Below are 121,896 nucleotides of genomic sequence, written 5' to 3'. Positions count from 1 at the left end.
TAATACTAACTTCTAGCGCCTCTCAATGTCTTTCTTTTGGCTGTTAACTGCAAATTTATCACAAGCAGTTTGCACAGTAGAAATCTGTTTTCTGATTTATTATTGCAAATACTCGCGGTTACTTTAAGAGTCACAGTGATACACATCAGGGAAGGGGGGATCCAGGTTCCTCCTCCCCTCTCCCGTGTCTATCTGGTCTGAGGCTTGGTAAATACGTGGCATATATGCATAATATTGGCAACCTCGGTGTAAAAAGAAATAAACCCAACCATCAGTAGGTTTGCACTGTTTTTCCTTACGTCTCCCAGCACTGGGCTGAGTAAACGAAATTGGTTACTTAAGATGAGAACTATTTTAATCCTGGAAGATGACTGAGCATTCTGTGATTTGAGGAGGGTGGGGGAAGGGATGAGGGGTGGTACCGGAAATGGGGAGGGGAAGGCTTTGACGGTGACACCCGGAAGGAGTGCTGATGTCACTCCGTTGTCGGAGCGAGTGTGAGAGCAGCAGCAGCAGCGGCGGCAGTGGCAGCAGCAGCTGTGGAGCGGTGGTTGTCAGTCGGGGTTTGAGATTATTGAAGGAACGGCAGATGGCTCTGAGGCTGTCAGTGAACGTTTCCAGCCCTTGCTTAGGTGAGTGCCCGATCGGCCCAGCTTCCCCCGGCCGGCCTGGGGATAGGTTGACTCGAGGGGAGCTCACCCACTTGGCCCATCACCGCACACGGTATTGCATCATGTGTGGAACTGACAGACTGTGATTCTGGAGCCTGGGATTAGCAGTGACTGCAGGCATATCCGAGAGGGGGGCTCTGAGCTTCAACATACACAGAGTGACCAATCTTAAACTCACAATTACTGTCGGTGGTTGACAGTTTCTGAGCATTTTCTGACATTAAAACAGAATTGTGTGAACTCGCAACGATGTGGGTGAATGGAAAGATGAGGGGATCAGACCCTGAGTTGGCATTTTCATTTTACACCATTACTGTGCGAGGCTTACACAACAACCTATTCATGTTCTCCCATTACTTGCACTTTCTAGTTTGTTAATTTAGTTTCACTTTCACTTTATGACAAAGTATCCAATATTGGCAATTAATATTTCTTGAAGTTATTTAAATATGAAGTAACAGTGTTAATATGCTATGGATTTGTCCATTTAATTAGCTTGACACTTCTGATCATTTTCTGCTTTGATTTGAATTTTTGCTTAATAACACTTGTGTCTAAAATGGCTTGTTCTGTAATCAGATTGAAATTTAAAATTAATTTTAATTCTTCAAAATTAAGATGTCAAATTCTATTAAACCTATTGAATTTGCATAAATATATTTTTAATGTAGGGTGAAGTGGTGTCATATTCTGGAGATATGACAGCCACGTTTTGAGCTACGCAGACTGATTTTTAATTGGATGATGAATGGGTGTGGTTTTGATTATTTAAAAAAAACTTGTTGCTTTTAGCATGAAATGCCCATCATTAGATCTGTCCTTAAAGAGTGGTGTGGCAGTTTTTTTTTTAATTTGTGGAATGTGGCTGTCTGTGGCAAGGCCAGCATTTATTGTTCATCCCTGATTGCCCTTGAGAAGGTGGTGGTGAGCTACCTTCATGAGGTAATGAAGGTACATGTACAGTAGTGTAAGGGAGGGAATCCCAGGACTTTGATCCAGTGACTGAGGAACAGTGACATATTTTCAAGTCAGGATGGTGTGTGATAGGAGGTAAACCTGCAGGTATTCACTTGTGTCCTTCTAGGTGGTAGGGGTTGTGGTTTTGGAAGATGCGGTTAAAGAGCCTTCGTGAGTTGCTGCAGTGCAGATGGTAGGCACAGCCATGACAGTGTGTTGATGATGGAGGAAGTCAATGATTAAGGTGGTGGATGAGTTGCCAGTCAAGCAAGCTGTTTTGTATCAAGCTTCTGAATATTGTTGAAGCTGCACTCAGAGGCAACTGAGAAATATTCCAATGTAGTGGAATGAATTGGGCGGCATAGTAGCATAGTGGTTAGCATTGCTGCTTCACAGCTCCAGGGAACTGGATTCAATTCCTGGTTCGGGTCACTGTGGAGTTTGCACATTCTCCCTGTGTTGGTGTGGGTTTCCTCAATCCAAAGTTGTGCGGGTTAGGTTGATTGGCCATGGTAAATTGTTCCTTAACGTCTGGGATGTGTAGGTTAGAGGAATTAGCGGGTAAGTATGTAGGGATACCAGGATAGGGCCTGGATGGGATTGTTGTTGGTGCAGACTCGATGGGCCGACTGCCTTCTTTCTGCACTGTAGGGTTTCTATGGTTTACTCCTGTATTTTGCTTTGCTGACGGTGGACAAGTTTGGGAGAGTCAGAAGGTGAGTTATTCTCTGCTGTATTTCCAGCCTTTGATCTTTTTGACAACACTATTTATCTGGTTGGTTCGCTTTCATTTCTGGTCACTGATGACCTCCACAATATGGATGGGGACAGGTTCAGTGGTAGTAATATTACTGAATGACATTTGGAGATGATGAGATTCACTTATTGGCTATGGTCATTTCCTGCCACTTATGTGGCATGAATGTTATTTGCAACCAATTGACCCAAACCTAAATGCTGGACAAACTTTGCTGTATGCAAGTGTAAACTGCTTTGTTACATGTGGAGCTGAGAATGAAACCTCACAATCCATCAGCAAATGGCTCATTTTCTGTGTTAAGATACAGGAAAGGTCATTAAAGCATCTGTAGATGGTTGGGTCCAGGAAACTATCTTAGTGAACTCTTGCAGTGATCCCTTGAGATTGAGAGAATTGAACTCTAACAACCATATTATTTTGTGCTAGGCATGACCTCAGCCATTTTTCTTGATTCCCATTGACTCTGGCTTCTTCATGCTGTGCTCATCCAACGCTGTCTTGATGTCAAAGGCAGTAACTTTTGTCTTGCGTCTGGAAGTCAGCTGTTTTGCCCATGTTTTGACCAAGAGTGTTAAGACGTTTATAGTAGATTGGTTTTGGTGGAACCCAAATTGGACCTTGATGAACAGGTCATTGCTGAGTAAGTGCTGCTTGGTAGCACTGTCGACAGCATCTTCCATCACTTTGATTGAAAGTCAATTAAGATGATAATTGGCGGGATTGGATTTGTCTTGCTTTTTGTGCTTTGTCGAGTCGATGCCAGTTTTATACTTAAACAGCTTGGTAAGGCATGTAGCTATTTGTGGAGCACAAGTCCTCAGCTAGTTTTTTTTGGAGCCCATTGGCTTTGCTGTGTTAAATGCGCTCGTTTTGTGATATCATCGGGAGTGAATCTTCCAAATGTGCGACCTCAACCAAGGACAAAGCAGAATCACGGGTATACCACTACCTGAAAGTTTTCCCCCAAGACCTGATTTAGAACAGTGTTGCAGTTCCTTTTTGCTGGGTCAGAATTCTGGAATTCCGTAATAGTGTTTCTACATGGACTGCCGCAATTCAAAAAGGCAGCACACCACCACCGTCTCAAGGGTAGTTAGGGCCTAGCCAATGATGCCCAAATTTCATGACCAAATAATAAAAAAAAGGCTGAAGAGATATGTGATCCTGGGGACCCCAGGAGGAGATTGAAAATCCATTTGACACCTCTGGTTGAAGATGGTTATAAGCACTGAATTCCTTTGCAATTATCTGCTGTCTTCCACCATTGTTAAGAATGTGGATGTTCATGGAGCCATTGACTTCATTACTTTAATTGTCCACCACCATTCATGACTGGATGGGACAGGACTGCAGAGTTTTGACCCTATCTTTTAGCTGTAAGATCACTTGGTTTTATATATGGCATATTGCTCCCACTGTTTAGTACTACCGCAGGGAAGTCAGTTGTCAACTTGTCGGACTACACACTTCAACCAGAGGAAATTGAAGTTCTCAGCCAAGGGCTCAATTTCTGCCCCACCACCAAAATGATCCCATCAGTCTTGCAGCAGACAGAGGAATTCATCAGGCGAATGAGGCTGCAGGAGTTTTTCCACAAACCCAAGAAGCCAACAGCAAACAACGAGACAGTCAATAAACCAGAACAGCCGACAGAGAGATCCGCAGTGCAGCAACCGAAGAGGAAGGAGTCCAATTGAACTCCTCCAGAAGGCCGCTGCCCTTGACTGGACATGTATGCCTAAGCCATCAGGAGGTGCATTAACACCAGATTCATCAGCCGCACTCACAAGACAGCCCCGAACATCACCCAAGCACAATGCAATGCCATCCACACTCTTAACATTGTCATCAAGCCAGCAGACAAAGGAGGGACCATCGTCATACTGAACAGAATGGATTACTGCAAAGAAGTGTACTGACAACTAAACAATGAGGAACACTACAGACAGTTACCCGCAGATCTGACCAAAGATCACACCCGTCAACTCAACACTCTGATCAAGACCTTTGATCCGGACCTTCAGAGCACCCTCTGTGCTCTCATTCCACGTACTCCCTGCATTGGAGATCTCTACTACCTCCCAAAGATACACAAGGGAAACACACCCGGCCGCCTCCATCGCATCAGGCAATGGGACCCTGTGCAAGAATCTCTCTGGCTATGTCAAGGGCATCCTGAAACCCATTGTACGAAGAACCTCCCAGCTTTTGTCGCGACACTGCGGACTTCCTACGGAAACTCAGCACACGTGGAGCAGTTGAACCAAGGACACTCCTCGTCACAATGGATGTCTTGGCGCTCTACACCAACATCCCCCACGACGATGGTATTGCTGCAATTGCCTCAGTACTCAACACTGACAACTGCCAGTTTCCAGATGCGATTTTATAACTCATTCGCTTTATCCTGGACCACAATGTCTTCACCTTTAACAACCGGTTTTTCATCCAGACACACAGAACAGCCATAGGGACCAAATTTGCATGTCAATATGCCAACATCTTCATGCACAAGTTTGAACAAGACTTCTTAACTGCACAGGACTTTCAACCGATGCTATATGCTAGATATATCTGACATTTTCTTCCTTTGGACACATGGTGAACAATCACTGAAACAACTGTATGATGACATCGAGTTCCACCCCACCACCAGACTCACCATGGACTATTCTCCAGAATCGGTTGCATTCTTGGAGACACACGTCTCCATCAAGTACGGTCACCTCAGCACCTCACTGTACCGCAAGCCCACAGCCAACCTCACGATGCTCCACTTCTCCAGCTTCCACTGTAAACATGTTAAAGAAGCCATCCCCTACGGACAAGCCCTCCGTATATACAGGATCTGCTCAGATGAGGAGGATCGTGACAGACACCTCCAGATGCTGAAAGATGCCCTCATAAGAACAGGATATGGCACGCGATTCATCCATCGATAGTTCCGATGCGCCACAGCAAAAGACCACATCGACCTCCTCGGAAGACAGATATGGTGGACAGAGTACCCTTCATTGTCCAGTACTTCTCTGGAGCGGAGAAGCTATGACATCTTCTCAAGTCTTCAAAGTATCATTGATGAAGACAAACATCTCGCCAGGGCTATCCCCATACCCCCACTTCTTGCCTTCAAACAACTGCACAACCTCAAACAGACCATTGTTCGCAGCAAACTACCCAGCTTTCAGGAGAACGGTGACCACAACCCTGCCACAGCAACCTCTGCAAAACATGCCAGATCATCGACGTGGATGACATCATCGCACGTGAGAACACCATCCACCAGGTACACGGTACATACTCTTGCAACTCGGCCAAAGTTGTCTATCTAATACGCTGCAGGAAAGGATGTCACACTGGGTGTGAAAGTATGGTACACTGGGGAGACCATGCAGACGCTACGACAACAGATGAATGAACATTGCTCAACAATCACCAGGCAAGACTGTTCCCTTCCTGTTGGTGAACACTTCAGTGGTCACAGGCATTCGGCCCCTGACCTTCGGGTAAGCATTCTCCAAGGCTGCCTTCATGACACTCAGCGCAGAGTCGCTGAGCAGAGACTGATAGCCAAGTTCCGCACACGTGAGGACGGTCTCGACCAGGATCTTGGATTCATGTCGCACTATTTGTAACCCCCATGACTTGACTGGGTTTGCAAAACCTCACTTTACTGTCTGGAGACAATACACATCTCTTTTAACCTATGCCTAATGCTCTTTCCACTTACATTGTCTGCATCTCTAAAACTTGAATAGCAGGTTAGTTGTAAAGACTTGCATTCTAATCAGTAATCTGTAAATTTGTGTGTGCTGTTATATGCTCTGTCTGAGGCCAGAACTCTCCATTCACCTGACGAAGGGGCAAACCCCGAAAGCTTGTGAATTTACTAGCAAATAAATTGGTTGGACTTTAACCTGGTGTTGTGAGACTTCTTACTGTGTTTACCCCAGTCCAACGCCGGCATCTCCACATGACTACTATCGACAGTGTGCACGTAGCCTGTGTTGTAGTGTTGATCTCCTGGCTTGGTGGTCGTGATAGAGAAAGAGTTACGCTGGGATGTGAAGTTACAGGTTGTGGTGGAATAAAATTTTGCTGCTGCAGTGCCTTATGGATTGTCAATTTTGACCTGCCAGTTTTTTATTCTGAATCTATCATATTTAGCATAGTGTTAGTTCCACTATATGATGTAGCATTTCTACAAGGACTATGCAGTGGCCATGACAGATGCATCTGCAACAGGCTGATTGTGATAATGAGGCCAAGTAGGTTCTTGGTTTTTTTTACCATCTGCTGCATTCTCAGTCTGGTAGATATGTCCTTCAAGTCTCTGCCAGCTTGATTTAGTAGTGGTGTTACCACGCCACTCCTGTTAATTGGCATTAAGATTCCTGTGCCTTAATTATGTTCTGTGCCCTAGCTGTGCTCAAATGTTTTTTTTCCAAGTGGTGTTCAACATGGAATGTTGTTTTTTCCAGTTTGGGAAAAGTGATCAATAGAAATCAACAGCCTGTTTCCTTGTCCATTTTGACTTGATGTCATGCAATTTCATTCGATCCAGAGTAAATGTTGATAACTCACAAGCCACTTCCCCTTACTCTGTCACTATGCAACTGCACTTGGTGGATCCGTCCAGCTGGTGAAGATGATGATGATGAAATCTAGAATGTTAGCTGCAAGGTACAACTATGAATATGACTCCCAAACTGTTGCTTTACTAGTCTGGGACAGCGCTCCCAGTTTTGGTACAGCTCCGCCATTTAACTAAGAACACTTGCACGGTCAGCTGGGCTAAAGTGTGTTTTTGTTGTATTTAGTGCCTAGGTCAATGGTGGATGGTCTGTTCAATTTTATTCCTATTAAACTTTTATAGCTTTCTCTCAATTGAATGGTTTGTTAGTGACATTTCAGAGAACATTTAAGAGTCAACCCATTAACTGTGGGTATGGAGTCACACGTAGAGCAGATCAGGTCACCATTACTGATGATTGCTTTTTATTCCAGATTTTGTTTATTTAAACAAATTTAAATTCCCCAGCTGCTGTGATGGGATTTGACCTCATATCTCCAGAGGATCAGTCTAGATCTCTGGATTCCTAGTCCATTAACATGACTTTTTAAGACTTAGCTGGTGAAGAAGGTAGGGAAGGAATGGAAGGGGATAGAGGTAGATGGGGTCTTTGAGCAGGATTGAAGGAATGACGGGCAGTGATGATTTTCTGGCACTGGAATAGAGCATTGTATAACTCTTCTACAGCTAATGTTGCAACCCAGTGCTTTATCTGCAGTAACGTAACTCAAAGCTAAGCACTCTGATGTTAAGTCCACATTTGTTGATCTGAGTGCCCCCTGTGCACGTTGCATTTGGTGTTGGGTGGGGTGGTTAGGTGGTGCTCTAAACTTTGAGTCTTTGTCTTTTATGCCTACTTACTCTGCATGTAGCTAAATGAGATATGATCCTATAGGCACGAGCATTTTGTGGAAGTTTCAATTTCACTTATTAATTTTTCAGTGATTGCATTTGGAGATTTTTGATCAATGTGATATAACTCAGTGGCTGTTATACTGAATTTGCACTTACTCTCAGGAAAATAGTGTTTCTTGGATATGGTTCTCCTGACAACTGCCCATCAGTTCTGTGCCTATAAAGCCACTCATCACAGGCTGGCTTTGTGGTAAATCTTAGCACGTCTGACCTTTTGGCTAAGATCAAGTGTAGCTTGGCAGTCCTGTACTTGATAGAAGTCAATGAAGTTACACAGGCTTCATTTGAAGCAATTTTTTAAAATAGCACCTAAGATGCAAATGAGATCAAGCACTGGAGGGGACACGATGCCTGCTCCTATCAGCTTTGATCATGTAGATTAGACCCAAGACAGGAAGAGGCTTGGATGTCTTGTCAGCTTGGATCTCCAACATCCTCACTAGTTGAGACTTTGAATTGGACTTTGAATATAGCTTAAAAAAAAACTCAGAAGGTCTTTGGACTATGAAGTTTGATATTATTACACCAAATCCTGTTTAATGTATGTTCCCATAGGTAACACTCTCCAGCAGCGTTAGTGATGAATGGGAGCGCTGACTTGTTTTTACTTCTTAATCTTCCTGTTTGCTGCTTACAAACACTAAAGCCAGTTCTAATAGTCACTATTAGTACCAGCTGATTCAGCATGAATGAGGCATTAGGATGAACTCTGAGATAGTGAAAATGCATTGTGTGTTCGAGGTGAGGACAAGGTTGACCTCCATCACATACAGAATAGTCTGCTGATCTTAGCCTTCTGCTGCATCATACATTATATTTTGGGATCTAAGAAATATTGAAGTTCTGCTTCTACAGAAACTGTATGGTTCGCTTTCCCACTCAACCAGTGAGACTCGAACCATCCTGCGGTATCTTGGTTTTTGTTTTGTATATCTAACACACTGCAGTGGCACAGTGGTTAGAACTGCTGTTTCATCATGCCAGGGACCTGGGTTCGATTCCTGGCTTCGGTCACTGTCTGTGCAGGGTCTGCAAGTCTTCCTTGCATCTGCTTGGGTTTCCTCCCACAGTCCGAAAGACGTGCTGGTTAGATGCATTGGCATGCTAAATTCTCTCTTAGTATACCTGAACAGGTACGGACAGAACTGTGGTGACTAGGAGATTTTTATAGTTCATTGCAGTGTTAATGTGAGCCTACATATGACACTAAAAATAAACTTGAAACAGGATGGTATCTTTCTTGGGTTTTGGAATATTTAATATGCTATACAGCAAAGGAGTCTTAAGTTTCTATCTGGCATGAGCTGATTGTTGAAGGATGGTGATTTCAGTTCCCACTGTTTGTGGAAAATGTAAATCTTGACTGTTTTTTTTTGAATTGCGTGATAGTGAATTTATTTTGGAAATTCAGATGCCACAAACCAAATGTGCTGTTTTAGGAGATAGACTCCAGCCAATGGTGTATCTGTTAATTGGTTGGTATTGAAGATGTTTATATTTATTTACGTTTCACCTGTAAAATTTAATGTAAAAATAAAAGTGTGTACCCATTGCTTTTTTTTGGGGATTTAAGATACTTAAAGCATGATTTATTCAGAATATATTGTGATGCCAATGGGGTTGTTAATCAGCTATTCCAAAATGTATTGCAGAAAGAAAGCAAAATGTTTGCTCCCGGCCTTTCTTCAAATTATGCATGACTAAGATTGACTTAGAACTGCTGATGTTACAATGAGCTCTGTCCTTGACCAAAAAACGTGTATTTGTGAGATATTCCTTTAAATTCAAATTGAAACTAAAATCATTTGTGGAAAGGGGGATAGCATTATTCGTATTTGCTGGCTGTGGCATTACTTCTGAGAAGTTAGACTCTGGCTGAGGCTGCTGTGATGTAAACAGTGACTAATACAAACTAATTGTGGGGGGGATGTGTTTCTGCCTGTCATTTGCAGCAAGGCACAGTTGTAGAATGATGTGTTTAGGAGAAACAAACAAAAACTGTTTTCAAAATTCAGAAGTGCTTTGTGAAGCAATGTGCAAACTAGCTGAGAGGGACTGAATCCTAAATGTGGTGTGAATAGCTTAAGTATGCTAGAGTTGAGCTTTTGTATCAGAAGTGGTCAAATCATGAACTTTGTTGCTGGGTTGATTGGTTGAAAACTCTGCAAAGCTGTGCCATCAGAAGCATGACTTAAAGCACACATCTACAATTCCTCTCTCCTTTATCAGTCTTAACTGTATCTGGGGATAATGGATGGAAAAAGGCTACTAATACGCGGGCCAAACCCATCAGGTGGGAAAAGTGAGAGATTCTACGTATTGGAGGTTGAGTTAAAGAAGTTGAAGCTGCATGTGGTAGCACATTTACATGGGGAGTGACTCTGAGAAAGTTGCAAGACCGATCTATGGTGTATCGATTATTTGAAGAGAAATTAATCATTTCCACTGAAATATTTTGTTCTTGCAAGCTTTATTAAGTTGATTTTGGGTTTGACTGTTAGAATAAAAGTTTTTAAAAATCACATCTTAACACATTGAAACCTTTTGGCATCTTTGGGGATTCTTTTCGTCATTGATTTTCAGAGATTGTAACAATTTACTGAAATCTATTTTGTATAACTTTTTTACATTTGTGGCACTTTCTAATATACACTATTATTCACTTTACTGAATGCATGAAAACATTGCCTTTGTGAGGCACTGTGTGCAAAATTCCTGATTAGTGGATTTTTGTTTTTAAATTGAGGTTTGTTACTTGCCTTTTAACTTGGGAATATGCATCTCTTGGATCCATTAAACAACTGCAGCAGTGGTAAAAAACAAGACAGCATAGGCTTCTTTGTCTGAAATTGGTGATTAAATAAGATGAGGCATTTTTGTCTCTCCCACATCTTCTGATAGTCATATTCTGCTTGGATTGGTTTTTGAATGATACTGCAGTATTGTGCAAAGAAAATCTAAATGATCCAATTCCCAATCTTTCAACCTGTTACTTTGAAAAGAAAATAGATTTTTCTCAAAGTAACAAGAAGCCATCAACATCGATTATGGGAGCGGCCAGTCTAGCTGCTCTGATTAGTGCAATTGCTGCAGTGCAGATGAGATGCATACTGACAATATGAGGTGCTACTGAAATATCATGTGCCCCTCCTGATCCTTGACCTATCCAGTGGAAAGTTAGTATGAGGTGATTGCTAGTAAAATGGTGACTCCTCCTTTCTACATACCCCTAATGCTGTCTAACATCACAGGATTGGTTGGAAAGGTCAGTGGGTTATATATTACTTTAGGTGACATTTCATCTTGTATCCAATCTGCAATGCAGCAATTCCACTAGCCAGTAGGGTGGATGCTGAAATAACCCAGCATTTCAGTTTTCACTTTAGAAGCTTAAGCTTATACCTGTATTTTTTAAATTCTATTTGAGGTACAACTTAATCTTTCCATCCCCATGGCTTTGCGGTTTTCTTATGTTCCTGAGAGATCAGTTTTAAGGCCTATTTAAATACAGTGTGAACTTATGGAACGTCACATCCTTGCCATTTTCTAGGCAAGCTAAACTTGAATAATTTTGCCAGGAAGGAGCAAGAACAGAAAGTTTTGAGGAACAATTAATCATATTATTTTGAAACACCAATATAATTGAATTTGTAAGATTAGTATGGGAACTGTTGCTTGGAGCTAGAAAGCATTTTTGAGATTAGTGTCTTATCTATTTTTAAGCCTGTCAGTGTTTTAAAAATTGACAATCAAAAATCCACTTGTATAATTTTTTTAAATGTCAAATTAAATTTCTGGTTATCACTGTTTGCTTTTAAGAAAAAAAATAAGAAACCTTTTTATGCAGGACTTGTGAAGAAACAATTTTTGCATATGAAGGGAGGGGCGAGTTTGATAGATACATTTGAATCTATCTAACATGAATTCGTTGTGTTCAAAGCATAACGTTGCAAACACTGAGAAGAATTGAAGGTCAGAGAATTAATATTTTTCTGTAATTTGTGTATATTGTAATGTTCGAGCTATTTATTGCAAATATAATTGCATTTGTGCAATAAGTATTTATAGGTTGTATGTGTAATTTGTGCTTTTATTCATTGTGAAAAGCTGTTTCACTCAAACTGGATATTTAATACAAAACTGATGTTTATGAAGTTATTTTCTTTTGCAGGTGCATTACTAACTGTGGAACACATCAAAAATTCTGTCAAGGTATTGGTTGAAGAGGGTAAAGGGAACATCCTGCAAATTTCTGAGTAAGTATCCCAGGGAACGAAGACCCGATTGTTTCAATTCTTCTGGAAATCGTGGATAAAATAAGCTGAAAATTTGAAATACTGGTGACTCCAGGCCCACAACGATGTGGCTGAGTCTTCACAACCCTGTGAAAAGGCTTAGCAAGCCACCGCGTTTTCAAGAAGGTGCCTCATCACTACTTTCTCAAGGACAGTTGGGAATGGATAGTAAATATTGATCTTGCCAGCTAGATCGACATCCCATGAATTAATTAAGGAAAAAAAACTATGGTCTTGAATCACCATATCCTGTACGTGTTCTCTTTGCCTTTGCACCCATCAAGGTTCCTTCAAAAGGCTAGTCAAAATTTGTACCTTGTCTGTACTTGTCACAATTCCAAATTTCTTTATCACTTTCTGCTTAATATCTTCTGCAAAGCATCTTGAGGTGTTTTCTGCAAAATGTGTTTCATAGACATAAGCTGTTGTAGTCACTGACAGTTTGAAGAGTAATTGTTACTCATTTTATTGATATTTAATTATAAACAAGGGCACAAGCTTAAAATTAGAGCTTGGCTATTTAAGAGTGAAAGGAAGAAGAATTCTTCCATCCAAAGGCTAGTGGAAATCTGGAATTTGCCCCCAAAACGTGTTGGATTCCAAATCAATTGAAACTTTCAAGATTGAGCTTAAAGTATTTTTGCTGAAGGTATGAAATGACATAGAACAAACATCATATAATCCCTATAGTGCAGGTGGAGGCCATTCTGCCCATCGAGCACGTACTGACTCTCTGCAGAACATCTTACCCAGGCCCTATCCTCGTAACCCTGCTAATTCCCCTAACTTACACACATCTTGGGACACTAATGGGCAATTTAGCATAGCCAATCAACATAATCCGCACACCTTTGTGGGAGGAAACCCACGCAGACAAGGGGAGAATGTGCAAAGTCCACACAGTCAACCAAGGCCAGAATCGAACCCAGATCCCTGGCACTGTGAGGCAGCAGCGCTAACCTCTTTGCCACATGGTTAAATATTATTGTGGTACCAATAATACATTAGCAAAGTAATGGTTGAATACTTTGGCCTAATCCTGTTCTGTTATTTCTGGGTTTTCAGTAATACCCTTTTAACATAATGGGTGATATTAGTGCTGAATTAAGTGCGACAGCTTTAGGGCTGAACTGATTTTTTTTAATAAAAGTCTAATTTATATACTCATTTAATTTCAGATCATATTCAAAATGCGTTATCAGATGTACTGTCGTCCCCATTTCCCCAGTGTATTGAAAGTACAAAAATTAAAACACACAACCTTGGGTAAAATTAACTATTTGAACATTTAAGCAAAGCAAATTAGTTTTTTGATTAAAGGAGAAAAAGAACATTGTGCCTAATCATTCCTTTGAATTTTTCAGCAACTGGCATTGAAAACAAACATTTGTATTGGCATCTATATGCAATCAGAGATTTTTGAAATTGTCAGTATATCTGAAATCAAAAAGTACTGGAAATGCTCAGAGGTTTGGCAGCATCTGTGGAGTGAGAAATAGAGTTAACATTTCGGGCTGATAACTTTTCATCAGAACTGGTCAGATCATCGAATAGCGTTTACTCTGTTTGCCTCTCCTCTGATGCTGTCAGACCTGTTGAACATTTCTAGTATTTCCAGTTTTTATTTCGGGTTTGCAGCATCTACCATATTTTGCTTTGGGATTAGATATCAAAACAGCTGTTATAAAACTGATGGTGAAATGTTTGTGCTGGAGGCGCAATTGTTAATTTAGGACTTATTCTCTCTTTGAGACAGACTTCACTTGCACATTTCCATTATGATATTGAAGTGAAAAGGCAAAATCTGCAGTTGTGCGAGGGAAGATGGACTTCTGTTCTGTGGGAAAACTGGGCTTGTTATAAGAGCAGAGAAAGTTGAGAGGAGTTTGAATAGATATGTTCAAAATCATGAAGGGCTCTAATAAAGTAAATAGGGATGGGGGTGGGGGGCAATAATGACAACTGAGACTAAGGGTTTCAGTGACAGATGCAATCACAGGGAGGCAATGACCTAGTGGTATTATTGCTAGACTATTAATCCAGAAACTCGCTAATATTCTGGGGACCCAGGTTCAAATCCCTGCCACAGCAGGTAATGAAATTTGAATTCAATTAAAAACATCTAGGATTAAGAATCTACTGATGATAAAAATCATTGTCAATTGTCAGAAAAACTCATCTGGTTCACAAATGTCCTTTAGGGAAGGAAATCTGTCGTCTTTACCTGGTCTGGCCTACGTTTGTCTCCAGAACCACAGCAATGTGGTTGACTCTCAGTTGCTCTTAGACAACTAGGGATGGGCAATAAATGCAGGCCAGCCAGTGACGCCCGTGTCCCATGAATAAATTAAAAAATAGGTGGAAATGGGTGTTTATGAAAATTGAATTAGGCATTCATAATGGTGGACTAGATGTGATCTTTCAGAAAAGATATGTTGCTCACACAATATTGAAAACAGTCTGATCAAACAACAGGGATGGTGAACGAATGGGGTAATAGGGGATGTGAGAGACTAATGTGGACATCTCTGAGAACTGAGTAAAGTGGCTTTGATCATTCCAGCATTGAGTTGGACCAATTACCACTCAAATGGGCAGTTAGTAAAACAATATTGTTGAGTTGAGGATGGTGATTGGTATGTAAACCTAGGTGTTATAAAGATAGAAGCTGATCTAACGCCTATAGATTTTCTTTTATTGAAGAGGGAAGCTTTCATTTACAGGGTGAGATGACAAGGTGAGAGGGCAGCAGGAAGATAATGGCCTCCAATTTTGGTACATTTGGCTTACATTAATACTGCAATGAAGTTAATGTGAAAATCCCCTAATTGCCCCAATCTGGCGCCTGTTCAGCTACGCTGAGGGAGAATTTAGCATGGCCAGTAGACCTAACAAGCACATCTTTCGAATTCTGGGAGGAAACTGGAGCACCCGGAGCAAATCCATGCAGACACTGGGAGAAGGTACAGATTCCGCACAGGCAGTGACCCGAGCCAGGAATCGAAACCAGGTCCCTGATGCTGTGAGGCAGCAGTGCTAACCGCTGTGCCACTGTTCTTAAGATTAAGACGGATGAGAGAGGCAGGGGAGCAACACATGAAAGCACTTGGGCAAATGTAAAGTGAGTCCTGGCTTTGATTTGGATTTCTAAATTGGATTAAGCTTGATGTGGTTAAGAATTCAAGTCAAAACTTGAGAATGACTGTTGAAAAGTTAGTCTGCCAGCTATTTAGGGTTATCTGAATTTCTAAACCATACAGCTGAGGATTTAGACCTTTTCATAGTTTTGGTTCCCTTTTTCAATCAGTCAGACTATAAAACAAGGGTAGTTTTTATTCTTTTCATAGAATGTGGTGTCACTGGCAAGATCAGCATTAGTTTTACCATCCCTAATTGCCCTTAAATGGAATGGTTGCTAAGCCATTTCAAATGACAGTTTCAGCCACTTTGCTGTGGATCTAGAGTCATATGTAGACCAGGCCAGGTAAATGTAAGAATCGCAAATTTCCATCCTTAAAGGAGATAAGTGAACCAGACCATTTTTGTGACAATTGATTGTTTCATGATTGGCTTTCAATTCCAGATTTCATTATTTGAATTCAAATTCCAACAGCTTCCCTGATGGGATTTAACTCATGTACCCAGAACTTTAGGTGGGCCTCTGGATGATTGGTCCAGTGACATAACTTCTATGTCACCATCTCATGCCCTCCTCAGGAAGTGTTGATTGTGTTGAGTCACATATGAAATAACCATTGATATCCTCAATTCCTTCTTTGCTGCTGGTCTTTCCCCAGTACCTAATGATTTGAGCTCATGCCCTCTTTGTTGCTTGATGTCCTTGCTGACTACATATTTCATCATTTTCCCCCTTCCTGTCTTATTTATTATTAATTAGTATCGGTGTCTAAACTCTGTTCCATGGACCAAGTGTAGTCTGCAGGCTTTGGTGCTTCAGTTGATAAAATTCAGATGACAACCTTGTTTTTGTATTTAAACTTTGCAGTTTGGAAAGAATTACACTTAGTGCTAAGATAATCTGAAATTAAAACACCAAGCTCTGTCGGTATCTATGACGTGAGGTACATGAAAACTAATGGGAGCATAGATTTCAGCCTTCAGGGCTTCATGTGGCCAAAACATTACTAATCTGAAGTTAACAGATTTGAAGAATTTCAAAAGTATCTTTTGATTTGACATGGCACATAAAGGTGAAATAATGAACCACAATAATCTCATATTCACTGCTTCACGATTGATATCATATGTATTAAAATCCCCCTTCATCAGATCATTTATATGCCAATAAAGTTGATTTTTAAAGTATAAGTTTGTTATTCATATTTCCTTTAGTGATGTACAGTAAACAATTGATTACTGTGTTACCGCTTCAGCGTACTCTATTTTTCAATCTTACAGAGATACTGTCTTTAATGATACAAATTCCATTGTTCGCTACCTGGCTCGGGTAGCCACAGAAAATAAGCTCTATGGCTCCAATCTGCTAGAACATACTGAGGTAAGACTTTGACTATCTTAAGGGTAACAGATGATTTTTATCACCTTGAATATCTTATGCTTGCAGCCAAAACTGTGTTCAATCTTCAGGCATGATTTGTCATTTGAATCACATTCGACCAACCTTGAGGTTAAGCTGAAAAGCCTTTACATGTGCACATTCTTCCATTAAAAACTTCCTGTAATCAATAGGCTTTTCTGCACTAATTTTCCAACCTGGTAGTACTGTATGAATGAAAGGGTATACATTCTCAGGAGCAGTATTTGTTCAATGGAAATATCTACTCTTTAAAAGTAAGACATCTGATGGCTATATTTGTCTTGAACTCCAGCAAGTTCTGGTTGCTGGTTCATTGCTGCTTGTGTTTTTAAATGAGAATTTGATCATTGTTTAATCAGATTTGTTGATTTTTAATTTCCCTTTCTAAGGTGAAAGGAAGCGATTGTTTTCACTGGCCTTTCATCTTTTTTTCTCATTAATGTCACTAGTATTTACAAACCAAACCATAAGATTCAGAGAATCATGCACCATTTGTTCTACTGATTTCCACAGCTGTGCAGATTGTGGAGGTAACATTTTAAAAATTAATAATATGGAAAGTTTTTTTTGTATGGTTTTCTGCTTTCTAATAACTATTCCAATAATGTTCTGCGGAAATTTTTCTTATCAAACACCATCAAAGCAAAAATTACTCATGCCTGACTAAATAATTCCAACTGTAGACAGATGTTGCTGAACATCTTGGCTGTAACAAAATGCCACCTCGTAGGTTGAGCACTGTCACCAGTAACTAGTGAGACAGAAGTAAAAGCTTTAGCCACACAAATTCAATTCCTTCCAGTGAACTGTGAAAGGGCTGTCAAAGACTTGACATTTCCTTGCAATGTCCTTGTTTTGCCAGACTTTGTACTTTTTTTTAATCAATCCGTGCGTGGCAGCTAATGTCACAGTCCTACACTTCCATACTCTACTTCTTTTGTGTTGATACTTTCTGAAGTCCTGAAAGCTGTTGTTAAGTCTCAAAAGTTTATTTGAAGTGCTGTTTTGATACCTAACCACTTGTGTGATTTTAGGCATGACTGTTGCCTTGACCACCTCTGGCACTCTGAACAGTGAATTTACTGTCTTTTCCTTTGACAATGGCTGTATGCATTTCTAAACCATTTACAACAATGTGGTCTCCCACTTAAGCCATCCAGTTTCTCTCTAAATCATTCTATCTGGCCAGTAGTTTATTCAATGTCTCTTTCATTATTTCAGGAGTTCCTTAGACTTCTGAACTTTCTCATCATATTAGTTCATGTCAATGATTTCTTCCACTTTTGCCAACCAAATCTGCTTTTTGGTTCATGGTTCCATTCTTTCTATCCAGTTGTGTGGCCAGAGAATCATGTGCAATGATTCCTCTTCCTGTTTCTGCATTAATACCTCCAGGATCCTGCAAGCATCTTTCTTTGGCCCTCTCCTACTACTTAGCTACATGCTGGTCCTTGGTGATATTATCTGAAGACGCAGTGCCAAGTCCTGCATGTGTGCTAATGCCACCAAGTGCTCCTCACCATCATTTCTCTTTGTCCATTTGTGGTCTTTTGATTTGTTATGCTACTTTTTTAAACATTTGTTCTTGGCAGGTGCTCCCACTGTTGTTAGGGAGGAAGTTTCAGGATCTTTGACCCAACTTGCTTGATATCCAATATTGCAGAAGTTAACATTTTTGACATGTGGAAGATTGAGGCCACTGACTTCAGTCTCCACCACAAGCTCCGTTCCTAACCATTGATGCTACCCCTCTTCCTCCTTGCTGCTACGGCTGAACCAGATTGTTAATTTCATGCATCCTATTTGACTCTGATCTGAGGTTCTCACCCCTATCTGCCGGATCATCAAAGCTGCCTATTTGCACTTCCATAACATTGCCTGTCTCTGTTCCTGTTTTTGCTCATTTGCTGAAAGCTATATCCGTGCTTTTGTTACGCTGAACTATTTTTAAGTCCTCTTATGTCAAACAATATAATTAATTCCGGCTGACTCAGAATGAATAAGTAGTTTATCTGGGAAATGGAGAAAATTAATTTACTGATCAACTTACCAAATAATGAAGTAAATTAGGACAGCACAGTGGTTAGCACTGCTGCCTCACCAGGGAACCAGGTTCAATTCCACCTTGGGCGATTTGAGTGGAGTTTGCAAGTTCCCCCCCCGAGTGCTCTGGTTTCCTCCCACAGTCTAAAGATGTATGGGTTAGATGGATTGGCCATGCTAAATTGTCCCTTAGTGTCCAAAAATATGTCGGTTAGATAGATTAGCCATGGTAAATGTGTGATGTTAAGAGGATAGGCTTGAGGAGAGGGTGTGGGTAAAATGTTTTTGTCAGAGAGTTGGTGCCGATTTCGTAAGGCCGAATCTTCTGCACAGTAGGGATTCTATGAAATCAAATGCAAACGTTTTTCAGATTGTCTTTTTTTTTATTTTTCTATATTTATTAGCTTAATTTCTATCTTGTTAAAGACATCCAGGGGTGACAATATTTGCAAATCTTTGAAAAAAACATTGATAAACCTTGTAGTGAACATTTTTTACAGCTCGTACATGACATTCTAGTTGACAGTCTGCCTGTTCAGCCAATTGTACTTAAAATAGAAATGCTCCAGTGGTATGAAATCAGCAATTCTAATGATCAACAGAAACAGATGAATTTTTGCATAATTTCAATTTAAATTAAGAGATCAAATTAAACAGTTATAATTTTAGAAACAAGACTGCATTTCTTGTAGGCTTAATCATTTTAGACCATTCTGATCTTATTCTTAGAAATGATTTTCTTCAAATTCAAGCTTGAATTAAAACCTGAATTCAACAAGACCTAAAGATCTAAAAAAAATCTGGTATTTAAATAGCTGGGTTTTGTAGATTTAACTTGGTCTGTTCAAACTTTTTCTTTAATTTCAATGTGCTTGATATAATTGTCAGGATATTTAAAGTGTTGGTTTTGTTATATAATTTGCACTTGTCGCACTGTGGCTTATGTTATTTGGAGCTGTTTGTGAATCTGAAGAATACAGGATATGTACATTGAAGTAGGGCTGTGCTGCCACGTCAGCTTGCCTGTTTGTAAAATTCTGTAATGCTACACCAGTTGAGACAGATGGAATTAATTTGTGTGTCATTTACTATTTTACCTTGCTGGTGCAGTTGAGTTTGAATGTTAAGTTAGTAAACTTAATGTTTGTTCACAATTATTCTGCGCAACACTTGTTTTTGCTGGTAAACGTTTGGGTTTCTGAAGGTTATCTTTTTGTAATGTCTGATTATTTAATGTTACTTACTTAATTCCTGAGAGCCTGATAAGTAGCAAGACATTTTGTTGTCCTTATTTTTAATTCTCAATGAGAAGCTTTTGTATTAGATAGGATTGCAATTTGTTTTGGGGCTAGATTTAGTGTGTTTGGCCTTAACATATAATCATGGTGGTGCATTGGTTAGCACTGCTACCTCACAGTGTCAGGGACTTGAGTTCAACTCCTGCCTTGGGTGCTTGTCTGTGTGGAGTTTGCAAGTACTCCCTATATTTGTGTGTTTCCTCTGGGTGCTCCTGTTTCCTCCCACACTCTAAAGATGTGCAGGTTAGGTGAATTGGCCATGCTAAATTGCCCCATGTGTTCAAAGATCTGTAGGTTAGGAGATTAGTGAAGTAAATGCTTGGGATTACTGAGATAGGGCAGGGGAAGGTCTGGGTAGGGTGCTCTGTTGGAGAGTTGGTGCGGGTTAAATGGGCTGAATGGCCTCATTCTGCACTGTTGGGATTCTATAAACATCAGCAACTCTAAGATAATGCAATAATGAAAACTTTATTGCATACCACAAAGTAGCATGATTCTTGCTTTCACTATTTCTTTTTCAATGTTGTCATAATGTCACAAAAACAGGACTTAGGTTCTTGACATTTATCAAGAGATAAGATTACTAGTCTTAGTAGAACCTTCCATTAAGAGCGCTAACATTCGCATTACAACTGTGCTGATACTACCAACTCCAAATGATGGACTTTAAAACTGTTCCTTGTTTTAATCCTTTTGTTGGCAGGTTGACCATTGGTTGGAGTTCAGCAGCACAGGACTGGCAAGCTCTGCTCAGTTCCCTACAGCAATACAAGAGCTTGATTGTGCACTTTCTCTCAGGACATTCTTGGTTGGACATGAATTGACGCTGGCTGATCTGTGTGTGTGGGCAGCATTGAAAGGTTGGCAAAAGAATACTGTTATTTGCTTTTATAAATTATATCTGTAATACATTTTGGAGAGCTCTATTTTAGCTTGATAACTTCAAAGATAGAAATATAAATGCTTGGTGAGGTAATTATGTTAAACTCTTCTGTCCCTTGCTTGAGGAAATAATCATACTTTTTACAGACATGACTTCACAATGCTATTGCAAAATGGTTTAAATTTTAATTTTCCTGGAATACAGTAATACTTCGAAATCGTTAATTAAAAGCCTACAGATTTGATGAACAGATTGTCTAGGTCAGCCTATTACGCATTTATATTTTTATAGTACCTTTTTAATGCAGAAAAAATTCCAATATACTTTACAGGTATTACTCTCCAAAACCTTGTGAATCTGACTTGATTGGGATTGTCAATTTAGAGTTATAGCTATTTAATATAATCCACTGCATGTCTTTTAGGATGTGTTTTAAAACTGACATCAGTTAACTTATAACTTTATTTAACATTTAATAAGATGCTGGAGTTTGCACTGTAAGCTAGTCATGAAGATGTAAAATATCTCTCCCCAACACTGCTGTTGTGCTGTTCCTCTTATCTGGCTTGTTGCTGTTCATAGTTACAGGTTGAGTGATTAAATCTGGAAAATGGTTGCTGATTTTTTTTTAATGCTGAAAGTAAAAGAAACAAAGACTTTTATTTATATGCCACTCATAACCACTGGATTTCCTAAAGCACTTGACAGCCAGTGAAAGACTTCTGAAGTGTAGCTGCTGTTTTGATGTAGGAAATGCAGCAGCCAATCGTTAATCCACATTCTCCCACAAAGAATAGTGTGATAATGATGAGATGATTTGTTTTTGTGATGTCAGTTGAGGGATAGAAATTGACCAGGGCACATGGATAGTTCACCTAGAATGTAGGCAGAAATCTTTAATTATCTCTTGGAACTTACTCAACCATGGCAGGTTTTATCACGGTACTCAGTTTTAATACATTGTAACTAGCACAGACCTAGTCAGAGTGCACAACCAATTCAACTGTCCAATCAAAGTTCTTAATTGGTCTGTTTCTTTCTTGGATGCAGGATCCTCTTTTTGTGAGGACCTGGCCCGATTTATTGGAATGCGAATGACATTTTCTAAATAAGACTTTTGATTCAAGGTCAGTCCTGACTTATTCTGCTTAATATCTAATCCTAAATAGTTATAGGCCCCTGAAGCCTAACTTCCAATCTTGAATTTCTCTATTTTACTCATCACCCATTTCAATGTGCATCATAAAGATGCCTGCTTGTCTCTCCTAATGGTACCAATGTAACATTGCTGTGTGCTTTTAACTGAATATATCCATTTTCAGCTGAATGGACCTAACTGAGAACTACCACACCGTTGATAAGAACAAAAGAACATAAGAAATAGGAGCAGGAGTAGGCCATCTAGCCCTTCGAGCCTGCCCCGCCATTCAATAAGATCATGGCTGATCTGTCGTGGCTCAGTTCCACTTTCCCGCCCTCTCCCCATAACCCTTAATCCCCTCTCTTATCAAAAACCCATCAACCCGCGTCTTAAAAATATTTAGCGAGGCAGCCTCCACCACTTCAACGGGCAGAGAATTCCAGAGATTCACCACCCTTTGAGTGAAGAAGTTCCTCCTCAACTCCGTTCTAAACCGCCCCCCTTTTTATCTTGAGGCTGTGCCCCCTAGTCCTACTGTCTTTTTTGAGCGGGAAGAGTCTCTCCACCTCTATCCTATCCATCCCATTCATCATCTTATACGTCTCAATGAGATCTCCCCTCATTCTTCTAAACTCTAACGAGTACAAGCCTAGTTTATTCATCCTCTCCTCATAGCTCAACCCCCTCAACTCCGGTATCAGCCTAGTAAACCTCCTCTGCACTCCCTCCAAGGCCAAAATATCTTTGCGCAGGTGCGGCCTCACCAATGCCCTATACAGCCGCAGCAAGACCTCCCTACTTTTATATTCAATCCCCCTCGCTATGAAGGCCAGCATCCCATTTGCCTTCCTGACCACCTGCTGCACCTGCAAGCTGGGTTTTTGCGACTCATGCACAAGGACCCCGAGGTCCCTCTGCACCGTCGCCTGCTGCAGTTTTTCGCCACGTAAGTAATAAACGTAAGTTGATGCATCGCTCAATCCATAAGCACATATGTTTAACTGCCACAGTTTTTCTTCTATATTACCAGCTTCTTTAGGTGGTTTTTATTAGTGTCACAAGTAGGCTTACATTAACACTGCAGTAAGTTCATAAGAACATAAGAAATAGGAGCAGGAGTAGGTCATCTAGCCCCTCGAGCCTGCCCCGCCATTCAATAAGATCATGGCTGATCTGTCGTGGCTCAGTTCCACTTTCCCGCTTTCCCGCCGGTGCCTGTTTGCGTACACTGATCGAGAATTTAGCATGGCCAATATACCGAACCAGCACGTCTTTTTGGACTGTGGGAGGAAACTGGAGCACCTGGAGGAAACCCACACAGACACCGGGAGAATGGGTCACTGTCTGCACAATCTGGGAATCGAACCAAGGCCTCTGGTGCTGTGAGGCAGCAGTGCCACCCTGCTGTCCATACTTGAATTCCCCGGAATATATTGCTAAAAGAGTTAAGAAAATCTTCAAGCTCACTTTTCCTGCAGTGGGGAAATCCTCTTGATCTCTAAATCTCTCTTTGAAATTGAGCCACTAGTTTAGCTTTAACCTTATACGTGCCATCTGGAAATACCTTTACTCTGCACAACTACCTGTGAAATACCAAATGGAATGCAGCCAGTCATATTACTGAGTGTGCAGCAAATTCCTTCCAAATGTCCAACTTCTTTATTACCTTATCTTCTAATTTGTTAGTAGTCATTAAAACACCTTGAACATGAGGATTGCTGCTTCTCATTGCATTCCTAGCCTGTTCTGTGGTACTTTTCAAATTATGACCTCATTCACCCTCCTATCTCTTTCTAGATTACTGCTGCATGATCTTTCCTTTCTATGATGCGTCCTCTGAGTCCCTATTGCAGGCTCTTGATCTTTTCCTACGGCTGTGATCTTTTCAGTCCACGTTGAATTCGCCCTGTTTTCTGGCCTTCCGTTTCTTTACCTCATTTGGCCAATCCAAATCCTTCTGTCCCTCGTGTTGTACATTTCAGCAAATGTTTATATTTGCCAGTGGCGTTTCCTGCCCTTCCTATAATGGTAAAATCCTTCCATCTACTGGTTTCCACTAGTATATATGGTTTCATCTTTTGATATAAACAGTTTATCCTGCACTTCAGTATCACTTCTTCGTTCATAGTCAGTCAGCTCTTTATGTCCAACATATGTATAGAGAGTGCATGATACTTCTTCACTTTGTATTACCTGTTCAGATTCTGTAACTGTATAATAAGTGCCAATTAACCTTGAGGAATGTATCCTAACAATTTAATTGGCATGTTGTAAAATTATTGTGTTTGCATCACTGTCTCTCACCTTACCTGGACCTTTCTGCTCTTTTTCTGCCCCTCTCTTGTGATGTGCCATGTCCTTGGATAAACATTTATTGTTAATGGTCTTTATGTGGTGCTGTAAGGCTTGCTAAATTTTTTCTGCAACTTCAGTTGTGGTGAATGCCCTGAATGCAAGGAAAAGGGCATTTAAGTAGTCAGAAAAAAATGAACCAATTGTCCCTTCCAAGGGCAAGGGATGATCCCACATCGCAAAGGATTTTTGGATTTCTTCCATAAAGTATTTGATAGGGACTGTGTCGTTTCTTCCCACCACCCCCCACCCCAGCCATTTGAAGTAAATTCTATGCATGGATTGCCTGTGCCAGCACAGATGTTGGTTTACATTTGTTGGTCAGCTAAGATTTTATGAAGCATCTCATCAATTATTGCATGATTTCTTTCACAAACACATTACTCGAGGGAATTTTCATTCCCTCCCCCCTCCACCCCTATAGTCAGTTTGGAATTTAACCGGTGCTCCCAGACCAGTTACTATCCATTTTCTTTCCATTAGCTTGTTCACAATTTTATCTTTATTATATATTACTGTTGGCAGACTGAATCTAGCTGCCATATCTATGAAGCCACAGAGAAAAATGTTTTCATCTTTACCCCATACCTTGAAGTTCATTGCATTAATTAAAGTCTCTAGCTAATGGAGGATTTGCTTTTTTTTTTACATGTATCACGTTTCTTAGTGATTTCTTCGAGAAGTTTAGTACTTATCTTCCATTTCCCCTGTGTATATTCTTCTCTGGAATAACCATCCATTTTTCTAAATTTATCAAAATTTGACCATGCATTTAACAGGTCAACTTTCTTATAAATTTTGCCCTTAAATTTTAAGAGGATATCTGAACTTTCCTCTGTTTAAATGATGAGCTTTTATTTCTGCACTTGATCCTGTTTCTGGTGGAAAGCAAAAGTTCGAAGGCCATACCTTGCCTTTTCTTTGGTAAGGACTTAAACTGTGTCCATTTATCCATTTCATTTTTCCATTAGTCATAAGGTTCAGCTTCACAGAACAACAGTGGAAATCATATCCTGATAGTTCACACTTGGTTTCAGCCATATTTCTCCAAAGCAAATCTAATTAGTCAAAGTCTTAGCGGTTTACAGCATGGAAATAGGTGCTTTGGCCCAATTACAACCTCGGGGAATCTGGTGAAGGGACACTGGTCTCTGAGGAGTTATTTCAGCTACCGATATTAACAGAATCCAAGCCGGTTGCTGAAATCAAAACCAAGGGTTTATTTGAAAGATTTTGTTCTACCTCAACACTCTCGTGCATCCAGTGTCCCAGCTGTTCTGTATCTATATGTTCAAAGTACTTAATTTAACAATGTCTTTCATATGTGTATGTTAACAGAAGAATTAACACTCTATTAACCATCACCAGACCAGCAAAGCAAAAAGGAGGAAGATGGATGACATAATTGTTTAATAATGATCCACACATTAACAACCTGCAAGAATTACAAAAGCCAAGCACATTGGTTTGAGCCAAGTGTCTCATTTAGTGAGGCCCTTGGACGAACCTTTGTCAACTTTGAAACCGTGACAAATTCCTCCAAAAAGTGGAGTCGACTTGTATGCCACGTGTAAAAGTGAATTGCTGGTTTGGGCGGTTGTTATCTTAATATGTCAAAAATACAGTAAGTCTGATTAAATTAAGGTGACAGTTTATTGAATAGCTTAACTGTATGAAGATACTTTTGGCCACGGATCCAAAACATTTTAAAACTTGCCAAATTAATTGTCTTTGGGATCTGACAGAGTTCATCAAATTCATTCTAAGTCACTTTAGAACATAGAACACTACAGCGCAGAACAGGCCCTTCGGCCCACGATGTTGCGCCGACCAGTTAAAAAAACAATGACCCACTAACCTAAACCAATCCCTTTTCATCCATAAACCTATCCACGGATCTCTTAAACGTCCCCAAACTAGGCGCATTTACAACTGCAGCAGGCAGGGCATTCCAATCCCTCACCACCCTCTGGGTAAAGAACCTACCCCTGACATCCGTCCTGTAACTACCCCCCCCTTAATTTAAAGCCATGCCCCCTCGTGCTAGCTTTCTCCATCCGAGGAAAAAGGCTATCACTATCCACCCTATCTAAACCTCTAATCATCTTATATGTTTCAATAAGATCCCCTCTTAGCCGCCGCCTTTCTAGCGAAAACAACCCCAAATCCCTCAGTCTCTCCTCATAGGACCTCCCCTCCATACCAGGCAACATCCTGGTAAACCTTCTCTGCACCCTCTCCAAAGCCTCCACATCCTTCCTGTAATGTGGGGACCAGAACTGCACACAGTACTCCAAGTGCGGCCGCACCAGAGTTGTGTACAGTTGCAACATGACGCTGTGACTCCTAAATTCAATCCCCCTACCAATAAACGCCAAGACACCGTATGCCTTCTTAACAACCTTATCTACTTGATTCCCAACTTTCAGGGATCTATGTACACATACACCTAGATCCCTCTGTTCATCCACACTATTCAAAGTCCTCCCGTTAGCCCTATACTCGACACATCTGTTATTCCTACCAAAGTGAATTACCTCACACTTCTCCGCATTAAACTCCATCCGCCACCTCTCGGCCCAGCTCTGCAACCTGTCTAAGTCTCCCTGCAAACTGTGACACCCTTCCTCACAATCTACCACACCTCTGACTTTGGTGTCATCAGCAAATTTACTAATCCACCCAGCTATACCCTCATCCAGATCATTAATAAAAATCACAAACAGCAGTGGCCCCAAAACAGATCCCTGAGGCACACCACTCGTAACCGAACTCCATGACGAATATTTACCATCAACCACCACCCTTTGTCTCCTATCTGCTAGCCAATTCCTGATCCAATTTCCTAGATTACCCTCAATCCCATACATCTGCATTTTCTGCAGAAACCTACCATGGTGAACCTTATCAAACGCCTTACTAAAATCCATATATACCACGTCAACTGCCTTACCCCCATCCACCTCTTTGGTCACTTTCTCAAAAAAACTCAATAAGGTTAGTAAGGCACGACCTACCCGCTACAAAACCATGCTGACTATCTCCAATCAATTCATTACTCTCCAAATAACTATAAATCCTATCCCTAATAATTTTTTCTAAAACCTTGCCCACAACAGAAGTAAGACTCACCGGTCTATAATTCCCTGGGAAGTCTCTGTTCCCCTTCTTAAACAATGGGACAACATTCGCTATCCTCCAATCTTCCGGTACTATACCAGAGACCAACGATGACCTGAAGATCAGAGCCAGAGGCTCTGCAATCACCTCTCTTGCCTGCCAGAGAATCCAAGGGTAAATCCCATCCAGACTAGGGGACTTATCTATTTTCAAACCCTCAAGAATATCCAGCACATCCCCCTTATCAACTGCAATACTTGTCTATTTTACACCCCTGCAACCCAGTGTCCTCCTCAGCTATATTCATGTCCCCCTGAGTGAACACCGAAGAGAAATATTGGTTCAATGCCTCTCCAATCTCTTCCGGTTCCCCACACAACTTCCCTCTGCTGTCTGTAACTGGCCCTAATCTTGCCCTAACCAACCTTCTGTTCTTGACATACCTATAGAACGCCTTAGGATTCTCCTTAATCCTATCAGCCAAAGTCTTCTCATGTCCTCTTTCAGCCCTTCTTAACTCACTCTTCAACTCCCTCCTAGCCAATCTAAAGCTTTCTAGTGCACTACCTGAGCCCTCGAGTCTCATCCGAACATAAGCCTCCTTTTTCTTTTTAACCAACGAATCAACTTTTTTAGTGCACCACGGTTCCGTAGCCCTACCAATTCCTCCTTGCCTGACAGGGACATACCTATCATGGACTCGCAGTAGCTGCTCCTTGAAAAAACTCCACATTTCGGACGTTCCCAGTCCCTGTAATCTCCTAGTCCAACCTATGCTTCCTAATTCTCTCCTAATAGCCTCATAATTACCCTTCCCCCAGCTAAAACTACTGACCCCAGGTTCATGCCTATCCCTTTCCATCACTAAGGTGAACGTAACCGAATTGTGGTCACTATCACCAAAATGCACACCAACTTCCAAGTCTAGCACCTGGTCTGGCTCATTTCCCAGCACCAAATCCAATATAGCCTCACCTCTAGTTGGCCTATCTACGTACTGAGTCAAAAAACCTTCCTGCACGCTTTGTACAAAAACTGACCCCTCTAACGAGCTAGAGCTATAGCAATTCCAATCAATATTAGTAAAGTTAACGTCCCCCATAACAATCACCCTATTACTTTCACTCCTAACCAGGATCGTCTCCGCAATCCTTTCCTCAACCTCTCTAGAACTTTTAGGAGGTCTATAAAAGACTCCCAACAGGGTGACCTCTCCTCTCCTATTTCTAATCTCCGCCCATACTACCTCAACAGACAAGTCCTCATCAAACTTCCTCTCTGACACTGTGATACAGTCCTTGACTAATAATGCTACCCCTCCCCCCCTTCTACCTCCTTCTCTACTCCGACTAAAGCATTTGAACCCCGGGACCTGCAACAACCATTCCTGACCCTGCTCTATCCATGTCTCTGAAATGGCCACAACATCAAAGTCCCAGGTACTGATCCACGCTGCAAGTTCATCCACTTTATTGCGAATACTCCTCGCATTAAAGTATACGCATTTCAAACCCTGCTCCACCCCACCCCCACGATGCCTTGCATTGCAGTCCCCATCTATGCCCCCCTCACTTTCACCCCCTCTACTTAGGATCCCACCCCCCCTCCGAATCAGTTTGCACGGGCATTATCCCAAGTTTCTATTCTGCATCAGATTTGGCACTTTCAGATCTGGAATTGCCCCTCTACAAGCACCTCTGCTAATGTGACGTAATGGGCACTTGTGTTTTTGCTGCTGTCTGATAAATCACTGGAAACTGTTCATTTTGGTATTGAGGTGTTTTGGTGATACTTTGAGCCATCGTGGTCCTCTGTTGCATCACTAGATCTTTTGTTCTGTAAAGTGGCTATACTGACTGGCTCTGAAATCTTTGCTGAACGCTGACAGACTTAAGTACATATCTATGCATTGCATTTCTGGTGATGAGGACCCATTTTGATTCACAAGTTAAGGCCAGTGGCTAGACCTTGCTGTTATGGTCTTCGGCATCTTCTTTATGGCGCACTCTTCTTCCATTCTTTTCACTAGCACCAAATTCTCTTGCTGCAAAACTTGATTTACGAGGTAGCACATGTTATGACTTTCTGCTTGAAACCAGCTTTATATTTCATTTGTTTGCTGGAAGACTCATTTCTCTTCTCCATGCTACGTCTGTTCTGTGTACGTAAATTAAACTTTCATGCATCTTTGCAATGCAACCTGTATTGCCTGCTTGATGCTTTTACATCCAGTAAGTAATTTGTGAGCTGATAAAATTGAGGCTGACTACTAATGCAAGTATAGTACATCGTGGCTGAAAGGGCAGTCGACGTATGTGTCAACTGTATGTAAAAACGTGATTTTTGAGGCTGAGAAAAATGGAGTTGTCTTGTATACTGTGATCTATGGTACTTGAGGGCAACTTGTGAAATGTTAGGCAGAAGTGGAGCTGGTGATTTTATGTGAAGAAATAAGTATTTTTTTTTGTTCACAAAATCTGGAACTCTGGCATTCAATGGTGCCTTGGGTGATTGCATATGAGATCAGGGTATGGAACTAAGTATGGATCAGCATTATGAAGCCTCTGAATTTGGAGTTAGCTGGCTGTAGCATCAGCATAGAAGATGTGTATTCAGTTAAGGGGGTTAGAAGTCCAGATGGATGTTTTGGAATCTTGAAGCTGTTTTTTAATATTCTTCTGCTTGTAAAGTTTTTTTTCAATTACATTGTCATTATATTTTATTGTGTGTGTGTGTGTGTGTGCGTGTGTGTGTGCGGTGAAATGGATAAGAACTTTAATGGGGGCTGGTTCCTGAAGAATATTTGTGTTGTGTTAGCATTTTTCTGCTAACATTTTTTTGACAATGTGGCTGGGGAGAAAAGTCATCATATATTGGTAAATTAAGCGTAATGAAAACAACCTATTAAAAAGGGATAGGGGGAAAGCAAATTAATTGCTGAACAATTGACAAAAATGCAATATTGAATTAATAGGTCACTGTCTAAATGATTTATAACTATATATTTTTATCAACAGGAAGTCATCTTTGGGAGAAACAGTTGAGCCAGAACAAGATACCAACTCATGTTCAACGTTGGTATAACTTTCTCAGCTCACAGGATGCATTTCAAACTGTGTATAAAAAATGGGCAATAGTAACTCCACAGAATATAGCGGTAAGAATGCGGCTTCCTAAAATTTTGTGTAACTAGTTGAATTAGTGGTACAACTTGAGTTGTCTAACCATAAAGGCCACACGGAGATTGTTAGCTGTCATCTTACCAGAATTAAAATGTGTCTATTGTATTATCCTCACTGTATTCTATCCTCTTTGTAATATTTTAAGTATTCCCCTTTACAGGAATTTCTTGTTTTGCTGAACTCCAATTTTAATTGGCTGTCTAATTTCAGTAATATTAAAGCTGTGCCCATCCAGCCTTGCATTTTGTATAGAAAACATGCAATATTAATGCAGCAGTATAGGATTACAGAAAAGGCTTGTGAGCCTGGGAATGGGACTGGATACCAAGCCTCCACTGTATTGTCCACAGACCCTGGTTAAATCTGTGGTTCATCACATGGGGCTGAGTTTTTATATGCCCCTGGCAAATGTTTATACCATATGATCCCAATACCCTTGTGTCCACTCCTGAGTTGTCCCCATTGTGTGGGAGGTGGGCAGGTGCTGAAATTGGCAGCTTGTCTGTTGTATTTTCATAAATAATCAGGGGTCACTAGGCTCATTATCAACTAATTGGCTCTGCTATTCTGCCAATGCTGTAATGCTCTAGGCAAGTGACATGAGTGGGAAGGTTTAAAAAAAAATTCTGATGTTTAAAATGACAGCTTGGAAAGGGTGGAGTGGGGGTGGAGGGGGGTTGCTTTTCAGGGGCCGCACTTCGCCGATTGTGCGGAAGTTCACCTTCCTTTTTATCTGCTCCCTCTGTTAAATCCACTCCCTCTCCCTATCCTCCTGTGTCTGTCCAAACCTTCCCTGCTTAAGACCGTACATCCTCTTGGGATCCATGAGCTTTGATCTTTTCCTGTCACCCTGGAAGCTGTGACTGGAACTGATGGAACTGCTAGCCTACCGGATTGGCCAGCAGTTTGAGGGCTGGATTTCCACCCAGATGAATGGTGGAAGTCCCGCTTGACCCTCATCAGCATGCCCCATAGTGCTTTATGACTGCAGAGAGATGGGCATAGAACATGTCAGTCCCAAGCAGATGTTGTTTGTATCAGGACATGCTGTCTACCTTCCACACCACTACCCCCATTATTCAGCCCATGGTGTGTTTCCAATATAAACAGTGCTCCTACGAGAAGTAAGTTCCCCAGAGCTTGGAAGGGAAAGTTAAATGGGAAAGTTGCCCTGGATTTTTCTCCAATGACTTCCAAATGGCTAGGTTCAAAACAGCCATCTGTTTTTAACCTGTTGTTTTGGTCAGAAAGGCACATGGCAATGGGATGTGTCAGCAAAGAAAGAAAAGTAATAAATTGCAAAAGAAGTCACTTGCCAATTTGATACTTGTTTTTTGCGCCAGTAAATTGATAGAGAGGCCAGGTGAGCATTGCCCAAATTGATTTGGACAAGTCCGAATTAAAGTGCCACTTTCACGGCCATACGTTTTGTGGGATCAATACTTCACAGCGCAAGAAAAGATGCACGTGACCTTGAATGCAGTGCTCTGTAGCTTGAATGATTTTTGTTGTTATTAAGTTTTAGTTGGGTAGGCAAACTTTATTTTTAATATAAACAGTTTTTAATTAATGTTCTTCAAACAAATATTTGACTTTGTTTTGTACTTCATTATTCTTGCAGATGAATGAGAAGAAAGAAGATCGTGGAAAATTTGTCGAACTGCCCGGTGCAGAAATTGGGAAAGTGGTAGTAAGATTTCCACCTGAAGCCAGTGGGTGGGTTAATGGATTTAAGTGTTCTATTCATTTAGAAATGCTGTTTCATATAAATGCAGTGAAAGGAGTTTACATGTAACTCATGTTGGGCCATCTGCCTCTAGTTTGTAATTATTGGAGTTGCAAATCACCTGGAAGATGTCTGTGCAAAAAATATTACAAAAGAGAGAAATCAGAATATTAAAATGTGAACTGCTGGTGAAGTATTATCATGAAAGGAGAATAGTAATCTTTAAAATAGTGATTATGAGGAGGAAGAAATGCACTTCAGAATTAGTACCCTGAAATGGAAGAATAATACCTTCCCATATCACCAGGGAGGGACTTGATATTTTGAATTGAGGCAAAAGCTGTTTAATACTCAGACTTCTGGCTGGGAAAGCTGGAATGATATATCCTTCCAGGTTCAAATGGAGTTTGTAGAATGTTTACCGTACTCCTGAATGCACATCTTACTTTCATTTTTCTCTTGTCTCCGCTCGCGCACTCTCCAAGCTCACCTTGTCCATGATACCCAACCTCAACCCTACTCCCAACAAACCCCTAACAATCCAACCTCCACTCCATGTCCCCATATCATTCATAACTTTCTCTCTAAATTGGACATTATTGCCCTGCTCCTTCGGGGGTAAAAATCCTTTACTCCACTGCTCTTTCAAACTGCTACCCCATCTACAGCCTCCCTCTCTGCCCTCAGAACCTCATTTCCATTTCAAATGGGTACCTCTTTATTTTTAATGGTGACCCCTAGTTCTCGATTCTCCCATAAGATGAAACATCATTTCCATATCCATCCTGTCATGATCTTGTGTTTCAGTCAAGTTACTTTTTATCATTTTAAACTCCAGATACAAGCCTAGCCTGTCCAACTTTTCGTCGTAAGACAACCCACCCATCCTGGGTATTAGCCTAGTAATTCGCCTTTGAACTGCTTCTGATACATATACATCCTTGAGTAACGTGATCCATACTGTACGCTACACTCCAGATGTGGTCTCACTGGTGCTGTGTATAACTGAAGCATTGTCTCTCTTTTTGTGTTCAATTTGCCTTACAATAAATTTGCTTTCCTAATTACTGTATACTACCCTTTTGTGATTCAAGCACTAGGGCATCCAATCTCTCTGCATCATAGAGCGCTACAATCTCTCACCATTTAGCTAATATGCTTTTTCATTATTCTGCCAAAATTGAAACATGTTTTCCCACACTGTATTCCAAGTAATGCTACCTTTTGCCATAGCTTTCATTTCTGGCTGATTGAATTTTGGTAAAGTACTTGACTTGTTTTTTGTTGTTGCTACTTGGCCATCTAAATACAAATTAAATCAAGTTTTTAAAAATTATACATGTTGTGGTATAGTAGCTGAGTTTTAAAAAAAATGCAGTACTGTTATTGAAGTGCATTTGTTTGTTTAATTTGTTTTAATTTCAGTTATTTACACATTGGACATGCCAAGGCTGCACTCCTGAATCAACACTATCAAGTGAGCTTTAAGGGGAAACTCATCATGAGGTTTGACGACACCAATCCAGAAAAGGAAAAAGAAGACTTTGAGAAGGTTGTTATTGGAATGCATTTAATAAACAAATCTATGCCTAGATATAACTGATGATCACTCATTTTGACAATCAAATATCAAAGAACAAAAAAAATTACAGTACAAGAACAGGCCCTTTGGCCCTCCAAGTCTGCACCAACCATGCTGCCCGACTTAACTAAAACCCCCTTCCCTTCCGGGGACTGTATCCCTCTATTCCCATCCTATTCGTGTATTTGTCAAGGTGCCCCTTAAAAGTCAGTACCGTATTTGCTCCCATTACTTCCCCTGGCAACGAGTTCCAGGCATCCATTACACTGTGTAATAAAAAAAAACTGCTTCGTACATTTCCTTTAACCCTTGCCCTTGCAACTTAAACCTATTCCCCCTAGTAATTGACCCTTCCACCCTGGGAAAAAGTTTCTGACTATCCACTTTGTCCATGCCTCTCAATCTTGTAGACTTCTATCAGGTCTCCCCTCAAGGTCCGTTGCTCCAGTGAGAATAAACCAGGTTTCTCCAACCTCTCCTCATAGCCAATGCCCTCCATACCGGGCAACATCCTGGTAAATCTTTTCTGTACCCTCTCCAAAGCCTCCACACCCTTATGCTATTGTGGTGACCAGAATTGAACATTATATATTCCACATGTGGCCTAACTAATGTTCTATAAAGCTGCAACATGACTTGCCTATTTTTAAACTCAATAGCCTGGCTGATGAAGGCAAGCATGCCGTGTGCCTCCTTGATACTTCTCCACCAGCATTGCCACTTTCAGTAACCTTTGTACCTGAACACCCAGATCCCTTTGCCTACCAATACTCTTAACGGTTCTGCCATTTACTGTATATTTCCTATCTGTATTAGACCTTCCAAAATGCATTACCTCACATCTGTCCAGATTAAACTCCATCTGTCATCTTTCCGTCCAAGTCTCCAACTGATCTATATCCTGCTGTATCCTCTGATGGTCCTCACCGCTTTCCGCAAATGTACTAATCTTTGTGTCATCCACAAACTTACTAATCAATCCAGTTACATTTTCCTCCAAATCAATAACATACATATAACAGCAAAGTCAGTTGAATATGAAACTTGTTTGTTTAGTATTCAGATAATTTGAATTAATTTAAAGTGAATTTTTCTGGATTTAATAGGTTCTATATTTTGAAGTCATACTGGATTAGATAGCTTTTTAAATAGTTTAGATTATTTATCTTTGTTACAGATAACACATTGCTAAGTGAGCTAAAATCTCACGCCCAAAATTACATCTGATAGATCACAACATGGAAATAGTCCAGGATAAATAATCGGTCAAAGTCCATTGAAACTGTAAATTCTGCCACTCAAATGTTTTGCTAATTATTGTTTGATCATTCTAGGTTAAGAGCATAAAATAGTGGACTGTGCTGCAGCTTGAATTTCAAAAATGTTGTATTATATATTGGGAGAAAACCTCATATTACCCCATTCTAGCTTTAATCTCCCTCAAATAATTGAGGAACTTGAAAGCCTTATAACCTTCTTTGAAATTTTACTGACTAGTATAATGTATAAGCCTCTCAAATCACAGATTTCTAGAGAAATGAGTAATCTAGAATTTTTCTCAACCTGTATTCGGAATTAAGTTGAAGCTTGTTGCATGGCATTTTTACAAAGGAATTGAATTGTATTAACATTCGCTGCTTTCTGTAGGTTATACTGGAAGATGTTTCAATGCTACAGATCAAACCTGATCAATTCACCTACACTTCAGATCACTTTAATACTATAATGCAATATGCTGAAAAAATGATTAGAGATGGAAAAGCTTACGTAGATGACACACCTCCAGATCAAATGAAACAAGAACGGGAACAAAGGATCGAGTCTAAACACAGGGTGAACTGTGAGTGCCATTAAAATTTTGCTTGGTGATATCCTTGATTAACAGCTATCAAACCTTTATTCACTCTTCTCACCTGTCCTACAGGTCCAAAAATGATTCATGCTATGGTACCGTTCTCACACTTTGCCTTTAATACTACTTGTTTTGTGTGCTTAATTTTCTTGACTGCAGTAGGCATTTTGAGTTCCATTTTGTTATCCTTCACTTCCTTCTACAGTTTCTGACAAAAGTTGTTGAACAGCATTCGTGAATAAGAATTTTGATTTGCCCTGGTGGCTATGAGATGGATTGTGCTACAATTGCTTAATTATGGGCAGGGCTGAGATCAGAGCTGGGAATTTTGAGATGCGCCTGGCTCCATACCACACAATGCTGTGTGATTGGTGGTTCAGTGGTAGAATTCTTCTCTGCCATGCAGGAGACTAGGGTTTCATTCCTGGCCAATGCAAAGCCCTTTCTTATGTGTGGCTCAGTGGTTAGCACTGCTGCCTCACGGTGCCAGGGTCCTGGGTTCGATTCCTGGCTTAGGTCACTCTGTGTGGAGTTTGCACATTCTCCCCATGTCTGCGTGTATTTCCTCCAGGTGCTCGGGTTTCCTCCCACAGTCCGAAAGATGTGCTGGTTAGATGCTTTGGCCATGCTAAATTCTCCATCAGTATACCCAAACAGGCGCCAGAATGTGGCTACTAGGGAATTTTCACAGCAACTTCATTGTAAAGTTTAATGTAAGCCTGTTTGTGACACCAATAAATAAATTTTAAAACTTTAATAGTTACTTCTTTTGCTTAATAGCTTTTCTTCTGAATTGTCAGCTGTTTTTAAAAAGATAGCACCAAAATAACATAACGTGATGTTTGTTAAGAAAGTATTTTCCTGAAGAGAATTTAAGTGCATTCTAGATTGGTAAGAGATGCAAAGTGACAAAACCCAGCTTGCAGGTGGTCAGGAAGGCGAATGGGATGCTGGCCTTCATCGCGAGGGGGATTGAATATAAAAGTAGGGAGGTCTTGCTGCGGCTGTATAGGGCATTGGTGAGGCCGCAGCTGGAGTACTGTGTGCAGTTTTGGGCGCCGTACTTACGCAAGGATATTTTGGCCTTGGAGGGAGTGCAGAGGAGGTTTACTAGGCTGATGCCGGAGTTGAGGGGGTTGAGCTATGAGGAGAGGCTGAATAAATTAGGCTTGTACTCGTTAGAGTGTAGAAGAATGAGGGGAGATCTCATTGAGACGTATAAGATGATGAATGGGATGGATAGGATAGAGGTGGAGAGACTCTTCCTGCTCAGAAAGGATAGCAGGACTAGGGGGCACAGCCTCAAGATAAAGGGGGGGCAGTTTAGAACAGAGTTGAGGAGGAACTTCTTCACTCAAAGGGTGGTGAATCTCTGGAATTCTCTGCCCGTTGAAGTGGTGGAGGCTACCTCGCTAAATATTTTTAAGACGTGGGTTGATGGGTTTTTGATAAGAGAGGGGATTAAGGGTTATGGGGAGAGGGCGGGAATGTGGAACTGAGCCACGACAGATCAGCCATGATCTTATTGAATAGTGGGGCAGGCTCGAAGGGCTAGTTGGCCTACTCCTCCTATTTCTTATGTAATACCTGAAACCCTGCCAGAATTAACTTGCTATTATACCTTGCAGTGCTCATGCATTCTCCGGTGATATTTAAATGGAAAAAGCTTGGAGATGATAATGAAGGAAGAATTTCTATTTTATTTAATTGTGAGTTCTTTAATATTAAACTTCGTAGATTTAAATTCCTAATGTTTGACTCTGCATGCAATATATTTTCTGCAGCTGTACAGCAGAACCTGCAAATGTGGGAAGAGATGAAGAGTGGAACGACGTATGGGCAAACCTGCTGTTTACGAGCAAAGATTGACATGGCTTCCAATAATGGTTGTCTCAGGGATCCCACAGTCTACAGATGCAAGAACATGCCACATCCTCGGACAGGCCTCAAATACAAGTGAAGTATATCAGTCATGTTTAGGTTTTGCAACTATCATCCTAGAATATAAAACTTGTTGGAATTTTAAGTCTTTTAAAAACAAAATCAGACCCCTGTAATTGAGACTCAACACTGCTGTGGTGTCAGGAGGCATATGCAGGTGCGTTCAGCCCAGCATTGATGTAGATCTACTGAAGGTGCATACCTACTACCTATTATTGCACCATGGAGCCTCCATTTCAGCTCCTCAGCAGCCTACAATCATAGCAGTGCTGCTAACTGCATATTAAGACTTTCATATTGAAGTGTGAAATTGTTAACACCCCAGTCTATACGACCAAGTTGTGCCTAATCTAACTACTTCAGCGTCCATCAGGCAATTGGAAAGTTAATATTTAGAATCTGGACAAGTAGAGGTCAAGGAAATATTTAGCAGGAAGGCGATGGCCTATTGGTATTATCGCTAGACTTTTAATCCAGAAATTCAGCTAATGTGCTAGGGACCCAGGTTCAAAACCCATCGTGGCAGATGGTGGAATTTGAATTCAATAAAAAAAAATCTGGAATTAAGAATCTACTGACGTCCATTAAACCATTGTCAGTTGTCGGGAAAAACCCATCTGGTTCACTAATGTCCTTTAGGGAAGGAAATCTGCCATCCTTATCTGGTCTGGCTTACATGTGACTCCAGAGCCACAGCGATGTGGTTGACTCAGCTGCCCTCCAAAGATAACGAGGGATGGGCAGTAAATGCTAGCCAGCGATGCCCATGTCCCACGATTGAATCAAAAAAAAAGAGTCTCTGACTTCAGGCAAACATAGTGGGATATTTAAATGTGGACGTTGCAATCTGAGATGCATCATTTCTCCTTGGAATGATCTTGGGAACTTCACATGTAAACAGAGTTCTCCCTGGTGGTGTGCTAGTCTGTGGTGAAATTGCAGAATATTTGTTTTATATTGGTATTGAGAGTTATATGAAAACATGTAGTTCACGAAAAGTTGAGTTATACACAGATTAGGCATATTTCTTGTGTGTGTGTGCTGGCAGACCAGTTATTTGCTCCTTTGCTATTTATGTAACGTAGCTAATCTACAGAATTTAAATTATTATGGTGGCATTTTTTGCCATATTCTTTATTTTGAATTGTGTTAGCTAGTTTAAGAGTGAAAATTGGAGAGCAGTTATATTGGGTTATGAGAGAAACTGTAGCTATTCAAAATGATTTTTAAACTGAGGAAAAGGTTGATATCTTGCAATTGATTTTTGCACTGGTTAAAACCAAAGGATTGCAACTTTTCGTTCCACGTTCAGTAGACTGTACCATCTCGTACGTCCCAAAGAGGTTGCCAAGATACTCCAAAGAGAATTTGATTGGATTAAAATGTAAATAAATAAGCGGTGAATCAAATCCAATGTGGAGATTATGGAAAGTTTATATTTATGGATTTCCATTTATTTCCTCTCCTTGCAGAGCTTACCCAACGTATGACTTTGCATGTCCTATAGTAGACAGCATTGAAGGTGTCACGCATGCACTTAGGACAACAGAGTACCATGATCGAGATGAGCAATATTACTGGATTATTGATGCTCTGGAGATTCGAAAACCTTATATTTGGGAGTACAGCCGCCTTAACCTAAATAACACTGTACTATCAAAGAGGAAGCTTACGTGGTTTGTCAATGAAGGACTTGTGGATGGATGGTACTTTTGCATTAAATCTGTAAACTTGACTTTTGTTTTTTGAGTTAGCTAATGTAATAATTAAATCAGATATTTTTTGTTTAAACTATGAAGTGGCATTGTCTCTTTTCACAGTCACTTTTGTTTTATTAATTTCTTTGTCCCCAATTTTGTGTTTAGGGATGATCCTCGCTTTCCAACAGTGCGTGGAGTCCTGCGGAGAGGGATGACTGTTGAGGGATTAAAACAGTTTATTGCTGCTCAAGTGAGTTAAATGTGAGCTAGATGATGCTTTTCACCATAGATCCATAGTATCACATGTTTTGTATTGATGTTAGTGGTCCTTCTCCACACTGCACCATTGCCTTCCAAAACTCATTTTATTCTAAATCATGTATTGTAATATAAAATCATGGTTTGTTTTGTAAGATATATTTATGAAGGTCTATTGCTGTTTTTGTCCTCTGTTTAAAAGTTGTTTACATTTTGTGATGCAGGGTGGCTCAAGATCTGTTGTAAACATGGAGTGGGACAAACTCTGGGCTTTTAACAAAAAGGTAACTATGAACTAATCAGCATTTCTGCACCTTGTTCTTATCTGTTGAGTAACATTGCTGTGTATTGCATTTTTTTTGAAGTCTGAATAAACACAAATTACAGTTCACTGAAGAAAATGGAATGTTCTTGTGACTGGTTACATGGTGACAAATATCTTTTTTTCCGATGCTTTAAACTGTATGAGAAATCCAGTTTTGGATAAAAAAAAATGTTGACTTTGAGGTTGGAATAACAGCACGAAAAGAGGAAAAGCTTGAAAATATTTTGTAACCCAAAAATTGTGCAATTAATGAACTGAACACATTATGCATTACATTTTCTGCTTCTTTCAAGCTGCAAGCTAACTGTAACAAGGTATTACTTAACAATTTTCTGCTTTGATTAGATCACAGCTTGAATAGCATGGCAGCAATGCTTTAAAGTTCAAGGTGTGTCCAAAGCCAGCCACCTTTTGAACTACTTCTGTGATTGTGTGGTTTAGCTGGTATGGTTTTCTGCACATTTTGACAGCAACATGATTATTTTAAGTTTGGAGTATTTGCACAGATGAGTAGTTTTATGGGGAGGCAATTATTGCTCTCTATATTTGGAGCAGCATTTTTAAAAATTTTCTTCCAGTCTTGTTCCATGAGTAGCAACAGTATTTTTCCATGGCAAATCTGAGTGAAAGTGTATTGATTGCTGAGCAGCAAAGTTCCTGTGCTCCTGTATATTTGAGCTTTCATATTTTACTTTGGGTCTCAAAAATCAGCTAATTTTTCTAAAAGACCACTTAGATACCTGTCTGTCATTGTGTTTTGCGTTCTGTTATGTTTAATACGACATACTATAAAAACTCTACCAAATATAAACTACAATAAATTTTCTATACCAAAACAACACCAAATGATGTCATGTCTAATGTACAGTACTACATGACTTAGACATGTAATTTCCTAACCAGAAAAGGAGCACAGTGGAGTTTACAATCCTTAAACTAATTCAATGAAATTGGCAACACAAATAGCAAGTGAAACTCTATGATTTAATTAATTGAGTGCAGAAATCCCATTCTAGGACTTTGGCTCCTTGGCTGGGGTCTTAATCTAAACCATTTGAATTTGACATCTTGAGATAATTTCTCGTGAACTTTCCCATTTGTTTGTACTTCAGTGCCACACTTTGTGCCTTTGTAACATGATTTTTTTTGTCTGTCATCAATTCAAAAGGCATGGCTTTTAATTTTTTAACTTTTGCCTCATGCAAAGGATTGTTTACGTTGTTGCAGTTAACTGCAAATAATGAAGATACATAAAATTTTAATTGGCCTTTTTAATTGAATAAGACTGTGAAAATCCATTTAAAGTCTGCGTATAGTGTTCTGGAAAATAACTGACTTCTTTTCAGATAATTCCCAGTTTTCAAATGTTTTCTATTTAATTATGTCTAATTGTTAGTTGCAGCAAGCTAAACAATTCAATATACCCCCATTTTGGATATTGCATGTAGATGAGAATGAAACGTGATTTCATAATTATACAAATAAAATGACCAATTTTATTTACTTTAGGTTATTGATCCAGTGGCACCTCGATATACAGCATTATTGCAGAATGATGTAGTGCCTGTGAATCTGCCAGAGGCCAAGGAAGAGATGAAAGATGTGGCCAAGCATCCCAAGGTACCAAAGTTTAAAAATTGGAGGGTGGGAAAATGTAATATACAATCCATTTAATTGAACATGAATGTTTGAATGAGAAAAAAACTGAAGAAAAAGCAGGTGCAGGATAAAAGTCTGGTTTGTGTACAATTCCCTCCCCCCTCCTCCACCTCTCCATCCCCTGTATGGTAACTGTAGGATTGGAAGGTATTTTGTTATTTTTAAAAAGGAGCCTGCAGTTGTGTTAGTGATGAAGTTGGAACGAACTTGCACTTACAAAAATGTATTTAAGCTCTCATTCTTAGTTGACATCCATTTTTCAAATTCTTAGTATGGGAAATAGTTATAGAACAAAAAGTTTCTCTGCCCATTTTATCAGCCCGTATTTTATGTAGCTGTTGCCATTGCCAAGTTAATGTGATTAAATATATCTACTTGAGATTAACTGTCTGCCTTATGAATGAAGCTACATCTGATATCCACTTTTAAATGCCCATAAAGTTCCATAAGTATAACTGTTAAATGTTTTCAGTGCTGTTGAGAATGATGGAAAGTTGTTATATCATTTAAGGAATTCTAATTTTTGGGAAGCCAGCGTCATTTTCAGGCATGTTTTTTTTAAACTAGCCAAATGTGGCCATTAGGTAAAATGGTCCATTAATACATGCATTTGTTGTGGGCCAAGGTTTCCAACAACTGTATTGATGATTTTAACTTGATCATTTCACACAGAATCTATGGACCTTAGGAAGACTATTGTTCCAGTCGTATGTTTTAGATTTGAAACCAGGTTTTTGGAGCTAGATCTCTATTGGGTCATTTTAAAATAGAGCTATAAAAATGTGAAGTAAGGATGCTGTGTAGACATATTTCTATCTCTTGTACTCTGGGAATATGTTGAACAAATCCAAGGCTTACAAGGTCTTAAAACATACATCTGTTTGCACTGCTATTTCGTTGGTTAGCTTAGTTGGCTGGAAAGTTGTGCCAACAGCAGGGGTTCAATTCCTGCAACAGCTGAGGTTATTCATGAAGGTCAACCTTGCTCCTTGCTTGAGTGTGGTGATCCTCAAGATAAATCACCACCAGTCAGCTCTCCCCCTCAAAGGAAAGAGCAGTCTACAGCCATCTGAGATTATGGCAACCATATCTCTACCTTTTACTTAAATTAGGATTGGTAGTGTTCAGTTTTGAATTAGTTTGCAGGAACAGGTTTGATGATATTCATACCACATTTACAAGGAAGAAATGTACACGGTTAAACAGGATTTCTTAGATGTATAGAAATGACAAACTATGATATGAATGCACCTCCTTTGTTTATTCCCCCCTGGACTGAGTGTTATTGTTTTAATCCATTTCTTTTTGCCAGAATCCAGATGTAGGGTTGAAGCCTGTATGGTACGGACCCAAGGTACTAATTGACGGAGCAGATGCAGTAACTTTTGCAGAGGGAGAAATGGTTACTTTCATCAATTGGGGTAACATCAACATTGCTAAGATTAACAGGTGAGAAAATTGTTATAACAAAGTTTCCTGCTTTATCCCATAGAATCTGACTTCCTGTTCTTTTTGAAGGCACCAAATGATGTGACAGATTTAATAATGCAAATTTTTATTTGTAGAAATTCCAACGGAAAGATTACATCACTTGAGGGAAAGTTAAATCTGGATAACAAGGATTATAAGAAGACAACAAAGATAACATGGTTAACTGAGAATCCACAAGCTCCATTGGTTCCCACAGTATGCGTCTATTATGAACATCTAATCAGTAAACCTGTCATCGGCAAAGATGAAGATTTCAAGGATCATGTAAATCGAAACAGCAAGGTATTATTTGTAATGAACACCTAGTTCTGGTTAACTTGGAAGCTGCAAGACAAAATGTCAATAGAAATTATTTTATTATATTAATATTTTATTAAAATTGTGAAGCTAGGAATTAAGGGGCCATTATAACAGCATTCACATCTGTTATTAAGAGCTTCCTTTTAAATGAGAGTTTGTAGGCATTTCATTGTGTGTAAAATGTGAAAGCAAATTTAATTGCTGATTAACAAAGTCTTCAGAAGACTATAGGATCTCATTGATAGGATTTCAAGCCAGATTTGAAATTGTCTGCTGGCTACATTAAACCCAAATGTGTATGCTCTAATTCTTCTGCAGTGTGGTTGAACAGTTCTGATTCAAAATAGAAATTTCTAATTCATATTCTCCCTGTGGTGACAATGTATTAGTATTATTGTGGTTCATTTGATTTCTTGAATTTTGAATTGCACTTCAATTATCACTAGATAAAATTCAAATGGTGTTTGCAATTTTGATAACTGCTCCCATTGTAAAAAGTTCTTGGAGGAATAACTTCTGTCCACAATAATGGGATTACTGCACCAAGAACGCAGAAGAGTGCATTCTGTAACTTTGAACTTGGAATAATGTGCTTATGCCTGATGTGCAAATGTGATCACTTATTGACTTGAGTAAAAATTGCTCCAAGGTGATACAGCTTTTTGTTTGAGTGACTTGGTTATTACTGGTTTTTTGAGTGGCTTTAAATCTTGTTTTTTTTGTTGTAGTTTAACATTGGGAATGTTTTGAATGATTTAAATGGGGAGAAAATACTTTTTTTTCAGCAAGAAGAACTGATGCTAGGTGACCCATGTCTAAAAGACCTGAAAAAAGGAGACATCATCCAGTTACAAAGAAGAGGTTTCTTTATCTGTGATCAACCATATGAACCAGTTAGGTGAGCAATTCTGATCAATCACATTACAGAAAAAGAATATTTGACAGAAAGAAAACTCAGTGATCTTACATTCCATTAACCATGTAGCTAGAGTTATTTCCAGCTTAAAGCTCTTACAATAAGAGGCTTGAATTAGATTTTGAACTTTTATCAACTGCTAGGGAATAATCATTGCAAATACTCACTTTAAGCTCTGTTCACTATATTTTTCGTTTGAAAGTAATAAAGGTCTCGAACGTGGCATATCGTTTGTTGAAATAGTAATGTACCATATTGATATTGGTAAACGTTTAGACATTTGTATGAGATGTTGCCTTGATTTCCAAGCTCTGGAGCAGTTGAAGTCCAAATGTTATAATGTTATTTCCATATTTGAATAAGCTGTATATAATAGTTTTTCAAGCTAAACCCATTTTTGTTTAGAACTTGTAGTTACAGCAGCCATGTATCTCTGGTCTTGCTTTAGTCCATACAGTTGCAAAGAATCTCCTTGTGTTCTGATCTACATCCCTGATGGTCATACCAAGGAAATGCCGACCTCTGGTTCCAAGGAGAAGAGTAAACATGATGCAGTTAAAGAGGCAAGAATGGCTTTTCAATATAACTGAGCATCTGCAAACTTAAGTTTATTTCTAAGACCCATTACAATATCTGTGATATCTAGCAGACAGAAACTTACCTCTGTGTGCTTTAGGACAAAAATAATCACCCAAATGCTCGTCTTCTGGAAAATATCCTAGTTATTCAACAACCTTTGCCAACTCTGTTTTTTCTTAATGTTTTGAAGGTAGGATGGGAGTGGGAGATGGAACTAATTCCATAAATTGAGATCTTCATCCTTAATTTCTGTGCAAGTCTGGTTTTCTCAAAGTTGTCAATATACGGAAGCACTATAAATATGAAAACTGCTGTGGTGAATCTGTGTTAGGTCCATTAGATTAATGTGCTCCTTTTTGTTAGACTGACTTCTAATATGGGTGGGATATCAAAGTAAAAGGATACCTCGTACTTCTGCTCATTTAGATGACTGGATTGCAAATCATAAAAAGTGGTCTTACCTTTTTGTAATTAGCACATATTCAAATTCAGTTTTCTGCTGCCTTTTAACACATGATTATTTATAATAAATGGCTTCGTTAAACTGAAGTAACAAATGAAGGTTTGCAGTTTGATTTATTTTGTTTAAAACTTGTCATTTTTATTTTTTAGACTAAAGCTGACTCTGCACCTACAGCTGTGTCACCTGCTGCTGTTTCCCCTGCCCCAACATGTGACACTCTTGACCTTGCTGCACTTTATAACAAAGTAGCTCAACAAGGCGAAGTTGTGCGTGAATTGAAGGCAAAGAAAGCATCCAAAGAAGAGGTGGACACGGCAGTAAAAGGACTTTTGAGTTTGAAGGCAGAATACAAGCAACAGAGTGGTATTGAATACAAACCTGGAAAGCCACCAACATCTACTTCTGGTCCTGTCCCTGTATCCAAGACCTCAGACTCAATTATTGACAAAGTTCTGTATGACAAGATATATCAACAAGGAGAAGTAGTTCGAAAACTCAAAGCAGATAAAGCTCCAAAGGTATTTTCTTTGGTCATTTCTAAATCCTTAAAGATAATACTATTTATGTATCGTCATTCCACTACTCAACTTGGGAACAGACTTTTTGTTCAACCTTCCCTTTTCACTTTCAGAAAAAAAATGATGGCTCCTCGTCCTTGAGATTGTATTTTAATTCGACAGATTCATCCAGCATGCCAGTTAAGGGTGTATGTAGAGCTATTGAAAGCAGTCTTCCACTTTCCTTTAAGTTCCTGGCTGCTAAAACATTCACTTGTATTATATTTGACTCTTTAGGGCAATCTAGTACAATGATGGTGAATCACTAAATACATAAAGGTGAACATTTAAAGCAATAATTCGTATTTCTCAATGAAAATACACTCCCATGAGGAATAAAACCTCCACTGGAAAAGTGATACAACCATGGCTAACTGGAGAAATGAAGCTTAAGAGGCTAATGGTCCTTCCAAAACAGTAGTAATCTGGAGATTCAGAATGTTTTAAAAATCAGCCGTGGATGACCATGAAAGCGATTAAGCGAGAACATGGAATATGAGAGTAATCTAACTAGGAGTGTAAAAACAAATTGTAAAACATCTTACAAAGTATGTAAAAAGCAAGAGATTAGCACTGTCAAATACAGTGCCCCAGAAACACGAAATAAGTTTTTTATTCATTCATTGCACATGGACGTTGCTAGCAAGGTCATTCCTAGTTGCCCTTGAGAAGGTAGTGGTGAACTCCCTTCCTTCTTGAAGCACTGCATACCTTGTGATGTAGGTACACCTATATTGCTGTTAGGGAGGGAGTTAGAGTCATAGAGGTTTACAGCATGGAAACAGGCCGTTTGGCCCAACTTGTCCATGCTGCTCTTTTCTTTTAAACCCCTAAGCCAATCCCAATTGCCCACATTTGGCCCATATCCCTTTATACCCATTTTACCCATGTAATGTCTAACTGTTTTTTAAAAGACAAAATTGTACCCTCCTCTCCTGTACCTCTGGCAGCTTGTTCCAGACACCATCCTCTGCGTGAAAAAATTGCTCCTCTGGACATTTTTGTATCTCTCCCCTCTCACCATAAACCTATGCCCTCTAGTTTTAGACTCACCTACCTTTGGGAAAAGATATTGACTATCGAGTTGCTCTATGCCCCTCATTATTTTATATACCTCTATAAGATCACCCCTCAGCCTTCTATGCTACAGAGGAAAAAGTCCCAGTCGATCCAACCTCTCCTTATAACGCAACTCAAACCATCAAGTCCCGGTAGCACCTTGTAAAGCTCTTCTGCACTCTTTCTTGTTTAATAATATCCTTCCTATAATAGGGTAATCAAAACTATACACAGTATTCCAACTGTGGCCTTACCAATGTCTTGTATAACTTCAACAAAACATCCCAACTCCTGTATTGAACGTTCTGACCAATGAAACCAAGCATGCTGAATGCCTTCTTCACCACTCTGTCCACCTGTGACTCCACACTCAAGGAGCTATGAACATGTACCCCTAGATCTCTTTGTCCTGTAACTCTCCCCAATATCCTACCATTAACTGAGTACGTCCTGCCCTGATTCAATCTACCATAACCTCGCATTTATCTAAATTAAACTCTTGTCTCTCAAAATACCTTCCAACAACTTACCCACTACAGATGTGAGGCTCATTGGCTTGTAGTTCTCAGGCTTTTTCCTGCAGCCCTTTTTAAACAAAGGCACAGTATTTCCCACCTTCCAATCTTCAGGCACCTCACCTGTGACTCAGTTCCAAGATTTTAACCGAGTGACGAAAGGAATGGCAATATATTACCAGGTTGGGATAGTGAGTGGCATGAAGGGAAGCTCCAGGTGGTGGCATTGCCATGTGTTTGCTGCCCTTGTTCTTCTAGATGGTGGTGCTCGTGTGTTTAGAATATGTTGTCTAAGGAGCCTTGGTGAGTTCCTGCAGTGCGTCTTGTAGCTGGTACACGCTGCTGCAAATTTGTCAATGGTGGAGGCAGTGAATGGCACTCCATTCACAAACAGTCAAGTGGGTTCCTTTTCTGTGTCAGGCTTCTTGAGTGCTGTTGGAGTTGCAATCATCCAAGCAAGTGGAGAGTATTCCATCACACTCCTGACTTGTGTCTCATAGATGGGTTTTGGGGCCAGCCATGATCGCTCCCTGACTCTTCTTCCACACCCCCTACCCCTTTCCCATCCTGCCTTGACTGTAGACTCCAAGGGACTCTTCAATCTGGGTTAAACCATTTAGTACTGAGATGAAAAGAAATTACTTGAGTGTTGTGAATCTTTGGAATTCTCTACTTGTGCTTAGTTGTTTTAGTATGTTTAAGACCTGCGATCAATGGACTTCTGGGAAACAAGAGAATCCAGGAATTTGGGAAAAGATGGGAAAGTGGAGTTAACATACAAGTTTGACTGCTACTGAATTGTGGAGCAGGCTTGATTTGACCACATGACCTACTCTGGCCTGTATTCCTTTTGTCATTATGTTCTATTAATGTAGATATTGGTTCACTGAAGGGTTTTTTTTTGGTGTGTGGTACCAAGTGCTGTTAAAGGACAAAGGGAGGCAATTGTGTTTTTCCTTGTTCAAGCTGCTCATTTCTTAGTTCACATTTGCTCGTACTTGCCTGCCAAGACTTGATGTTAGCGAGGTTCTGCTGCAGGCTGATGTGCACTGTTTTACAGTCAGGCATTGAGAATGGAGCAGAATCCTGACATTGTTTGAGAATATTTTCCCTTGATCTTATGACTTGAGGGAAAACCATTGATTTTTTTTTTTTGATTTTGGGTCGTGTTTTTATTTTCCTGTGACTTGTGATTGTACTGAAAGTTCTGGAAGGCTTCTTGACATGCAGTTTTATAAATGGATTTTTTTATTTTTTAAGAACTCCAATTATTCGTTCTACTTCTTGTAATTACAATAAAATACAAGGTGCAAACAAGATGTGTTATTGGAATTTCAGCACCAGGAAACCTTTGCATTTCAGTCTATACCTGTTCCTGTTGTCTTGCGTCTTGCTGTACGTTTGTTATGCTTTCCTTTGCAGGATAAGATAGATGAAGCAGTAAAAACACTCCTAGCCTTAAAAGCAGATTATAAACAGAAGACTGGACAAGAGTACAAACCAGGGAGGCCACCTGGTGCTGCAGCAGAGCCAGCAACCCCAGCCATTATCCCCTCTATGGAATCCTCAGGACTTGATGAGAAAACACTACACAGCAAGGTGGCAGAACAAGGAGAAGCTGTACGCAAACTTAAAGCACAAAAAGCGTCTAAGGTAATGGCTCCGGATTCTATCAAAGGGAAAAAGCAGTAGAAAAATTAATGGCCCCTCTATTTCAGGTCAGGTTTTCAAGAAAATGCCCGTCCTTTTTTCTAACCGGTGTGAGCATTGTTAGACATTGGAGGTTATGAAGGGAGTAAGATTTGTAAATAAAATGAAAACATTGGTACCATTGCATTTTCGGGCCAATTTTCTATGTATCGTGTTGTGGAGAGATTTATTTTTATCCAAGCAGTTTGATAACTTGGTTCCTAGTGAATTAGAGTCAGCACTGATAAAGTGACAGACTTTACTATTCTTAGACAGAGGCTGAAATGCACTGCTTTGAGTAGATTAAAGAGAGTTTTACTTTGCAATAAATTGGTGATCCTGCATAGAAAAAGTGTCCCTTCCCCAGCCTGAGCAAATGTAAAACTAGATATTCCAGTTAATGTCTATAATTAAATGTGCACTTATACTTTCATGCTGTGGGAAATTAATTAACTAACTTCTTTCACATTCCAAATTTTGGTTTTGCTTTCCGTCTTGTAACCCCATTCTATTAATTTCTCTAGGCAGAAATAGATGCTGCTGTGGCCGTGCTCCTTGATTTGAAGGGCCAGTATAAAGCTTCAACAGGAATGGAGTATAAACCAGCTACAGGCAGTGAAGGAGAGAACAAAAACAAAAAAGAGAAACAGAACAAATCTGAGAAGCAGAATAAGCCTGAAAAACCTGAGGGGCACAAGAAAGATGCAGCAAAAGAACAGGAGAAGGGATCAAGCAACGGAGGTGCAGGTGAAGGCCTGGGGCCAAAGAAACAAACCCGGTAAGTAAACATTTAAGACAAATTCAGCAAGGTTGTCTTTCGCGGAGTTGAGCTTTGCTAGGTTGGAGTTGGAGAAGAGGCCAGACATTTGGAGTCCAAATTCTAATTTGTGCTCATGTCGAGTCACAAATCCAAAAATACCACTGAACAGGTATTCACACCCATCGGCCTGGGGATATCTGAGATCAGTTGGAGAGACTGGGAACGCAGCCTTGTAAAATCTGTCCTATGTTGTGCTTGAATTCTGGATTTCATTCTTTTTCTTTTCCCCTGGAAATGCTGATTGTGTTAAACTCTGAATTTTTTGGTGCATCAGTTCATAGAATCCATATAGTGCAGAAGGGCATACAGGATTTTCGGCCCATCAAGCCCAGACTGCCAACAATCGCACCCAGGCCCTATCCCCGTAACCCTATGTACTTGTGCTATATATAAAGTACCCATACATTTCTTGGACAGAGACAGGATATGGGGAGAAATACATCTGCATAATAGTTTGACAGATTTGATATTTTAACTGATGTTTAATTTCTGTAATCTAATTCATAAATGTAATTTTTTTGACTGTATCATGAAAATATAAGAACGTAAGAAATAGGAGCAGGAGTAGGCCATCTAGCCCTTCGAGCCTGCCCCGCCATTCAACAAGATCATGGCTGATCTGAAGTGGATCAGTTCCACTTTCCCACATGAAAATGTGGGCCATCTGTCTTTAAGAGCAAGCATTTACTTCCAGTTGTTAGTGGAAGTAGCTGATATAGCAAATGCCTGGTGTACAGCAAAGCTCTCTTCTCTTCCTCAACAATGCATCTAATCTACCATCTGAGAGAACCTTTTACTGCACCAGTGACAGTTTTAAATTTTTGCAGGGCTATGGGGAAAAGAGTAGGCGGAATAGAACTAATTGGATAGGAAGCATGATGAGTTGAATGGCCGCCTTCTGTGCTGTATGATCCCATAAATTAAAATGGAGCTGCTCAAAATAACTTTGCCATGCCTACGTTGACACCAGAAGAGAAGTACATTTCTGTTGTACGACTGGCTAATGGTTGGGTTCGGGAGTGGAAAAAAATTTTACTGTTGTAGGTCATTGGGTGGGATCTTGAGCCCGTGTACACCGTCCACAGGACCGGCAGCAGGGGCTCAATATCCAGTGGCTGCTAATCTGGCTGGAAAGGTTCTGACTTCAGATTTTTGCCGCCCGTCGTCAGCGACTGTATTTCAGTTGGCGTGAACCTGATATAAATGCATTTTAACTGGTTTTAATATATTTGACATGCCCACAGGCCTGCGCAATGTATATTGATGCTCCACAGTATTTTCACATGGTTTATGACAGGTTTATCTAGATATGAACCTGCCGTGGGGAATCCCCTGGGGGCATAAAGGTGAGTATGGACCCTGGGGGAGAGGGACCTATACTGACTGCCATTTCCTTTGCTAGAGTCTGGATCTTTTGACAAAATTTTAGTAACATGCATGAATACCATAAAGGTATAGATTTGACAGTGGAATAATTCATCCTGTGTAGTCCAAATGTCAATATGGTGGTGAATAGCTATAAATGAGAAATAAGAGGTTTCCTACTTTTGTACAAAACTAGAAATATAAAATATGGAATTTGTTCAGTGATTAACTATGTTTTTATTTCATAATTTTAAATGATATGATTTTGTTTGTAGATTGGGTATAGAAGCTAAAAAAGAAGAGAATCTAGCAGAATGGTATTCACAAGTAAGTGTTTTTCTGATGCCTTTTTGGGTCATTTATTTGAATTATTACAAATAAATCTTTATTTCAATTCACCGGTAAATTGGAATTATCTAGAATCCTTCTTCCTTTACCTCTGCACCCACTCCTTTGGCCAAGAATCTTCCTTCCCCAGGCAGAATGGACCCTTTTTTTATTAGGGCCGTTCTGATGTTTGTTAAATTCTATTAATCAAATAGGCATTCAGAAACCAAGTTACTCCTGATTGAACAAGATGTGAATTTCACAGGGGTATCGAACGGCGTGAGAAAATTGAAATTCTTGCTGATTTTGTGATTGCTGGTTGGGAGGTTAGGGAGGGTGTTCCACAGTGCAGTCTATTGAAGAGCCTTCAGTGAGTGACTGCAACTTTAGGATTTCCTCGTTAATCTCTGCATGCCCAATGTCCTGAATTTGCAGTGTTGAAATTCTGATCAAAGATCATAGAACTGAAACAGTAAGACTGTCTTTCTCTCCACAGCTACTGTCAGATGTGTTGAGTATTTCCAGCATTTTTCAGTTTTTATTTGATTCCCTAGTATTGGCAGTATTTTGCATTTGTATCTTGAAGCTGCAGTCAGTTCCAAAGCAATAACGATGATGAAGCTGATAATTTGCTGCCAAACAATTTCAATCTCTTCACCTCCAAACTTTGCAATTCCAGCCTGATATTGATTATTATGACTTCATAGAATCGTAGAATCCCTACAGTACAGAAGGAGGCCATTCGGCCCATCGAAATTGCACCCAGGCCCTATTCCCGCAAACCCACATGTTTACCCGGCTAATCCCGCTGACATTGGCCATGCTGAATTGACCTTAATCAACCTAACTTGCACGTCTTTGGAGTATGGGAGGGAACCAGAGCACCCAGTGAACTCCGTACAGACAGTGACCCAAGGCTGGAATTGAACCTGGGTCTCTGTCATTGTGAGGCAATAGTGCTAACCACTGTGCTGCCTGTACTTGTAAGTTAAATGATTTAAACCCCAGCTTAAGTGTTTTAATTCTAAATATCTTGAATGTAGAATTATAATGGCCAGTTTGTACATCAAAAGTAAATAAAGCTACTTAGTTTTGGTTTGCACTTCAGAATTTATCTGTGCCTTTTGAATTCTCGAAGTTGCTGCACCCAATGAATAAAAAAACAGTCGTCCTGTGATACGTGACTTCTCATTCTCTGCAATTTTGTGACAATCTCTACTTGCTTCCCCCCCCTCCCCCCGGCCCCCAGCTTTCTCCTCTGCTACCTGTTTAAGTTTATAGGAGCAAGAGAGAGAAACCATTTACGGGGTCAATTTTGACTTAGTGGATCGCCTATTCACTAAAATGCTCTTATGTCCCTAATTTTATTTCATTGACTTGAATAACAGGAAAATCAGATTTTACAGCAAGAGGGAAGTCTGATCTTCTAGCTTCCATCTAGGTACAGATGTTAAAATTTATCTCCTGTAGGTTTTCAGACTGTTAGCTGACAACACTTAAGATATTGCTTACTGCACCAGTAGACATGTATTACTAATATGTCTAAAATACTATCATGGAAGAAAGCTTTGACCAAAGATTAGTATGATGATTGATTTTTTTAAAAATATGTTTTGGTATTTTGTAAAGAAATATGTGTGTTCGTGATTACTTTAAACTGGGGAAGGCTGCTAAAAAGTCTGACAACACCAGGTTTTAGTCCAACTGATTTATTTGATAATAGACTCACAAGCTTTCGGGGTTAGTCCCTTCGTCAGGTGAATGGAGAGTTCTGGCCTCAGACAGAGCATATAAAGCACAGACAGTTTAGTGACAGCTTGTCTGAGAACTTGAGGTAAAACAGTGCAGCTGTTAGGGTGATGATTTTTGTAATGAGAGGTTATAGTGTGGTTGGATTTAAAATTTGCATTGCAAAATAGGATGCTTGATTTCAGCTATTGAATTTCAAAGGGGAGTTTAGAAGCTTTTACCACTTCCAAATGTTTGCAGGTAATCAGGAAAAGGTATATTAAATTTTGTTAATCAAAAGTAAAGACAATAGCTGAAATTTTCTGGCCGTTACTGCTGGTGAGATCATCCAGTGCTGCTGATGGTGAGCTCCTGGAGGTGGAGGGCACAAAAAACTGACCCATTGAAAGTGGCAGGAACTAAAGATTACCACTGGTCAACAGTAGGCTGCCTCTGAAAAATGTGCTGGGGGCAGGCCAAATCCTCCTCAAAATAGGAAAACATGAAAGATTCTTACATTAGGGTTAATGGACATGCACCGATCTCAGCACTAACAGATTGATGCATGTGCAGTGGCCCACTCAGCATTATGCTGCCGGCCTTCCCAATGGGAATAGGCCCCACCCTGGATTGTTAATAGTATTCACACCAGTGCACTCTGCTGTGCACAATGTGGGAGATTCATTTTGAAAATCCTGCAGTAAAAATCAGTGGGATTTACTGCAATTTTTACACAAATTTGACACTTCTTGGGTGTATTCCACCCCAGATATTTTAGTTGTTTGTGTGACAAAATGTCCTGGAGACCAGATCTTTTGGAGGAGATGCTATGAAAATGTGAATTGAAGGCAGCCACCTGGTTTCAAGTCGAAGTCTATTTTTCAAAAAGGTTGGGGGCGGTTCTCCCCCATCCAGCTGCGCTAAAGAATTAGCGCAGCGGACAGGGAGAATCGCGTTGGGGGGGTGCGATTCCCAGGATTCCTGCGCATGCTCACACCCTGAGAACATTCCCTAGTGCCTGATTTCCCATGCAGTCAGCCCCATGCCAGAAATCGGCGGGGCCTGTTGGGGCTAGCATTTAAATGATTCTTTAAATGCTATTAGAAGGCCTGCTAGCTTCTCCCACCTCAAAGTTTTTCACTCGAGCAGGGTTTACACTAGCTCTGTACCTTCGAAGCTAGTGGCCTGACCCTGCTTGAGTGAAGGGTGGGGCAATTGGGACCACCCAGGTGTAGGGGTGCCAACCTGTGCCCCTGGCACTGCTCAAGGGGCAATGTGCTCATGCCCAGGAAGCACCTTGGAATTGCCCACTGGACATTGGGTAGGGTGGGCATATGGGGGAGTGGAGTCTGGCGGGGATGAGGCCTAGGGGCAATTGGTGCAGGTGTGGGTACAACTGCCACTTTGTATTGGGATCAATGAGGATAGGATGGAGGCCAGTAGTCTGGGGGAGTTGTAGGAGTTTGTGAGGCAGGGGAGTGTATTGGTGTATTGTGGAGATTGAGGTGAACTCAGGGTTGGGGGGGGGTGGAACGGTATCGGGGTGGAGGGACAGCACTGTGGGGGTCCCGGACTGGCCGGCAAATGGGAGGCTGAAAGTTCAGGGCCACTGCACATGCGCAGAGGCCCGTTGTTTTGAACCTTCCAGGCGGGAATAGGTCCCACCCTCTGAAATTAATAAGATTCATGCTGATGGCCTCTGTATTGCACAATTTGTGGGAAATTCTAGTGTGAACTCCCACTGAAAAAAACAGCATGAATTACTCCAGTTTTCCTGCGAATTCAATGCTTAGAATGTTTTTGGGAGAATTCTGCCCCTTGTTTCTGACTGTAATTTTGGATTTCCACATCTGACGGTGATTGTTTGAGGAGTCATGTGATACCACTTTGTTAAAGTGGCAACAATTATTTGCTTTGGCTAATACTGGATTTTTATAGTTAACATATATGAGAGCTATTGTCAAGTAGGTAGTTTCCTTGTTTTGACCAAATGTGTTTCTTGAGGGGTGTTTGGGGGGGGGGGGTCAACTAGGTTACCTGAACTCAAAAACGTACGAGAATATTGAGGCGTTAAATAGCTGCTGCCATTTGCTTTTTAAACTGAGCAATCATTTGCGCTCATACATAGCAATTCATTTGATAAATGCAATCTTTGGAATTCTTGGAAGTCATGCAATTATGTCTTTTTTTTGCTGCACCTAGGTGATTACAAAATCCGAGTTGATTGAATATTATGATGTCAGTGGCTGTTACGTTCTCCGACCCTGGTCTTATGCTATCTGGGAAGCTATCAAAGACTTCTTTGACTATGAGATTAAGAAACTTGGTGTGGAGAACTGTTACTTCCCCATGTTTGTCTCTCAGGCAGCTCTTGAGAAGGAAAAGTCACATATAGCGGATTTTGCCCCAGAGGTAAGAATATAAATATATTTCCTTCAGACGCCACTTGAAATCCAACTGCTTTTGTGCTCCTTTTAAAAGTGTATGATTGTACTGTTCAGAAGGTCTGGTGTGACCTTCTGATGTGAAAGATCTGAATTGAGACTTCTGTGTTTGTGTGCAAGAATGCTAAATCTTACATTGGGATTCTCAATCGAGTTGATTATGAAAAAGAAACATGTTGATTTGTCCATCATACTGAACTGTTGACTACTTGAGTGAAAGGTCTGTTAGATTTGATCCAAAATATAATCCTGTTTCTTTCATTTAAAGATTGTGTAAAATACTATATTCTAGTATTGAATATCGAAATAAAGTCCAATGGTGCATTTGACTGAATAATGTTGAGTATTGATAGAATCTTTCTGCTTTGCTCTTCAGAGAAATTAATTTTATTTTTTCCAAAATTAGGTTGCTTGGGTAACCAGATCAGGAAAAACTGAGTTAGCTGAACCAATTGCTGTTCGTCCAACAAGTGAAACAGGTAGGAAAGAATGTAATCAGGAATTTCTGATCATAGTTTATTGATTTGTTCCTGAATATAGCTACAAGATCCAAACACACAAAACACATTTAAAAGTAACTGCAAATGGGTTAGGTTGTTTGGTCATGCTAAATTGTCACTTAATATCAGGGAATTAGCAAGGTGAATACATGGGGTTATGGGATTAAGGCCTGCATGGGATTGTTGTTGGTGCATGGCTCAATGGGCCAAATGGCCACTTGCTGCGCTGTAGGGATTCTATGCCTTGATACCTCAGAAGGGTTCATGTTCAATTAATGTATAGCCAATGTTATATAGATGAATGTAGAAGCTGGTTTCTACAAGATTCCCCAAATCGCTAGCCCGATAAATAACCCATTGATCTTCGTATTTCTAATTGATATTGGAATTTTAACTCCACATTTCCTGCCCTTTTTCCAACCCCTTCAAATAGTGCCACATTTTTAATATGCATCTGAACAGACAGGTAGAAGCTTATTTTCAACTGTAGATGAAGTACAGTGTCGCTTATAAAGTAGCTCTTCTTCAGTAATGCATTGGGGTGTCCTGCGTGAGAAATGGAGTGTGGCTTGAGTACAATCTCTCTATCTTCAATCACAGAACTTGATGCTAAACTGATTGTTCGATTGCTGGCTCCAGAATGAGCTATCCACTTGAATGTGCATTCTTTTTAACTGTTTATTTTTTAAATGTACATCTAACCTCTAAAACGTAATTGTAGGATTTGCTTCCACAATTGTTCTTTCTTAAGACATTCCATTATCCTTGTAATCACTTGCTTAAAATAATTTCTCCTGACTCCCCCATACCTTTTGTTTTGATGGTGATACATTTATGACCTGAAATTAATGTAAATTAGTGCACCAATTAATGGAAATATTCTTTTCAAATTTACCACTCAAAGCCTCTCATAATTTTGATAACATCCTACAAGGTTTCATAATCATCTTTGCTTTAATGTGAAGAGCCCCATTTCCTCCAATCATTTGTCATCCCTGGCATTGTCCTTGTGAAATAGAAACAGAAAATGCTGGAAACACTTTTGGCTTCTCAGGCAGTATCTTTGAAGTGAAGAAGATGGGGTTAATGTTGCAGCTTGATGACGTTTTGTCAGAACTAGGAGACATTATAGATGAACACTTTATAAGGAGGAGCTCCCTGTCTTAATAAGAAGGCCTAATTCTGTCTTGTTTGTGTTCATTTTGTCAGTCATGTACCCAGCCTATGCCAAATGGGTGCAGTCACATCGTGATTTACCACTGAAACTCAATCAATGGTGCAACGTAGTGGTAGGTATTGAAGGCAATGTTTACCTGCATTAATGTGTATCAATGTTTTTGTGTTTCATTTCAAGTGTGAATGTATGAAAGTTTGTAAAATTCAGAAATAAAGAGGCATTATAAAGGAGGCATCCAGGACAAAATTGTCCATTTACCAACAAAATTGTCTTGGATGCCTCTTTTTTACTTTTCAGTAATGAATTTGAATCCACTATTGGTGGGAGCCTGTGGCCACCTACTTCTTTGCTGGATTGTTCATGACCCAGAAATGAAGTATGAAATAGGATGAAGCTATATGTTTTCATTATTCAACTATCCCTCACACACTGTAGAAATTTGTTCAATCATGTTTGTTTCTGTTTATAATTATCATCAACTTCCCAAATGATCTTAACAACAGTTAAGTTCTTTTGAAGCTTTCTAAGCAACCAACATTATTCAACCACCACAGCACAGGAAGATTTTTTTGTTAGTTTTCAGTTGTTTAATTATGTTGCTATATGTTTAGGTTCTAGTTTTCCTAAGACAGAGCTCAGTATCACAGCATCTTTTCCTCTGGAAAAAGCAGCAGGAGGAGACCATATAGCCCATTGACCCAGTTATACTCCTTGCAGATGCCATTTACCGGCTCTGCCATTCAGTATGATCATGGCTGATGTTTAGCTTCAAATCCAGCTTCCCACAAGCTCCCCATGTCTTGTGGTTTACTGAGACCAAAAATATGTCAATCTCGGCCTTAAATATATTCAGCAATGAAGCATCTTCATTTTCCAAGAATCCAAAGTGTCCCAAACCATTGAGTGAAGGAATTCATTTTTATCAGAGTCCGAAAGGATTGGACCCTTGTCTTTATACGGTGCTGCCACGTTCTAAATTTCCTAACCAGTGGAAACAGCCTCTGTGTCAAGTCCCTTGAGAACCTTATCTGTTTCAATGAGATCGTCCCCTTGTCCTTCTAATCTCCAGAGAATATAGGCCCAGTTTACTTGGTCTGTCATCATACTGCGCAGGGACCAATTTAGTGAACCTTGGTATAGTCTCCAACGCAGGTATTTCCTTCCTTAAACATGGAGACCAAAATGTGCGCAGTATTCCATATATGGTCTCATGAAAGCAAAATTTATTTTTTCTTGTGCTCCAATCCCCTTGCAGATGGCATTTACCTTTTCTAATTGCTTGCTGGACCTGCATGCTAAGTTTGCATTCCTTATACGAGTATACCCAAGTTCCTCTAAATACCAACATTTACAAGTTGCATATCTTTTTTAAAAAAAACTGCTTTATTATATGCCATCTGCAGCTTCGTTGCCCAATAACAACATTTTTATATCGCTTTGCCACCTCTGTTTCTCATAGCTTGCATTCCCACCTAGCTTTGTATCATCAGCACGCTTGGATACTTTGTTCTATCTCTTCACAAAGTCATTAACATTGGTTGTAAATAGTTGAGGCCCCGCCACTGACTCTTGTGACACCCCTAGTTATAGCCTGCCAACTTGAAAATGCCCAGTTTATCCCTATGCTCTGTTTCCTTTCCATTAGCCAATGTACTATCCATGTTAATGTATGGTCCCCAACTCCATGAGCCCTTATCTTGTTTATTAACCATTTGTGTGATACTTTATTGTGAATACCTTTTGAAAATCCAAATCTACATTTGCTGGTTCCCTGTTATTCTTAAACCTAATTTCATCAATCTACATCAAATTTATCACCAAGTACTCAGGTTTCAAGCAAGGACACATGCTCTAAAATGTAATTAATTAGAACACTATTCTCAAATGCAACCTTTTTATTTCTTAGCCTATTTTGCTTAGAGACTTGTACAGAGGAAACAGGATGCCCTGGTTGTGTGTTAAATTCCAAATCCAATAAGGATTTTTCCGCTAATGCCATATTTCAAAGTGACCTGTGACTGAGATGTTGGCAAACTGCCCCTCATTCTTCTCAACCTGTCTAGTCTTGTTGTGAGGGATCCTCTTGGGACGAGCGATCATTGTATGGTTGAGTTTTTGATGCAGATGGAGGATGAGAAAGTAGGGTCCCGAACCTGTGTCCCCTGTTTGAACAGGGGACTACAATAGGATGAGAGAGGAATTGGCAAAAGTAGATTGGGGGCACTGATTGGTTGGTAGGAGTGCTGAGGAACAGTGGAGGGTCTTTAAGGAGATTTTTCTCGGTGCTCAGCAGAAATATATTCTGACGGTAAAGAAGGAATGTAGGAGAAGGGATAACCAGCTGTGGTTATCGAAGGATATAAAGGAGAGTATTACAAGCTAATGCATTTAGAGTGGCTAAAAGTAGTGGGCGAGTAGAAGATTGGGAGAGATTTAAAAATCAACAAAGAATGACTAAGAAGTTGATAAAGAAAGGAAGGATAGACTATAAAGCTAAACTAGCACTAAATATAAAAAAGGACAGTAAGAGCTTTTACAAATATATAAAGAGGAGGAGGCTGGCTAGAGTGAATGTTGGATCCTTAGAGGATGAAAGGGGGGATTTAGTGGTGGGAGATGAGGAAATGGCGGAGGCCTTATATAAGTTTTTTGCCTCAGTCTTCACGGAGGAGGACGCAAATAGTTTGCCGGATATTAAAGATAGAAGGATGGTAGGAGTTGAGGGCCTGAATGCGATCTCTGTCACTAGAGAGGCAGTGCTTGATAGACTAACAGGACTGATGGTGGACAAGTCCCCAGGACCGGATGGAATGCATCCCAGAGTTCTGAAGGAAATGGCAGAGGTGATAGTAGATGCCATAGTGATTATTTACCAAACTTCACTGGATTCCGGGGAAGTGCCGGAAGATTGGAAAACGGCTAATGTTACGCCGCTGTTTAAAAAAGGTAGCAGGCAAAAGGCAGGGAATTATAGGCCAGTTAGTTTAATGTCTGTAGTTGGAAAAATGCTTGAATCCGTCATCAAAGAAGAAATAGCGAGGCACCTAAAAAGAATGGTTTGATAGAGCAGACGCAGCACGGATACATTAAGGGGAAGTCGTGTTTGACGAATTTATTGGAATTCTATGTGGATGTGACTAGTGCGGTAGACAGAGGGGAACCGGTAGATGTGGTGTTTCTCAATTTTCAAAAGGCGTTTGATAAGGTGCATCACAAAAGGTTGCTTCAGAAGGTTAGGGGGCATGGAGTTGGGGGTAAGGTGTTAGTGTGGATAGAGGATTGGTTGTCTAATAGGAGGCAGAGAGTTGGTATCAATGGGTATTATTCTGATTGGCGGTTGATGACTAGTGGAGTGCTGCAGGGATTGGTGCTGGGGCCTCAGCTATTTACCATTTATATAGATGATCTGGAGGAAGGGGCTGAGTGTAGGGTAACGAAATTTGCTGATGACACAAAGATGAGTGGAAAAGCAAATTGTGCGGAGGGTGTGGAAAGTCTGCAGAGGGATCTGGATAGGCTGAGCGAGTGGGCGAGGACCTGGCAGATGGAGTACAGTGTTAGCAAGTGTGAGGTTATCCACTTTGGCAGAAATAACAGTAGGAGGGATTACTATTTAAAGGGCGAAAAGCTGCAGCATGCTACGGTGCAGAGGGACCTGGGGGTCCTTGTGCATGAGTCGCAAAAACCCAGTCTGCAGGTTGCAGCAGGTGATCAAGAAGCTGAATGGAATGCTGGCCTTTATAGCGAGGGGGATAGAATATAAAAGCAGGGAGGTCTTGCTGCAACTGTACAGGGCACTGGGGAGGCTGCAGCTGGAGTACTGTGTGCAGTTTTGGTCGCTGCACTTGCGCAAGGATATTTTGGCCTTGGAGGGAGTCCAGAGGAGGTTCACTAAGCTGATACTGGAGATGAGGGGGTTGGACTATGAAGAGAGACTAAATAGACTGGGTCTGTTCTTGTTGGAGTTTAGAAGGATGAGGGGGGATCTTATAGAGACGTATAAGATAATGAAAGGGATGGATAGGGTAGAGGTAGAGAGATTCTTCCTGCTCAGAAAGGACAGCAGGACGAGGGGGCACAGCCTCAAGATAAGTGGCGGGCCGGGGTGGGGGGGGGGGGGGGGGGGCGCAGTTTAGAACGGAGTTGAGGAGGAACTTCTTCACTCAAAGGGTGGTGAATCTCTGGAATTCTCTGCCCGTTGAAGTGGTGGAGGCTACCTTGCTAAATATATTTAAGTCACTGGTAGATAGGTTTTTGACAGACAAGGGAACTAAGGGTTATGGGGAGAATGTGGGAAAGTGGAACTGATCCACTTCAGATCAGCTGTGATCTTATTGAATGGCGGGGCAGGCTCGAAGGGCTAGATGGCCAACTCCTGCTCCTATTTCTTATGTTCTTAGTCTTTGACAGAGTAGGGGCTCACCATTCTTTTCCAATGTCCCTTCTCTATTGACCATCCGGATAGGATTGCATTTGTTCCATTCTTACAAATCCAGTCGTAACGAGAGAATCAACAGCAATGGCTTCTCTTCTCACTCTCGCATGATCATCTTGGGATTCTGTCAAGGATCCATTTGTTGCTGCCTCCTATTTCTCATCTACCTTATGATATACAAAAGGATAACAGGTTCCATATCTAGGGTAGTGATGTTGAGGTCTGCCACAACATCACCCCTTTCAATCCCTCCATTATCTCTACTTTATCACTGCTTGTTTGACATCTAAACCTTAGTAAGCAGAAATTTCCTTCAGCCAAATATTGGAACCGTCATGTTGTCTTTTGACCCTGCCATAAAAGCTGTTACCTAGCCACCAACTCCATTCCTCGCCTGAGGCTCAGCCAGACAGCTCACATTGAATGACCAGTTTGTGAACAGAGTTTCCAGCTACTTTGCTGCTATTCTGTCTGCTCCATTGTTCCATTGATAAATAACACCTAATTTTTCAGCTGTGTATTTTACAGCTTTTTGGGCTCAACATTGAGTTGAAGAAAACTTGTGGTCATGACCTCTGCCCGCTTTGTTTTTGTCTCTCTTTGCTGGTTTGGTTGTTTTTCATTTTCTCTTTTACTTCCTTTCCTTTGAGAGCTGACAGCAGTTATCCCGTCATTTACATGTTCTGTAGACACATTTTGTTTCTTTATTTGTTTCATTACTGCTCCCTTTGACCTTGCATCATGTGAAAACTTTTGTGATTCAATCTTTCCTGTCCTCCACCCTATTACAGATCCTTCCCTTTTGATGATCTTTCCATCCTTCCCCCCCTCCCCCCTTTCATTAGCTCAAAGCCTATTATATTTCTAACTTTTCCCAGTTTTGACTAAAGGCCAGACCTGAAAAGCTAACTCTGTTCTTTCCACAGATTGCATCAGATCTGCTGAGTACTTCCAGCACTTTGTGTTTTATTTCAGATTTCCAGTATTTTACCTTTTGTGTTCTGACCGTGTATCCCCTCCATCACCAAAGCCTATTTCCACCTCCTTAACCATTCAGCAGCAATAACTCCTTTGCTGCTGAAACACTCATTCATGCCTTTGCTGTCTCTTAATTTAACTCTTTCGCTGATTGTCCGGCCAGTCTCCCAATTTCCATCATCCAAATATTTGAACTTGTGCAAAACTCTCTTACTCTTATGTGTTCTGTTTGAATGTCACTCCTGTATTGGCTGATCTACATTGGCTCCTGCTCCAGTAAACCATTAATCTTAAAATTCTCATTCTTGTTTTCCACTCCCTCTGTGACAGCCCTCTCTAACCTCCTCCATCCCTATCATCCTCCAAGATCTCTCTGCTCTGTTAATTCTGGCATCCTGATTTTAATCACCACCGTTGGCAGCATTGCTTTCAGCTTCTTGGGTCATAGATAATATAATTCCCTCCCTAATCCCCTCTACCTCTGTTCTCCTCCAATGCACTCCATAAAATCATCCTCTTTGGCAGATTTTTTATATCTCCCTTTTGTGGCTGGGATTAAATCTTGTTTCCTAATGCTCCTGTGACCTGCATTGGCACATTTCACTGCATTAAAGGTGCTGTATAAATGAAAGTTATTGTTAAAGCAAAATGTGATTTGTAGTACCTCAAAATCAGTCAAAACTAGAAAGTTGCTGTGGGTTGTGAGCTGGCCACAGTCCTGTTCAATCCATAACTGGGTTTCAAATTTTTCATTCTCTCCATCACCAAACCTGCTTACTTCAACTTTTAAAACATTTTCCACCTTTGCTGTACCTCAGCCCCAAAAGTGTTGGAACCCATGTCTGTCTTTGTCATTTTTCCACATCTATTGCTTCAATGTCTTCATTGTCAGTCCTGCTCTTTATCTTTCATAAACTTGTCCAAGGCTCAAGAATACATGAATAATGAAATCTTGCTTGATCCACAGCTTCCATCCATGCATTGGCTTCACATCTCCCAACAGGTTGAACATCAAGTGCCAAACCTTGTATCCCCAATCGTTGCTGCCCTATCTCTGCTGCATCCTCCAACTTGCATCCCCCGAGCCCTTCAGTTTATCAACACTGGTTTTTATGCACACCTGCCATTGGAGGCAGAGCTTTAACCTCCTTGCTCCTTCTCTGTTGAACTCTGTTCTGAAATCCATCTGCTTATCTCCATCTTTAAAACCTTCCCACCACTTCTTTGACCAACAATTTGGCTAACTCACCTAACTTTTTCTCTATCCTTGTCTTTGCTCTTCCTTGAGTACCTTTGGCTATTTTCAGGTTACTATAAAAGAACATAAGAAAGATATAAATTCAAGTTTCCAGCATTTTCTGTTTCTGTATTGGCCATAAAGGTTATAATAGGCTGTGAGATTATATGTACTTTCATTATTTTGCAGCGTTGGGAGTTCAAACACCCACAGCCATTTCTACGTACTCGTGAGTTCCTATGGCAGGAAGGCCATACAGCATTTGCTACTCGTGAAGAGGCTGCAGAAGAGGTAAGACATTGGAGAGGATGGAAACAAAATAATTGGATAATGTCAGCCACATTCCCAGGAATGTGATGTAGCAATAATCATCACTAAATTGTTCTGTCTGGGTATGTCCGAAGCTGTGATATGGTATTTTTTCAAGTTGGAAGCTTTTGCAATGTACATCGGGTTTTTATTTTCTATAATATTTTTGAATGCACAGTGGTTAGCACTGCTGCCTCAAACACTAGGGACCTTGATTCAGTTCCCAGCTTGGGCTACTGTCTGTATGGACTCCATGTTCTCCCTGTGTCCGTGTGGTTTCTTCCGGGTGCTCCCGTTTCCTCCCACAGACTGAAAGATATGCTGGTTAGATGTGTTGACCCTTCTAAATTCTCCCTCAGTGTAACCGAACAGGTGCCAGAGTTTGGGGGATTTTTATAGTAACTTCATTGCAATGTTATAGTTAGCCTACTTGTGACACTAAAGTTAACTTTAAACAAGAGCAAATTAATTGCTACTGCAGGCCACAAGGTGGAGCCAAATTTCACTTTTGCTGTGTCACTTAAAATTCAAATGTCAATAATTATTAATTGCCCTTTTAGATTGACTGTTACAAACCTAATTAACTCATTAATATTGGCTCTCATTGTGGCAATTTTATTGTCTTCAATAATTTATCAAGAAATTCAATATGGAAAAATTACATGTTGGATTGCAGAGAAAGATTACTTGGAGATCATAAACGTTTCTAAATGTTTTTCAGTCACCTGATATCAGAACCATTAGTCTGAGAAAGTTTGAAATTTCAATGAAGGGATCATAGAATCATAGAAACTCTACAGTACAGAAAGAGGCCATTCGGCCCATTGAGTCTGCACGGACCGCAATCCCACCCAGGCCCTACTCCCATATCCCTACATATTTCACCCAATAATCCCTCTAACCTACACATCTCAGAACAATAAGGGGCAATTTAGGCATGGCCAATTAACCTAACCTGCACATCTTTGGACTGTGGGAGGAAACCAGAGCACCCGGAGGAAACCCGTGCAGACATGAGAATGTACAAACTCCACACAGACAGTGACCCAAGCCAGGAATCAAACCCAGGTCCCTGGAGCTGTGAAGCAGCAGTGCTAACCACTGTGCTACCGTGCCACCCTCTTTTTTTTTATATAAATTAAATTCCCTGGGACAGGCTTTTTCAAAGTGGGGGTCGTACCCTGTTGAAAATGATCGGGTAAATTCTCGCTGCCTATAAACTGATCCCATTCAAAAAAAAATGCAGGATGGTCTATGATCATGTTTTTTTTTAAAGAAACCATAGGAACCATGATCCTGTGCAAAAAAAAATGCAGGATATTTATAGAGTTCATTTTGTAGAAGGTGGTATGACAATGAGGACCTCTCAGATGGTGACCCGGTCAGCATGAGGATTTTGATGTGAAGGAAAAGCTTAGTATTTGCCTGATACAACTCAAGTTATGTGCACTTTATTAAAGGAAAGGGTAAGAATTAGGAGAGAGGTACATCTTTAAATGTACAGTAAATCCCACTTAGATTACGACTGTAGCAGTTGTACTGCAGCTTGCTTGGTCAGTGCTGCCTGAGCCTTGAATTTTGCGCCATAAAGGCAGGCTGTAACTCCAGAGTTTGACAAGTATAGACATGATCTCACAATCATTATATTTCCTCTGTGTGCGTAAAAATATTTTGCTGTTGAATCAATGTCAAAACGATATGACGTCTGAAAAATGGGACATGCATTGAGATGTTCTTTTTAAATTACGGCTGTATGTGAGAAAGGATAATCAATTAACCACAGGCTCCAATGGATGCAGCAAAATGTGGTTATCAATGTAACATATCCCACCTATCATGGAGGTTTATTGATGAGATGGTAGGTAACAGATAGGGATTGCTATCCTAGTAATCCTAGTAACTGCCCTACTAAGTTTCCACTTAAAAGCAGCACGTTATCTGGTGAGCTCTGCATTCCAAAGGTGCATCTTAAACGAAAAATCTGTCACAAATAAATGGCAGTCAATTTTTTGTGGATGATTGATGCACAGTGAATTAGTATATTGTCTGATTTTTGGACATTTATTTTGAATGTAAATGTTGACGAGGAGTTTGCAAAATGCTGACACTAATTTCTTTTGGTCCAAACAAATTGGAAAATAGATCTGAAACTGACCCTCTGATGTTTAATAGACTGTATAATATTAGTACAAAGTAGACACATCATATTTCATTATCACATCGCAGCTCATATGAAGTGGGTTGTGCGGGATGGCCAATTGGTAGAAGTGGGTTGGGGGGGGTGGTGGGGGAGGAGTGTGTGTCTGTGTGTGTGTGAAAAGGCTTGGAAACTACTGCTCCTGGGAATAACATTGATGTCAATTTTGCAAATACTCCTATATTATGACCTGCATGCATTGTTTTCTTGCTTTCCAACTGGTATCTACTTTCCTAGGTTTTGCAAATTCTGGAACTGTACGCACGGGTATACGAGGAGCTACTTGCAATCCCTGTAGTAAAAGGAAGAAAGACCGAAAAAGAGAAGTTTGCAGGTGGTGACTATACAACTACAGTCGAGGCCTTTGTATCAGCCAGTGGAAGAGCCATCCAGGTGTGTCCACTTTTTAAAGTTGATTATACAACCTGTTCTGCATGTGCTCTGAATTTTGCAGTTAACCACTTAGCCGGAACTGACTGGGATCTGTGAAAGTCACAAATTTTATATTTATGGGCTGAAAAGTTGATAACCTTAATGGGCGTGCAAATATTTCTTTAGGGTCTCGAAAATCACAGATTAGACCCATCAAACAAAATCTTTCACCCATTGTTGGATGGTGAGCTGAAAGGAGAGTACAGAAATGAAAAGGGTAACTAATTCCTTGAAACAAGTGGACAAATATTTGGTGTCTTGAGGGGAAAAGAAATGATGGTGGATTTTCCAGACTTCAGTCTGGATACTAATCAGAGAAATTTAAATCACATGAAGAGAACATTTGGCTCAGTGTGTCCATGACAGCTAACGTTTAACCATCCAGCCTAATCTCTCTTTGTTCCTTGTAGATTATGGCACTTTAGTACTTAAGTATTGAGAGTTTCTGCCTTTTTAACAGGTCTGTAGATTATGTAGGCAGGGAGTTGGAGCCTTTATTCCAAGCCGTACACCTTTTTGTACGCGAGGGGTTCCTTGCCCAGAAGTCAGTCAGATTGATAACCTTGGATTCCATTCTGGCAGAGAGGACTACAGAGTGGGTAGGTCTGATCCACCATTCTGGGCTCCAAATCTTGAATCTGGAAGCCTTTGAAACAGGGGGGCTTGGGGAAAGCATTCAATTTGCTGGTCTGTACCATTGTTGCTAAGGCATGTGGACGGCACGGCACAGTAGTTAGCACTGCTGCATCACAGCGCCAGGAATCCGGGTTCAATTCCTGCGTGGAGTTTGCACATTCTCCCCATGTCTGTGTCGACTTCTTCCGGGTGCTCTGGTTGCCCCTCATTCCAAGGATGTGCAGGTTAGGTTGATTGGCCATGCTAAATTGTCCCTTAGTGTTAAGGGGATTAACAGGTTATATATGTGGTGTTACAGAGATAGGACCTGGGTAGGATTGTTATTGGTGAAGTCTTGATGGGCCAAATGGCAGCCTCCTGCACTGTAGGATTCAATGCATCTTCTCCCAGATGCCGTAGTCATCTAGCTTTAACTACCTGGTTTCCCGGTGCTGACAAAACAGAGGCAACCACTGTTAAACCTGCAGAATGGGTTAAATCAGAGGCTGCAAACCTCAGTAAAATATTGAAGTTGGCCACTCACCTCCTGGAAGCAGGTTGACTGTGCAACCTGTGTCCTACCATTAAACCTGGGCATGGTTGAGGTTCCAGATTTTTCAAATTTTAACACAAAAACTGACCCAAACAACCCATTTTTGGGTATTAAAATTATTTCCCTTGTCTTATTTGTTCTGTGCAATATTGCGGTTTAGTCTAAAACATTGTGTGATAGAAACTTTATTCTGTATTGACACAGTCATTTTTAAATTTGCAGGGAGCTACTTCACACCATTTGGGCCAGAATTTTTCTAAGATGTTTGAGATTGTGTTTGAAGATCCAAAGAAACCCGGAGAGAAGCAGTTTGCTTTCCAGAACTCCTGGGGACTTACAACTCGAACTATTGGCGTTATGACCATGGTCCATGGTGATAACCAAGGTTTGGTATTGCCTCCGCGAGTCGCTTGTGTGCAGGTTTGTGTTTTTTTTTTGAAACAAAGTATTTAGAAGTTGCAAATTTGTAAAGTGATACTGAAATTTATTTATGAATGTAATTGGGATTCAAAGCTGTCATCATTGTGCAGTAGAGGCCTGAATTGTAGTGCTTTTTAGAAATAATTGTCATTAAAATGCACTTTTTCTAGTAGTTTTAAATTTGGGAATGTATAAAGTGAAATTATAAGTGGCAGGGAACAGTATATGTTTATTACAAGAGCATTCGACAATGGAAAATTGGAAGAAAGGCTTTTAAATCCAGCTGATTTTGTGAATTCAGTCTGTAGGTGAATTAACCAAAAAAGTAGTTTACACCCCCTGTACTTTGAAACTTACTGTTTCTATAAGCTCAGAAACCTGGCTGAGTTTGTGAAAAGATTGTTTGCTGGTCACAGTTGAAGATGCCTCAGTGACGTAAATTCTCAACACTACATGACATAATGCGAACAAAGAATAGTACAGCACAAGGACCAGGCTCTTCGGTCTTGCGAGCTTGTGCCAATCATGATACACGAATGCAGTGCTAGATGACTGATATGCATTCAGTATTATTCAACAGTGAAATACTGTACAGTTATATCTTGTGCAGTTAGAAGTGCACAGCTTCATCTGAATAGTACATTGATCATTCCGTATAATAGTCTTTTTCTTCAAAAAGCAACATTTTAAATGACCTCATGAATCAGGGTGAGATTTTCCTTATTGAACAGCGTGGTGACACTGAACCAGTTAACTGTGTACACATCAAGATAATCAAATTATAAAGAACTTTGCATCTAATGTTCCATCTGATCTTGAAGAGCAACACTGACAGCATAAATAAGAAAATGTTCCATTTCCTTGGATGGTATCTCTTAACTTCTGAGCACAGAATTTACCAAAACATTCAAGGACAGGATAGACCATTTAGCCCAACAAGCGTGCTCCGATATTCCGTTAGATCATGGCTGATCATCCATCTTAATGCTATTATCTCCAAGTACCTTGACGTTTTATTTGTCTCCAAAAATCTATCAATTTCTGTCTTGAACAGACTTCATATTTGAGCTTCCACAGCCTTGGGGGTAGAGAATTCCAAAGATTCACCATCGCCTGAATAAATTCCTCATCTCAATCTTAAATGGTCTATCCCTTTCTCCTAAGGTTATGTCCCCTCATTCTAGACTCACCAGCCAGGGAATATATCTTATCCCCTGGTTGGTTTAGCTCACATGGCTAGGTAGCTTGTAATGCAGACCGATGCCAATAGTGTGAGTTCAATTCCCATACCGGCTGAGGTTATTCATGAAGGCCCACCTTGTCAACCTTGCCCTATGATCAAGGTATGGTGATCTTCTGGTTAAGTCACCCCCAGTAACCCCTCCCCCTCAAAGGGAAAAGCAGCCTATGGGACTATGATGACTTTATCTTACCTTTACCTATATCTTATCTGCAGCTAGCCTGTCATGTCGTACAAGAATTATGTAAGTTTACTCATCTCTCTTTCTTTGAAACGCTAGGGAATATATACCTAAGTACATATTTATTTCATGATTAATTGCTCACTTTACAGATCATAATAATACCTTGTGGGATCACAAACACACTCTCAGAAGAGGACAAGGACTCTTTGTTAAAGAAGTGCAGTCAATACCTTGGCCGGCTGACTAATGTTGGAATTCGTGCTCGGGCTGACTTGAGGGATAACTATTCACCTGGCTGGAAGTTCAACCATTGGGAGTTGAAAGTAAGTGGATAACTTGTACTTGTGTTGCAATGCACAAACCCTCTTTGGTTAGTTTGGTTAATTTTGTGACAGGATTTCACTTGAGGCAAATTGCAATGCGCACACACATCCAGTCTGAGTACCATACAAGTAGTTGAAGTTTGCTTCTCAAAGACTAGTTGGGCATGTGGAGCAGAATTAATTTACATATCTTGATTTTGACATGTCATTTTTCAAACAATTGAGAGCTGGTTGGATACTAGTTTGGAAATTTTGAAACTGTCTTGCTGATCTTTGAATGATATCTCCGAGTCCTCCACCTGTCATATATTGAACATGTTTTTACTTGTAATTGGAATGAATTATGATGCATAATTACCTTTGCATCTTCTATTTAATACCTAGTGTGAACCTTTTAAAGAAAGTTTGATTGAAGTGCATTCTCTGAACTGCTTGTGTCTTGTCTGGATTTAATTAGCCACAAAATACCTACTGTATTAATGTGACTTGTAACTTATCTGACCGAATTGTCCTTAGAATGTCATAAAATATGACCTACCAATGATAGTTTTATCACCAAACATTGAATAGATTGATGCTTATAGCTAAGGAAAAAAGATGTATTTGGTGTTCATCGAACATATTCAACCCTGATATGTAGTATTATGGGCATCCTTTAGTTAACTAAAGTAATAAACTTATTAAAAATTCTTGAGCATCTATTGCAGCAGTAAATCCAACTTCAGTTAAGTTTATTTTCTTTGTCACAAGTAGGTTTACATTAATACTGCAATGAAGTTACTGTGAAAATCCCCATGTCACCATAGTCTGGCAGCTGTTCGGGTACACTGAGGGAGAATTTAGCATGGCCAAAGCACCTAACCAGCATTATACTACAGCCAACATAATTTATTTCATTAAATTTGATCAAGTGGAGTTAATTTTTAAAAATTCATTCCAATTTTAGGGTGTACCTATCAGGTTGGAGGTTGGACCACGGGACATGAAAAATAATCAGTTTGTGGCTGTCAGAAGAGACACAGCTGACAAACTTACAATAGCTGAGGCTGCTGCTGAGACGAAGCTGAAGAACTTATTGGAAGAAATCCAAAATAATCTTTATAATAGGTATTTATTAGAAAATATAAATCATCTGAGTTTCTTTTTTTTTGTGTGCTTGATATACAAACAATTCGATATGAACAAGTATGTATCCCATCTGCACTTTTTTTTTTCTTTGGGAGCCTCCACATCCAGATCAGAGTATCTAAGAGCACAAGGAGAGAACACACTGCATAAAATAGTATCCCAACCATATGGATTTGCCTATTAGAGGGAAAACATGTCTCCTATTGGCTAACAGTTCTCCATTTTAAACACGTCAGGTCACTTCTTAATCATTTCCAATAACATATTATCACATTTACTTTAAAAATATTACAACCTCTGTGAATATCTCAGTGACTTCCATTCGAGTAACAAAGTATAATGGCTGAAGTACAACAAAATAATAAGGAAATTCTCAGCAGAGTTAGTAATACAAAATTTTAATATCAGAAATAATTTATAATGAATATTGTATTCTGATTTGTTCCTTTTTAAATATTTCTTTTAGTTTATAAAATCACAGGTCTTCATAGCTCAAGACAGTTCATAGTGAATAATTGTTCAATCAGTTCTTCAATGGTAAAAATTTTATCCAAATAATCTGGAACAGTTACTAGGTAAAATAGAACACTGCGGCAAATTGCTTATGATTTTTACCATAAATACTACAATCATTTCCTGTTGCCAATCCAGTTTTAAAATTATTATCTAAATATTGATTTATTTGTTTACAGTACATATTTTGTACTCTAATACAGTAAAAGTTCAGCTGTTCTCCCTTTTTGCTTGCCAAGAAAGGAATATTTTGCCATTTGTTGCATTGTCACTGTTGTGCACTATTAACAGTGAACACACAAAGCAAGGAATAAGAATAGAGCATGTGACTCTTCAAAGCTGCCCTATCATTCAGTAAGATCATGGCTGATTGTGGGCTTCAACTCCCCTTCCCCACATGCTCGCCATTTCCCTTGAGAGACCAAAAATCTGTTTATTCCAGCCTTAAATGTATTTAACGATGGAGCATCAACAGCTTTTTGGGATAGAGAATTCCAAAGATTCACAACCCTTTGAAGTAATTTCTTCTAATCTCAGACCTAAATGATTAGCCCTTTATCCTGACACTGAGCCTTGTTTCTGCTCTTCTGGGAATATGTCTCTGTCTGTCCAATCAAGCTTGTTCAGAATCTTCTGTGTTTCAATAACATTGCCTCTTATTCTTCACAGAATACGGACTCAATTTACTCGATCTATGATTCTATGATCTCCTAATTTAGGACAAGTCCCTCAATCCAGGGATTAATTCAGTGAACCTTTCTGTATTTCCTCCTGTACAAGTATATACTTAAATAAGGGAACCAGAACTGCATTATGGCTGACAAACTGACTTTCTTATCAGCAGCTAAGGCTGAGCAATAAGGGGAGTTGTTCGTTTCTATATAGTTACCATGTTCTGCAGTACAGATTATAATGCTTTCTAACCATGTTATTTTTCTTTCTTTTACTATCAGAGCTGCTCAGGATCTAAAGGAGCATATGGTTTTGGCTGACACAATGGAACAATTTCAACAGAAGTTAGATTCAGGAAAGGTATGATCTCACTTTAATTCCCTTTTTGCTACTCATGTGGGATACTTAGCACAGCTGGGCAGCAACTATGGGAATTCAATTTGAATCCAGGTAAACCAATGGCATGAGAATTTCCCATCAGATATAAGGTCTGGTGAAATACTTATGGAGTTTCGGTGCAGTCCTCTGAGACGTAGACTTATTGAGCAAAGCTATCAATTAACACTAAATTATTAATTAGGGGAATGTATAGCTGGGATATGAAATTAGGAGAAAAGTTTGCATAGGGTCTAAAAGGCATATTGCTCACTGGAAGCTTAATGGAGTCTTATTTTGTTCTTCAGCGCTGTATTTTCTAGTTTGTGTAACTGATTCTAGGATTGGAATTTTACATTGTTGCTTCACTTATTTCAGATTGTGCAGATTCCTTTTTGTGGTAATATAGAATGTGAAGACTGGATCAAGAAAATGACAACAAGGTAATAGCAAATGTTATTATATTCTCTTTTCATTGTATGCTGGAGTATTTGAATAGAGGAGTTGGGGGAGAGACAAGAAACTGACTTAGAATTAATTGTTGAACACATCTTTTAAAACAAGTTCATATTTTAACCTCCGTTTGAATGTTAGTTGAAATGTGGTGATATTAGTAAAATACTATTTCAACCATATTCAAAACATATCTAAAATCTGCTATCTTTGGTTAATGTTAGAATAACCAAATGGCCATATTTAAAAGGAGCAGGCGAGTTCTTGTGTCTTCATGAATATTCTCTCAGCCAGTATCTATCTGGTTGTTATCTTATTACTGTGTTCAAATTGGCTGCTCTAATAAAGGGTTAAAATGGGGGATTTTTATCCATTCAAGATTATATGTCCATTATCTGTCTTGCCACCATCTCATTTATGGGATTATTTTACTGTTCTGTTTGTTTTTATATCTTTTGTGATACAGGGATCAGGATATTGAACCTGGTGCACCATCTATGGGAGCCAAGAGTCTTTGTATCCCTTTCAAACCTCTTCGTGAATTGCAGTCTGGAGCCTTATGCATCAGTGGCAAGGAGCCTGCCCAACACTATGTACTTTTTGGCCGCAGTTACTAGTGAAGATACAAAGTGTGGGAAAATCATGTCTTTGACTATACATGTTTTTATAAGACTAATTAATTATGGTTCTGTTCATCTTTTTGTGTATTTTTATCCAGTTATTAAAAAATAAACTGTATCAAGAGCAAAAACAAAACTATGGTTATTAAAAATACATCTGTTCCAGATATTCTACTTAATAGTAATAAACCTTTAATGAATAGATTTTTCTTTGTGTGTTATTTAGTTTAAGCGGTGTAATGGATTGACACCAAAATCCATACTTCCATCATTATTCCTGTCAACCTACCAACTTTCTATAAATTGATTTGTCTCTTACTTGCATGAATGTATCCAGTTCCTTTTTGAATGTGTGCAGTGAATCCGCACACCTATGTACTTATTCTGGCAGTTTACCCCAGAGAGTGTGTTGCCACTGGAAAATAAGTTCTAATCTAACTCGTTTCTGGTGCGAGTTTATGTAGAATTAAACCAAATTGGAAATAACATTGCGACATGGATTGAAATTTGATTGAGAGGGAGAGAGAAGAGAAATAAATAGGTTCGAGTTCTAATTGGAAAGATGTGGCCAATGCTGCTCCCCAGAGATTGAAACTATGGCCTCAACTTTCCATTGCATTTGTCAATGACTTGGATGAAGGCAGAGGGATTTGTATATAAAGGTTACTTATTAGTGTCACAGGTAGGCTTACATTAACACTGCAATGAAGATACTGTCAAAATCCCCTTTACAGATAAATACCAAGCTGGGAGGCACATTAAGTAGTACACGTGGGAGCAGGAAGTTGCAAAGGGAATGAAATAGATTAAATGAATGAACGCCATTTGCCAGTTTTCCCAGTGTGGGAATGTGAGAGATCATCCATTATAAATAAGGATCAATTAGAATCATTTTGAAGTGGTGAGATATTAAAAAGGAAGAGCCAGAAGTGGTGGTGTACATAAAACAATCAGGTGAATGAAATGTTGGCCTTTATCTCAAGGAGGCTGGAAGACAATGTGGAGAAAGTTAGTTATATTTCAGTTGTATACAGCAAGGTGAAACTCCAAATAAAACAGAAAATACTGGATGAACTCAGCAGGTCTGGTAGCAACTGGTAGGAAGAGAAGCTGTTAATATTTCAGATTGATGACTGCATGCTGTTTTCTTCTCCACAGAGGCTGCCAGTTCCATTGAATACTTCCAGTACTTTGCTGTTATTTATTATTTCCTGCATCTACTGCATTTTGTTTTTATTGTAGTGGTCATACTATCATCTGGAGTACTGCATATCTCATAATTCATCAATGTATCTACTGTTAACCTTATGCAGTAAGGTTTGCTCTTCTTGTGAAAATCCTTTCTCAATAATCCCCTTTTTTACTCTGTGAGGGAATTGATACTGATCTGTTTGAGCTGAAGATCATGCCTTCAGGGGTTGCACTATGTAACAAAAGGAAAAGTGGACAATGGGGTTAATTTGTGGGGCCCCATGCTGTTCGAGCCTTGAACAAGACCAGTAGGCATCAAATCATTGCTGCTCCATCCATTATTTTCCATTGAAAATCAATGAATAGAAAAATGAGTTGCATGCTGAGAGTTTATTTTTCAATATGTGCCTGCTGTTTTAAAAGCCTCATTGACAATGAATAGCTTTGCAAAGTTTACCTTGGTGATTCAGTAGACATGGTTGGGCACTTTCCTGTTCACTTGCTGACAACATGACAATTTTACAGTGCACTTGTCAGTCATTGTACAATTATGTTTTAGCAGTTATAAAACACTGAAGGCATACGTATGCAATCAGAATCATCTTGTGCTCCTCCAGCTCATGTTTGTTGCGCAAGGTGACCTCCATGATAGTAACTTTGAAGAGATAGAGGTTTGATCTCTTGCTTCTCTCCATACATATGTTAGAGTCCTTAAGAAGGTAAAATATTTGATGCAGTAACACAAACTTTATGGGCTTGTACTTTGAATGTATAGTGCCTTGCCTACAGAAAGTTTCAGAGAATTTTTGAGAGCTAACAATGCACAGTAATTGCAAATTATATAAATAATGATAAACATTTTATAATTCTCAGTTGCACCATCCTGTTTTATGCGATAGCTGTATTAGCTTCCAGACTTCTGCTTGTGTTCCACTTTTGCAGGTTTGTTGACCAAATTGGGTTACGTAGACTAATATATTCAAGCAAATGTGTCTGCATCCAAACTCCCCTGGTTTGCATTTGTCTCCTTTGTAATGGTTTCACCTTCCTCTGGGCAATGATGAGTTGACTTTCTGCTCCACGAAGAACTCTTATTTCTTTTCCTGTTCCTCACACCATTTACTCTGATTTGCAGAACTTGATCTGTGAATTATGCTTCCATTTATTACCTCAATTTCTTTGCAAAATTTTACACTGTAGACTGAACAACTGGCTAAGAGCTCAGCAGCATTCTTCTTGGTGTTTTCTGGCAAGCGACTCAGTTATGAATTTTTACTGCATTGGAATGTAAGCTTCCAAAAAGTGCAGAGTAAAATTAGGCATTTTTGTTAATGCCTAAAATATTGGAGTGAAAATTTTAGCACTAAATAATTTTATTCCTTGAGAGGCTGAAACAATAGTTAACTTGGGAAACAGTTACTAGTGTAATTTGATTGGGATGTAACAAAGATGTTGGACAATAGCAATCACTGACTAGCAACAGGCATGGCTATTATGACATCACGTTTAGTAGAAAATGTACCTTAATCTTGTACATCTACCATCATTCAGTACAGAACTGAAAGGCTTTCTAATTCATCAAAGTTTAGAATTCCAGCATGAATTTATCGAATGCGCCACATTCTGTCTTTGACCTGCAGTTGCTAATGGTACTTAGACTTTACCAGAGTGATCTCAGAATGTTAACTGGGGTAAGCACAGTAAGAAGTCTCAACAGGTTAAAGTTCAACAGATTTATTTGATAGTAAACGCCACAAGCTTTCAGAACACTGTCCCTTCATCAGGTGAGTGGAGAGTTTTGATCAGAAACAGGGCATATAGAGGCACACAGTTTACAGAATATTGATTAGAATGCGAGTCTTTACAGCTAATCTGCTACTCAAGTCTTAAAGATGCAGACAATGTGCATTTTGTTTTTATTGTAATGGTCATACTATCATCTGGAGTACTGCATATCTTATAATTCATCAACATAACTTTACACAGTATGCTCTGAGGTTTGCCCTTCTCTTTGTGAAAATCTTTTCTCAATAATCCCCCATTTTACTCTCTCTGTGAGGGAATTGATACTGATCTGCTTGAGCTGAAGATCATGCCTTCAGGGGTCAGTCTGATGGTAGTCAGTTATCATTGATATTTACTTACAAAGTCAGGGGTTGCACTATGTAACAAAAGAAAAAGGTACACAATGGGGTTAATTTGTGAGGCACCATGCTGTTAGATAGCATGCTAATGTGAGATTGCATTAAGCATAGGTTAAAGAGATGTTGCCTCCAGACAGGCATAGTGTATCATTGCATGCCACACCACACACTTCTACCCAACCTACTCTCCATCTTTAACACATTTACATTTTGCTTATTCATTACAATGAAGTGTCCTTTTGGTGCTGCTCATCAGTTGTTGGGGTGGCTTTGTTCTCGTGGCCTGCAGCAGTTATGATTGGTCAAGCTGACCACGATCTTGTCTACATACAATGTTGATGTATCCATCATGCTGAAAACTGTTTTCATGCATGTTGCACAACGCTGTATTACACAATCAAATTGCACTGTATCAATCTACCTGCCTCCCATCACACCAGCCTGTATCGCTAAGACAACTGTGCCAAAGAATAGCAGCAGAGGCTCAACAACAGCAAGAATAGAACCAACTTGCCACTGTTTCAAAAACCACTTCCTCATCACAGATCTGAGTCTGCTTACCCAGTTTCAATCTGCTAAGCCAACATTGGGCACTCATCAACCATTTCCATGCTTGCCAAGGCCTTTGTGCAGCAAACTGGCACAAGCAGAATCTTGTAGGGAACCCAGACTGCATCTCAATGACTCATCATTAAAGACTGCCCCTGACTAAATTCAGAGGGGGCTCCGAGATCGCAATTTAGCTGCTGTGGAAGCTATTGCCCGGCTTGGTGATTACTGCACACTTAACCAGTACATGCAGTGTTGTGTTTTTACATTAACGAAATATAAAACCACCACAAGTCCCTCACTTTTGTCTTACCATTTTGCAAATAAATGTTAAAATACTTCAGAAACAAAGTATACAGAATTGCTAATGATGGTGTCTGTGGTTCATTTTTAGTTAATCTAAAATGCAAATGGCCCATCTGAATTTCTGATTAATCACACCCAACTTGTATAATGTATTGGATAATAATGCAATAGAAATAGCTTTTATAGATCTGACCAATATTATACCCAACTTGGGAATGCTTAATGCTCAAAATAACAAGGTACTCCATTTTCCAGTATTAAATGGCAAAATAAATAGGATTCACGTACATTTCTTAAATAGCAATAATGTAAATGGAACCTGTTTTTGCTGATGCAACTTCAAAGTAGAATGCTAGATATGAGTATTTTGAAATAGAACAAGTTGGTTGATCGATAGATGCATCAGGTTATTGGAGTTTTGTTATAAATACTAATATGTGGCCAGGGGTATTTGCCTGGATGTGAGACCTAGATGTGGAGATGCCGGCGTTGGACTGAGGTAAACACAGTAAGAAGTCTCACACACCAGGTTAAAGCAAACACCACTAACTTTCGGAACTGGCTGTTCCTTTGTCAGGTTGGTGGGAGTTCTGATCACAACTTGTTTGTGATCAGAACTCCCACCCACCTGACAAAGGAACAGCCAGTTCCGAAAGCTAGTGGTGTTTACTACAAATAATCCCGTTGGATTTTAACCTGGTGTTGTGAGACTTCTTACTGTATGAGACCTAGAACAGGGTTCTCAAGTGGAATCTCAGTACTCACCTGGGAGAGAGTGGGATGAGAGAGATGACATCTGCCAATACTAACCCAAAATAGCTGTACCTTGCTGTTTTCGCCATCTAAACAGCAATGTTATTTGCTTCCAATGTTGCTACTGGTAAAATCTAACTATTCATCTTATGATCCCTGCATAGATAACTTTTGAAAAATATGAAATTCCAGTTAACTGCTGAAAGAATAACATGCCAAGATTTCATGTTTTATGACTTATTATAACAAATGATTAGAAACACTTAACTAAACATATTATACTTTACAATACTTCATATTCATTCTTTAAACCACAGAACAGAATACCCCCTTCATATTCTTCATCCAACCAATAAAACACACTTCATACTGTCCTTCAAGTAGACATTCAATTTGTCCAGAAGCAATCCCAACTGATTCTTGGCTCCTAGAGGTTTATTCCTATTCTTTTCTCAGCCTGGAAACTTGTAATCTTAGATCTGTCTTTCATGCTAAGGTTTTCTTTTCCTGGAGCCTCTTCCCCCCGGCACAAGATGGGGACGCTTCAAGCCTCTTTTTAACTACCCATTAATTTGGTCATTTCAATCTGGCTATGAGTTTCCACCTGCATGGTGAACCATTGTAACTTTTTAGTCTCTAGCTATTCCCTCTTCCAGATTAAGACAGATTCAAAATATTGCAATATTCTAGAATGGGTTCCTAAAATAGGGATACAAATGGTGTATGCTGACTATTTGCTGGATTTGTCTCATATGGAATATTGTTTTGGGTAAAGGGACGTTCTCGGAGTTTATGAAGGTAGATGTGGAACATGGTTAATTAAATTAGCCATCCACTAGTCCTCTGGCATTACACTTTTTCTTATGAATTATTAAGTAAGCAATAAAGCATTTGCTATCTCTACCCTAGAATATTTAAAATACATTGATGCAATTCAATTGGACTAGGAACTTTATCCTAAGTTTGGTTTGTTTATTCAATGTGTCCCTTTTAATTTTAAGTGCACTTATCTCATTACTCTTCTCATCTCTCAATGTCAAGTCTTCCTGTTCTATCTTCTGGTAAATAAAATAAGTATTGAGCATTTTTGTTATGATCCTGTCTACTCCTTAATGACTTTATTCCTGTAACAGCCTTTCCTTTTTGATTGGTGCTTGTAAAATATGTTATTATTTCTTGATAATTTAATTTCATAGTTCCTCTTTGCCTTTCCTACTTCTCTCCTCTCTCTTTATCATATACTCCTTTACTATCTATATAGTCTTTCCTTGCCTGCAATTGATTTCTTATGTCCTCTTCACCCATGGAGTCTTGTTATTTAGTTTGCTCTTTGTGATACAAATGTTCCTGTAGTCTATTGAACTTGACTTTAATTTCACATTGTTCATTGCCAATATAATTGCCTATTTTCTTTTCAAGTTCTATTCTTAAACCATGCAGAATCAACTTTTTTCCTGTTCAATAACCTGGTTTTCATCATATTTATGCTCTTTTCCCCTCAGTCTTTTGTATTATGATCATTATTGCCTAAAGGCTCCCCTTTTACTTTTCTGCCATTCATGTTTACAAGATCCAATGTGAGCATTACAGATGGAAACCAGAAAAAGTCAAGTTCCCATGTATATCCTTTTTTCAGGAGGAGAGAAAGTGATTAATGTGCTTTTCATCTCCAATACAGGCTGGTGAGGATAAAAACAAAATTATGTGGATGAAAAAACACTCATGAAACAGGAAATCTGTGGAATGTTTACAACATGGGAGGATGGCCTCAGTGGTAACAAAATTGAGAATCTGCAAGCTTCTAATTATTAGCATAGGTTGCTATACAGTATCCCTGTTATTGCACCTTATAGTAAAAAGTCTGACAACACCAGGTTTTAGTCCAACCTATTTATTTGATAATATACTCGCAAGCTTTCGGGTTAGCCCCTTCGTCAGGTGACGAAGGGGCTAACCCGAAAGCTTGCGAGTATATTATCAAATAAATAGGTTGGACTAAAACCTGGTGTTGTCAGACTTTTTACTGTGTTTACGCCAGTCCAACACCGGCATACCCACATCATTGCACCTTATACCATTGATGCTTGATGTTTTCTTCCTAAGGTCCTTTGGACTGAAATAAGTCCCGGAGGATTTTCTCATCTAGTTATTTTTGACTAGAGACCTCCATGGTCTTCCTTACACTCAGGAGTGGTGCCAGATACAAAGAACAAAAAAGTACAGCACAGGAAGCAGTCTTTCAGCCCTCCAACCCTACGCTGATTATGATGCCTGCCTAAGCTAAAACCACATGCACTTATGGAGTCCGTATCCTTCCATTCCCATCCTATTCATGTATTTGTCTAGTTGCCCCTTAAATGCTGCAATTCAACCTGCTCCCATCGTTTCCCCAGGCAGTGTGTTTCAGATACTCACTATCCTCTGTGTAAAAAAAAACTTGCCTCTCACATCTCCTCTAAACTGTTCCCTAGTACTTGACTTTTCTATCCTAGGAAAGAGCATCTGACTATCCACTCTGTCCATATTACTCATAATCTTGTAGATTTCTATCAGGTCATTCAAGTAAGGACAAACTGAGTTTATCCAACCTCTTCTCCTAGCTAATACCCTCCAGACCAAGCAACATCCTGGTACACTTCTTCTGTACCCTCTCCAAAGCATCCACATCCTGGTACTGATGATATCCTAAATGAGGTCTATCTAATGTTCTGTACAGCTGCAGCATAACCTGCCAATTTTTATACTCAATGCCCCGACCAATGAAGGTAAACATGCTGTATGCTTTCTTGACTACCTTGTCTACTTGTGTTGCCACTTTCAGTGATCGGTGGCCATGTAGGCCCAGATCTCTCTGCCTTCAATACTTCTAAGGGTTCTACTCCATTTGCTGTTTAATTCCTACATGTAATGAACCTTCCAAAATTATCTCACACTTGTCTGGATTAAACTCCATCTGCCATTTCTCTGTCCAAGTCTCCAACTGGTTTATATCTTGCTGTATCCTCTGACAATCATCTTCCCTATCCATAATTCTACCAATTTTTGTGTCCTCTGTGAACTTACTAATCAGATCAATTATATTTTCCTCCAAATCATTTATGTATACTATGAACAACAAAGGTCCCAGAACTGATCCCTGTGGAACACTGCTAGTCTCAGCCTTCCATTCAGAAAAGCACCCCTGTACTGCTACTCTGTCTTCTATAGCCAAGCCAGTTCTATTTCCATCTTGCCAGTTCTCCTCTGGTCCCATGTGACTTCACCTTTTGTACCAGTCTACCATGAGGTACCTTGTCAAAGGCTTTACTGAAGTCCATAAAGGGGAGGCGGTTTAGAACGGAGTTGAGGAGGAACTTCTTCACTCAAAGGGTGGCGAATCTCTGGAATTCTCTGCCCGTTGAAGTGGTGGAGGCTGCCTCGCTAAATATTTTTAAGAAGCGGGTTGATGGGTTCTTGATAAGAGAGGGGATTAAGGGTTATGGGGAGAGGGCGGGAAAGTGGAACTGAGCCACGACAGATCAGCCATGATCTTATTGAATGGCGGGGCAGGCTCGAAGGGCTAGATGGCCTACTCCTGCTCCTATTTCTTATGTTCTTATGTATACAACATTCACTGCCTTCCCCTCATCTAATCATCTTTGTCACTTCCTTAAAAAACTCGTTTGGAGAATTGCGAATGTTATATCTTTGTTCAAACAAAATGGGTAGAGGTAAGGCTAGCAACTATAGGCCAGTCAGTTTAACGTCTGTGATGGGGAAACATTTAGAAACAAGAATTTGGGGTAAAATTAATAGTCATATCAACAAATGTGCTTTAATTAAGGAGAACCATTATGAATTTCTTAAGGAAAAATATTGTTTAACTAACTTGCTGAAAACTGAGCACAGAATCCCAGGGTCCTTTTCTGGTGATAGTATACCAACTGCTCATTGAAGGAGCAGAATCCTTTCTGATTTACAAATACACATGGCTGCTCTGACAGTGTCTTAACAGCACAGGGTGCAATCTGTTATGTCTTGCAGCTGAGGGAATCCTCCCACAGAGGTCTGGGCCACATTGGCAGTATCTATTTCAAACCTTTTGTAGTTGGATGCTCTCACATAGAAGGCATTAGTTACCTGAGTGACACAGTCATGGTGACACATTACGAGTTCTGCAAATGTCAGCAGCTGGCTCTGGAAGGATTCTGTTTAAAAAAAAAACTGTGCCACTAATTAGCTTCACCTCTACAGGCAATAGGTGGCCACCAGCTCCTAATGACGTGAGGTCCTCCTCCAGAAGAATACATTGTTCAGGGAACACCAGCTGTGACAGAGATCTTCAGAGGCACTGGTGCTGTCAGAAGTCCATGAAATTGAGTTTATGTGAGGAGCAGCACCTCCTTTGAGCCAGTGGCCAACATTCCATTCCATTCCTCTGTGCTGTCCAGGTGTAAATGGCTACACAACATGGCTTCGCTCCTCCTTTTGCTGACCCTGCCCATCTGGTTGCTAAGGTCCCTTGCCTTCACTCACCTCCTCAGTGGCACAGCCACTGAGTGGACGGTACCCATTTCCCTTTGGAGTCTCTGCAGAATATAGGTTTTCAGTTCTTTAGAGCTGCCTGCCTTTGCTGCAGGGTTGCTGATCCAATGTTTTACTGTAGTTAGGATTCTATTGAGCAGCTCCTTTACAGTCCAGTGTGCTACTATGACTGACCTGAGCTTTGCCACTTGCTCTGAGCTGAATGCCTGCCAGTTTCAGATCACAATGACGCCCACCACCTCCCCCGCCACCCCCCCGGCCTCCCCTGCCCAACTTGCCCCATCTCCACTGATGAGCTACTGTTAGTGTGGGACCAATGTGTGCTGTTTGGAAAAATCCGTCCTGTTATCAATATCACTGTTAATTCTGTCAGCCATGGGCCAATTGGTACTCCATGTGACTCTGAATCAAAAAGTTCTGGGTTCAAGTCCCCCACTCATGGGCTTGAGCATGAACATTGAGGCTGACACTCCAATAAGGACATCGCATGGGGGCGGGCAAGTATCTTTTTGATGAGATGTAAAATGGAAGCCCCCAACAGCCTGCTCAGGTGAATGTAACAGATCCCATGGCAGTATGGATGGCATAGTGGCTAGCACTGCTGGTTCATAGCTTCTCAGCTTGGGTCATTGTCTGTGCAGAGTCTACACATTCTCCCCATGTCTGTGTGGGTTTCCTGCAGCTACTCCAATTTGCTCCCACAATCCAAAAGATATGCTGGGGAGGTGCATTGGCCATGCTAATTCTCCTTCAGTGTACCTGAACAGGTGCTGGAGTGTGATAACTAGGGGTTTTTCCACAGTAACTTTACGACGCCACTTGTGACACTAATAAATAAGTTTAATTTCCAAGAAGTGTAAAAGAGTTATCCCAGTGTCCTGGTCAATATTTATCTCTCAATGGATGAAAACAATAATTATCTGGTTTTTCTCACATTGTTGTTAACTGCTGTGTTCCCTACACCTCATCAGTGATTGGAAAAGTGCCTAATTGGCTGTAAAGCACTTTGAGAGGTTTGATAGAAGTGAAAAGCCCTATACAAATACAGCTTCCCCCCTCAATCAGCTTCCCACCTCCGATGCTAACTGCAGCTCACTCCTGGAAACATGCTGGGAAACAGGAACAAGTCAGAGATTTGGCCTGTTGGTTTTCTCTACTATTTTTCTGTCATGCACTAAAGTTGGAAAACATTAGTTCTCCTCCACCCCTCCTCCATCAACTCTGTTTTTCTTCTGCGCCCGCACCCCACCCCCCCCAACTCCCCACAAAGGTACTGCCCGCATGAGTTGCTGAGCACTTCCAGGATTTTCCACAGATACTTCTTAAAGCATTGTAAGAGCAGAATTATTGTTAGATCATTAAGTATTGCACCGTCTGTCCCTCATGGCTTCAATTAATCAATCGATAAATCGACACTATAGTTAAGAAAGCCCACCAATGCCTCTACTTTCTCAGGAGACTAAGGAAATTTGGCATGTCAGCTATGACTCTCATCAACATGCACCATAGAAAGCATTCTTTCTGGTTGTATCACAGCTTGGTATGGCTCCTGCTCTGCCTAAGACCGCAAGGAACTACAAAAGGTTGTCAATGTAGCCCAATCCATCACACAAAACAGCCTCCCATCCATTGACTCTGTCTACACTTCCCACTGCCTTGGCAAAGCAGCCAGGATAATTAAGGACCCCACGCACTCTGGACATTCTATTCCACCTTCTTCCATCGGGAAAAAGATACAAAAGTCTGAGGTCGTGCACCAACTGACTCAAGAACAGCTTCTTCCCTGCTGCTGTCAGAATTTTGAATGGACTTACCTTGCATCAAGTTGATCTTTCTCTACACCCCAGCTATGACTGTAACACCATATTCTGCAGTCTCTGGTTTCCTATGTGCAGTATGCTTTGTCTGTATAGTGCACAAGAAACAATACTTCTCACTGTTTGTAAATACATGTGACAATAATAAATCAAATCCAATAAAGTGAGGTCAGCTTTCCGCTTTCTTTCAAAACAGTCACCACAATGAGGTGGGGCACCATACCTTATTCCATTGGGAAACTGGTGAGGTTTTCTGAACAGTTGCTTTCTCCTCCATTGTCTTGAGAAGTTTGGGTGGAACTTATACTGACAAACAAAAAAGTACAGTAAGAAGTCTCACAACAGCAGGTTAAAATCCAACAGGCTTATTTGGTAGCAAACGCCACTAGCTTTGGGGGCTCTGCCCCTTCGTCAGGCAGAGCCCCGAAAGCCAGTGGTGTTTGCTACCAAATAAACCAGTTGGTCTTTAACCTGGTGTTGTGAGACATCTTACTGTGTTCACCCCAGTCCAACGCCGGCATCGCCACATCAAACAAAAAGAAAACCACAGAAAATGGTTAAAGAAAATTAGTTCGAGATGATTGTGGGCTTTGAGGAATGTCATGATTATGGGGTTTGTTTTAAAGTTTATTTATTTAATGACATAAATTGGTTCATATTAACACTGCAATGGAGTGAAAATTGAGGAACGTCCTTTGAGGCCGGTTGCTCTTCATTGTGACCCGTTGATTGGGGTGGGGGAGAGTGGGGGGGAGGAGGTGGGGGGGTGTGATGTAGGTATAAATATAATCACCCCCCTCTCAGACAGAGACAGGCAGACTCAGTGAGGGGCGGGGGGGGTAACACTTCACTTGCCGCACAGGGCTGATGTTTGTTTTGGCGGCCACAAGGCGCGCTTACTTGCCTCTCCAGCCGGCAGCATGGCCAGGTGCAAGAACTGCCGCCTGATCTTCATGCTGGTCATCACCGGCGGCTTCTTCGTGGTGGAGCTGGTGTCCGGCCACATAGGCAACTCCATCGCGCTGGTGTCCGACTCCTTCAACATGCTGTCCGACCTCATCTCGCTCATCATCGGCCTGACGGCGGCCAAGGTGTCGCAGATCCGCAGGCACCGGCGGAGCACGTACGGCTTCGCCAGGGCCGAGGTGGTGGGCGCGCTGGCCAACGCCGTCTTCCTCACCGCCCTCACCTTCACCATCTTCACCGAGGCGGTCATCCGGCTGCTGCGGCCGCAGCGCATCGACGACCCGGAGCTGGTGCTGATCGTGGGAGCGATGGGACTGGGGGTGAACATCATCGGTCTGATCCTCTTCCAGGACTGCTGCTCCAAGGGGAAAATCCGCCCAACAGGTAGCTTGGCTGAGGAGTCCTGTTCCAACCACCGCCCCAAGACCAACAACAAACGAACAACACACATTAACCCCCTCACTGTGGTAGCCAGGATGCTTAATGTAAAATTGAATATTTAATATTAACCCCCTCACTGTGGTAATCACACCGCTGATGGTTAATATAAAATTCAACAATTATTGTTTCTGACAGGGACAAAGTAATTTGTGCAACAACTCAGGATAAATCTCAGCACAAATCACAAGATATATGGAAATCTGTGCAAAATGAAACACTAGGATGGAGGAGCGAGCCATTCCTTCTGTCAGCATCCTATACCATTTATAACATAAAGATTTGGGCGTTTTCTCCTTTTGTATTTTTGCAGTCATTGTTACAATGTATCTTTTGCATAATTGTGTACACATGTCTAAAACCATCTTTTAAAAAAAATTGTATTAGTAATCATTTGTTGCAATGTCATTTTGTATCATTTTGCCTTATAACATCCTTTTTTAAATTTTGTCTGAGTCACCAGTCATTGTTGCAATGCCATTTTGCATAATTATCATAGTAGCATCTTTTTTCTTTGTTGTGTGTGAGTGATGAATATTCAGTTTCAGTGTATCAGTGCCAGTCTCTCAAGCTCATTCCCAGAGAGGATCACCGAATTTTGTGTGTTATTCTTTTGTTAGGTTGCTTGGCAACCGGTGTCGAAGAACAAATGGAAAACAAACAGCCAACAACTGCATCGGAGTTAAATATTCGAGGTAACACAATGGCCCTGCTCGCATCTTTCCTTCAATATTTAGCCCGTTCGTCGCTTACCTAAACTCTGCCCTGAGAATGCACCGTCAGATTTCTTTATTTTTGCCTCAGTTTATCCCCCAACTTCCACCCAACCTTTTCGCTGCAGCAACGTTCAGTGGATGAATAATGTGGACAAAAAAGCACCTTACACAATTTCCCACTTTCTCCTAATTCTCCCCTTTTTGGGATATTTCATATTAGACATTATCCACAGGTTTTTGGGCAAGAGATTCCAGCCATGGCAAACTGGACACCTTTTAAACAGTTTCTAATGCTGACATGAGCAGCAAGAGCCTCCAATTCAGTATCATTTTACACAGTATTTGAAAATACTAATGAGCCTCCTTTGGTCTCAGTAAAGTGAGACAATAGGTTTTAACATAAGAACATAAGAAATAGGAGCCGGAGTATGCCATCTAGCCCTTTGAGCCTGCCCCGCCATTCAATAAGATCATGGCTGATCTGAAGTGGCTCAGTTCCACTTTCCCGCTTTCTCCCCATGACCCTTAATTCCCCTGTCTATCAAAAACCTATCTACCCATGACTTAAATATATTTAGTGAGGTAGCCTCCACCACTTCAACAGGCAGAGAATTCCAGAGATTCACCACCGTTTGAGTGAAGAAGTTTCTCCTCAACTCTGATCTAAACTGCCCCCCCCCACCCCCCTGTCTTGAGGCTGTGTCCTGTAGTCCTGGTTTGCTTTAGGAGCTTTAGATAGAGCATGTATTCTGCTGCTAAGATGCAGTTTTAACTGGTCGCAGTGTAATTGTTATCCATTCTGAGAGCATAGAGCTTGATTGTCTTAATGGATTCTTCATTATTTTAAGATTCTATAATAATGAACAACACCACAGGAAATTTGCTAGTTAAGTTCTTAAGTATACCACAAGAATTAAAAAAGATTTCTACCATTATATGGTATTGCTTATGCCCAATGTCAAAGTTCATATGTTTTAAAAATATAACTTTTACGTTTAAAATTCAACTTCTAAAACTAAGTTTAATGGGGAAATAACTCTGTAAACATCTAGGGACTGCAAACCACAGAGTTAATTTAAGATAGCTATAATTCTGAAGGCGACTTGTGTTTACTCAATAAAGTCAGAGTAAAAGGGCGAGAGGAAAGCAGAGTAAAATGGCAGGTCGGCTTACTTAGCTCAAGAACTGACATCTGTAATTATTTCAGTAAAAGATATGTTATTGATGTGGTTTCCCAGAATTAAGGAAAGCCCTAGAATTAAAAGGTACTTTATTTGCATTTCTACCCAGGAACATGCCTTCTGGGTCCCATTGCCATGGTAATCAGAGGGGCTTACTGGGATTCTTTGTTTTGTGTTTATTACTGTGAATTCAATTAATGCATAGACAGCAGGCAAGACTCATTGGTATTTGGAAAAGCAGCTAAGAAACTTTCCAGCTTTGGGTCTTATGTAGCTTGTAACTCCTTGGAAGTCGCGAGATAAAGCCAGACTTATACATGCAGTGCAGGAAATGCTATATTTGTTGTTCATGATACAGCCCGCAATTGGGAGCCGGCATTCAGTATAAGACAAAGTTGTTAAAGCGAAAAAAAAGACTAGAAGATTTGTTTAACTAGAGGAAGAAATCTGCAGCAATCCTCTCAATAAAGGACAGTTAATTATGTTGCAGCCGAGGTATTGGAAGGAATCAGTTTGGATGCAGTTTGAAAACATAGCAATAGGTTATCTGAAACCAGGGATGTTTTCTGATGTTTAAGCCACTGCAGAAGAATATGGAACCCAGGTTTTAAAAGAATGCTGAAGGGTTGCTTTGGCAAAAGCTAATGGAAGGTTTCCCATCAAATCTTGTACGTTGGAGAAAAGCTGGAATCATTGAATCATAGAATCTCTACAATGCAGAACATGGCCATTCGGCTCATTGAGTCTGCACAATCCCACCCAGACCCTACTCCCATTACCCCACATATATACCCCGCTGATCTCTTGACACTAGGGTCAATTTGCATGGCCAATCAACCTAACCCACACATCTTTAGAATATCAAAGAGAAATCAGAATGAATCCTAGGGAGTTGTGATATATCATTTGGGTTAGACTGAGGAAAAGTGAATGAACCTGAACAAAATTCATAAGATAAGACAACTTTTAGGGGGGAGTAAAAAGTAGAACTGAGTTCATAGCATGTCTTTATAAACCATAATGTTAAATTAGTGCGCTTTCTTTGTTTAATTCATTTTTCTATACAATAGAATTTATTTTTGTTTAAAAATGTGAAATCTTATGGTGTGATTCTGTCAGATAATTACTGGGTGTTTGGACTTCTTGAAGATTCCTAACAAGATCGTAATGATGGTTACACATTTTGATAATGTACAAACAACCCAAAAGTATGCTGGGAAGAATGCTGGAAACCTGTAATGAAAATGGAAAATGCTGGAAAATTTAACTGGTCAGGCAGTATCTAAGGGGAGAGAAACAGTTAGTATTTCAGGTTGATGACCTGATGAAACATTATAAACCTGAAATCTTAATTCTGTTTCTCTCTACAGACCCAGCCTGACCTACGAAGTATTTGCAGCATTTTCTGTTTGATACTGTGGAAATTCTGGATGCTGTATTAGCAAATCTTACCTGGAATCCCAATTTGTATCTAACTTGACATTCATTTTGGGATTATTTATTATCTATGCAAGGCTACTCGTAATGAATTCTCCATACAACTTGAGAAGACATTTCGGACATGAAGCCAGATTTGATATTCTAAAAGAATATAGTTTTATTCAGTCTGTAATCACTGACAGTCAATAGTTAAATTTGATATATAGCTATTGCTTATCAGTTTTGCCCACAGTAATTCAAAAATGCAGCCGTACCACATTTTCAAAAAGCTTTACTGCCAATGTTAGGATGAAGTCACTGAGTTTCTGTGATGCAAAATAAAGAGTTTAATACTTTTCACAGTTTTTATGCTCAGCTTTGAACGGTGCACTGTAGGGGATGGCCATGTGCAATTTATTTCCAATTTGCACTCACTGTTAGAATCAAAAGCTCCTGAATTAGATGTAGTGCAGAGGTCTCTGCTGAATGCTATGTCTGAACCCAATCTTGGAAGAAGACCCCTTGCTGAGGAACAACTACATTTCCATTTTTCATACAAATATTGATGTACAGCTTTGCTTTTCTGCCCAAACTTTTCATTTAGATAAGCATTAAAAAAAAACTATCTTTCATCTTTTCCTGAAGTCAGAACATCCTGTTGGAATATGTTTTGTCAAGCACTATTTAGTTTTCAATATCTCATGCAGGAGACCTTTACTCTCATTTGAAAGTGGACAGTAAATGTCAATTGGTTGATTTTAGCTGAGCTCGATTCTGACCCTGATATCCATATTCTCCCAGCAGGTATTAATGATTAATAATCAGGAATCAGAATGATCATGGCATCTCAGGGACAGAGATTAATTACAGCACCCTTATTCATATATCATAAAATTCCTGCGTTACAGGAGGCCATTCAGCCCATCAAATCTGTACTGACCACAATCCCACCCAGGCCCTTTTACTGCAAGCCCACCCATTTACTCTGCTAATCCCTCTGACACTAGGGTCAATTTAGCATGGCCCCAATCCAATCTAACCCACACATCTTTTGACTGTGGGAGAAAATTGGGGCACCTGGAGGAAACCCACACAGACATGGGGAGGATGTGCAAACTCCACACAGACAGTGACCCGAGGCCGGAATTGAACCTGGGACCCTGGCACTGTGAGGCAGCATTGCTAGCCACCATGCCGCCCTGCCAGTTGAGATCAACTAAGTTGGCACAGACTAATTCAAGTAGCTTGAATCTTTCTGGCTTGTATGGGTCACCTACTTGTTGGGGCTTGAGCAATCGGAATGTTTTTTGATTCAGTGTTTCAGAGAGGAATGTTCCTTTTTTAAGTTCCGAGAGCAAGATAAGACAGAATCACTTGTCAGTTTTATCATGATCGTGTGACATGCATTTGTTGCATGACTACTTTCAATACATCTTACGTTATTGTATTACTTAAAGAAGCAAGTGAACTCCCTTCAGAGATGTGCTGACACTTTTAAGATCAAAGGAACACAATACAGAAAATGCTGAGAAAAACTCAGCATCTGTGGAGAGAGAAACAGAGTTAGTCTTCAATACCACTGTTTACACTCCCTTTGACTTGAGCTTCCTGGAAGCTTGTCAAATTTCTCCCTCCCTCCCGCCTACCCAGGACCATCTATATTGCTCCACCCTAAAACAATTTAAATTCTTATCACAGTTTCCCACTCTTTAGCTCTGAAGAAGAATCATGCCTCGAAATGTTAATTCTCTTTCTCTCTCCACAGATGCTGCCAGACCTGAGGAATTTTTTCAGCTTGTCTGTTTTTATTGCAGATTTCCAGCATCTGTGGTATTTTGCTCTTATTATTATAGTATCTTAACATTCTTGGCTAAGTTAACTGATGGACTGAACTATTGAACTGTACTTCCTTGTAATCTATCATTTTAAAAAGAAGCTGTGAATCTCCATGGGGAGTTTTCATTTGGACTGCTTTGTGTAATATCAATATAATTCATTTATTTGTGATCAAGTGAGGGTGCTTCAGTTATCCTCAATTGCCTTCTTCACGAGCTTTATCATAGAATCCAGAAAGAAGCCAGTCGACCCATCGAGTCTGCACCAACAACAATCCCACCCACGCCCTATGCTCATAACCCATGTACTTACCCTGCTAATCCCCTGACACTGAGGGGCAATTTAGCACGGCCAATCCATCTAACCTGCGCATCTGTAGGACTGTAGGAGGAAACTGGAGCACCTGGAGGAACCCGCACAGACACAGAGAAAATGTGCAACTCCACATAGTCGCTGAAGGGGTCCTGATGCTATGTGGCAGCAGTGTCAACCACTCTGCCATCGGGCTGCCCTCTTAAAAGTTAAAGCATGTTGCTAATAGTGTTAAAAAAAGTATCTAAGAAATTATTTTGTAATAATATGGTGAATTAGGGCTATTTTTCCCCTTGACTGCTAAGATTATAACAGTTTCAGTTGCAAAAACAATGGGGACAAATTATCATGTTTGGCAAGATGTCGGATCCAGCAAGAAAAATGGATTGAATTGCACTGATGACTCGGGTGTAATTTCTGATCGAAACTTGAACCTCATCAACAAAAGGTTTTATGGCCATGGGAATCACGCTGCACATGCAGTGGCTTCCCTCTGATTCACACACCACTTCTCAGCTTAACTGCACCAGTCACTGGGAAGCTGCATATAAATTGCTCCCCAGCACTCGTTCCACAGTGACTGCAGGGGATGGCAGCCAGGAAGACCACAACACATTTCTCAGAGGGAGCCCTAACCAGACTTCTGCATAGAGTGCAGCAGAGGTGGGATGCACTTTATCCCTGACTCAAGAGAATGCCTCCCACCAATGTCACACCCCCAGTGCTGGCAGTCTCAGTGAGTGCAAACTCGCTGCAGAAGAGGATGCCGCAGTAGTGCCACAAGAAGGTGAAGGATCTTCTTTGTTCAGCCAAAGAGAATCTCATGCAGATCTTTTCTGGATTCCCTCGCATACTCCTCCCACTTCCACCTTCACCTCTCACCCAGCCACGTCACCACTTTGACCTTTGCCAACATCAGTAAGGAGCCACACCCCCACACAAAGGCACCATGTTGCCTTCTAATTGCTGTCACAATCCTCACACTCAAGATCCCACTCAAGACCCACACCTGCAACACCTCATCACCATCTCAGATGTCAGCAGTCGGGGTCATTGCAGGACAAAATAAACCACAACAAAGCCGAAGCAAGCAAACCCATCCAGAATAATGCTGGAGCTCAGAACCCTCACGCCATTTGAGGAGAGAGCCTGCGAGCTGTGAGCGCTGAGAACATTTTGACATATTCCCCTGCCATGGCTTCAGCCCCCTCAATTGGAGCCATCTTCCCACTTTGGTTTCACGAGAGAGGTACTTGGGGCTCACAAGCTACAGTTAAAAGTCCAGCACCCACGTTAATATTGCTGCAATTGGAAATTAACATACCGAAATTGGCAACCTGCCTTCCCTGAAGGGTGTGCTTGCATACTCCCTAACATGCTGTGGTTAAATGCAGAAGCCACCACCCGCCACCGCCCCCCCCACCCCCGCCCCACAATCACCTGTATGTATGTACCTAAAACTATGCACTAATTTACATTAAAGTTTTGAATTCAAAATGAAATTGGATTGTAGACTGGCTGATACTAGAAAGACAAGCTTCAACAAATCTTTCCTAATCAATTTCTTACATACAAGATTAGGGTGAAACTGTCTTGAACTACAATTATTTTACTGTGTAAGGGGAAAGAACAGTTTAGATTAACAGCGTTCACTGGCTAGTGAAGCACACTGATTTTATTGTACTTTATAAGAATTAAGCCTCTAATAAATGCTTATTATCCAGGTGTCCTTCTACAAGTAATGGGCGATGCATTGGGTTCTGTGGTTGTGGTCGTGGCTGCTACTGTCTTCTATGTACTTCCACTTGATGAAGATGAACCCTGTGATTGGAAATGCTATGTGGACCCAAGTCTGACCATCATCATAGTGGTAATAGTTCTATCATCTGTATTTCCACTCGTAAAAGAAACAACATTTATTCTACTCCATATGGTACCCAGTGGGATCAAACTTCATGATTTGGGTAAGCTAATCTGTTTACTTCGCATGTTTAATTGGCATCAATCATGAATTGGAGTTCTTGTTAAAAATGGAAATCCATATCCCATACATAAGAAAATGACTTTCTATGTCCAGAGTTTAATGCTCAATGCTACATTTAATCTGCTCCAGGTTGCCTGACATTAAAGTAGCTGAAAACAAATTAAAATATTTTGGGCAGAAAGGGGGTTAATTTAAACAGGAGCAATTTCTCCCCTCATCATCCATCCATAAATAGAAAAGTGTTTTTGACTGTTTACAACCCCTCAGTTTTGCTGTGATACGATTTCTATTAATAACCCAACTGCAAACTTGAGATAGGGTGAACTCAGAGGGTTAGTTTATTTGCAGACACTCAACACGCAGGAGGGTCACAATGTTTTCTGCTTTGCATTTATACAGTAGAAGAAGGATAGAGAAAAGAAGGATTTATAGTGCAGAGACCACAGAGAAAATAAATATTGTTTCATGTGGGTAGTGGAGCCCAGAATCAAAGTCCAATGGCGTATTCCTTAACAGAGGTCAGTGAGCTGAAAACTGATGCTGGATAATTCACTTTTCCAGTGGTGTTAACCTTGTAAGCATACAGAGATCAATCAGTCTAGTAGGTACTGATATAGAATTTCAGGTGTAGATCAGGACATGAGTCCAACCTGGGCCAGATTCCCTTGTCTATGAGGACAACCTCGGCAGTGGCCCCCCAAGACACTTTGTCAGTGCCAGTTGGGTGCCACAGCACTGCCAAGTGGGCACCACCAATTCTGCCAGAGGCAGTGCTAAGGGGGTGGGGCCTGAGTGGGTGCTATGATGGGGATGCTATGGTGAAACGGTGCGAAACTTCCAATTCTCCAAAAATGTGACTGAGTGTGGGACGATTGCGGTGTGGATTATGCCTGAGAGGCTGTGGATCATTCCATTATTCTCGCTGTTATGATACTTAGTTCTTTTTTGGGAAATTCCTCCCAACATCTACAGATCATCAGTCATAGAATCATACAGTGCAGAAGAGATCCTTCAGCCCATCGAGTCTACACTGACACATGAGAAACACCTGACCTCTCATCTAATCCCATTTACCAGCACTTGGCCTACTTGAATGTTATGATGTGCCAAATGCTCCTCCAAGTACTTTTTAAAGGATGTAAGACAACTCGTCACTATCACCCTCCCAGGCTGCGCATTCCAGACCATCTGGTTAAAAAAGCTGTTCCATACATCCCCCCTAAAGAGATAATCAGCCATGGATATCTAAGGAAATAAAGGAGGGTATCAAATTGAAAGAAAATGCATACAAAGTGGCAAAGATTAGTGGGAACCTAGAGGATTGGGAAGTCTTTAAAGGTCAGCAGAAAGCCACAAAAAAAGCTATAAAGAAAAGTAAGATGGATTATGAGAGTAAACCAGCTCAGAATATAAAAACAGATAGCTCAGAATATAAAAACAGATAGTAAAAGTTTCTACAAATGGAAAAAATAAAAGAAGTAAATATTGGAACTTTAGTGGATGAGAAGGGGGATGTAATGAAATGAGAAAATGGCTATGGCATTGAACAGGTATTTGGTGTTGGTCTCCACAGTGGAAGACACATGCCAAAAATTGATGACAGGGAAGGCCATGGCATGTGAGAACCTAGAAACTATCATTATCATGAAAGAGGTAGTGTTGGGCAAGTTAATTGGGCTAATGGTAGACATTCTCCTGGTCCTGATGGAATTCAGGGTACTAAAAGAGATGGTGGGAGAAATAGCAAATGCACCAGTGGTAATTTACCAAAATTCGCTGGACTCTAGGGTGGTTCCCGCAGATTGGGAAACAGCAAATGTGACACCACTGTTTAAAAAAGGAGGTAGACAAAAGGCTGGTAACTATAGCCCAGTTAGCTTAACTTCTGTAGTAGGGAAAATGCTTGAATATATCATCAAGGAAGAAATAATGAGATATCTGGATATAAATTGTTCCAACGGTAAGACACAGCGTGAGTTCATGAAGGAAGGGTCATATTTGACGAATTTGTTGGAATTCTTTAAGAACATTACATGTGCAATGGATAATGGGGAACCTGTGGATATGGTGTATCTGGATTTCCAGAAGGCATTTGACAAGATGCTGCACCAAAGACTGCTACATACAATAAAGGTACACGGTGTTATGGGTAATGTATTAGCATGGATAGAGGATTAGTTAACTAACAGAAACCAAGAGTGGGGGTAAATGGGTGTTTTTCTGGTTGGCAATCAGTGACTAGTGATATGCCTCAGGGATCAGTGTTGGGACTGCAATTGTTTACGACTTACATAGATGATTTGGAGTTGGGGACCAAGTGTAGTGTGTCAAAATTAGCAGACGACACCAAGATGAGCGGCAGAGCAAAATGTGCAGAGGACGCTGAAAGTCTGCAAAGGGATATAGATAGTCTAAGTGGGTGGACGAGGGTCTGTCTGGCAGATGGAGTACAGTGTTGGTAAATGTGAGGTCATCCATTTTGGTAGTAATAACAGTAAAATGGACTTACTTAAATGGTAAAAAGTTGCAGCATCCTGCTGTGCAGAGGGATCTGGATATCCTTCTGCAAGAATCTCAAGGACTTGGTTTGCAAGTGCAGCAGGTAATTAAGAAAGCAAATGGAATTTTGTCCTTTATTGCTAGAGGTACGGAGTTTAAAAACAGTGAAGTTATGGTGCAGCTGTATAAAGTGTTGGTGAGGCCACACCTGGAGTATTGTGTACAGTTTTGGGTCTCCTTACTTGAGAGAGGATATACTGGCACTGGAAGGGGTGCAGAGGAGATTCACTAGGTTGATTCCGGAGTTGAGAGGGTTGGCTTATGAGGAGAGACTGAGTAGACTGGGGCTATACTCATTGGAAGTCAGAAGAATGAGGGGAGATCTTATAGAAACATATAAGATTATGAAGGGAATAGATAAGATAGAAGCAGGGAAGTTGTTTCTACTGGCAGGTGAAACTAATACTTGGGGCAAAGCCTCAAAATATGGAGAAGCAAATTTATGACTAAGTTGAGGAGGAAGTTCTTCACACAAAGGATTGTGAATCTGTGGAATTCCCTGCCCAGTGAAGCAGTTGAAGCTACCTCATTGAATATTTTTAAGGCAAGGATAGATAAATTTTTGAACAGTAAAGGAATTAAGGGTTATGGTGATAGGTGGGTAAGTGGAGCTGAGTCCATGAAGCGATCAACCATGTTCTTATTGAATGGTGGAGCAGGCTTGAGGGGCCAGATGGCCTACTCTTGTTCCTAGTTCTTATGTTCTTAAACCTCCTGCCCCTCACCTTGAACCTCTATCCCCTCATGACTGACCCTTCAACTGAGGGGAACAGCTGCTCCTTATCCACTCTGTCCATGTCCCTCATCATCTTGTACACCTCGATCATGTCGCCCCCTCAGTCTTCTCTACTTCAATGAAAATGGCTCAAGTCCACCCAACCTCTCTTCACAACTTAAGTGTTTCATCTCCAGTCACTTTAAGGGATTACGTTATAACTCATCTTTTGTGATCTGCATAACAGCATGATCAATTACAGTTATATTGTTTCAATTTAAGTCTAAATTATTAATACGTGATGATTGCATTTCCTGCAAAATCTACCCCAGGACATTTTGAGGTCATACTTTTAACAAATGATGACTAATTCCTTCTGTAATTGACAAAATGGTGGGAGCTTGAACTTTAAAGTGAATGATTTCTGAGAATGTGATTTTGTTTGATTTCTGTTTAGTACTAAGAGAAATGGTCATTCTCCCTTTTTTCATTGAAAAACAGTATTTCACCCTCTCTTTGCACAAGAGTTCAGTAACATTTTAATCCAGCAGCACGCCTGACAAAGGCTACAAAAGCATTGGCACCAAATGTCACAGGGAGGTTTACACTTAATTCCTATGGGGATTAACAGACTCTTTCTAAGCACTATCTGAGCAGCAGTCTGTGTGAGTGTAAAAGGGAAATTCACCATTAGTTTGTGGTGTAAGTTTAATATCTGAAAAGTTGTTATGTGCTTTCCTTCCAATTCTCTAGCGTCAATGTGAAATAGTTGAAATTTCAAAAACATATCATAAAAGGGCACATTTCAGGAGTTAAGCATATAAACCTGGGTGGTACTTTAAAATGAGACTTGAGGAGTTCTGCATTCTTGTAGGGGATGTATTTTGTAGGTGTTGTATTTTTGGATGAAATCTTAAATGGAGATCTTGCCTGTCTGTCTGTAACAACGGCTTATATTTACATAGTGTCTTTAATACAATATAATGCCCCAAGGCGCTTCACAGGAACATTTCAAAGCAAAATATGGCACTGAGCTACACTCAGAGATACTGGGTGGAATCACCCCTCAGTGCACAGAGTGCTGGCTGAGGTGTGAAAATTGGCATGCAGTTCTTCAGTTGTACAGTCGAGCTTTCGCTCTGGTTTTTAATGCACCCTGTGCCAAATAAATCTGGGGTTTTCATCATAACCCTGGCGGGATGGGACCTGATAACAAGTTGGCGTGGCACCACCAAGGGGCCAGAGGGCAATGCCAGGGTGTGTCCCTCTCCCCTTCCCAGTGGCTTAAACCTACTTTGGCGCCCCTGGCAGGCTCCCCCTCGACTGCTGCAAACCTTTAAAACCCTGCTGTAAACTTCGACATGACATCATATTGGCGCAATATGAATATTTAGTGGGGGGGGGGGAAGCAAAATGTGGAAATCCCTGTAAAATTAACTGAAATGAGGCAAGATCTTTGTTACATCACGGGTGAGGGGCATGGAAAATCAGGAAAAGAGATCTCGCTGGAAGAATCGGCATTTACACTGATGGCTAATACAGGTTCAAAATTGTCACCATAAAGTCAGATGATTCAGTTAGTTTAGTCAAAGAAGCCATATCAAAGACTGTCTTAAAGGAGGAAAGCAAGGTACAATCGTGGAGAGGGTATTTCAGAACTTGGGGCCTAGGCGTGGCTTGCAATGCTGAAGCAATTAAAGCTAGGAATGCTCAAGGGGCCAGAATTAGATGAATTCAGATGTGTTGTCCGATTGTGGGGTTGGAGGATATTATAGAGATCGTGAGGGATAAAAACAACCATAATCATTTTAAAATCAAGAAGTTTTCTTGATTGTTAGTCAGAGAACACAGGGGTGATTGATGAATGGGATTTAGTGAGAGATATGACATGGGCAGCAGAGTTAAAAGTTAAAGTTTATTAGTCACAAGTAGGCTTACATTAACACTGCAATGAAGTTACTGTGAAAATCCCCTAGGTTCGACACTCCGGTGCCTATTCGGGTACACTGAGAGAGAATTTAGCATGGCCAATGCACTAACCAGCGTGTCTTTCGGGCTGTGGGAAGAAATCAGAGCATCCAGAGGAAACACATGCAGACATGGGGAGAATGTGCAAACTCTACACAGACAGTGACCCAAGCCAGGAAGTGAACCTGGGTCCCTGGAACAGTGAGACAGCAGTGCTGGGTACTGTGAAGAGGTAGTGCTAACCACTGTGCTACCATGCTGCCCCAGTTTTGGATGACCTCAAGCCTACGGAGTGCAGAATCAGGGAGGGCAGCCAGAGGCTCATTAGTATAGTCAAGTCTGGAGATAACAAAGGTATGAGTGAAGGTTTCAGCAGCAAGTGAGCCGAAATGGGAAAAATGTTCCGGAGGTGGTAGTGGGCGATCTTAATGATAGTACAAATATGTGATTGGTCACTTATCTCAGCATCAGGTACCATTCTAAGGTGGATAGAAATGAAGAGCAAGAAAGTCTTCAGGTGACCTAACCCGCATTTTTCCATCAACCATCCACAACATGGCTATATATTTAATTTGCTGTTTGTGTCTACAAATTGACTTGCATTTCACCCAGGCGATAGCAATGATTGCGCTTGAAAAGTAATCCATTGCCCATGGAGCAATTTCAGACATCCTTGAAGATATGATTTAAGACTGGATTCATTCACTATAATATTGTGAATTTTTCTTCCTTTGTTCAGAATGTTCTTGTTAACATTGTGTCAATGTTTGGATATAGAGCCGCAGATATTGAGACATTAGCAGTGTGTTACCTCATGTGTTAATTTGTTTTGAAACAATATTGCTTGCAGTAAATGGAAAGGCCAATAAACTGCTTCATGGTGCAACTTCTCTTGATCATTGAGCACCTCGACGCTGACTCCTTTAATCACTCTAAAGTGGATAAAGGTGATACCTTCCAAAAGTTTCAACTTTGGAAAGGTGTCCATTATTTTACGTGATACCTTCCCCCATACACTGGTGGGGTTGGCATATACCTTTGCCACTTTTCAACCCAAATAAAATAGGTTCCAAACAAAACAGATTCCTTGGTTAAGAGAGCAGAATTGCTTCATTGACTTAGATTAGCAGTAAGCAAGGGATATACTGAGCTCTCCCTTGTAGTTGGAGTGACCGCAGGCAGGGCTTGGGCAAAGGGACATTAAAAACCCCTTCCATAAGTTTTTGGGTGGGAGAATCTATGCTATGTTCAATTTATGATGTGGGTATGCCGGCGTTGGACTGGCGTAAACACAGTAAAAAGTCTGACAACACCAGGTTTTAGTCCAACCTATTTATTTGATAATATACTCACAAGCTTTTGAGGGGACTGCCTCTTCGTCAGGTGAATGGAGAGTTCTGGCCTCAGACAGAGCATATAAAGCACAGACAGTTTAGAGATTACTGATTAAAATGCGAATCCTTACACCTAACCTGCTGTTCAAGACCTGAAGTGGCTGATAATGTGAGTGGAAGGAGCACTGATCACAGTTTAAAGAGATGTGTATTGTCTCCAGACAGTACAGTAAGTGAGGTTTTGCAAACCCAGGCAAGTCACGGGGGTTACAGATAGTGCGACATGAACCCAAGATCCCTGTTGAGACCGTCCTCATGTGTGCGGAACTTGGCTATCAGTCTCTGTTCAGCGACTCTGCGCTGTCGTGTGTCGTGAAGGCCGCCTTGGAGAATGCTTACCCGAAGGTCAGAGGCTGAATGCCCGTGACCACTGAAGTGTTCGCCAACAGGAAGGGAACAGTCTTGCCTGGTGACTGTCGAGCGATGTTCATTCATCCGTTGTCGTAGCGTCTGCATGGTCTCCCCAGTGTACCATGCTTCGGGACATCCTTTCTTGCAACGTATCAGGTAGACAATGTTGGCCGAGTTGCAAGAGTATTTACCATGTACCTGGTGGATGGTATTCTCACGTGTGATGATGGTATCCGTGTCGATGATCCGGCATGTCTTGCAGAGGTTGCTGTGACAGGGTTGTGTGGTATTGTGGTCACTGTTCTGAAGGCTGGGTAGTTTGCTGCGAACAATGGTCTGTTTGAGGTTGTGTGGTTGTCTGAAAGCAAGAAGTGGGGGTGTGGGGATAGCCCTGGCGAGATGTTCGTCTTCATCAATGATATGTTGAAGACTCCGGAGAACATCTTCTCCGGAGTCTTCAACATATCATTGATGAAGACGAACATCTCGCCAGGGCTATCCCCACACCCCCACTTCTTGCTTTCAGACAACCACACAACCTCAAACAGACCATTGTTCGCAGCAAACTACCCAGCCTTCAGGAGAACAGTGACCACAATACCACACAACCCTGTCACAGCAACCTCTGCAAGACATGCCGGATCATCGACACGGATACCATCATCACACGTGAGAATACCATCCACCAGGTACATGGTAAATACTCTTGCAACTCGGCCAACATTGTCTACCTGATACGTTGCAAGAAAGGATGTCCCGAAGCATGGTACACTGGGGAGACCATGCAGACGCTACGACAACGGATGAATGAACATCGCTCGACAGTCACCAGGCAAGACTGTTCCCTTCCTGTTGGCGAACACTTCAGTGGTCACGGGCATTCAGCCTCTGACCTTCGGGTAAGCATTCTCCAAGGCGGCCTTCACGACACACGACAGCGCAGAGTCGCTGAACAGAGACTGATAGCCAAGTTCCGCACACATGAGGACGGTCTCAACAGGGATCTTGGGTTCATGTCGCACTATCTGTAACCCCCGTGACTTGCCTGGGTTTGCAAAACCTCACTTACTGTACTGTCTGGAGACAATACACATCTCTTTAAACTGTGATCAGTGCTCCTTCCACTCACATTATCAGCCACTTCAGGTCTTGAACAGCAGGTTAGGTGTAAGGATTCGCATTTTAATCAGTAATCTCTAAACTGTCTGTGCTTTATATGCTCTGTCTGAGGCCAGAACTCTCCATTCACCTGACGAAGAGGCAGTCCCCTCAAAAGCTTGTGAGTATATTATCAAATAAATAGGTTGGACTAAAACCTGGTGTTGTCAGACTTTTTACTATGTTCAATTTACACACTGAAGCGTGCGTGGGAGCCTAAACAAGAGATCTTCCTCTCCTTATCCTCCTTCCCCTCCCCTCCTTTCTCTTCTCCCTCCCTCCCCACCCCCCATACTTAAGAACATAAGAACATAAGAAATCGGAGCAGGAGTAGGCCATCTAGCCCTTCGAGCCTGCCCCGCCATTCAATAAGATCATGGCTGATCTGTCGTGGCTCAGTTCCACTTTCCCGCCCTCTCCCCATAACCCTTAATCCCCTCTCTTATCAAGAACCCATCAACCCGCTTCTTAAAAATATTTAGCGAGGCAGCCTCCACCACTTCAACGGGCAGAGAATTCCAGAGATTCACCACCCTTTGAGTGAAGAAGTTCCTCCTCAACTCCGTTCTAAACCGCCTCCCCTTTATCTTGAGGCTGTGCCCCCTAGTCCTACTGTCTTTTTTGAGCGGGAAGAGTCTCTCCACCTCTATCCTATCCATCCCATTCGTCATCTTATACGTCTCAATGAGATCTCCCCTCATTCTTCTAAACTCTAACGAGTACAAGCCTAGTTTATTCAGCCTCTCCTCATAGCTCAACCCCCTCAACTCCGGTATCAGCCTAGTAAACCTCCTCTGCACTCCCTCCAAGGTTGGAAAATTAAGACAGTTGAACCTAAGGCCTAGTCAAGACAGTCAGTACTGCAACAATGAAGGCACATGGAGATAAACTATTGTACTGAAGTCCAGACCTGTTGAGAATTGTAATAGAAGGGTAGTGAGTATCATTACTTTTCTGTCTAAGCATGGGTGTAGTAGCTGGTACTTGGCCAACTGAATGAGGAACAGGGGAAAGTACAGCAGCCCAAAAGGCACAGACCTGTAAACTGCATCAGGAATCCCAGTCAGCGCATCCACTATGTTAGATTCAGCTTTGTGAAAGTGACATAGATACAGAGACTGAGGAGGTTCAGACTTACCTGTGAGGTGTGCTACCTGGTCCCACAAAGATCTGCAGGGACAGTGAAACATTTGTAATGAAAGAAAGGCCATGAAATTTGGCTCCTCAACACCCATTTTGTTTTTGGCACTAATAAGGGCCATTTTGCCTGGCCAAAAGGCCACATGGACACTTCTGGAATGAGCTGCATTGGACTTTTATTTTGGGTCAGTGTGTTCGGTATTCAAAGGGGGCACCTGCTGGAGGTATGCTATATTGGCAGACCATTCTAAATTGTACCCGTAGAAATATGAGTGGGTCATTCTGTCGCTGCAAGTCTCTTCTGACATTCCATTTGATCCTGACTAATCTGTATCCTAATTCAATTTACCTGCCTTGAGTCTAAATTCTGTAATGCCCTCACTGAAAAAAAAAACTATCCAGCTCAGCTTTTAAATTCATTGATCACATTTATATTGGGTGGGCCTTTAGGAGGTACCTTAGACTTTACACCAGCAAGAACCATCAATAAAGCAGCAGTCACAGATAGGGAGATGTGTGTATCAGGGCCTGAACTCTCAGGTTTCCCAATTAGCCAAAGGATTATTTTCTTTTGAACATACAGTCACAGAATTGAGAATTCCCATCTTTTTATTCTTTCATTGTTGACTCCTGCGCATACTTAGTTTTGGATAACTGATGCTTTATTTCCTGCATGCTGGAAAAAAATGTCAAGTTTGTTCTTTTGTTAATATTCACATGATAGATGTAACACTGAAAAGTGGCAGCACGGTGGCACAGTGGTTAGCACTGTTGCCTCACGGCGCCAGGGACCTGGGTTTGATTCCCAGCTTAGGTCACTGTCTGTGTGGAGTTTGCACATTCTCCTCGTGTCTGTGTGGGTTTCCTCCGGATGCTCTAGTTTCCTCCTACAGTCCAAAGATATGCCAGTTAGGTTAATTGACCATGCTAAATTGACTCTGGTGTCAGGGGAATTAGCAGGATAAATAGGTGGGGTTATGGGAATAGGGCCTGGGTGAGATTGTGGTCTGTGCAGACTTGATGGACTGAATGGCCTCCTTCTGCACTGTACGGATTCTATTCTATATAAAGCATATTCTTGCCACTTTCCACTTGTTAACGTTACAAAGTCCATACAGCTATTTTGCGTTAGTTTGGATTAACTTTTGGGTCAGATGATTGGAGGTTTGAACTGATATCTTGGACTGATCCTGATGTGCAGTACTGAGAGAGTGCTGTTCTATTGGTATGGTATTGAGATGGTATCCAAGGATTTGATTGTTTTCTTGATCAGATGGCACAACTCAAAGAAGATTATGCAGTTTTCCCACTGGTCTGAACAAGATTTCTCCCCCGGACAAATGATAAGCTAATCATTTATTGTACTCCTGTCTGTGAAATCTGGAGGCAAATGACGCATGCTTAATAAAACTCCGTAATCCCAAAGTAATGCACCACATTGTGCTTTGAGGCAATTCAACATGATAAGGAGCTGTATAAACACAAGTATGAGTGAACTGATCTTCAGTAGTGCATTGCTAAAACATATTTTGCTGCCCTGTTTTCTCATTGTGTGTTATGAGTTTCTCCATGATTTTTCCTACAGGTAAATAGATGCAATGCTTACCACAGAGCTGTGGAAGGTGCAGGGGGATTTGCTCCCTTACTTACGATTAATCCTGAAGGATGTTGGAATTTTAAATTGCAGTATGGGTGTAAATGGGGGATGCAGAGTTATTGGCACGAGGGGGTAAGATATTAGTGAAACTGAAGCCAGACAGGAGACTTTACCTACGGGAGGGGCAAAGGGACAGGAAGGGGGTGGGTGGGGGGGGCTGTTGGTGCCTGTTCAGGTTACTGAGGGTGAATTTAGCATGGCCATAACACCTAACCAGCATGTCCTTTGGACTGTGGGAGGAACCCAGAGCACCAGGAGGAAACTCACACAGACACAGGGAGAACGTACAGACTCCACACAGATAGTGACTCAAGCCAGGAATTGACCCAACTCCCTGGTGCTACGAGGCAGCTAACATCCTAACATTTACTTTTAGCTAATGGTTGTAAACAATATTTTTGCTAAAAGTGAATTTTTTAGCTCATTGAAGATGATTGCACATTCAGATTTATCAACTCTGATTCCAACATAAAAGTCAGAATTTTCCGTCCGTTCATGCCCTGCCGCCACTGCAAGTGAGACCTCAACCAGATCTCCATTCACTGCGGCAGGACCAGACAATCCCGCTGGTGTGAACAGCCCAAAGATTTCTGGCCAAAATCCAAAAATGTTTAGTGTAACTGCAGTTAGATTGTGAAACATAGTGAGAGCATGCCGTTGGTGTATTTTAAATCAAATTAATTGGAAGTACAATTTAATAATCAGTTCTGAATAAGACAGGATTAAATTCAGCTTAATATTTCAGTCTTGGATTAGCAGAAATAATATACTGTTAGTCCAGGAAGGGCACTGGTTCTGTTCTAAGTTCAAGCTTGTGATTAAGCTTTTTATGGCCTCACTCAAAGTGCAAAGGTTACAAAGCTAATATGTTTATTATAACTAATCTTTTCTTAATACAGGATCCCATGAGCTAATTTCTACATGCTTGTTTCAGGCCCTCCACTTTCAGCTTCTCAATTTATAAAATCCCTCTTCCATCAGGGGGATGCAACAGTCTGACCTTTACCATGACTCTTAATGAAGTCCATCTGGGCTGGATATGTCCAACTAGGTTTCCTTCTTTCTAACAGACTCAGATGTTCTTTTTTTAACAAACTGGTCAAGTAACTCACCATTAAATTCAGCAGTGTAAACCACATTTTGAATTATCTGCTATTTTTGTTAATTGGACAAATTCTAAGTTTAATTTCCCATGCTTTACAGATGCAAAATTGTGTGCAGTTGATGGAGTGCATGGGGTTCATGAACTCCACATATGGGAGTTGGCCGGTGGTAAGAATATTGCTTCACTTCATGTAAAATGCTTGGATGCACCCAGCTATAAGACAGCAGCATTACAAATACGTGAGATCTTCCACAATGCAGGAATTCACTCTGTCACCATTCAGGCGGAGTTTCTTGATAGAGCGACTGACTCTACCGTGATGTGCAGCTTCCCCTGTATATTAAGGGAATGTGAGAATAAAATGTGTTGCGACCCACCAAAAGACCACAACTTTGAAGCAGAGGGATATAATGAGATGCGTAACAATCCTCCAGGCACCCCGAGTAACAATGCAGAGAAGGATAACGCAGAACTTTCCATTTTCCCATCCTATAATACGACAGTCAAAGACGTGGAGGAAGAAAGAAAGGAAGCTACAAATGGGCTATTGCATTCGCACAGTGCATCACTATGAGTTTATTTTATATGCAATAAAGTCAGATTTTGCATTGAAGCTGAATCAAGTACTGGTAAACTCACAGATTCCACTTATTATTAAGCCTGTGACAGAAGAATACAGATCAATAAGGCCTCCCTCTGTTAATGAGTCTACACCCAGTGAACTGTGAACTTCTTTATTATAAATAATCTGAAATGAGTTTGCCAAACTAATTACAGATCACAAAAGTGATTTTATTTGTGTTCTTGTTAACATTGAAATTGAATGACAAATTTCCGTTTGAATGTTAAATTGACCAAAGGCGAAAGTTGCAAAAATAACTAAATTATCCTGGGCAAGTTCCTCAGCTTTATTTTATTTCAATTGCATGCAACGTCTACCATTAACACTGGTGTCAGATATCCTGCAACTGGCTATTGCTTTCAAAACAAGAAACAAAAATCATTTAGACTTTTCGACATTCATCAAACCACAGTAATTGAAATTTCCGTTGCATAATTCTGTAACTTGAGATGAGCAAATACCAAGTAATTGCTTTTTGACAGAACTATTCAGCAGTGCTATTTTTACACAGGATGCTTCTTCAACTGCATTTATCTGGCCTGTGACAGTCTGATTGTTTATCTTTCTCCTTCATTATTTAAAAAAGATGTTGCATGAAATTGGACTTTCTGTTTCCTTAATTACAATATGATATGCAGATGATATTAAATTGTGGGGCTCGGCTTCATTCCTAACCATGATGCTCATCCAGTGAATTCCTGACATTAAGGTAATATTGATCCAATTCTGAGTAGACATAAAGGGATCAAATTACACTGGTCGGGAGGAGGGCAAGAAAGGAGCTCTCAGCTGAGATGAGGGCAGAAGATCCAGTTTCATTAGTGTTCTATCCTGACCAAAGTATTGCTTTGAATTACAGTGATGGTGGTGGGTTTATATAGGGGTGTGTTTGGAAGATGAGGACAAAGAATTCTTCTATCTCTACTTCAAAGGGGCATGTCTTGAGAATCTAAGCTGTTCTGAGAATTCTGCCTTGTGTGTCCTTATACAATCTGAGGGTGATTTTATATTGTAATTTCTGATTTATGAACCGACCACTGGAAGCCACATTTAGTCAGTGATTGTAAACCATTTGTGTATATATTGGATATTATAGTTTTGTCACGAGAAGCATTTGTCATGAAATCTTGTCAATGCCTTCTTAATATGTGCTCCTACTCATGCAAGGTGCACATGGTTGGAATATTGTGCTTACAAGAGTCAAAAATGTACTCCCTCTGATAAGATTTTTATTAATGTGGTGAAAATTATGACAATCCTAAAGTGAGACCAGAGATTGGAGTTTTTCCTTCTGGAAGTAATGCATATTTGTAATAGACTGTGGCAAAATTTAATGAATACATGACCTTTTCCAAAGGAAATTGCATTGTAAGGCTGAAGTTTTGCCTGAAGGAAATGGAGAGAGATATTTTCAAATGGTGTACATGTCAAGTATGAGCTGTAGTAGGGTAAATGGTATATGAAAGGAATGGGTTTGATGGGCTGAATTTTATTCATATCTCTTTCTGTGCTTTGTTTTATACTCTGGCTTTGTTTTGATATGAGGTCTGGTTTAACATGACTTGTTTTTTCACTTTTAGACCCAAGGCACAATATCTAAAATCTTGCTACAGTCTTCCCTTCCCATTTCTGTCAGCAGCACTTGGTAGTACATTGTTAGAAAGCATTTGTTAGCTGCTGCTAAAGGGCACAGTACAAAGAGATTAGGAAGGTAGAAATCAGTAAGGTGACCAGGAAAGATCCCTTCATTTCCCCAGAAATTAAACTGGATGGTTTAACTGGATGTACTCTTCACTTCTTCAGTAACTTTAAAGATGACAGAATGTGGTAGGCATACACTTGTTGCAGTCTTCAAAGCTGGGCAAAACCAACCCAGCCAATTACTGCCCCATCAGTCTACTCTCGATCTCGTGATGGAAGTCAAAATCAATAGTGCTATCAAATGGTACTGACTCAGCAGTACTTTGCTCACTGACGCTCATTTTGGGTTCTGCCAGTGTGACTGAACTCTTGACCTTGGTCATAGCCTTGGTTCAAAAATGGTCAAAAGAGCTGAACTTAAGATGTGAGATGAGAATTACTGTCCTTGACGTCAAGACAACATTTGACTAAGTGCGGCATCAAGGAGCCCTAGCAAAACTGAGGTCAATCGGTATCAAATGGATAAAACGCCCCAGTGGTTGGAGTCATATCTAGCACAAAGAAAGATGGTTGTGGTTGGGTGGAGGTCAATAGCCCCATGAATCATTGGGTCCTAGACCCAACTGTCTTAAGCTGTTCCAACAATAACTTTCCCTCCATCTTAAGGCCAAAAGTGGGGATGTTCACTGATGGCTGTACAATGTTTAGCACCATTCATGACTCCTCAGACAATGAAGCTGTCCATGTCCATATAAATTAAGGCCTGGGCAATATTTAGGTTTGGGTTCATAAGTGGCAAGTAACATTTGCGCCACACGAGAGTGCCATGCAATGCCCATCTCCAACAGGAGAGAATCTAACCCTCTCCCCATGAAATTCAACAACATTACCATTGCTGAGTCCCCTACTATCAACATCCTGAGGATTATTATTGGCCAGAAAGTGAACTGGACCACCCATATAAACACTGCGGCTATAAGAGCAAGTGAGAAGCTGGGAATTCTGCGGCAATTAATGCACGTCCTGACTCCCCAAAGCCTGTCCGTCATCTGCAAAGCATAAATCAGCAGTGTGATGAAATACTGTCCACTTAGCTGAATGAGTGCAGCTCCAAGATCACTCAAGAAGCTCGGCACAATCCGGAACAAAGCATCCCACTTGGTTGGCACCCTATCCTCCACAATAACATTCTGTCCTTCCACCAGCAGTGTGTGCTCTCTACAAGATGCACTGCAGCAACTCGCCAAGGCTCCTTCAACAGTAGCTTCAAAATCCATGAGCTCTACCAGCTAGAAGGAAAAAGGGCAGCAGATACGAAGGAATACCACCAGCAAGTTCCGCTCCAAGTCACACACCTCCTGACTTGGAACTATTGTCACCATTCTTTCACTGTCTCAGGGTCAAACTCCTGGAGCTCCCTTCTTAACAGCACTGTGGGTGTACCTATAACCCATGAACTGCAGTGGTTCAAAAGACAGCTATCACTTCGAGGGCAATTAGGAATTGGCGATAAATGTTGGCCTAGTCAGCGACACCTACACCCCATGAATGAATGTTAAAAAAACATACACATGTAGAATACCTCAGTATCCATTTCAGTTGCTGGTGATTTACAATTGCTCATAGGGATACAATTATTTTTAATGGGCAAGATCTTAAGTAAATTTCAAATTACTGCTTTGAGCTGCCTTAACAAATGGCTTTGTAGTTATTCTCAAGAATACAATAAATTCTAGTTTAAATTTTTGTGGAAATGTATTCCTTTAGTTCTTCTGTTTGTAGTTAATTTGCTGCATTAAAGATGGTGCTTACTGTACAGTGTGAAAATTGTCATCCCATGCAATTGCTAATGGTGGCGATATGCTGTTACTGTTTATTGTTACAACCAAGTTAATGAATGAATGATCCTCAAGAATGTAGACATGTTTGTGTTTGTTTGAAAGTGATATTTGAAATTTGTAAGCATTTGCAAATATATGCACTTATTTTGAAATGTTACTCTCATTGAGAGAATAAAGCTACCTGCTGTAAAATGTGACAACTTAACCTCTGGAATAAATAAAAAAAACAATCCTTTGTTAGAAGCAATGTCATTTTTGAACGAACTTAACAGTTTACGTGTGGGTGGGATCATTTCCGAAGTACTTATTTCAGTCTTCACAGTCCATTGGTTGTGCAACCAGTTCATTGAATTTTTTGGATGTGTGTCCTTCTATCTTATGTTTTATATAGTGAAAAGTCTGACAACACCAGGTTTTAGTCCAACCTATTTACTTGATAATATACTCACAAGCTTTCGGGGTTAGCCCCTTTGTCAGGTGAATGGAGAGTTCTGGCCTCAGACAGAGCATATAAAGCACATACAGTTTAGAGATTACTGATTAGAATGCGAATCCTTACACCTAACCTGCTGTTCAAGACCTGAAGTGGCTGATAATGTGAGTGGAAGGAGCACTGATCACAGTTTAAAGAGATGTGTATTGTCTCCAGACAGTACAGTAAGTGAGGTTTTGCAAACCCAGGCAAGTCACGGGGGTTACAGATAGTGCGACATGAACCCAAGATCCCTGTTGAGACCGTCCTCATGTGTGCGGAACTTGGCTATCAGTCTCTGTTCAGCGACGCTGCGCTGTCGTGTGTCGTGAAAGCCGCCTTGGAGAATGCTTACCCGAAGGTCAGAGGCTGAATGCCCGTGACCACTGAAGTGTTCGCCAACAGGAAGGGAACAGTCTTGCCAGGTGACTGTCGAGCGATGTTCATTCATCCGTTGTCGTAGCGTCTGCATGGTCTCCCCAATGTACCATGCTTCGGGACATCCTTTCTTGCAACGTATCAGGTAGACAATGTTGGCCGAGTTGCAAGAGTATTTACCATGTACCTGGTGGATGGTATTCTCACGTGTGATGATGGTATCCGTGTCGATGATCCGGCATGTCTTGCAGAGGTTGCTGTGGCAGGGTTGTGTGGTATTGTGGTCACTGTTCTCCTGAAGGCTGGGTAGTTTGCTGCGAACAATGGTCTGTTTGAGGTTGTGTGGTTGTCTGAAAGCAAGAATTGGGGGTGTGGGGATAGCCCTGGCGAGATGTTCGTCTTTATCAATGATATGTTGAAGACTCCGGAGAAGATGTCCCTAAACTGTCTGTGCTTTATATGCTCTGTCTGAGGCCAGAACTCTCCATTCACCTGACGAAGGGGCTAACCCCGAAAGCTTGTGAGTATATTATCAAATAAATAGGTTGGACTAAAACCTGGTGTTGTCAGACTTTTCACTGTGTTTACGCCAGTCCAACGCCGGCATACCCACATCATGTTTTATATATACAGATCTTTTTTCTGTATCCCATCAGTGTGAACCTCATACATTCGCATGCAAGTGTTTGTATATGTTTCTTTTGTTCTGCATTATCTGTTTCTCAGTTTGCATACGCTTTTTGCTCTGTCAGTCCACCTCGTTTTTTTTCCCATTGTCATGTTTTCTTTCTTTTTCATTACCAGATATTTTGAATATTGTGCATATTCACTCTTCTTGTTCAATCTCAATGTCTTTCTTATATCTAGCATCTATTATTATCACAACCAGACTCTGGGTCCTTTGATAGACGGGAGCTTGAATCATGCTGTTGAAAACTTGTGAACACTCATTGACTACTTACACAATTTACAAAGATGTACTGTTGATTGTGGAAGACACTTAGTCATAGAGTTATAGAACTTTACAGCAAAGAAATTGGTCCTTTGGCCCAACTCATTTTTACCTCTAAGCTAGTCCTATTTGCCCATGTTTGACCCATATCGCTCTCTACCCATCTTACCCATGTAACTGTCTAAATGCTTTTTAAAAGACAAAATTGTACCTGCTACTACTACTACCTCTGGCAGCTTGTTCCAGACAGTCACCACTGTCTGAGTGAAAAAATTGCCCCCTTTTGTAACTGCCCCCCTCACCTTAAACCTATGCTCTTTAGTTTTAGATTCCCCTACCTTTGGGAAAAGATATTGACTATTTACCTTGACTATGCCTCTCATTATTTTATAGACCCCTTTAAGATCACCCCTAAGCCTCCTATGCTCTAGAAAAAAAAGTCCCAGTCTATCCAGCCTCTCCTTTTAACTCAAACTCTCAAGACCCGGTAGCATCTTACTAAATCTTTTCTGCATTCTTTCTAGTTCCTTTTCATAATAGGGTAACCAGAACTGTATTCTAAGTGTGGCATTACCAATGTCTTGTACAACTTCAACAAGATGTCCCAAATCCTGTATCCAGTGTTTTGAACAATGAAACCAAGCATGCTGAATGCCTTCTTCACTACCCTGTCCACCTGTGAAAACTTCAACCAGTTTTTTACTCAAAACCCAAGTGCTCTTACTTAACGAGATAGACAACTGTGGTTTGAACTTAGCTTTCTTAAAACACTTGCAAGTTAAAGAAACAACTCTTAAACATTAAAATTGTTAACTTTTCCCTAAACTAGGCTGACTGCTTGAAAAACACATTTACTACCTGTTTTGGTGCAGTTGGCTGGGCTGTTGGATTCAATTCACTGAGCTTATGGTGACATGTCATCAAGCTTTTCTTGGTATGAAGGTGGATCTCACGTGCCCTCTTCCATCATTACGGGTCACAGTAGGCTGATCGAGCCTTCGCTGGGGTTCGTCTTTTTATCTCCCCCATTGAGTCCTTCTGGAATGCTCTCTGGCTTTCAGCCAATGGGGTCACACTGCCCAATGAGGTTAGGCCAGATCATATATATGAAACATTCCAAGGTATGGTTAAAGCAGAGAGTCTGGCTGAAACTGGGAAATATACAAACATAATGGGAGCAATCTTATGGAAAAAATTCTGAGTGCAGAATGAGTGTGGAAATGGGAGTGTTTTGGATCTGATTTTTCACTTTTTTGGCGAGTGCAAATGTCGAATCTTGAAATCTGTTTCTCGCCTGTAGGAGAATGGGTGGGGCCTGAATTTTCCTGAAAGCCAGTTGATGGTAGCAGAAGGCGCAATTGCGCATGTGCAGACCTCTGCTTTGAGACTAGCAGAGACTTGATATTGCCTCTGCTACTGTAGCCAACCAGCCTCTGTGGCCTAAACCTGGCACTCCCTGCCCCACCACTACTGTGGCCATTTGCGATGTCCCCCAACTGGAACGAGCGCCACACCCCAGACCTGCCCCTGGTCTAACCAGTCCCCATGTTTCCCCGCCCCCCCCACAGCTCGGACCAATTGCACCTGCGCACCCCCCCGCCCCCGCCAGCTGAACCGAATGCCATTCTCTCCCCCCACCGATTGCTAGACATGAATGCGCAGCGATCCCTCTCCCACCCCTTGATTGGACTGTCCATAGTCTGGCTGTGGTATGGAAGTGGGTGAATATCAGTGTGGAATGAGTACTGTAACCTCACATCTACATGCATGCCCTTTCAGCAGACAGTTCCAACAGCGATCATTGCAGAGCAATTAGGAAAGAAGATCTTAATTTAAGCTTTTTTTGTCGCTAGCACACTGCTACTGTCTCCCAACCCTGGAAAGTCAAATGCTGCAGTTTTTAAATTGTCTGTATGAATGCATGCCTTTAATTTAATGAAAGGTAGAAGGAGAAGTATTAATGGAAACTGTGGTATCAAATGATTCATAGTTATTGTAGATCAAATCATAGAATCCCCACAGTGTAGAAGGAGACCATTCTGCCCACTGAATCCGCACTGACCATAATCCCACCCAGGCCCTATTCTCGTACCCCAGATATTTACCTTGCTAATCCCCTGACGTTAGTCAATTTATCATAGCCAATCAACCTAACCCGCGCATCTTTGGACTGTGGGAGGGAACCGGAGCACCCAGAGGAAACCCATGCAGACACAGGGAGAATGTACAAACTCTATACAGATGGTGACCCGAGGCCGGAATTGAACGTGGGCCCCTGACAGTGTGAGGCAGCTGTGCTAACCACTGTGCACCATGCTGTCCCAAACGTATGTTGGTTTCTTCTATTATAAAGCACATCAAATGTTGCAAAAGAAATGAAAGAAGAATTTAATCATTCAAGTAATGTGTATAATGTGCAGGAACTACTTTAAGTCAGTCTTAAGGGATTGAACTCAAACTAATCTTATTAAAAGAACAGAGCTGGTACAGAATTAATTCTAAGTACTGTCACCTGACCATTTCACTACATAGAGTACACAAAAATAAAGAAAGGTTTTCCTGTACAGAGGACAGAGGACTGAAACCATTCTACACAACATACATCGGCCCTGTTGTTTTAGATAAGTGTGCATTTCCAATATGTGCTGCTAATCTTGGCCAATATTGTCAATATTCCTGTACGTGGTTAAAAATTTGTTCCTTTCAAAGGATTGTTTGAATATATCTGAAATTCAGAGTGTGTCCCTTCGTCATGACAATCTTGCCTATTTTCTTTTGATGTAAAAACAATTGACAAATATTTAACATTTACATTTCTCCACAAATATACGAGAAATCATTTGTAACTAATGCCGGGGGCAAGCCTGTTGGTAAACTTTACTTTTTATTGAACATTGTTCTAGCTATGTACAGAATCGGCTTAGCACGAGGTTCTACATAGAACTATCTTTCTCCATGTTTAGTTCTATGATTTTATAAGAACATAAGAACTAGGGGCAGAAGTAGCCCATTTGGCCCCTCAAGCCTGCTCTGCCATTCAATAAGATCATGACTGATCTTTTCGTGGACTCAGCTCCACTTACCCGCCTGCTCACCATAACCCTTAATTCCTTTAGTGTTCAAAAATTTATCTCTTTGCCTTAAAAACATTCAAGCCTCAACCGTGGAATTCCCTGCTCACTGGGCAGGGAATTCCACAGATTCACAACCCTTTGTGTGAAGAAGTTCCTCCTCAACTCAGTCCTAAATCTGCTCCCCCTTAATTTGAGGCCAGTTTCCACCAGTGGAAACAACTTCCCTGCTTCTATCTTATCTATTCCCTTCATAATCTTATATGTTTCTATAAGATCTCCCCTCATTCTTCTGAATTCCAATGAGTATATCCCCAGTCTACTCAGTCTCTCCTCATAAGCCAACCTTCTCAACTGATTATATGGACTCTATTTTTAACATAAAATCCACTGAACTAAATTTTTTTAATTCATTTGTGGGAGATGGACATAGTTGGCTGGGCTAGTATTTATTGCCTGACCCCAGTTGCGAGTCAACTACATTGCTGTGGCTCTGGAGTCACATGTAGGCCAGACCAGGGAAGGATGGCAGATTTCCTTCCTTAAAGAACATTAGTGAACCAGATATTTTTTTCTGACAATCAACAATGGTTTCATGGTCATCAGATTCTTAATTTCAGATTTTTAAAAAAAATTGAATTCAAATTCCACCATCAGCTGTGGCAGGATTCAAACCCAGGTCCCCAGAACAACTGGCTGATTTTCTGGATTAATAGTCTAGTGATAATACCACTAGGCCATCACCTCTGCCTATGATAAATCTGGCATGACTTTTGAAACAAACCATTACTTTTGCAATTGACTTACCTCTGTTATCACTGTTGCTTGGTTTACAGGCAGTGATGCACAAGCATTCATTGTGGAATGGTGATTTGACCTTATTCTTAATGCCCTGATACTTAGACATTTTCTTGCAGTAATTCTTTGTTAATTATTCCAGTTGAGAATACAGTTTCATGTTCTCACCTGTTGCTTCATTCTAAACTTCACTTGTCCTCCCTTATCTTCACAACAGATCAGAAACATTCCAGGGACACAGTCAGAACTTCCAAAGAGCAGTGTACTTCCTCTGGTGGTTATTGCAATCCACATTCCTGAACCGCCAGCTGCCCTTGAACTGCTCTGCCCACTGCCACAGTACTTTCTTAGAACTGGTGGTCACGGCGGGGGCATGGGTATTGTAAGTAGTGCCATCCATAGGCCCAAGAACATATGCTTTGGAACCTTTCGGATCCTCTGGCATCTCGTCAATCAGGTTAAAGATCACTGGATCAACATTGTGCGTCAAATAACCACTATCATCTCCACTTTGCAAGTTGAATATTGTAAATTGCTCCTGACATATTCAGACACCGTAAGCTACCTGATAGTCCTTTTCAGGACTTGCCATGTATGTGTGCAAATTGTACCTTTCCCCCTGTTACATGTTGGAGATGTGGAATAGTTGCATCAGCCAGATCATTGAGTACATCTTGCCCCCAAAATACATTCGCCTTCTTGGCCCTCTCTGTTTACCCAGTCATGAAAGTTGGGGCAGCAGATGGGGGTCTTGATTTAAGATAACACCTCCAACCAGCGCTAGGGAGAGAAGTCATGGGCACCAATGCTTTTCCTGTTTCTGGGCTCCTCATTTCCCCCCTTCAACCACGAATGATACATTTTCCCTTCAAGGTTCGCCAAACAATTAGAGAAAGGTCCTAGCAATATAATGACACCTATTGTTGGCATCTGGTTAGGAGTATCATCCGATATATATGCAGTATGGATCACTAATATTAAGCGCAGTGAATATCCCATTAGCTATTTCTAACACCGTGCAGAGAATAACACTGATTTTGGTGACAGCCTCAGCCCTCATGAACACATTCTGCACATTGCACCGTCTGTATTATGATAGCAAATTCATATTTGGGGGAAGGATTCATTGCTTGCAGTCGAGACAAACTGTACAAGAAGTTTTCCATTCTGTAGAAGTAGGCTGGCATCTTCCTGCGGGAGCCAGCAGATGGGCAGCAAATTGGGTAAGGTTGCACATCAATCATATCATTGCAATCAGGGGAAGCCCAGTAGTTCCCAATAGTAGGGCGATGTACACAAAACACCTCCGTGGAATAAATATTTGGGAGCGCATAAATCATTGGAATCACAGAAACCATGGGGAAGCAACGTAAATATCATTTAATGCTGTTCCCCAGATTTTCCAATCAAAATACTGGTGGACAGTCAGCAGAACCCCTCCAGGAATTCCATCCATCAGCTTTATATGCTAGCAGAGTCTGTCAGTGCCTCAATGTCCTTAATGTGTACAAGGGAATTAATGGACCATAACAACATATGGTAGAATTTCCCATCGGCAGAATTCACATATGAATGCATTACACACTCAAAATACATTCCTCTGTGTGCCATTACTCTGCAGGTGTTAACATGTTTATATGCACACAGGAAGGTAGAAAGAGCACATTGAACGTTCATGCATGACCTTTATTGACTGGAAATTCTTTCCCTATTACCACATATTTATTAAGAAATAGTCTGCTGTTGATTGCTAATACATACAGATAGTGTTGTAACAGATTTCCACTTTTTGTTTATTACTATCTATGATCTTCTTGTAATATACATAATTACAGGAGGATAGCATGGGCAGGAGCCCTGTTTTGAGATCTATGCTAATACTGGGATATAACTAGCTATAACAGTAGGTCAAAGTGTTTATACCTCTGATTTTTCATTCCTTCCTCTGGGAATGTGCCTGACCAGCAACTCCTACCCACCATGGGAGAGTTAACATTGATTCTAACTGTTCTTGTAGGTTGTTTCCAGTGCCAGGAAATGGTCAGAAGTGTATTTTTCTGGGATAGGATCCCACTCATTTCCAAGCATTGATAAAGTAATCTGTTTGATCATTCAGAGTGACGTTAGAACCATCTTTACATTGGCTTTAACATTGCTTCTTGCTTGCAAACTGGAGAGAGGGACAAAGGAGCTCCGACTGATAGTAAAAAGAAGGAACTGCTGAAAAAAAACTTGCACAACTATTAAATTCTGAAACAGAAAAAAAACAAAAATTCAGCTGTGGTATGTACATATTCCAATGACTGTCAAAATTGCATATCCTAAAGTAAACAAAGTGAGTTCCTCACTGAACACAGAGAATAAGAAATTAAAAGAAAGCTGTGCATTAATACAGAACAAAGAACACAGAAGAGTACAGCGCAGGAACAAGCCCTTCGGTCCACCAAGCCGATGCCAACACAAATGCCTCTCTAATTTACTATTTTCTTGCCTCCACATGGTCCATTTCCCTCTATTCCCTGCCTGTTCATGTATCTGTCTAGATGCTTTTTGAACGTTGTTATAGAATCTGCTTACACAGCCTCCTCCAGCAGAACGTTCAGGCATTCACCACCCTATGTGTGAAAAACTTGCCCCTTACATCTCTTTTAAACTTTCTCCCTCTCACTTTCAACCTATGCCTCCAAGTAATTGACTCTTTGACCCTGAGAAAAATACTCTGACTATCCACTCTGTCCAAGCCTGTCATAGTTTTGCAAACCTCTATCAGGTCCCCCTCATCCTCCGACGCTCCAATGAAAACAATCCAAGTTTGTTCAGCCTTTCTTCATAATCCACATGCTCCAAACTGGGCAACATCCTGGTAAATCTCTTCTGCGCCTTTTCCAATGCATCAACATCCTTCCAGTAGCGAGGCGATCAGAATTCTACACATAATATAATGTCCTGTGGCTTTCTCCAAAGCACTTCACAGTCAAGTGGTTTAGAATCAGAGAGTCATAGAGGCTTACAGCATGGAAACAGGCCCTTTGGTCGAACTTGTCCATACCGCCATTTTTTTTTAACCACAAAGCTAATTCCAATTGCCCATGTTTGGCCTATATCCCTCTTTTCCCATCTTACCCATATAACTGTCTAAATGCTTTTTAAAAGACAAAATTGTGCCCGCCTATACCCTCTGGCAGTTCATTCCAGACACTCACCACCCTCTCTGAGAAAAAATTGCCCCTCTGGACTTATTGTATCTCTCACCTTTCACCTTAAGCCGATGTCCTCTAGTTTTAGACTTTTCCTTTGGGAAAAGATGTTGACTATCTAGCTGACCAATGTCCCTCATTATTTTATAGATCTCAATATAATCACCCCTAAGTCTCCTACGCTTCAGGAAAAAATGGTCCCAGTTTATCCCCGCTCTTCTTATAACTTAAACTATCAAGTCACGGTAGCATCTGAATAAATCTTTTCTGCACTCTTTCTAGTTTAATATGTTTTCTATAATAGTATGACCAGAACTGTACACAGTATTCCAAGTGTGGCCTGACAACATCTTGTACAACTTCAACAAGATGTTCTAACTCCTGTATTTAATGTTCTGACCAATGAAACTAAGCATTCCAAATGCCTTCTTCACCACTCTGTCCACTTGTGACTCCATTTTCAAGGAGCTATGAACCTGTACTCCTAGATCTCTTTGTTCCATAACTCTCCCAATGTCCTAACATGAACTGAATAAGTCCTGTCCTGGTTCAATCTACCAAAATGGATCACCTCACATTTATCTAAATTAAACTCAATCTGCCATTCATCAGCTCACTGGTCCAATTGATCCTCCTGTTGCAATCTGAGATAACCTTTTTCACTGTCCACTATGCCACCAATTTTGGTGTCATCAGCAAACTTACTAACCATACTTCCTAAATTCTCATACAAATCATTAATATAAATGACAAATAACAGTAGGCCCAGCACTGATCCCTGAGGCACACCGCTGCTCACAATCTTCCAGTTTGAAAACAAAACCACCCTCTGTCTTCTGTTATCAAGCCAATTTTGTATCCAATTGGCTACCTCACCCTGGGCCCCACGAGATCTAACTTTATGCAACAACCTACCATGTGGTACCTTGTCAAACGCCTTGCTAAAGTCCCTGTAGACAACATCTACTGAACTGCCCTCATCTACCTTCTTGATTACCCTTTCCAAAAAACTCAATCAAATTTGTGAGACATGATTTTCTACTCACAAAGCCACACTGACTGCCCCTGATTAGTCCTTGCCTCTCTAAATGCTTGTAGATCCTGTCTCTCAGAATACCTTCTAACAACTTACCCACTACCGATGTTAAGCTCATCCAGGCTTTTCCCTGCAGTCCTTCTTAAACACTTGCCACCCTCCAGTCTTCAGGCACCTCTCCCTTTTTCTGAATTATGGACTGGAAGTGAAGAAATCTTTACTGGCTGATCTCGTTCAATGTTGTCAATTGCTTCTTACGGGTGACTGGAGTTCCCCAGTGCACCAACATGAGTGTTGCCCATTCAGGCATTCATTCCTAATTGATTATTTTTCTGTTTATTTCGGCTGGTAACACAAAGGCTCTTTCATCTGAAAGATTGGCATTTGTAACAAGTTCCTTTTCATTCCATTCTTCCTAACTCTCAGTTCTTATTTTGCTGGGGGCGGGGGCGTGGGGTTGGGGGTTCTTGCGCTGCCTTGCTCTCTGCTGAACTTACTTCCTGCTCCCCAATGTTCGCCAATGATAGGTTTTGGGATGCAAAGTGACGTGGCAATTGTCTGTTTAATTATCGCACATTCCTTGCTTTCTGATTGCAGCATTCAACATTGCTAAGATACTTCAGGTCACTGACCTTATTCATCGAGCGGCCTTGGGTAAGGGTGCTGGCCTGGCGATGAAGAATGACTGCCAAGTAAGATTTGGCTGATTGCCTTTGTGCTGTGAATGACTGGGCCCCAAACGCACAGCCACAAGAAGGATACTCCTCACATCAAAAGCTGAGTGTCATGTCGGGTTTGACTGCCAGCTGGGAGGATGTGAAGCAGATGACACATGACCAAAAACATCCCCACCTCTGTCGCTGAAATCATAAATAAACCAAAGTTAGAGCTGCCCGGCTGCCCATCCATGAAACAGCACCCTGACTGCAAAGGCGAGCTGTGCCAGGGATACAGAAACCCCCACTTTTTGAGACTATTAAAACAAAGTAGATTAGTTTAAAATAGGGACTATAGTGTGCCCTATATATATCAAAGGTATCAGAATGTGTCTCACTTATGTGCTGTACAAAGGTATTATCTGTGTAAGCATGTATATAATCAATTTTAAACAGGCATTATAGATTTGTACTTTCTTGTGAACTTTGGCCAACAAGCACTTTGTGAAGTCTGATGGATTTCACAAGTCCACCAGCAGGATCTGGAGCAGGATCTCCGGATGCAGGATCTCGGGGGCAGGATCTGTTAGTTGTGCACAACTGTGAAGGGATTTTGCTTTCTTATTGTAGACATTTTTGTCAGT

The 121,896-nt window shown here is 40.7% G+C and overlaps 2 protein-coding genes across 3 annotated transcripts; both read left to right on the top strand.

Moving 5' to 3' along the window:
• The first annotated feature begins 467 nt into the window (after positions 1-467).
• eprs1 (glutamyl-prolyl-tRNA synthetase 1) lies at positions 468-74,609 on the top strand. Of its 2 annotated transcripts, XM_080200549.1 has the most exons (33): positions 468-632; positions 12,048-12,132; positions 16,591-16,690; positions 20,774-20,930; positions 30,584-30,723; positions 32,370-32,464; positions 33,900-34,026; positions 35,704-35,896; positions 37,693-37,864; positions 39,322-39,555; positions 39,715-39,799; positions 40,032-40,091; positions 40,426-40,446; positions 41,642-41,752; positions 43,104-43,240; positions 43,357-43,564; positions 44,368-44,480; positions 44,947-45,061; positions 45,690-46,058; positions 49,094-49,324; positions 49,885-50,138; positions 51,821-51,872; positions 55,803-56,012; positions 56,451-56,523; positions 57,754-57,833; positions 64,561-64,662; positions 67,115-67,270; positions 68,700-68,897; positions 70,471-70,644; positions 71,591-71,751; positions 73,239-73,317; positions 73,711-73,775; positions 74,252-74,609. In XM_080200549.1, exons 1-33 carry the CDS (start codon positions 473-475, stop codon positions 74,400-74,402), a joined length of 4,668 nt encoding a protein of 1,555 aa, XP_080056675.1. In that variant the 5' UTR covers positions 468-472; the 3' UTR covers positions 74,403-74,609. The 2 variants fall into 2 exon arrangements, with proteins under 2 accessions (XP_080056675.1, XP_080056676.1); XM_080200550.1 differs by lacking the exon at positions 40,426-40,446.
• Positions 74,610-86,609: 12,000 nt separating this feature from the next.
• slc30a10 (solute carrier family 30 member 10) lies at positions 86,610-107,162 on the top strand. The gene is made up of 4 exons (XM_080199809.1): positions 86,610-87,039; positions 87,714-87,788; positions 94,282-94,521; positions 106,687-107,162. Exons 1-4 carry the CDS (start codon positions 86,610-86,612, stop codon positions 107,160-107,162), a joined length of 1,221 nt encoding a protein of 406 aa, XP_080055935.1.
• The last annotated feature ends 14,734 nt before the right edge of the window (positions 107,163-121,896 follow it).

This window comes from Carcharhinus amblyrhynchos, chromosome 12 (genome assembly GCF_965287045.1).
Source record: "Carcharhinus amblyrhynchos chromosome 12, sCarAmb.v2.hapA, whole genome shotgun sequence".
Lineage (NCBI taxonomy): Eukaryota > Metazoa > Chordata > Chondrichthyes > Carcharhiniformes > Carcharhinidae > Carcharhinus > Carcharhinus amblyrhynchos.
Note: the sequence above shows the minus strand (reverse complement) of the source record. Positions and strands in the feature narration are given on the sequence as shown.

Excerpts from the sequence above, each read along its gene's own strand:
- slc30a10 (XM_080199809.1), top strand. The coding sequence starts at position 86,610 with ATGGCCAGGTGCAAGAACTGCCGCCTGATCTTCATGCTGGTCATCACC. Across the intron at positions 87,789-94,281 it reads ATCGGAGTTAAATATTCGAG|GTGTCCTTCTACAAGTAATG; the intron begins GTAACACAATGG and ends CTTATTATCCAG. Across the intron at positions 94,522-106,686 it reads GATCAAACTTCATGATTTGG|ATGCAAAATTGTGTGCAGTT; the intron begins GTAAGCTAATCT and ends CATGCTTTACAG.
- eprs1 (XM_080200549.1), top strand. The coding sequence starts at position 473 with ATGTCACTCCGTTGTCGGAGCGAGTGTGAGAGCAGCAGCAGCAGCGGC. Across the intron at positions 56,524-57,753 it reads TCGTCCAACAAGTGAAACAG|TCATGTACCCAGCCTATGCC; the intron begins GTAGGAAAGAAT and ends TCATTTTGTCAG. Across the intron at positions 68,898-70,470 it reads CGCGAGTCGCTTGTGTGCAG|ATCATAATAATACCTTGTGG; the intron begins GTTTGTGTTTTT and ends CTCACTTTACAG.